Source organism: Armigeres subalbatus, chromosome 3 (genome assembly GCF_024139115.2).
Source record: "Armigeres subalbatus isolate Guangzhou_Male chromosome 3, GZ_Asu_2, whole genome shotgun sequence".
Taxonomy (NCBI): Eukaryota; Metazoa; Arthropoda; class Insecta; order Diptera; family Culicidae; genus Armigeres; species Armigeres subalbatus.
The window spans coordinates 303,225,168-303,332,821 of NC_085141.1; the positions used below are offsets into that span (position 1 = coordinate 303,225,168).

The 107,654-nt window shown below is 38.7% G+C and overlaps 1 protein-coding gene across 4 annotated transcripts; it reads right to left on the minus strand.

Moving 5' to 3' along the window:
• Positions 1-1,074: 1,074 nt before the first annotated feature.
• On the minus strand, positions 1,075-106,646 carry LOC134225032 (pantothenate kinase 3). 4 transcript variants are annotated; one of them, XM_062704785.1, is made up of 7 exons: positions 106,116-106,646; positions 92,762-93,294; positions 14,906-15,554; positions 2,460-2,931; positions 2,084-2,386; positions 1,808-1,943; positions 1,075-1,741 (listed from the first exon to the last, which is right to left on the minus strand). In XM_062704785.1, exons 3-7 carry the CDS (start codon positions 15,309-15,311, stop codon positions 1,541-1,543), a joined length of 1,518 nt encoding a protein of 505 aa, XP_062560769.1. In that variant the 5' UTR covers positions 15,312-15,554; positions 92,762-93,294; positions 106,116-106,646; the 3' UTR covers positions 1,075-1,540. The 4 variants fall into 4 exon arrangements, with proteins under 4 accessions (XP_062560769.1, XP_062560771.1, XP_062560772.1 ...); XM_062704787.1 differs by lacking the exons at positions 92,762-93,294; positions 106,116-106,646 and adding exons at positions 45,240-45,409; positions 79,539-79,717; XM_062704788.1 differs by lacking the exon at positions 14,906-15,554 and having other exon boundaries at positions 106,116-106,645.
• Between the last annotated feature and the right edge of the window lie 1,008 nt (positions 106,647-107,654).

Consider the following 107,654-nt stretch of genomic DNA (forward strand, 5'->3'; position numbering starts at 1 on the left):
CAAACCACTACAAAAGAGGAAGTTGGCCATTCACCGAACGAATTCCGGAGTGAAATCTGGACCACTCGAGAAGGAGTGTTGGCTGAACGAGAGATCCAAGTAAAATAAATGCTCTGCAACACTGGTATGGTTACAAAATAAATACTCGATTGCCAAGATTTTCACCTAGCCTAGAGAAAAGCTGAGAAAAATGCTTCTTGATTCTATAACATTTTACATAAAACCAGTATGAACAATTCCCCCGAAAACCATTCCCCAGAATTCATCATATTCTATAATTTGGTTCCTATACGTAGAAACCATTTCTAATTAGGAAAGAAGATTGTGTTTCTATGATTCAATAGTAGCTTATTTGGCACCGACCGGCATATAAACGGTCGCTTCGCTCTGATTGGTAACTATAAGCAAACCTCCCTGAAAAAAAATAGAATCTAAAAAAAGGACACCAAACGCATGAAATCTAAGGATGTTATCGATCATTTAGTAAATCGCGTTCGATCATTTAGTAGTTTGTCAATAACTTATTCCAGAAACTGAATTTCAAAATGTGTTGTATGGTGGACTTCAAGTGCGAAGGTTTTTCTACAACTCTGCCTAATGGTTCGCTGTTAGAATTCAACTATTAACGGAGTTGTAGCGCTAGTTGCAGTAACTTAAACTAAATGATTGGAATTTGGTTATCATTTAGTCTAAGTTACTTTAACTATAGCTATAACTTCGTTACTAGTGGAATTCAAACAACGAACCATAAGGCAATGTTGCAGAAAATCCTTCACACTAGAAGTCCAACATACAACACATTATGAATCTCAGTTTTTGGAATGAGTTATTGACAAACTACTAAATGATCGAACGCGAATTACTAAATGATCGATAACATCCTTGAATCTAATTAAAACCAGTGGACAGAAATTAGCCTATATGAGCAATTTAAAATCTGCGTTCTTTGTTATCCCAATGCACTAATGTATCACTTTTTCCTTTTATCAGTATTAGTCCATCCATACGGCTGCTCCTATTATGGTTTATTATTTCCAGGATTTTCGAAGATTGGTTCCATTTTAGAAAAGTCAGTTATTTTCAATTCTTTATCTCGTTTTGCACAGACAGTTACCGTTCTTTTCCAGGTGTATGTTGGATCAAAAATGATCCTAAAAGCACTAACAAGTTCGAACTGTTGAAAACAGTTCCAGACTAATCCACAATTAAAAACGAACGTTGCCTAAATTACCGTTTTAACAATTCTACATTTCGATTCTCACTATTCTGCCAGCTAACCCTAAAAACGTTCTCTTACAATTATCCTATCCTTATCCCTATCGACGCGCATCGCGGAAATATTATGTTTGTAAACCTAGTATATAGATTTATGTTTGATTTATTTTTCTGTGGTATGCCTGCTATTGAATCCTATTGGTGGAAATATGGTGTGTCTTTTGTGTTTTGGTTTCCGCTTTTATTATTTTTGTGACGACGAATTCGTTAGTTCATACATGCGTTATTAACCTTACCTCTCTGCATATTTTTTTTCTATTCATTCCTAGGTTAGCAGGTCGCCTTCGTTGTCAACGTGCGCATTGAGTTCGCCGTTAAACTGCAACAAGCAGCCGATAGCACCGAAATAGCCTTCGTGTTCCAAAAATAAGGCCTTGAGCATCCCCTTTGACCAATAGTCCATGGCGTATGCGAGCAACTTCATCGAAATGGGATTCACTCGCAGGAAATTTCCAACGAAAACCACCTGCAAGATTTAAATAATACAACTGGTAACTACGTAGTTGCTTCAAGTAAGGTACAGTATGCGTACCCTATCGATTTTCTCATTACTGGCGCACATCCTGGCGATCGAACCGATATTGTTGGTAATCGTAACGAGAGTAGCATTGGCGAGGTCTTCTCTCGAAACACTTTCTCTTCGTTCGGCAAGGTTCATCTGCCCGAAGCTATAAAAAAGGCGTCTATAATCAATACGTACACATACACTTTTTACTACAATTCGTCATTTTTACGTTGTCAAGATAATAATAATAATACATTTACAAATGACGCACTTCCAAGAGTATTATCTAAAAAAAAATCTCACCTGGCAGCCACTAGATCGCCGGGCAGACCAAACCGCTCATAGTCCCCACCGTAGATGTCCTTGACCAGTTTGTCCACCTTCGTGTGATCACCCTTCGTGGCCAGCTGTATCGCTTCCTCGAACGTTGTGCATCCCGTCAGCAGGCAGCACAGCCCCAGGAATGTTCCACCACCCAAACTAGTACCGGAAATGCGTTTGTAGTTGTCCGGTCCTCGGACCGCTAGCACCGACACACCCGAACCGACATTGACCAAAATGAACGGATAGGGTTGACTGAAGTCGAACTTCTTCTTTGAACTTATACTGAAAAAGGAGGAAGCAGAGAAAAAAAACTTTAATTCTGTGGTTCAAGCAACAACATTAAATTGAACCCAACCTAATATCACTAGCATTCTCCCAGTAGTAACACTCGCATAGATTGTGCGTCTCGGTGAACAGTATGCCCTTGATCAGAGCGTCCAGTTCGTCGAATTTGGCCAGCTTCATGTTGACCTCTTCCTTGAAAGTTTCTTCGAACTTGAATGCCCCGCCTCCTGTCGCACAAACCGTCGTCACCAGCTGGGCCATGCCTTTCTTCTTGGCCAGGGCCAGAAACTTTTCCATCTCGGCCGTGGGAAACCGAATGAAATGCAGCGAACCGCGTCGGCTCCGTATCTCCACGTCGTCCATCTGCAGGTGAATATCCCGGTGGCCGGAACGGCCGTAGGACGAGTGCTTCGTCAGGTACCGCCGAATGTTGCGCAGGATTTTCGCCTCCTGGTCCAGCTCGCCCGGTGTGATGTCCTTCGGTTCGAAGTAGACCAACTTCGTTAGGGTGCCGCCAATGTCCATGCCGAACCATGGCATCGCTGAAAGGAGATAGTGAGAATTTGTGTTGTAAGCATTCGGTTTCGATAAGTTTTAAGTTTCAAAATAAAAAAATGCTCGATTTATTCAAACTTTTGAAAAAGACTTGTTGATTGATATCCGAATATAAAAATATAATAGAAAATACGTAAATTGTACATACAGCAACCGTTCGCTAACTGGGCTAAAACACCAGCCCAGTTAACGAACGCCGCTTTTAACTGGGCTAACGAGGGAATTCGCGATGCATTGTTGTGATCGTGTTTTACATGAAGCATAAAGAATATACCATTCAGAATCCCCTCGTCACCGAGTCTTTGTTGTTGTTTTTTGACGGATAACTGCTTTTTAACTGGGCTTTGGCCCAGTTAACGAACGCCCAGTTAAAATACAGTCCAGTTAAAAGGCGCCCAGTTAGCGAACTGTTGCTGTATTGCCAAAATTAATAGAATAGCGATTAAATTTAAAAAAAAATGTAAAGACTAAAGATACATTCCAGAATAAGAAAACTTCCAGCGTTAGCGAATCGTACGGTGTATTACGCTACGTGTATGCCGAAGGTGCCGGAACAATCGCCGAGTTAGCCATTTTATATTATGAAACTGCCAGCAACAGCGTGGCTCGGCCTCTTTTTCATCAATGCATGTAGTAGTGTAGTAAACAAAGTTAGTGTTTACTGAAATAAACAGTTTTTTAAAGTCTGTGAAGGTATTTCCTGCCCTAAGTGGTGTCAGAATTGGGCACAGTTAGTGAGGTTGGCACTCCCACTCCCACGCAAGCCAACACCATCATCAGACTACAGAAGCATTCGCCAACGTATTGATGATTGGATTCGAAAAACCAACATTTGAATCTTTGTTCACAAAAGCAGATAAGTCGTTTTGAAAATTTGGTAATGAATTGCTCTAAATCAGCCAGCTTGAGAGCTTCAGAAAAAGGTTTTTTCCAGCAATTTTTTTTTAAATGAGCTGGGCTACAACGTTGTAGAACTACATGCCAGCATTCCGTAAAATAAAAAAATATATTTTATTTATTTTTTTATATAATGGGCCACCCTATTTTTTTGATAGCACCATAATGATGGCCTTATTATTTCGAACAACATTATAGAACAACATTGTTTTCTAAAAAAATAGTTTTGGTGTAAAATGCATCTCTCCACAAATATCTGTATTCTGGACCATAGTGCAATGTGGTCAATACTTTTAGTATATCCTTAATGTGTTCTTCCAGTGAGCTAGAGAAAATAATGATGTCGTCCATATAGACGAAACATCTTACTCCAACATGCTTACGTAGCACAGAATCCATAAGTCGTTGAAATGTCGCGGGCGCATTCCTGAACTCGAACGGCATTCGCACAAATTCAAATTCAAATTCAAGATTCATGAAGGTCATGCGAATGACTGGTGATCGGAAAGAGAAAACATATTTCTTATCAATAATTAAATATGCGTATTATTGATGTTGAATTGATGTTTGTGCCTATTATACACACAGAAAAAATCGTTGGTAAAATTAAGAAAAATATAGTTAATGATTTTCAGTAGAAAGTATTACAGGGTGTTCAATAAGTTCGAATACACTTTAAATGTGTTGAAAAAATAAAAATACAAGATACTCTTTTCTGATTAAATTTTTTAAGCAATGTCTATTGTGAATTTTTACGACATATTAGCTGGGAGCACCCCTCCTATGTGCTGTGTGATGAGTTTGAGACGTTTCTCAAATGAATAGCACGCGGTATGCACCTGATCCATCGGCATCTCGTCCCAGATCTTGGAAATAAGCTTCTTAAACTGGTCCATAGTGTTCACTTTATGTTCGCTCTGCTTGACCAGCATGTATGACCATTCATTAAAGTCCCGGGGATTAAGGTCCGGGGAGCTGGGAGGCCACAAAGACAAGACAAAGACTATAATCGCCGTGTGAGCGATTCGGCGCTCTGCAACCGCGGGATGTTTATGTGGGGTAGGGGGATGCTGGCCAACGTTGGCACCCATAACCGATCATTTTGGACATTATGCGGCTGTTGTAAGACAAAGAGTTTCTCATCAGAAAACACGAACTCCAGACCTGCGTGCCGCGAAAGTATCAGTTTGGCTCTGTCCCGCCTCTTCTTCGTTGTAGCCTCCATTACTCCGTAAACCTTTTATTTCTTGTACGGGTTATATCCCAGATCCCGATGTCCCGATGTCCACGTCGAACCCGCTCTCTCATCACCTTAATGGCTGCTGGTGTCCTTGCCGAACACGGTCCTTGGCCGATCTCGTCTCCCGGTACCGACGGATGGTGGTATAGATGAGATTCCGCTTTATCCCGTGAGAATTCAAACGCCGGAATATGTCACCGGATCGCTCACCTCTTGCAAACAACTTTACTACGACCTCGAGGTACTCCTTCATTGTGCGCGGAAAACAATTGACAATAAGTCAACACCATGCGTATCGGTTAGCCTATATAAGGCTGAAGCTGACACCAATACCAATACATAGAATGCACATGGTTCGCATCCATTTTTTTGATACCACTGATACCACTGCGACCAATGATTTGATCTATTGTGGTGTATCCTCTTTTTATATATGCCAAAAAAAAAACAAATAATGGATATTTACTATTAGTTGAGTTACTACCATCATTATTGTAGGCACTTATTCCAATCAGGTAATATATTTCTAATGAAATGTACCACTTGACTGGGGGGAGAAGACCAGATTTCACATGGTTTCATGAGACCCTTTTCGAGATATCGGACACATTTGCAACACATTTTCAAAACAGGTATTCAGAGCTTTCACTCTCTAGATTACAGAAACGACATTTGTCTTCATGAAGTTTACCAATGAGCTTCACGTGATATTTACAAGGGCAGTGTCCTGTCATCAAAACAGTATACGTGCTTAAATCTTTTTTGGAAAGCTGCAGTAGCTTAGACCCAATTTTCGCCAACTGATCAGCTTTCTCAATTCCTTTGATTCCGCAATGACCAGGAACCCAATAAAGGTAAACCATATTGCATAGTTGCTGATAGGTTCGCACCCATACAACGATGAAATATTGTATTCGAACTTATTGAACCATTGAATCATCAGGGTGATTGTTAAATCTACGATTGCAGAAATGTCACTTCGGTGAGAACTTTGGCAACAGTTGACTTTTCAAAATAACATTTTCCCCTCAAAACTAAATCAGGGTCACTTGTCATAAGACGAGTTTATTCAATCCCATTGAATTCCACCACTTAATTGTATCTTGACAGATACGTATTTCGACCTCAACAGTAAGGCCGTCTTCAGTGTCTCGTACTTGACTCGACTATATAAATCAGGGTGTCGACTCAAATTTGAAAATAAAATTCCCTGACTTTCCCAGACCATTTTTTGAAAAATTCCAGATATGAAAAATGTTTTTTCAATTCCTAGAAACGTATGAAAATCTCTGCATATGTGAGTCCTTGAAACATTAAGGATTTACGATATTCTAGTATAGGTAATTCTGGTCGTTCACAAAGATTCAAGTAACTGCGCAGAACTCCTGAAAGATTTTCATAATTCACATCTTTCCGAAATTGGCTCCAATTAATGTTATAAGTTTTCTGGTGCCTTCATCCACCATTGGGAATTCTTACGGGCTCCCTGGAGTCGCAATAGACCTCCAAGACTACTGACGAATAGCTTCAAATCGCTAAAGTTTTCATTATCTGTATGGAAATTTGTATGAAATCTTGTATCTTTTGACACGACTTTTGAACTTTTTCCAAACAGTCGTGAAAGCTTCTAGAAATCCTTCTAATGCCGTTAAGAAATCTTATGAATTAGGTATTTTCGTGAACATCGAGAAACCTCTATTGACTCTCAAGTATACTTACGGAGTAAGATGGTACTAATCAGTGCCGAAACGTAGGGACGAACATAAAATTATCGTTTTGACCGAGTTCTTGGACTGCACAGCCGAATAGCTTTTGAAAAAAAAACTATTGTGACAGCTTTTTTTAAATCCTTTGGGATTTTTTATGTTTCAGTGAGAAATCTGAAGTAATTTCTGGACAAAATTCTCAAAGATCAACCAGACTATTTCCTGATAAAATTGGTTTATAAACATCAAAAGCAGCGAATGTAGAACTGAAACATTAATATTGACCACAACATTAGTGCTGTCCAATGAGCAGCTCGAAATAACTCGAAGTTGTTCCCGTCCTGCGTTCCGTCCCGTTCTTATTTGTCAACAAATGGACATGTTAGGGATGGGAATAACTTCGAGCTGCTCATTGGACAGCATTATTATTCTCCTCTTGCGTCCGATCATGATTATGGAGTATCAAGTAATGTTTAATCACGGTTTAATTGAGACCATCGCCACCTACGTATATGAGGTAGACCATATGATGCTTTTATATAGTGGATTCTCTCTACATGATCATTATTTTGACCTCCTAAGGACTTGAGGATCGACAAATGACTTTATAAGCCCATCATTAAATGGACGGTTTGGATGGTTTTTAAAACATTACCTACAGAATCTTGTTTGGAGATGATGCCGAGCTTGATAGTGGAAGTAGTTGTCGACTGTAACTGCCTCTGACTATTGTTTATCGGCTATGCAATCTGATGACCAGCTAAAACGCTATATTAATTCTGATCCGACGTTTAAATTGGTTCAGATTTTCATTGTCATAAATGTCCTTAGTATATTGCGTTTCGTGTTTTTTCCCTGACTTCAATAAAAATTCTCTGACTTTCCCTGACATTCCAGGTCCAAAATGAAATTCCCTGACTTTCCAGGTTTTTCCATGTAGTCGACACCCTGTAAATGTTTATTCTACCTTCATATAATGTGACCAGCAAGCGTCCTGCGAAACGCGGGACGCCTATCTGGATTACGTCACTGGCTTGAAAGTGGATTCTCCAAAAAAGTACATTGCGCATTTCAGCCCAAAAAAATTGGAAAAATATTTGTAATACATTTGTAAAACGAATTTAAAAAATGCAGCAGTCTGCAGTTGAAAAATGCAGGACGTCTGGTCACATTACCTTCATATTAACATTTTCCTCTCAAAACTAAATGTGTAGTTTACATTCAAATTCACTGTGATTCTTTGAATAAATCAAACACCGAAATGATTGTTTACTTATTTATTCAGAATTTATTATTTTTGTGTAAAAGCTTATGGGCGTGCTGTTGCGCAATCTTTGCTTGCGCGATACCGCCGCGAAAAGCTGAACGTTTTAGGCTCGATGCCCACGTAGCGTCATTTCAACGCAGAGTGCACGTGGCGTCAAAAAGACGTAACGCAGCGTCACCACGCCGATGCACACAAGCGTTATTTCAACGCTGCGTGCATGTGGCGTTGAAAAAACGCTACGTGGGCATCTGCCCTTAGAAGAGCGCGACAATACATTAACTGCTGCTGCGCTCATCATTGAAGCACGGCCTTCACAAAGGTATTGCCTCCCATTTGAACCCCGTAAACATTCTGTGACCATCCGGATTGATGAATTGTCCATATCTTGGACGATTGTTCTCACTCTCATTGTCATGTCACTCCCGTCGACACCTTTCTGTTGCAACGTTTACTACCGGCGTTTCGACTTGAAATTGCACGTTCTTATCACCATTACGAAAGTGGTCACCGCTACCATCGCCGATTTCATATAGCCACCGTATTCGCAGCAGCATCATCATAATTGTGGGCATCATGAATATGAGCTGGTCCCTTCAATGGTGTTTCCTGGATATAGGAATTAGGGTAATTTGCCAAATGTTGAACGGCTAATTTCTTCGCCTATTGTTGAACACACGTGCATTTCTTATGGGCGTTCAACAATAGGCAAGAATTTTAGCCGTTCAACATTTGGCGGTTTCCCCTATTTCATAAAATTCTTAAGTTGTTTAAATTCAAATCAAATTGCTCACCGGTTCAAAGGAAATTTTTTTCTGCATTCTTTTCTCGCAACTGTCACTGACAGATAGTCGTTGGTTGCCAGTTATATTATTTCTACCTGCCAATGTTGCCAAATCAGGTGAAATATTGATGTTTGTTTGAATTTTTTCCAAATTTTGTTTTGAGAATTTCAACTGTGCGGAAATAGGAATTTTGAACTGGAAATAAAAAAACTTTCAAATCAATCAATTTTACGTTTGACTGAAAAGTTTAGCACTTTTTACATATTATTACAACAATTACAACAATAAAAAACTTTTTTTCTCTGTGTGGTATATGTCATTCCAAAATTTGGTTTTGCTGTAAGTTTTTGAGGTGACATGATATACACCAAAAGTCAATCGAATGAATACGGCTGCTGCTGTCAATTGAATATACAGAGGTGACTCAATTGAGATCTCTGTACTCAATTGATATCAGCGTAGGCCAAGATCATATTCGGGTCAAAAAATTCGATTGACATTGAGATTTCACGGCACTGATCCCCTGCCCTAGGTCAGAAATTATCTCGACTTCCCTGGGCATAAAAGTATCATCGTCGTATCGTCGTAAGTATCAAACCTCGCAGTTAATAACTGTGGAAGTGCTTAATGAGCACTAAGCTGCGCGTAATTTTGGTGCCTGTGTGCGCACACACACACAGACATCACCTCAATTCGTCAGTTCGAATATAACACTATTCGTTTGGAATATAACACTATGAGTCTCCAGGCGTTCTATAAAAAGTTTGTTTTTGGAGCGATCATATAGCCTTTACGTATACTTAGTAATAAAGGTGTTGATGAAATGGAACCATACCTTCGTATTTATCACATTGGTCAGAATGCTCAATACACACGCAAAAAAAAGCGTTCACAAATTCGTGAACCAGCAAAAATACACCGTGATTTAATTCATGGATTCGGGAACACCAGCCACGATTTCCGGAACGTTCCAGAAAACGTGATTGTATTCCCGAATCCGTGACTGTTGTTCACGAAAAAATACGCCGTGAACTCGTTAGTTCACGAATTCATGAACGCTTTTTTTTTGCGTGCAGTAAGTGCAATTAACCTTCACAAGTTTCAAATGTAAAACATTGTTATACAGACAAGTTGGCGGCCTGCGGAAAAGTGGATTCTCTCCTTCTCTCAGCTACTTTTTTTTATCTTTATTAAGATGTTTTTCTCGTACAACAAAGTTGTACTATCGTGATTCACTGGTTGGGATTTTAATACTTGGGCCACTTTTTAGTTGGGCCTCCGCTGGTTGGGTCATGGCCCAACTAAAAAGCAACCGTACGTCAAAATTCAATGTTAACTCGTAAAACGGGATTGTGCGTCACTGGACATCATTTGTTATGTTCAAGTCGAAATACACGTGTTCAAATGGCTGTCAGTTGGCCCAACCAAAAAGTCGAATTCGTTAGTTGGCTCAAGGTCGTGGCCCAACCCGAGCAGGAGAAATTGGCTCAATAATACTTAATTCTGTTATTGATTTGATACCATACTCTGTTATGAACTAGCCCTGCATAAGAGGTAAAATACCAAAGGAATAATACCAAAAACTAATATGCACAATACTTAAGCCATAACAAACTCAGTTATTAAATTGAATTTCAATACCAAATGCATAACCAATTATTATTCGTTTGGTATTGAAATACCTAAGCATGATATGCCTCAAGTATTCTGCATATAAGTTTTTGGTATTATTTTTTGGTATTTTACCTCAAGGCTGAATCATACCAATTTCTGTTATCGAGGTCGTCACTCCTGCTCGGGTTAACCAGCGAATCGCGCTTGTACCGAAAGGCTAAAATCTTATCCCAAAAACGAACTTTTTATAAAAGCCTCGGAGACCCAAAAACTTATTTTTTTTTTCGCCGAGATCTCAGCATTTTTTGTTTATTTTCCCAAGGTGGGTACCGCCGAGTTTCAGCAAACATGATTTATGCCGAGATCTCAGTGAAAGTGACGCTTCCGTTGCTGAGATACGGTAAAAATTTTGCCGAAAAACAGTAATAAACAAAATTTTCTGCCGCAGTTTTCAAATTTACTGAGCTACAGCGGTGCCCGATTATGCCGAGCTCAAGAAAGGAAAACTTAGTGTGCATAGTGTTATATACCAATCGACTCAGCTCGACGAACTGAGCACATGTCTGTCTGTGCGTGTGTATGTATGTGTGTGTATGTGTGTGTATGTGTGTGCACAAAAGCTAAGTGAAACATTAGACAACTTTTCATATAGTAATCCTTAACCGATTTTCTCGCAACAAGTTGCATTCGAAGGGCGGGTGGTAAGTCTTGTAGATCACTATTGAATTTTGTAACGATCGGCCGTTGCGTTCAAAAGTTATCAAGAAAATGGTTTATTGAACCATATAAGGTTGGTGTCTTGGCTAAATGCGAGAAAGGCAGTATCACTTTTCGGTGAATTAAGTTGTTTTTTTTTAAATAAGATTAAGTTCGACACCGAACTACCAGCTACAGTGTACTCTATTTTATTTTGTTTTCGAGTCCTTGACGTGTCTCTGAAATCATGCTAGAAATTTAAAAAGTGAACAACACTATTTCTCCCATACCTTGTGAGGTAACACAGCCTTTTCAACCGATCCAGTACGTTTCACTTAAATTCCTGTCAAAAGAAGATTGATAAAAAAGCTATTACAAATCAACGTCAACGTAAGTTGTAAAAATGTAATAAATTGCCTTCGTGAATTTAGAGCTTCTTCAAGAAGTACAAGCCTTCAGCCATGAAGCCAAATAAATATCTATTGAGCCTAGCATTTGCAAGAAAGTATGTGTGAACTGGACGTGATCTGTCCCGGACCGTGATTAAGTTACGACTGCCGAAATTCTCCTGGGAAGGTACTGGAGAGACGTTTTTCCAATGATGATAATCTCGGTAATGAACTCCGACAAAACGACTCTCTGCTCTCCTTATCATCGCAGACTGATAACGGACGATGCAATGAAGACACAACTATGCTTTGCTACCTGTATTATACGAAGCTGGACGCTGTTGGTGTAGCTTTGGTTGACAAAGTTGGTTCGAGAGTTGATTAACTTCGACGGATGTAGATTCTGTAGTTGCTAGCGCAAACAGTATGCTTCCAAATAAATTACTGGACAAGTATTGTTCGGACAGACGAGAGCTCGAGTTTGAGCCAGAAAACCCAAGGAGATGACAAATAATTCATTTTTTCCTTGCCCTCTGTCGTAAGACGAGTTTAGCACAATTCCATTTAATTCCACCACCTCGTATTACTTTTACATATATGTACGTATTTCGACCTCAACTGTAAGGTCGTTTTCAGTGACTCGACTCGACGTTTTTTTCGAAACTGAGCGACTTCAGCAAACATTTACTCAAGCAATTGATAAACTTAAATGTGGAATGTGGAGATGTTTTTCTTGGAAAGGGGACTTTAATTGGTAGAAATGATTGTAGAACGACTATGGAGTCTAAACGGGAGTTCTCTACTTGCGAATATGAACGAGAATGAACAACCAACGATCAAACGGAATGTGGACGTTCATTTTGAACATGAAATGACCCAAAACATAGCTTCAAAGTCACAAAACAATATTATCTACTTCAAATTACCATGATGATTGAAAGAGCATCTCAACTCAATACTCGAATCATCATAACCCTATCGTGCATCCGGTGGCTATTTTGGATGATAGTTTCGTGAAAAAAATATGAGCTACTATTATCACAAAGCTTAAAACTCGATTTCTATGGAAATTTTGTGGAAACTTTGAATCTTGTAATTAGGCTCGAATGTAACATACCGTATCGCAATCTACTACTGATATTTCCACAACGATCTTATTTGTAGAAGAGAACACAATCTGTTAATAAAAAATAGTATGGATAAAATAGATTAAGGTTATGGAAGTTATTAAGTTTTACTTGAACATTTTAGTGGCGGTACACTAAAGTCGAAAGTTTCAACTATTTTTCTCACGTAATAAATATTTCATTCATTGTATTGTCTTTGTTGGAACATCTTTTAATCATAGGCTAGTTACTACATATGCATATGCGAAATTGTTAGATTCTTATACAAAAAATGTAAGAAAAGCTAACAAAATTGTTAGATTCTAGTACAATATTTGTATAAGAATTTAGCAATTTCGCATATGCCCAGTTCTTATACAGGTTTTGGTAGATTCTTATACAGAACTAGTCGACCCGGCAGACGTTGTCCTGCATAGTAGGCGAAAATGCGTGTTGTGAACTGCCCATGTGAAATTTCCATACGATTCTTTATTTTAGTTTTCCACGATTTACTCAACCTTACTCATGGTTTTCGCATGAATAAATATCATATAAACCCGTCGGAAACTATGATAAACGTTTTTGCTGAAAGAATAAAGAAAATCCATCCAGCCGTTTTTGAGTTATGCGGATACGAACACAGACCATTTCATTTTTATATATAAGATTGTTGGAAAATCTAACATCCGCCGGTTGGGTGTATCTCTATGCTATGGAAGTAACAAGCACATAGGTACAAAGTGTTGCTTGTACATTTTAAACCGCTTGATTTTTATCCGAAACGCAAAAAATAAGCTAATAACATTTTGAAGGCATATTCATTGTTCCTTTAGTCACCCGCACATGAAGTAACTATAGCTGGGATCAAAACATTCCTGCTAACAGAAATATAGCGTTTCAGTTAAGTTGACCTACGTTAACCAATCATAAATATCCAAGTTTCAATAATTATAAATAATCTTAGATTAGAAATTTTAAGGAAAAAATTTAAAGTTTCTTCAAATACACATACATATGTTGTAAAAATCTATTGTTGTTTTGAATGTTAACTTTTAAAAACTAATAAAGTCATCGAAAAGTGTATGGACTTTGAAACTAATGTAAAAACAAACAAAAGCAATTCCGAATACGCAATCAAATCACCTCCCCGAATCTGTAATATTTATTCATATTTCCCAAACATTCTAAAACGCGACTTAAATAACTTTTGACGGCGGCAGGAACGATCGACACAATCTGACAAGCACAGGTTAGTTAGATCAAGGACTTGCCTCACCACTGAGGCACATACCTACATCCTATTACCTATACAGGTTTGGTCTCATTCGTCGTCGGCAATATCATAGGACGTCAAGCAATATTTGACCAGCGACTGCCAATCAGCGAACTGAAAACTCACATGTTCCATCGTGTGAGGCTTCCTTCCTTCACCGCACGATCATCGACCAAAGCCGGAGATTTCGCGATGAGATTGATCTTGCGATCTGTTTACACTTCTTCCGTCAAGATGCCGCTGAAGCTGATAGCCATCGACCAAACAAACAAAGTCGTTGGTTGGTGTTGGTACACGCCTTTGTTTGGAGGAAGTGAAAATTGCGAATGTTTTCGAGGGCTAGGATCTACGGTGCACTGCACAATAAAGGCAGGAAACATGCAGCGCAACGCGCGATGTTTGTCTTATCACACCGCAAACCGGTTCTAGACGATCGTCGATTCTAGATTTCTGGCCAATCTATCTAAGTACGACAGTGAATACGTAGCACAGGGGTTTAGTTGATAGTTTTAGAGGTCATGATGCATTGAACTCTGTCGAAGTAAGTGCATTAGTGTACTTTGCAGTGAGTGGCTGTCCGCTGCACGCGCAGGGTTAAACGCGGTCAATCTCAAGAACACGTGCCAATTTAAACCTTTTTAACCACTCCACAATATTGTGGAAACTGTACCGCTCTTTGGCGAAATAGGTAATAAACAATTCGGAATGATCGATAGCAAAGGGTAAGTTGATAAGCACAAGCAGGAAGATCACGTAGTCTTGAAAATCACCCAAGCGGGAACAGGATTTAGCGCTGCTCAGAGGTGCAGAACACATTTTTTACAATAACAAGAGCATGTTCAATAAAATTTCCGTTTGATAATTACTACTTTTTGAAGCAACTACTATGACTTCAAGCACGTATAAACATATACACAACCAATCTAAAATAGTAACATTTTTACAGGAGATAAGTTAGTACATTATGTTGATAATGAAAAACAAATCTTACATAGCTGCTCATCCGTTTGGTTGTCTCGTATGTTCTCACTAGTGGAATGTTCCTTGATTCTGCCTGTCAGCCTATCAGTCTCATCAGCTGCCTCATCTTCGGAGGAATCTTCCTCTACGCCCACGTCGCTCACCTCTTCGTCGTCGTTGTCATCTACCTGCTCCTCACAGCCCGCCGCCGTCCTACCGCGGTTCGTGGCTGTTTTCTCCACTTTCGCCGGAAGCATTCGCTTTTTTCGGCGGCGGCGCCGTTGTAACCGCGATGAGCCACTAACGCTGCCACTAACACCGGACGACGAACCGATGGTGGCCGACGATATCGAAGACGTCGAAGAGGACGCCGAACTGGATGCTATCATGCGGAACAAATTATAGGGCTTGGATTTCGGACTGGACAGCGGAGACATTTTGCGCTTTGACTTCCGTCGATAGTATTGTGATGTGGCGTAGGTCCACCGAGTGCTGACCCCCGTCGAGAAGCTCGTTGTGATGCGCGTTGTGCTGGAAGGTGACACCGTATCATAGTACAAGTCCAACAGATCGTCCTCGTCCGAATAAAGCGGGCATGACGAGAATGACGGCGTCGGGAGTCTGGAGCGGTCCAACGGACGCGGCCGGAAGCGCTTCTCGATTACAGCGTACAGCGCCACCTTGAACAAGAGAAAGAAGAAAGAACGATACGAACAAACGAAGAAACGAAGGGGTTTTTGGTTATTTTAACAGTGCAATCTACAATATCGCATGATGGGAACATGATGATATGAGAATGGAGATAGAAATTGAGAACAGAAAACACGAGTAGAATGAATGTACATAATTAGTATACTTGATGGAGCTGTTAGTTACGGTGCATGTGATCGATCATATTCCCTTTTTCAAGACAAACAACATCAGCAATAGCGGTATAGATACGGTATAATAACATAATGCATGATGGCATGATAGCTGACAACTATTTAATAAAGTGTTTGTAAATCTGCAAAAACTTGACCTTCGACAACTCAAAAATAGTAAAGAGCATTCCGTCGATTCCATAGAGAGCTATTGGCACATTTATTTTGTGTACATTTGGTTATACATTCTATTGGTTTGCGACTACTCCTGATTCTGTGGGCGTTGCAGTCGCAAATATATCATTCATGGCCGTTGCCATGGTCCACAAAGCTAGAAGAATATTGTTTGCGATTGGGGTCTAATTGATTGCGAATATTTGAATATTTTACTTATACTTTTACTATCCCGATCTAAGCAGTGTAACAAAATTAGAGCTTAGTTGTATCGTTGGTTGTCGAAAATCGGCGCGCTGCCGCATAGAAATTTTCCACGCTGCCGAATATTTTTAACCACGCCGATGTCTGTTGAAGAATTATCAAACAAGTAGGTTTATGGGTTTCGTACATTTTGTTAAAAGTTCATGTTACTGGTAAGTTTATCTTATCGTAAATACATATTTTCAATTAAGTTTATATTTTATATTGCATTTATCTACTTGCAAGTATGCAAACATTATTGGACGACAGCCTACCCACAACTGTAACTAGCATTAAGTTGATTATGCTCAAGTATGATCGGGCGAATCTGTGTCAAAAGGTCGAAAGGACAAAATGTCGAGAGGACAAAAGGTCGAAAGGACAAAACAACGAAAGGACAAAAGGTCGAAAGGACAAAAGGTCGAAAGACAAAAGGTCGAAAGGACAAAAGGTCGAAAGGACAAAACAACGAAAGGACAAAAGGTCGAAGGGACAAAAGGTAGAAAGTCAAAAAAATGAAAGGAAAAAAAGGTCGAAACTTACATAATTGAAAGGACAAAAGGTCGAAATAACAAAAGGTCGAAGGAAAACAGGGTCGAAAAAATAACAAGTGTAAATGAAAAACTGGTCAAAAAATCAATTTTTAAATCTGAACAAATAAAAATTAATTTTTTTTTTAAGTTTACCTTCTGAAGGCGGTCTTGGGCGTTAGAGGGTTACTAGTTGACTTCAAAATGAAACACAAACGTTCACAAATCACGTAAGAGAGCGTCCATAAATTACGTAACGCTTAGAGGGTTGAGCGAAGTGTGACGAACCATACAAAATTTTTAGATGTTTCTTACAAAAAGTGAGACATAGGGGGGAGGGAGGGTTTGTTAATTCCCAATTTTTGCGTTACGTAATTAGTGGATCCTCCCTAACGCAAATATTGGCAATCTAATACCCAATCCCAATGTGCGAAACTCGAATGACAAGCCTTTGATTAAAAGAAGGAAAAATTCAACAATAAAATATAATCAGGTGAAACACAAATAAACATAAATATGCGAATCTCGAAAGAACGGCCTATGACTAAAAGAAGGAAAAATTCAACAATGAAATATTATCAGGTGCATAAATGTACAAAAGAATGGTTGATTAACACTCGACGTTTTGCCTAATGTTTTCGACCTTCGACCTTCGACCTTCTTTTGTCCAACAACCGCAATTTCTATCTTTCGTTCTTTCGACCTTTTGTGCTTTGACTTTTTTACTTTCGACCTTTTGTTCTTCGACGTTCTACTTTCGACCTTTTGTCCTTCGACCTTTTGACTCAGATTTTTTGTTTCGACCTTTTGTCCCTTCGACCTTTTGTCCTTTTCACCTTTTGGCCTTCGACCTTTTGACCTTCGACCTTTTAACCTTCGACCTTTTGGCTCAGATTTTATTGTTTCGACCTTTTGACCTTTAGACCTTTTGACCATCAACCTTTCCGCTCAGATTTTTTGTTTCGACCTTTTGTCCTTTCCACCTTTTGTTCTTCCAACCTTTTGTCCTTTCGACTTTTTGACTCAGATTTTTTGTTTCGACCTTTTGTCCCTTCGACCTTTTGACCCATCGACCTTTTGACCCATCGACCTTTTGACCCATCGACCTTTTGACCTTCGACCTTTTAACCTTCGACCTTTTGTCCTACAACCAAAGAACAAAAAGACAAGAAATGAGATGGGAGTTGTGAGTGACATGCAAGGTGGAAGTAGTGAGCATAGATAAATGGGACGTGAGAAGGGAAAGGAAGGAAGATATAAGAAGTACAAATCGGCAAGTGAAAAATGTGATGTGAGAAGTGAGGAACAGAGAAGTAAGAAGTGAGAGGTAAAAGTGAAGTGAAAAGAGTGAAAAGGAAAAACAGAAGAAAGGAGGACACATATATAGTAGTAAAGAAAGAAGAAGGAAGAAAAAAGCAAAATAGAAGAAGGAAGAAAGAAGAAAGGGAGAATAAGGAGAGAAGACACAATGAAGCAAAACAAAAGAAAGAAGGAGGAAGAAGTAACAGAAAAATAGAAGAAAGATGGAATAAATAAGAAAGAAAGAAGAGAGAAATAAGGAAGAAAGAAGAAATAAAGAATAAAGATGGAAGAAATAAGGAATAAAGAAGAGATAAATAAGGAAGAAAGAAAGAAGGAAAAAACGAAGGATTAAAGAAGAAAGAAAGGAAGAAGGAAGAAAGAAGGATGAAAGAAGGAAGAAAGGAAAAAAGAGGGAAAAAAGAAAAAAAAGTAGGAAGAAAAACAGGAAACAAGAAGGAAGAAGAAAGAAAGAAGGGAGAAAGAGAGAAGAAAGAAGGAAGAAAGGAGAAAAAATCAGAAAGAAAGTAGGAAAAAATAAGGAAAAAAGAAAGAAAAAAGGAAGAAGAAAGAAGGTGGAAAGAGAAATAAAGACGGAAGCAAGAAAGGAGAAAAAAGGAAGTAAGGAAGAAGAAAGAACGAAGGAAGAAAGAAGAAAAAAAGAAGGAAGGAAGCGAAAAGAAAGAAGGAAAAAGGAAAGAAGAAATACGGAAGAAAAGAAGTAGAAAGGAAGAAAGAAGGATAAGAAAAGAAGCAAAAAAGAAAGAGTAAGGAAGGAAGAAAAAGAAGAAAGTAAATAGAAAGAAGGGAGAAGAAAATGGAGAGGAAAGAAAAAAGAAATAAGGAAGAAAGAAGGAAAAAAAGAAGAAAGAAAGAAGAAAGTAAGTAGGAAGAAAGAAGGGAAAAAAGGAAGAAAAAAGGTAGAAAGCAGGAAGAAAGATGAAGGAAGGAAGGAAGACGACCTTTTGTTCCTTCGACCTTCTGATTCTTCGACCTTTTGTCCTTTCGACCTTTTGACCTTCGACCTTCTGTCCTTCGACCTTTTGACCTACAACCGTTCATTATAGTTTCCGAAGTGTTTATGATGGGCCAAACACAATGGATACGTTTGCATGCGTTTTGACAGTTCTCCCATGGGAAAACTGTCAAAACGCACGCAAACGTGTCCATTGTGTTTGGCCCATGAGAATTTTTCTTATGCGGAAATCACGAATTGAAGTTGAGTAAATCGTGAAAAACTAGAATTAAGATTCGTATGGAAATTTTGCAGGGGAATATACCGGAGAGGTTTCAGGAAGAGTTTTTGGAGTATGCCTTAAGGAATTTCCGGGGGAATTTCAAAACAAATTTTCGAAGCACTTTAGGATTTCCGCGGAAACTCCTGGAGGAACTCGAGGAAGAGAAGACAGGAATAAAAGCTCCTATGGAATATCTGAACTCCAGAGAAAATTTTGAAAAGATTTTGGAGGAATTACTTCAGGAACTTCCGGTAGAATTCCTGCAGGAATCAACGAGGGAATTATCTGAGGGGGCTCCGGACGAACTCCCTGAACAACTTATGAAGGAATTCCTGGAGAAACTTGCAAGAAAATTCTTAAACAAGCTTCCTGTAGAAATTTTGTAGGAATTCCGGCAAAAAATCTAAAAGGAAATTTCGGATGAAATCCTGGAAGAAATTTTGGACGAAATCTTGGAGGAACTTCCGGACGAAATTATGGAGGAACTTCTGGACGACATCCTAGAGGAACTTTCGGACGACATCCAGGAGGAGCTTCCGGACGACATTCTGGAGAAACTTCGGGACGAAATCCTGAATGAACTTCTGGACGAAATCCTGGAGGAACTTCCGGACGAAATCCTGGAGGAATCTCTGGACGAAATCCTGAAGGAACTTCCGGACGAAATCCTGGAGGAATCTCCAGACGAAATCCTGAAGGAACTTCCGGACGATATCCTGGGGAAACTTTAACACGAAATCCTGGAGGAACTTCCGGAGGAATTCCTGTAGAAACTTTCGGACGAAATCCTGGAGGAACTTTCGGGAAAAATCCTGGAAGAACTTCTGGACGAAATCCTTGGGTAAGTTCTGGACGAAATACTGGAGGAACTTCCGGACGAAATCCTGGGGGAATTTCCGGATGACATCTTGGAGGAACTTTCGGACGAAACCCTGAAGGAACTTCCGGACGAAATCTTGGAGAAACTTCAGGACGAAATCCTGGAGAAACTTCCGGACAAAATTTTGAAGGAACTTCCTGACGAAATCCAGGATGAACTTACAGACGAAATCCTGGAGGAACTTCATGGAGAAATCCTGGAGCAACTTCAGGACGAAATCCTGGAGGAACTTCGGGCAAAATCCTGGAGGAACTTCCGGACGAAACCCTGTAGCAACTTCCGGACAAAATCCTAGAGGAACTTCCGGACGAAATCCTGGAAGAGCTTCTACACGAAATCCTGGAAGAACTTCTGGACAAAATCCTGGAGAAACTTCCGTACCAAATCCTGGAGTAACTTCTACACGAAATCCTGGAGAAAGTTTCGGACGTAATCCTGTAAGACATACCGGACGAAATCCTGGAGGAACTTTCGGACGAAATTCTAGAAGAACTTTCGGACGAAATCCAAGAGGAACTTCTGGACGAAATCTTGGAGGAAGTTCAGGACGAAATTCTGGAGGAACTTCAGGAAGAAATCCTTGAGGAATTTCCGCACGAAATCCTGGAGGAACTTCAGGACGAAATCCTGGAGGAACTTTCGGGTGAAATCCTGGAGGACCTTTCGGACGAACTCCTGGAGGAGCTTCCGGACGAAATCCTGAAGGAACTTCCGGGCGACATCCTGGAGAAACTTTAACACGAAATCCTGGAGGGAACTTCAGTTAGGTTCAGTTAGTTAGTTCAGAAGTTAGGGAAGAATTCCTGGAGGTACTTCCGAATGATCATGTGAACTGATCCAAAATGAACCATTTCTTTCCAGATTTATCATATTCATTTTTCGTCATTGCAAAAAGTGTGTGCAACTCGTTGCAAAACTCGATTTTTTCAGCACCCATACAACTCGTGGTAAAGAAATCAACTTTTTGCTTCTAGTTGCACAAACTACTATTTAGGAGATGTGGAGGTCAAACAAGCTTGAAACTCGTTCAATGTGAATTTTTAATACACAAAGTGACAGCTTTCTTCACGAACAACTCACAGAGGAGATTAGGGGCTTATTCGGAACACATCAGGTGTTCTGCTTTATTCACTCTGCTTTCAAGTTGCTGGGATGGAGGAGAGAAAGTATCAAAGCCTCCCATGCAGTGTATCAGAGTTCCATTCTTGTAGCAGACTTAATTATCTTAATGTCTGAAAATATTTTTCTAACAGCGTGTGGTAACAACACTCCTTGTTAGGTTACTAACAGATTTGCTTTGCTGAGTTGTCTTCCATTGGTGGGCGATGAAGATCTACATTGAATCAACGATTGCCAAATTTCAACGATCTAGAAAGCATCAGTGATTAGGCCGCAGTAGAGCATCAATTTGGCATGAATTTAGTCGAATTTACTCATGATCTGAGATTTTTCAATGCGTGATCCGGATCCAGTTCGAGAGAAGCGTCCGAAGGTTCCCCCTGAAGCACTTTGTGATGTTGCGAAAGTGGTCTCATCCGCATATTATTAGTGAGAAACCATAAAGCAAGAGCTATCTCAAGACACGTTTTGGTCAGCAAACGGAAATGTCCCTTCCGTGATGTTCCGGGGATTGCCAATGAGGTCATAGGCCCTTTATGAAGGCACCAGAAGTTTATTCGTTGGAGCCGTGAAGAATGAGTCGTTCGCATGACACTCGGTGACGTTACGGGAAATGCCAATGAGGTCTTTCGCACTTAAAAGACTCGTCAGAAGATTATTCTTAAGAAATCATGAATAATGAGTTTTCTCATGACAAATGTTGGTCTGATGATAGAAAAGTCCTCTCGCATAAGTTCCGCCTGGGTACTCCACTCTGGAAGTAGCCAATGATGTTTTATGCGCTTTAAAACACAATAAGTTTATTCCTGAGAAACCGTCAAGAATAAGTTGTCGAATGACACGTTTAGGTCTAAAAATGAAAATATCCCCTTTTACATGTTCCCCCGGAGCACTCCATGATGTTCCGAAAGTGGCTAATGAGGTCAATAGTCCTTTACAGACTCATCCAAAATTTATCCGTGACACGTTTTGATCTACAAATGGAAATGTTCCATCCTGAAAGTTCACACGGGAAACTTCGCGATGTTCAAGGAGTGGCCAATGAGACGCACTAGCTGTTTATTCGTGAGAAACCGTGAAGAAAGACATGTCGCATGACACGCTTTGGTTTAAAAATGGAAGCGTTCCCTTAGTTAGTGCTATAAAGCTGTCAGCAAGAGGTCAGTTAAAAAAATTGAATACCTACTTGCTAAAAGTTCACCTTTTATTTATTTACACGAGTTTCGAGACGTGAAAGGAATTGTTGTTTGTTTATGAAGCATGAAACAACTAAGTACTGGTTTAGCATGTGCCATAATCAGTTGTTTAGGCTAATTACAAATCTGAATTTTGTTTTTGTAGCAACACCATATATCGCTAGGATTTATTTACCAATATTCCCCTAGATACCAATTACAATCCGTACACAATTAGTACCAGGTGCCGAGTTCTGTTTATCAAATCAATACAATCAGTGTTCGCTTATCAAATCTGCATTCGTCCAGCTGAATAACCTGTCGTTTTGCGACAGCAATTTTGAGACGCCCCTCCTGGATAATGGGAATTTTTGATAAGCTAGCGCAGCAGGCGTTAATGGTGGGATTTTGCGCCATTCATTCATGGTGATTCAAACATGACGTCCACCACTTTTTGAGATTGCTAGACCCCCCTCCTCCCTCGGTCACGCTTTTTTGTATACCTAGCATATGTACTGTCACAAAATCATAAACTCACTACCCCCTAAAACTTGTGACATCATTTTTGAACGACCCCTAAGAGAAACAATATCTCTTCTTAGGGGGCGAAGACATTTTTACAATGCAATCTTATGTAATCTAATCGAATAAATCTGTAGCCTGGGCAAAAGGGTGGTTTTGCAAACAGATAACAAAAGACTAATCATTATTGGAAATTTGAAAAAACAAAATCGATGGGATATGTGAATTTCTATATTTATCGAATTAATCTCCGGCACACAATAGGGCTTGGTGGTCATATTGCTACCAGTTCTGCTTCATTCGCAGGAGATCGAGTGTTCAATCCCAGGCCTGTTCCGTTCATTCTACTTTGTATCTTTCCATATATGTCTTATGTTCTAGCAATCACTAGAACGGGAAATGGGGCTTTCATACCATTTCCGTCTTCTATCATATACCTACAAACTTGACAAACTAGCAGATACATATCTGTTAGAATTCGAAATGAACGACAAGGTTCGTTTCGGCATCCAATTAGAATATACACCAACCTTTCATTACTATCACATTATTAACCAATTCCGCATGAACTCGTGGCGAGTGTCAGAGGTGTTCTAGGCTTGCAGTGGGCGAGTGACTGCATCATCAATTCCTTCCCATCCCGATAGACCGTAGGACGTGGCCAGCGCCGTTATCGATCATTTAAGAATACTAGAGCTCTCGAACTGTGAACAATGAGGTTGGAGCGCAAACCCCATGCTTCCATCCATTGGTTCCTTGTGCAATTGCGATTGTTCTGGTCAATCACGGAGTAGCAACTACGAAATGCACGGTCATCATGCTCATGCTCATTACTGAAATATCACGGCTTTGAAGTTTTAGGTCGACGATTTTGGTTCGTATTCTTAGTACTTTTATCATGACGTTGAATTTCCAATACTTCCTACTGTGGAACAAACACAAAAAAAAAACAATACAAAAAAGATAAAAATGCAGCCCATTGAGCCCAAAATGACACAAAATCGATGTTAGTATATGACTTGATGTCACTGACGCCCCAAACGGAAGTATTTTGCATATCTCACGCCGCCAAACGATAGGAACATCGAATCGAAAGATAGTGTCAAATTTGATTCCACTTCAATATGCATCCCTTGTGAAGGCTAAAACAAGTTCTTACTCTATAAATAGAGAAATCTATTCTATCGTGCCAAATTAGCATAATTCGCACCCCATTATAAGGTTCAACTGTTGCGGTATGGTGTCGCATGTTCGTCATTCCCATTCATGCAAAGGCTACCCATTTGATGTCACACAACGAGACGACCGAACTGTTTGTCTTCATGCCAACTTTTGGAACGCTTTGCGCCGTGCGCGCGCCCTTCTTGGTCTGGTACTTGTCAATAGACTCATAAAACCGTCCCATTCACGAAATTCGAGCTTTGCGGGGAGCGCTGGAGTTTCCGTGACACTTGAAAGGGTGTCAGTGGTAACTTCTACAATCGTCATCGCCATTATGTCACGCCATGCTGTCTGTCTGAAGCCCCGATATACCTGTTTTCGGCGACATAGCGTGGCGTGGCACCCATCCGTCTGCTGCTCTGTATAGCTACTCTTCCTATGCAGATTTGTTACCGTCCGTGGCGAAACCACTTGTGTGCAGGCAACGACCGATTCTCACGAATCGGATGATGTTTTCTGACGTCACACTAAAGAACGTAGGTTTTGCGTCGCCATAAAAACCTGTTTCGGAACCTGGCAAATCTTTCTTCTTTCTACTGACTGACGCACTTTCAGCCAATGAATACCGATTGGAAATTAGTTTCAATCTTCTACAAGCTTACTCGAATATGTGGACAGGTTTTATTTTCTGATTCCCGGATACATATCTGGAATCGATGCAAATTTATGAATTCATGAGATAAATGAATTGTGCATATAAGAGACCAGCATAAGTTTAAAATAGATACTTTCACTAAGCATGTTCTAAATTATTTAAGATTCCTTCGGTACACCTGTTTACTAACCCAGATATTGTATGTCGCAACGCCGGCGCTGGCTTTATAGCGTATTTGAATTTACGAGTACAATAAATAGTCGGCGTGGCGACATACAATGACTGGGTTAGTAAATAAATTAGTTTGTCGGTTTGAGTTTAAACAGATTAAACACTTGAACCTTTATCTAGTAAGTTACCGTTCAGACTCAAATCCCAAACAGTCTCATATTCCGAATACTCGTCACATGGAGATTTATCTGCAACATATCATTATTATGCCATAAACGGACTTTTTTTCGGCAGGCGTAGATCAAGGACATTATACACAATGAGGTAGCGTTGAAATGTTGCATTTTAATGCATTTAAGGTGGTGGTCGGAATTTGAGACACTTTTTTACTATGCGTGTTTGGCTTTTGAGACAAAGCTTGGCAGAATAAAATCATTCAGAATCAGGAAATCCATTTTTCATGTGTGCGCATGCGAAACTAACGACAAAGCTTTGTTTTTGTCGGAGATAATAATGACAAAGATCCGAAAAATTTTGTCAGCAACAAAAAAAGAAGACAATTTTGTTGCTAAATTTTCATTCCGATATTTTGCATCATCTATACAGCAAAGGTCGTTTTTATGCTATTGTAGTTTCTGCTTTTATGTATGTGTGTATTAGGGTGGCTCAAAAAACACTTTTTCAAATTTTTTGATGGGCCGCCCTCTTATTCGGTTCCATTTGATGTCCTGATGCTCTGGACAAAATTTCAGCCAAATCGGTCAACGTTTGGGCGGTGCTAAACTTGTTGGAAGTTTATATGGAAAAATGTATGCAGAAACATCCAAAAACAGTGATTTGCAGTTGGACGGCACAATATACGATCAAAAACCATGATACTCATTCAGTTCTTGTAGAATTAAATACAGAATGTTATGCAGAAAACCGCGGGAAGATTAGAGTTTGCCCGGCTTAGTTATTAGCATTTTACTGGAGTGTTGTACGGGTGAATTTATTTCTTTTCAAAGGTAAAAGAAACGAAATTTGCTCAAACCCCACTCCAGAGAAATGCTAATAACTTAGCCGGGCAAACTCTAATCTTCTCGCGGTTTTCTGCATAACCTTCTGTATTTAATTCTCCAAGATCTGAATGAGTATCATAGTTCTTCATCATAAGATGTGTAGTCCAGCTGCAATTAACTGTTTTTGGATGTTTCTGCATACATTTTTGCATATAAACTTCCATCGAGTTTAGCACCGCCCAAACGTTGACCGATTTGGCTGAAATTTTGTCCAGAGCATCAGGGCATCAAATAGAACCGAATAAGAGGGCGGCCCATCAAAAAAATTGAAAAAAGTTTTTCCCATACTAATTTGAGCCACCCTAGTGTGTATGTATGTATGTATGTATGTGTGTACAAAAAAATGTGAGACACACTTTTTTGTACTTAACCTTTTAGCATTAGCATTAGCATTAGCATTAGCATTAGCATTAGCATTGTTACGGTGTAATTCGTAGATTGGACACTAGTGATACTCATGTTTTACTTTTGAGATCCTTATCTAGATTGCTATCAGAAATCAAGAAGGGGAGTGGTCCTTGATTCCAGTCTTAAACAAAAATAACAAAAGTATGAGGATTACTACTCCTGGCCACGCCCATCTTCACCGTAACTAGGGAGAGGAAGGAAGTGTTGATGTAGTACTTACTTAACGAGAGGCCACCGACTTAGCGACACCCTCATAAGTACCACGGAGGTGGATAATGAGGAAGGTATTCGTTGGGTCAGGATTTGCTTGTAGCTGGCAATGTAACCGTGGTAGATCTTACCCCGTAACACACCACGTAAAGGTGTCTACCCAGCATTACGGGTACACTTTTTTGTACTTAACCTTATCCGAAAACAAAAAAAAAACATTGTTTGTTTCCCCATTTTTCCCAAAAGTCCCCCTTGAAAAAAAATTCAAAATCGAAAAAATTATTTTTTTTTCAAAAACTGCTGCAATGCATTCAAATGAACGCAAATGAATGTGAATTGATTAAAATATCTAAATCTATCTCCATAAAGTGCAGTTTTGATCTCTCTTATGTGCTTTTCTTGTTAGATTTTATAATATGTACACGAGAAAGGCACCATCATCGCTAGGTGGATTATTCAGGGTTTTGTCATAATGTGTTCGGCTTTTGATAAAGGTTTGTTGCGAGGTGCGTTTGTCAGTAACAAACTCTGTTGATGACAAAGGGTATGTCGTTAGGCCTTTCTTGGATATCGATTCCCTGTTCAGAATTGATAGTTACAACCAATACAATATGATTATCAACCACGTTTGTGAAAGTTCTATTCTTTCGCTATGCGATGGGAACAATGAACCTCCAAAGTGAAAAATGTACTTAAGTGTGCCTAGGGCTGAAAGTCTCGATAATAAATAAAAAAAAATACTTAAGTGTTCGAAATATGAATCAAAACGGTACAGATTGAAATGTTAAGCTGATCATTGGCATCAATCTAGGAAGGCTGATTTGAACAATTTAGAAAGTACTGTCATTAAAGTAATCAATTCGTTTTCTGATTATTATATCATGATTATTCTGATTATGAATTTTTTGACAGTTCAGAGGTACTTTCCGCTGACTCCGACGAGGAGTCCGATAAGGGTTGAGTAAGTGATTGGTTGGCTGCCCCTGAGTCCAACAATAAGTACTACATATTAATCTGGTCATTTGGCATAAAGGTCGTTTGGCATAACGTCGTTTGGCATAACAGCCGTTTGGCATAAGGGCCACTTGGCATAATAGTTATGTAATCACCGATCTCGGAACCTTGTGCATAATATGTTCAATTATTTATAATTATTATCGCTTGAACATTATAATAGAGAGGCTGTGTTTTGTTTTGTTTTCAATTAAATATTGTATCAAATCACTGCTCGAAGGAATATTGGTAGATTTCATGAAATTTTTATTTTTTGCCTCTTCTTCTCAACATCTTTTTATCTATGTGTCAGTATCAAGATCGTCGTTGACTAAGCCAAACTACAAAAGACGGAAACTCGATTAGCAAAATTGTAAGTGCTCAAGAGCAAAACCAATTTTACTAGTTATTTCTGCATGGGATAAAATCTTTAAAAGCACACTTTGTCGGGCATAACTTTAAAAAAGTATACACTTATTTCTTCAAAGGATGAATTTTCCCGGCATATGACAAAGGAAGATGCGATTCGTTTTTTTTTTCAAATAATGCATTTGCCTGGCATAACACAAGGGAGAATATATATGGTTCTTATTTTCAATGCTTCAACATTTATTCAGTTCAAGGAAAGGAAAGATATAATTCTTTCAAAGGATGCATTGGCCCGGCAGAAGGCAAGAGAGGATATGATTCATTTATTCAATTAAAGCAATTGCTCGGTTTAAGGCAAGGGAAGATTTTATCCCTTCTTTCCAAGGATGCATTTGACCGTCAGAAGGCAAAATACGATATGGTTCCCTTATTCAATTCAGACATTTGCTCAGTTTAAGGCAAGGGAAGATATGATCCATTCTTTCTAAGAATGCATTTGCCCGTCAGAAGGCAAAGGACGATATGGTTCCTGCTTTCAATTCAGGCATTTACTCGGTTAAAGGCAAGGTAGAATATGATCCCTTCTTTCAAAGGATGCATCTTCTCGACAGACGGGAAGAGAAGATATGGTTCCTTCTTTCAAAGGATGTATTTGCCCGGCAGATGACAAAAGACGATATGGTTCCTTCTTCAAATTCAAGAATTTTCTCGGTTCAAGCCGGGGGAAGATAAGATCCCTTCTTTCGAAGGATGGCAGAAGGTTCAGCAGAAGGTAGAAGATAATATAGACCAGAGGTCGCACAGACTGAACACTTAACATCTAACATGAGACAACGGATAGAACACATAGCACCAGTGGAGAATTTTCTTATCACGAATATTTTCCTCTTTGCCGGGACGGGAATCGAACCCACGGTTAGAGGGAAGGGAAAATGAGACTCCTTTATTTATAAGATGCATTTTCCAGGCAGGAGGCTCGGTTTAAGGCAAAGGAATATATGATCCTTCCTTTCGAAGGATGCATTTGCCCTGCAGAAGGCAGGAGAGGCTATGACTCCTTCTTTCAATTCAAACATTTGCTCGGTTCAATGCAAGGGGAGATATGATCCCTTCTTTGGAAGGGTGCATTTGCTACTTTTAAGGCTAGCGAAAATATAATCCATTTTTCAAAATGAATCCTTTAGCATTTTCTCTCTCTTTGATTCTTTATTGGGTCAAAACCGATTAAGTACATACATATACAGAATAATTGCATCAGCACTTTAGATTCCCGAAAATCAAATTAATGTAACATGCTGAATATTCAGAAATCCTTTTAAACATTCCTACAGAAATTTCGACTAGAAGTGATTGGCCCAGGATCGAGTGCAGTGGAGAAGGATACTCCATTCGGAATAGGTTTATCGTAGAGCTGTAGCCCATCAAGTATCAAGAAGTACAGAAATTCCTTCAGGGATTTCATCTAAAAGGGACTGGGGCATTTGACATAAGGTTATTTTTATTAAAAGCCATTTGGCATAACGGACATTTGACATAATTACAAACTGCAACAAAAAAGTGGGTCATTTGGCATAACGGATATTCAACATAATTTGGAACTGTGAAAAGGAAAGGATTGCTTTATTTTGAAGAAGAAAACACATTAATCTTTGCTTTCACTGGGCAAACCATGAATCCAATGGAAAGATAAAAATTATCATTGCTTCATACTCGGCTAATGCATGCTTTCTACGAAAGGATTATGTCTTTTCAATATTAATATCAAGCTGTATTATATTCATCATTCCGGGTTTTTCCAGCACCACTTGGTTTAGTAACTAATTTTATGAACACAAAAAAAAAATATGCCATATGTCCGTTATGCCAAATGACCCTCACTTTTGCTGTTCATAAATATTACTGTTCATAGGTATTACTCAAGACATTTCTTCAAGAAATTCAAGAAACTCCAGAAATTCCTTCAGAGTAGGAATTCCTTCGGAACTTCCTCCACGAATTTTTTTTTTCAGGAAATTCTTTGGAAATTTCTCAAGGTTTTCCTCCGGATATTTCTTGATTCCTCTTAGAATTCCTCCGAAAATTTCTTTGAAAAATTACTCCTGAAATTTCTCCAAGAACACCTACGGAAATTGTTTTAGGAATTCCTTCGGAATTTACTTATTTTTTTTTGTATTTTTTTAGGAACTTCTCGGTAAGTTTCTCTGAGAGCTCCTTCGATAATTCCATTGGAAATTCTTTAAGCACATCATACGGAAATTCATTTAGCAAGTATTTCAGGAGTTTCTTAAAGAAATATACAGGTTTTCTTTTTTTTCTTGTTGAGTATTTCAATCACTGCGACTATTTGTTAGATCTATTGTGATAAAGGTATTCCTTTTAAAAATTTCTCCAGTGATTTCTTTGGAAACTCTAGGAATATTTCCTTGGAATACTTTCATAATTAGCCGCAGGAATTCTTTCAGAACTTCTTAGAACCTTTTTCCAGAAATTATTTCAGAGTTTTTTCCATTTCCTCCTCATTCAGCAGATCTACTAGAAATTTCTTCAGAAATTTCTTTAGGAAGTTGTTTTGGATTTTTTTTTTATATTTCTTTGAGAATTTCAATAGAAATTCCTCTGGAAATTTTCTTTAGCAATTTTTTTTTAAATTTCCTTAAGAAATTCCTTTTCATTTACCTCTAAGACTACCTTATAGAATTTCCTGGTGAGTTCTTTTGGAAGTTTCTTTAGAAAGTCTTCTTTCTTCATTAAGTAATTCCATAAAGAAGTACATCGGGAACCGGAGAAATTCTTCCTATAATATCTCCTGTACGAATTTACACAGCTAGCATTGTTTTGCAATTTTACGTAGGGGAATAGGGGGTAAAATTAATACGTTAAGGAGTTGCGTTGAATTCAATCATGAAACGAGGATTATTTTTTCTAGTTTCATCACTTAGTCCAACAATTTAGATTATATTCATATTGCAAACATTTGTTTACGCTAATAAACATTGTTTTATATGGTTTTTCTTTGAAATAATGTGTCAAATAACTCTCTCTATAACTTCTGTTATAAGGGGGGTCCCGTAGCGTAGTTGGCTACACGTTCGCCTTTCAAGCGAATGGTCATAGGTTCGATTCCCAGCCCCTCCACCTTGTCGGATGCGCAGCCTTATGCGGTGGCGTATTGGGGTGCACGCCTCACCGTCACGGCTGCCTGATGACAACTGACAACTTGTTCTTCTCGGAGGCATTCCTCCAACGTTAAATGGCAACCGGACAATGCAACGATCATTGGATACACGACATGGACAAAACGAACACAATGGACTCACGACGAAATGGACCAGCAACGACAACAACAATGAATAATGGAAAAATCTAAAAATAGATTCTGTGTGGATTCTGGCTGCAAAATACCACAGTAGATCTCGGCACAGTAGCGGTTAAGGTGAAGCGTTATGACACTCAAATTGCAATGTGATTGTGTCATAAAAATCATCAACCATGGATTTGTAGTGGTGGAAACTTCCAATACCAATTCAGTAAGCATACACGTGGGATTCATTTTTTGTTAACATCCGACAACAGTAAACATTGCACGCATTCTGAAGAATTCAGCCCAATTTTTATAAGCAGTATTAATCAATACAGTCTAAGCATGGGTTTAACTGATGGAATTGGTCAGAAAAGCATCAGTTTTCATTGGTTTAGGTGAATATTGCGTTAGGAAAAGATTGATTAATTAAATCGATATTTTACATGTTTCTGCTATTATTTCACAATAGTTCATATCGACATCACTGTCTGCTGCTGATCAATGATTGCTTGCATACGACGCTACCGACGACGTGCAGAGTGTTGAAACCGGCGTCGTCGTTGGCATAGTGCGTTACTGGGGGGATTTTTTTCACTTTGTTCACTTGCTTATATATCTTCCCTAAATTAGCGCTATGTGATAATATCATCATACCGCCGCATAGATTGAACTTAGAACTTAAAAAAGTCCAGATTTACTTTTTAGTGAGTGGTCAGGTATGTAGGCAATGTATGAATTAAATTTATCTGTGCATATCGGGGTGGGTGGGGAGGTTGATTGTTTGACTGTGTTGGTAAGCCGCAAGGCAGCCATTCTGAATGACATGTCATGAAGCCTTAAGTAACACAGAGTGCCTACCAAATAAATAAAGGAATAAATAAATAATTCTCCCTATAACGATGCAAACAAAGATTATACTATTTACCCCTCCAACATTTTTGTGAAGATTGTCCTATTTGCCACTGTAATTTGAACCAACTTTATGATGAATTTGTTTTGAATTAAAGTTTACGGAAAACTGATTGAAAATTACATCAGACCCAATTTGTACGGTCTCGTTTGATATTTTGGATAGTGACTTGTGCATGGTTAACATACCACACCTGTTCATTTTACCACCTCTTCCCCTCATTTGGAGCATGCAAAATAAATTTAAAATTCAATCAAGCATACATCATTTAAGGCGAAAATATGAGCTGTGATTTAAATCACAGTGTATTTTTGCTAGTTAACGAATACCTGAACGTTTTTTGTGTGTCTTGTATCAAAATTCACGCTATCTTTGCTTCGTCGGAGTTTTAAAAGCTCGCTTAGTAAGTCAATTTTCTATCTTTTGGTAACTTTGTCAGAAAATTCATTATTTTGTTAGTTTTTTTAGTCTAATGAATTTTTGAATACATTAATCAACTCGGTCAGAGGTAGAGGACTAATCATATGGACCTAATTAGGTATGCAGTTCACTAATTCAGCCATTAGTTCAGTTCACTCATTCTTTAAATTATTCGTTTAGTCGGACAATTGTCGAATTCCATCAGTTAAGTCATTCAGGTAGATTACTGAAGCAAACGAACAATACGAACTAATTCGAACCGTTAACTAATTCCGCAAGATTGGGAATCATTGCATTGTCTAATTTAGGCGGATTTAATTTGAATCAACTAATCACTGCTTTTTTGTTCGACTGATTTTTAAACTATTTGCGAGTTTAACAAATAGCTAATCAATAGCTGACATTGTCCGTGGTAAATTTGATAAAATTGTTTTCGAGAGAATGCAAACCGCATTGAATTACACACTGGTGCAAAGATGAAGGACTGAACATAAATCCTACAAAAACAACAATAGTTCCTTTAATTAGGAAACGTAAACTTAATTCTTCTACGCTCTTCTGAGGTGAGACAAATTTATCATTGTCTTTCGATACAAAGTACTCAGCTAGCAAAATGTGGATCAAGCATACGGTTTATTGGAGCCGAGCCTCATCGGTGTGCTTCCAAAATGGAGATTAGAAACTAGGAAAAAATACAGATACAAAATAAATGGAAAAGTACTTTAGACTCCGGGCAATCAAAACGAATTATACATTACGACTACTTAGCCTAAGTAAAAATGATTTAAGATTTTACACTGGTTTGATAACAGAGCATTGTCCTTGTAAATATTATCTAAAAATCATTGGTATGTCGTTTTTGCAAGTTTGAGAGTGAAAGCTCTGAACACTTATTATGCAACTGTGTTGAACTTTTTCACAAACGGCTCAAATTTTTTTTAAGAAAATTATTTTGAGCTTTTTAGTGGAATGTCTTCACTTGTCATAAGACGAGTTTGTACAATCCCATTGAAAAATTCCATAAAAATACAAAATTTCGATACTATATTAAAAATTAGTAACAAATATGTACCTAAATTCGTCAACACTTTTACCAAAGTTCATCGAGATCATTACCGAGTGCTGTAGGATTTTTGGCAATTAAAACATATTGACATTAAAGTACACTAGACGTAGATTTGAATCGATTTCAGGCGGCCGTCACATGTTCCCGGTGCTTTTTTTAAGCGTTGGTCATTGACTTTTTCGCCCATGCCGGTTGACGCCGCCGCAGGGGCACCAACTGCCACCTCGCCGCCGCCGATAGGCGCACAAGTCTAATTATGAATGCGCCGGAGAAGCAATGACTGAAAGTAGTACGCACTTCGTTACTTCAAATTATTTTTTTGAAAATATTTTTATACGCTTTCGGGCAAGGATGATTTTTTTGAACAGATGTAATTCCCATCGAAACACTTTTAGGCTACATTCATGGTAAGTTGCATCATATAAGTAAATATCAATTGATTGAAGCAGCTATATGCATGTTATGCCGGGAAAGGGATCAGAAAGCTTATTTTCATTTAAAAAACTTAGAGATTTTTTTTCATGACAATATTGGACAATCATCATTGCTATGAGCAAACAAACAGCAGTGTCTCCATGCTTACTTATTTGCTATGCTTACGTATTTGTTGCTTTCTAGCATTTCGAATTCGATTGTAATTTATTTGTAATTATCTTATTTGCTTTGTCACCTGACGTCAATCGAGTGTTTGTGCAACAAACGCCTTCGTCAATTATCAACCAGCACCAATCTGAATCCCGGACAAATGTTGGCTTATAGATTCCCGGAACATATTTCAATGGAGTTAGTAAAAACAAACTAACTTTATCAACTTCAAGAACAAACGTACAAATATGGGTCTTCACAGTGAATCGTAAAACCAATTTTGCTGCGTACAAATAATTTTGATTACCTATCATCTGTTTGAGATTTCATTGGGTTCTGAAACAAATGTGCTCAATCATTTGTTTTTGGAAAAATTGTCACGGTTCGACAAAATGCATCGAGAAAGAGAGGCGTTTTGAACCGTACCACTTGTCCAGTTTATGAATGCGAACAAAGGCAGCATAATAGTTTCTAAATGTAATCAAATTTAATGACTGCTTGTCAACAAATGGCTACCACGTGCTTCTATACTAAGAACATTCAATGAATTTGTTTTCCTATCCTAGCATGGGTTCTTTTGTTTAAATGCATCTCTACTGAAGAAAACTAGGACTTCTTCTAACAAAATGATTGTTCAACGAGTTCCTATCTTGAGGCATGCATCTATATTCTGCACTTGAGCTTGATAAGCAACACCATCTTTTAAGTAAATTTTCCAATAATTGCCATTATATTTACTAAGCGCCGCTCGAGTACGAGGCAAAGTACGATTCTTTGGCAATATTTCAAATTGATAAGCTATTTTGCCTGTCATTAGCGCTGGTAACCATTGGCTATCACCTGACCGAGTTCGAAGTAGGAAAAGAACTCATAATGATAATATTCTTTGATATAGAGGCGATATATTATGACACAGTGACTCACCATTGGAGGACAAATCTTTGAATGACAAATGACCTTATCTGCTTTTGTAAACATAGATCGAAACGTAAATATGTCGAACTTGATAACACACCTAAGCAAACTACTGAACCGATAAATTGTGGCTCGGATATTTGTTTACAAAAACTATATATAAATAAGTCACCTATTAAAATTTGTTATTGATTAGATGGTTTACTTCGCACCCTCGCTAATCGCCATATTTCCACAGCGCCTAATTGTTATCTAATATTGCTACGCACCTTCATGGCTTTTCCTGTTTACCAGTTGTTTATTGGTGGTTAGCACGATGTAAATATTTAAGGTACCGTAAAATAAGGTAAATGTGATGCTTAAAAATTTTGCAGCTTCACAAATGTTCCCAAGTTTAAATTAATGAGGCAATTTTGCATGAAATTTGAAAATAGCCAAAATGTTTTCCAGAAATATCTTTGGAATTATTGCTTTCTACGACTAAAAAATCTAATCAAAAGCATTCCCAAATAATATTGTTTAGCTTATGCATGCAGACTAATACTTGATAGCAACGTTAACTAGGGAAGAAAAAAAAGTGTCGTGATGTTGAGATATTTCATAATTATACACACACTTAAGGCTTCAGTTGATGCGTCGTACTGCAAATATGCTGTTAAATTCAACTTATTTTAAGCTTTCGCTTGAAAAACTATTGAACAATGATAACAATGATTTTCATTAATAAAATTGACCCCCAGTGGAACAACTTTACCAATAGTGGCGAGTCTTATAATAAATCAATGGAATGATAGCATCACTATGATATTTTTTGGTAATTGTATTAACTTAGGTATTACAGCTGTACATTTCACATAATTATCAGTTTTTTTCAAAATATTTCTTCTGTTGATCTACTAATACCTCCACTATTGAAAAACCATTACCCTATAGCATTTAGTTTTGTACTTTAAAGCTAATTGATGTTACGGCAGGTATTTTCGTCTGCGTTCTTATTCCCCATTATAGGCTTGAAAGCCAATAAACGTGATACTTATTTTGCTATAACATATCCTTATCAAAATGAAGAATTATGAAAAGTGTTCTGATACAGTGGAGTTATAGCAAATGTCGTGTTGCTTTTTAGAACCCTAACATTACAAATCTGAAATGATACTTGTCAAAACAATGTTACCCACCGTTTCATTAAGCCTCATTCTACGGTTCGCATGTGTTGACCATCGATTAGTGATTTCTACTCATACCAGTCGCAATATCAATGAAACCCTTTGATTGATGTGATACCAATTGGACTACACACTGTGAGCGCCACAAATTATGGACTTTGAAAAACAACTCTGAGGGTACGACACTTTGAACATTAGCTTCGGAGCACTTTAATGCATTTCCAATTATGAGAAAAAGGACATAGGATAACTGTTTTATTTTCCATCTAATGGCCACACAAATTTATTTTCGAAGGAAATGAGCCAAGAAAAATAGGGCAACAATTTCATCAAATAAGTACAATCCCATCTGCATTTGATTCCTTGGTTTCTGGTAGAATGAATATAGGAGCTATAATATGGAGTCAAGTTACGTCAAGTGTAATCAGTTAGAGATGGCTGATTCGTTCGATCGTCTCCACCACAACACGACAGTCTGGTCCGCGATCATCGCACAGAAAAAAATGGTCTGTCCGAGGCATGGACGGGCAAAAATCTGGACAGATATGAGTCTTATAGGCCGACGTGCAGCCATGAACCGAGCCGAAAGCAGAATACTTTTATGTAGTGCACCGTTCATAGACTGAGAAAAAAAAAAACAAAAGTAATAATTCACATAGGTCTGTGACTGGGACTTAATTTCTATTTTTAATTTTCCATTATTTTCGGTTCGGTTCCAACTTCCGACTGAGATGATAGGATAGATAGTAGGTAGGAAATGATCAAAGATTTATATGTAAAACAACGGGCAGATGTGAAACTATCACAAAAAATATCTAAAATGTTACATCAAAAGGCCTGTACTGATCACAATGTTCTATCGTTGATGTGTTTAACGCAACAAAGAAAGTTTTACTGTCTGTGAATTACCATGAACCTTTTTAGGCTCTGTCTCATTTTCCGAAATGAATTTAATTTTACCTCAAAGTGACAGTCGGAAGTCACTGGGAAAAAACAATGTTTTTTTTAATAACTTCGGAACGCAATAACCGACAGGAGGGCCAACTTTCAATATCAAAAGGCAGTAGCAACAACTAGACCGCATTCCGCGTCGAATGCAACCGGTTGCAAGTAATACCTCTAAGCAGTGACGTAGCCAAAAATTGGTCTGGGAGGGGTTTTCTGAACATTTTTATTAATTTACGAGGGTTCAAAAAAATTTCTTCTAAAAATTTTGTCTTTGGGAGGTGTTTGACTTGTTATGACTTTTATGTTTACTGTTTACTTATGTTTTACTTTTACAGAGATTCGCACAGCCGTGCCCCAGCAAACATGTTTTTTTGCCGAGATATCTGTCAAAGTTGCTCTTGGCTGGCTCACCACCGGCGTAAAAAAAATAGATTTCTAGTTTTTCATGTAGAATCCTGTAGAAACATAGAATTTCTAACCCAACTCCCACCCACTTCTAGGAATTCTTCCAGAAATATCTCCAGGATTTTTTCTAGCAATACTTATACCAATTCAGATGTTATATAAATCTCTGGAGAAATTCGTAAAGAAATGCCTTGTTTGGGTTTCCAGAAGATATTCTCTAAAGAATTAAATTACATAATGTCTGAAGAAATTCAAAAAGTTAAAGTATTTTCAAATAGAGTTTTTTTTGAGAAATTAAAAAAAAATCTTTGTCTGCTTCCAATATATATTGTTTGGAATTTTAAATGAAGTTCTGAATAGGGTGTCGACTCAATTTCAAGATTAAAAATCCCTGGTTTTCCCAGGGTTTTAGCTGAATTTCGAGAATTATAAAAAAATACGTTGAATAAAGACATAATATTTCAAAGCAGCTTTCACGGTTTTACTTTATACATGTTTCAGATTATTTTATTAATTTTTGAAATAAGGTTTAAATAAATTTTAAGAGTAAATAGGAAATCGATAATTATACGAGTGGATGCCATTATAAAATCAGATTAATCAGATAAGCGAATAATCAATAAACACGTTGTTTTTACTCAAGACGACTGTCACTAATTCTGAACCTCTGAAGATTTAATAACTTTGAATGCCTAAAACCTTTCTTTGCTCAATTGAGGCCGTTTTAAACATTACGAACTTTTAATTTTATTTTATCGTCTGGTTAACAAACCAACTGGGAAAGCCTCCAGGAATTCTTTGAAATGTTTCTCTAGGAACAAAATTCCAAGAAGAAGGAGTTACCTTCAGGAGTTTCTTCAAAAATTCCTCCTGAAACATAGGAATTTTCTTCAGGAAAATCCTTCTGGAAATCCTCCGAAGAATCCATTCTCTCGGAAATTCTGTTCTTTAGGAAATTTCCCCCAGGAATTCCTTCAAAATTATTAGAAATTCCCTGATATAATTTTAAAGGAATTTTCGAATAAATTCCATAAGAAATTTCTGAAGGATTCCGCCGAAAATTCTCCCAGAAATTCCTTTAAATATGCCTTTAAAAGTTCCTTCAAATTTTTTTTAGGAATTCCTTCCAAATTTCTTAGAAATCCTTTCGAAAGCTCCTATACTGCCGCGATTCGCATAAGAGTCCCATGTCGATTTTTGACGATTTTGATTTTCTTTCAGAAATAAGCTTAAAATGAACTCATCTTCAAGAAAAACTGATAAAATAATAAACATTGTTCTAGAAATTTGAAAATCAAAACCCACTTGTGTTGTCCCATCTTGCTATTTATTCGCATAACAGTCACATTCCAGATTTTGATAAACTCTCGCACAAAACATCAATGTAATTATGGTCCATTTAATAGTTCCATAGCAATGTATACAGATAAAGAATATTATGCCAAATTTTCAGAAAGATTGCTGGTTTTATCGATTTATTAGATTTTTTTAAATTTCTCCATGTAAAACGAGTTTGAAAAATTCAACGGTATATTTCTCAAGTTGAAGAAAACTGACATGGGACGCTTATGCGAATAGGGGCAGTATAGGGGTTCTTCGGATTTTTTTTTAATATTGCTTCAGAACTACTTCTTTTAGGAATTACTTTGAAAATTCTTTTATAAATTCTATCGAAAATTATTTCAGGAAATTCTAAATGACTTTCCGAAGGAATTTTTAAAGTATATTTGGAATGTATTTCCAAAGAAATTCCTGAAACAAATTTAGAAGGATTAACTAAAGGAATACCCGTAAAAATTCCCAAAGTAATGTTCCACTAAATTCCTAAAGGATTCATTTCATTTATTTAGTTAACATCTAAACAGATAACACTGAATCAACAATTTGACGCCACAATGCACGGTTCGAGGCCGCATCTCTCCATCCTCGGATACGCCCCACGCTCGCCAAGTCCTAAAGGAATATCCTATGAAATTCCTGAAGGAAAATCCGGAAATAAAATTCAGATGGAAATTTTAAACGAATACCTGGAGAAGAAACTTTGAAGGATTTTCCGGAGAATTTTAAGGTCTGAGGGAAGCTCTCTCGCGGTAAAGCGCTATTTTCGTACTGAAATGTCTATAACTCGGAATTGGGAACGAATTTTGCTTATCCCAACTGACAATCTCTTTGAAATTTATCAAGGAATGTTCCTACAAAATTTCATGGACCTACAATTTCCCAAATTTGAATTAAGCTCTAAATACTGACCTATTGTAGAACTGAAATTTTCGCTTCTCAGAACCTCTCTCCGATGATTTGAGGCACAAAGGAACCGAATTTTGCAGAACCCCACTGACAAAAGTTTTGAATTTTTCCAACGATCATTTAGATGTAATAAAAAGTATATGTCACCGCAATAAATTTCGAAGGAAGCTCTTTTTACTTCAACCAAGTTTTTTAAATTCCATACAAAAGTTACCATTTCGGGAGAGCAGCCAACAGCATATTTTGTTGTGGCGCACGGCATGAAAAGAGCGATGAGAGCGGTAGAAAGTCCGTCAACTTTGTATCTAGCGTGACACTACAAAAAAGCGTATTCCTATTTGTGAACACGAGGATACCAAATATATAAATTGAAATCAAATATAGGAATGAGATGAGATAAACAGTTGAAAATAAATAAGACAAATAAATAAATAAGCAAACTAAAACAAATAAGACAAATTAAGCAAATAATACAAATAGGAAAAATAAGACAAACAAGACAAATTCCTACGGGAGTCCTTCCAGGTATTCCTTCAGAAGTTTCTCCAGGAATTCCTTCTGAAGTTTCTTCAGGTATTCCTCCGGAAGTTCCTCCAGGAATTCATCCAGAACTTCCTCCAGTAATTCCTCCGGAAGTTCCTCCAGTAATTCCTCCGGAGTTCCTTCAGTAATTCTTCTGGAAGTTTCCCCGGGAATTCCTCCGAAAGTTCCCCGGGAATTCCTCCGAAATTTCCCCCGGGAATTCCTCCGGAAGTTCCCCCGGAAATTCCTCCGGAAGTTCCCCCGGGAATTCCTACGGAAGTTCCTCCGGGAATTCCTCTGAAAGTTCCCCCGGGAATTCCTCCGGAAGTTCTCCCGGAAATTCCTCCGGAAGTTCCTCCAGGAACTCCTTCAGAAGTTTCTCCAGGAAATCCTTCTGAAGGTCCTTCAGGTATTCCTCCCGAAGTTCCTCCGGAAGTTCCTCCAGTAATTCCTCCGGAAGTTCTTCCAGTAATTCCTCCGGGAATTCCTCCGAAAGTTCCCCCGGGAATTGCTCCGGAAGTTCCCCCGGCAATTCCTCCGGAAGTTCGGAAGGAATTTCTGAAGCGTTTTCCGGAGGAATTCCTGAAGGAACTTCAGGAGAAATTCCTGGAGGAACTTCCGGAGAAATTCCTGGAGGAACTTCCGGAGGAACTCCTGGAGGAACTTCCGGAGGAACTCCTGGAGGAACTTCCGGAGGAATTCCTGGAGGAACTTCCTTATTTTTTCTTGTTGTCTTATTTGTCTTATTTGTGTAATGTGTCTTATTTGTCTTATTTATCTTATTTGTCTTATTTGTCTTATTTGTTTTATTTGTCTTATTTGTCTTATTTGTCTTACTTTCACCAGCACCACTGTTATCACCCAAATACTTTTCAAAGCGGGTTGGGAAACCTTGTACAGAAATCCTCTCACGATATGTTCTAATGTTGTTCTAGAAACGGCTCATGTTTTCATTTTCCAAAACCAGCTGGACTTTGTTTATTTTGATTTCCTCATTGCGTGATTTGTCGGCGCTGCTGCTGTTCTCTAGCTGAACCATTGCATGAGTGATAAATTTCTTCCCCATTGTTGCCAATTCCTTTTAATCTCCGTTTACGGCAAATTCTCAAGCAATTGTAAACTGCATAATGATGAAATAATTTTGGCGACACTGACAGCGTCATTCTGGCGCGCTGAATTGGGCAATTTTCTCTCTCAGAGAGTGCTACCACGTGCTTTTTTAACGGAAAACCCTTCCCTCCGACCTTAAAGGAATCGTTGGAGGAATTTTCTAAATTATTTTTGAGTAAATTTTCAGGAGAAATTCCCAAAAAAAATCCAGGAGGTATACAGGTCGGACTCGATTATCCGGAGTATCGATTTCTTTTTCACTCCGGATAATCAAATCACCAGAAAAAAAAATCAAATCTGCATTTAAATAACGAAAAACAAATGGTTTATTTTACTTGCAGTGGTGTAGTCAGAAATTATTTAGGAAAACCCTGAATATTCCACCTAGCGGTATCGGTTACTTTCTGGTGTATTATAGAAAAATAGTATTTTTGCCATAACTATTGAGTCCGATCCAGCCAATTTTCGATATGAAATGATAAGGCAGGATTCCCATTTGAATGCTACTTGTTGGTTGAAAATATGTGCCAAAAAATGGCGAGACTATTTACGCGCTTTTTGTACAAAAAATAGTACATATTCTGACCATTCTTTCTGAGCCTAAAGTTTGATCTAGTCCAATTTCAACAAAAAGCAATAAAACTTTTGAGTCCATTGTCCGATCCATAAAATTTTCAATAGGAAACATTGCAATGTAAAGGCTTCCCCACATCTAAGCGATTTCATCGCCGCAACGGCGATGCGTTACAATTGTAGCGTTACGAAATTAATGGATAATACCAAAGGGGGGATATTTGGCAAGATAAATTCCTTTAGAAAACCTCCAATTGTAAGGACATCGGTGCTGATGACGCATTTTGACTTGTTTTACACATGGTCCTCAGTTGCAATTGCCACTAGAACGAAGCGTTTCATCACAACGTCGCGTCGGTGGGGGGAATATTTCTCTGCCCTTTTTTCGCATTTGTATAAGGTGTCGAGCAGTGTCGAGAAAAAGCCTTTTACTTCTCGACTATTGTCGGTATTTATCAATTGAGAGCGAAATCTCCAATCCTTGTTTTGCAACCAAGCGAGATTACGTTTTCATCTGTCGAATAAGCTACTGCTTGTATATTGTAATATACAAAATAAACCCTTTTTCAACCCCTCCCACACCCTAGATACGTCCCAGGTTGTTAATATTATAATATTGAAATTGTATATTATAATATTGAAATTAAAAATTATAATAAAAAAAATCTAAGGAAAAAATACTCTGGATAATCGAGTTTAAAATTCCGGATAATCGAATTCCAGATAATCGAGTCCCCGGATAATCGAGTCCGACCTGTACAATCATCAATCAATTATGAAAAAACTTGAGCTTTAAGTGTTTTCAACAACTAGTTTTCGAGAAATGAAAATGTTAAAATAGGTGGGCGAAAACTGGGGTGAGGGCGATTCCTGGGTGTCTTACCCTATTCCAAAAAGAATTCCTGTTGTATTTCTGGAAAAAAATTGGAAGAATTTTTAATGATATTTTCCAAGGAGAACCTGAAGGGATTTCCGAAAGGATTCCTAAATAAATTTCAGAAATAATTCCAATTATAAGTTCCTTCGTTAATTCTTACAGGAATTTCTTTAAAAATCCATACAAAAATTTATTAAATCGGTGAAAAAATTTTTTTTATATAAAAATCTTGGCATATGAGAGGTGGGGGTAAAACGGAAAGGGTTGGTTAAACGGACAGGGGTCCCGTTTGAGCTAAATCGTTACAAGCTTGACACTATATCAAGTGCATCTTATTGCTTGCTTCAAATTATGAATGCGACATGTTTTACTACATTCAAATAATGAAAACTATTCTTTTAATTATCGGCAATCGGCAAAACTAATCCACATGATCCTCGTGGATCTCAAGCTTAGTCTTTTCAAATATTGTGAACGGTCCGATCTGCCAAATTTATGGAAGAGAAGAAGGCGAAATGAAAATTTAATTTTCAGTGCAAAACGTATACAAACTCGCTGGCTCTCCCATATTAAAATCCAAGATGGCTGAATCGTGAATTTGGCAGATTAGAACATCTAGTGGTGTATTCATCTTGGATGGGATAAAACGGACACGTTCTGGTGTGGGTACATACATTTTTTTTTCACCGAAAATTTATTGTGAAAAGTTTGTATTTTTTTACATTTTACCTCCGAATATTCAATTTGCTGGGTCACGTGCCCCAGTTAAACTTCGCCAGTGTTCAAGTCCACAAGAAACAAATTCTTTCCTTCTTTAATTGTAAGGCGAGTTGTTTGACAGCTTGTTTGTGACTCACTGCCGGCCTATGGCATATGCATTATTTATTCTTGCATAAATTATGTCAAAATTATTTGAATAAATTATGTGAATAGAACATTTTTACTTTCTCACTTGCTGAATTTTCCATCTTGACAATAATTCCCTGATAATTTCAGGTTTTTCCAGGTAGTTGACACCCTGCTGAAATAAATTCAGACCAAAACACGGCGCGGCGGCGCACAATTGGTTTTGTGTTGTGAAACATCTGAATTTCTAGAAGAGTTTGAAAGGAATTCGTCAGAATTCGTGAAATTAATTCACATGATCAGCATTGAATTATCTGCAAACAAGTTCGATAAAAAGCAGTCCCACCGACAAGCTATTCATTCTGAAAAAAAACTCGTTTGAATTTCTGAAAGTATTTCGTCTAAGCATTCTTAAAGATCTGAATTCCCGAATGAAAATCGTTTTAAATCCTGATAATAATTCGTTCTACCATCTGCTCGCTGCAACTAAACAAGTGACATTTTAATCGATCAAAGATAGAATTCAGAATAAAACCTGCGCCAAGCTGACAGAAATCACGTTCTCACACTTCAGTATGCCTGTCAAGGTGAAAGAAGTGTTGACCATAACACAATCTGAGCTGCTCAAAGAAGTTTTAACCCAGAAAAGTTGGCAAAAAGATGACATCATTGCTGTCCTTTCGAATTAATTTCAACTTTACGCTCTCTTGTATACTTTACTTTTTCACACTTTCGCATAATTAAGTTGTTCACCGCCAATCATGCCACTTCTATTATGAACGCAGAAAAATACGTTCTACAGATCAAGTTCAGCCGGTTTTGTATTCGATAAAAATGTTCTATGAAAATTTTTATTTTTCGCTGTCTGCACTGGTTAGAGCAACAATAAAGAAGTCACAATTCAATTCTCATTCTATCCAATTTTTTTGTTCATACGTGACCTGATTCAAATGCTGTGCTGCAAGTCAGGCATAGCTTTCCAAAATGTCCTTAAAGGTACTGTTAGAAATTGCAGTAGTTCATATCTTCAGGAAGATGGGCACTGAAATATCGATAAGCAGTCCAAACGTTAGCCCCAACCGTACTAGTACAGAAGGCATCTAAAAATTAAGAAACCCTCATTTTAGAGTCCTCAGACTTTCAAAGTTCATTGGAAATAAGTTAATCACGATGTTTATCCCGAAGCTATATTCATTGAGGCTCATTCTTAATTTCAACACGATTAATAAGTATATTTCAACTAACTTGTCCACGCGTAAACTTTTTCCCGGAAATATAACAATATAGGCAAGATTGTTGAGTTAGTTTCACCACACCCATATGAAAGGAAATATGATCCCACAAAAAATGTTCTAATGTAATCGAATGCAAATGAAATGATGTTTGAAAAAAATTATAAATACCTTTAAGCCGTTCTTTTCGGCACCTTCTGGAACAACTAAACAATCCAAAAACTAAACTGATCAGCCTTGAGGTCAAGTCAACTGCAGTTAGTTGCTAGTCAATCACCACACTATTAACTTCTGTATAATTCCGCCAATCACCAACTACGTCGTTAACCGCCGGAGCGCCACTGCAGATTGATTTCGAAGAGAGCGTACAAATAAAAAGATTGTAACCATCTAATCACCGTTGACCGATCAGCGGCAAGTGCAAAATATAAACCCAACTGTAAGGGGCCAGCCGTGATTTCACGTGTGTTTCCACCACATTGTACACTCTCGCGGATTCAGGAATATGGGAACAAAAAATACGACGATGGATAATATACGGCACATCATTGGCAGGCTAGCTGGCTGCCGTCACTTTATGGCGGTGGATGGGAACTGTACACGTAAATGACGACGAATAATTTTTGTTTACACACTCGCCACCTACGTAAGGCAGGCACATTGAAGCCGCAATTCGGTTTAATCATTGAAGAGGGTCGACCACCAACAGTAGTTCATTCAAGCTCCAGACTGGCGCGGGGGCGAGGGTTTTAGGTCCAAAGTAGACAACGCCACCGCCAACGGCGGACCCGGCTTGTTGAGGTTGGGCAAAACAAGTGACGATGCACAGCTAATGATAATCGAAAAGAAAAACATGAATGCGGCGTGCAGCCACAGTAGCAGCAGCAGCAGTGCTCGAACAAGGAATAATTGACTCATCGATGGATCCGGTGCATTTTGATGTAGATCACCACAAACCAAATTTGACCCCAAAAAATGTCCAGCAGCCCAAATCAGCTCGTTCCAGCTGCAGCATATCGGGTGCGAATTAATTGGGTCATATGATCGAAACTTGTTCATAACATGTGTGTTGCTTAAGATATTTCCTAACGTGTGTGTTGCTCAAGATATACCTTTTTCTGTAAACTATGTGTACGGAAGGGCTATAAGATTACTCAAATTGTAAGGCATTTATCCTCAACCAATTTACTTTTGATTAGGATTTTAGGATGTTGGATTAAGTTCGAGAGGCAGAGGTTCGTCTTGGTTAACGAATTGCTAATGTGCTATTGATGGAATTTTTTAATTGTATTGAATCGAAAGCATCTAAAAAGTTTGAGAAGAAAAATAAAGAGTAAAATTCTTTAGCACAACTCGGCATATACGAATTCAATACGAACAGACAATTCAATAGATAATTAAAATGATCGCATATTTGTCTATTATTAGTATTCTGGAAATTTTGTCTCTTTATCACAGTCTACATTTATCAAAGGTTTGCCGATAGTTGAATACCATTTCGCATTCGCACTTGCACTTGATCTGGTCTTAACTTTTTTGTATGCCCGTTAAGACTACGAGGGAAGATAATTCCCACTAAATAAACGCATCGCCCCACTATGAAGCAAAGTGAGAATAGAATGCCCTCGTTGAGCTTCTGTCCGATATAAGACAATGAGAGGGAAAAACACCCCTTCTTGCCATTGCAATGGACGTTGTTCATCCACTTCTAAAACGGTGCGAAGGGATTGAATCCTTAAGAGAATGACTTATCATCTCTGTATACATACGATATGTAGCATCCCGCGAGAGACTTTTTTCGCAAGTTGTCATAATCAGTGCTGCAAAGTGTCACCGTACAAGTCACGCAAAGCGTGACAATAACAAAATCCAGGTCATGTGTCAAGTACTCAATTGTGATGCTCAATGTGGATCTCACATGCTTGGTGTAACGATCACCATGAAAGTGACATTTTAGCAACTAGCGCTTGGTCACTCACCATGTCTTCACTTCTTCTGCCTGTGATCACCAGCATGAATGATAGGAAAACTTTCCTGATGTTGTGGTTGTCATATCCATGTCATCTTGACTATCGTGATGATCACTTGACCTATGCGGTGTTTGGTTCGAAATCAACGCTCGACAGCAATGGAATAATCCACTTAGCGGAATTAATGGATTTTTGCTGTGATAAAAATGCATGAAGCCAAAATAGAATTTTTGGGAACATTTAAGTGTTCTTATTGTTTATATTGACTTTTTGTGCAATATTTTAAGAGGTGCTATTAAAAGAAAAGTACATACATAGTTTTTCCAAATTTGATCCAGACTATCTTTTGAAAAAGGCCAAATTTTTTTTATTGATTTTTTCAAATGGATACAATTAAAAAACGACGCATCCTACAAAAAAAATGTTGTATGGGTGACTATCGCAAAATCAGTCAAAGTTTCTAATAAAGATATCGGAAACAATTCAAATTGAGCCCTACACTGAAAAAAAATCAGTTTCAACAGTTTCAAAAATTAAAACTCGATTTGCGAAAAAACGCTTTTTTTATTTGTATGAAATTGTGTCTCAAGATAGGTGATTATGTTCCCTACCAACCGTCCATACATCGCAAGCTTGACACTTTTAAGGGGAAAAAGTTTTTCTAACAAAAACATTTTCTTGTCGGAATTGATTTTTTTTCTCAGTGTCAAGGAGTGCCAGTGGATTTAACATATACATACATATATTTAAATATTCCTGTACAGTCAAGCAGAGCACAATATTTAGGTCGTAACTAATCGCAACGGATAAAAATACACTGAAAATAATTTCGACAAGAAAAAGTTTTTGTTAGAAAAACTTTTTTTCCTTCAAAGTGCCCAGCTTGCGATGTATGGACGGTTGGTAGGGAACATAATCACCTATCTTGAGACACAATTTCATACAAATCAAAAAAGCGTTTTTCGCAAATCGAGTTTTAATTTTTGAAACTGTTGAAACTGATTTTTTTCAGTGTAGGGCTCAATTTGAATTGTTTCTGATATCTTTATTAGAAACTTTGACTGATTTTGCGATAGTCACCCATATAACATTTTTTTGTAGGATGCGTCGTTTTTGATTGTATCCATTTGAAAAATCAATAAAAAAATTTGGCCTTTTAAAAAAATAATCTGGATCAAATTGGTAAAAACTTAGTTAGAGCCATTCACAAATACGGCCCATACAAATTTCAGAACCCTCCCATACAAAATACGTTACGAGAGGGTGGAGGGTCAGGTCCATTTTAGCGTTATGTAATTTGTGAATGAACCCTTAATTTAACTATTGATTTATCCAATTTATCAATTAAAAACGACGTCAGTCCAATCAAACGACAACAAAATCAATCAATAACGGTGCTCACCTGCACTTTTGACAGCTGACCGACCTGATGCTCTTTATGGCTCTCAGCTTGTGGTTGTCAATCTGGGTGTCACGCTTACCGAAGGTACTCACGTGTCAGCTTCTACATGTCACGATGCGCTTGCAGTGATTGTCAGTAAAGAACATCGTTTAAAAGCGTGGTGGTTTTTGTTTTCATATCTGATCATCTGGTGATGGTCACGACATTTTGCAAGACTGGTCATAATAGAGAACTGACTCGGGCGGCTATACCCCATGATAAGTTTCTTTTAGAAAGCTCCAAATGCGGGGAACACTGGTTCTGATGATTCATTTCAACTTGTTCTACACAGCTGTGCAGTATCCTACACGAAATGAGCGAAAACAAAGCGTTTTCTGTGGGGGCTGCCTATCCGATTCTGTTTTTTCGCACTTGTATACAAGTTTGATAAATTTGTTATCATGGATTGTTATGAATCGGAACAGTTTTTGCATCTCTCTTATCGCTGTTCGTTAAGAGCGATTTCTGCAAACCCTGACGGTGCCTCATTGTCACCAAAATCATCTTCTCTCATATTGTCTTTTCTCGATTTAGATGTCGCTTGATAACTTCCATGCAGTTGGTAGTCACGATGCCCTAAGCAGTAAATAGTTGAAGGTAATTTTTCGTGATCTTCCAGAATAAGCCCTGCAGAGATCTCAGCCATGTTTGAATCTCAAAATCAATTTAAGTGTTATCAATTCGGCATATGGGCGTAGCCAATCGTAAGAACAGGTTGTGCCTTATTTATCTGGCGAAGGGTTCCGTTCCGCAGACCTTCAAAATTCATGGCATTTTTCAACATCGTTAACCCCCGGAGAAGAGGAAACATTCAAGAACAGCTGCTAAAACTGTCACATGAAAGTGCACTGTGGAAAATATGCAAATTCAATCTTTACTGAAAAATGTGATCGAAGTGCGCCAACTGGCTTTAATCAAACCTCCCTTCGCTACACATAAACCAATGACAAGCCAGTCAATTCGCTCCGTTCAACAATGCTTCGCGGAATTCGTCACTTCACGGCATTTTATGTTCTACTTTTTTGTTCTCTCTACTCCTCAGAGGAGATTACGAAAATCACCCTGAGCATAGTTCGAAGATCATACAAGCTACTTCGACGATCATGTACTTTCTCACCCAGTATGGGCCCTGAAGCAAGTCAAACATTGAATTGTCTTACATCGAATTGCTCATCATTATTGAAACGCACTTGAACTTTAAGCCTGAAGTAAAAGTTTTTATCTCAAATGTTCGACTTGGGAGGCTGGAATATACATTGCCCGAGCAAAGCTTGAGATCAAATCGATAACTTGTTTTGGTGTTGAGGAATCGCTGATTGTGGTTGATAGGTTAATATCCTTTTGGTCGTTTTAATGGTTAGAATAACAAATCTTACTATGACAATAAAATTGAAAACTATCCCAAGTAACAATTATGGTTTTGTAACGCTCTTGAAGACACCGATTTACTCTTCAAGTATGCTATAAGTAAAACCACAATAAAACTGTCGATGTTACTAGGGATTTCTGCTGTCTGATAGCAAAATGAAAACTGATTTTGAAGTTGGTTTATGATAACGAAATAAGTAATCAGTTTATTATCAGTTCATATAATTAGGAAGTCAACAGCAAACTGAAATCAAAATAAGTAGGTAATCAAAAGAAAGTAGGTTTTCTATTTCCCCTTATTAGGATGCCAGACTTTGCTTGGATGTGGTCCCCAAGCAGCACAAGTCAAGTGAATATGGTTTCAGAATCTTTATTGTGACTGAATCTAGTCATATATAAGTTACCTATGTGTAACATGTGTGCTGCTCGGGTCGTTGCCTAACGTCGCACCTGGGTACTGCGGATAGAGCCGCTTTTTTGTTCTCAAGCGAGTAAAAGGATTTTTTATATCAATCTAACAAGCAAAAGTGATTTTTATTTGCTTCCCTACCAATTCCCTACTCGGAATATAATGGGAGAATAATTGTTGCAAAAAATACAAACTCAAACTTAATTATTTTAATTTTATTCCCAATAATATCAATACTTCTCAATATGAGATCTGAAACGAACATAACCACAAACTTCAATGTTTGAGTTTGGAACAATAGGCAATTTTGGCTTCAGTTTGACAAGCAAATTGATTCAATTCGCACCACCCAGTGTAGCATCATTCACTTCCAACAAAACACGATCGAAACTTTTATATGTAGGATTAAGGTTGTGTACACAGCGACGACAGAAATTTTCTGCTCAGGCACCTTGCTCTTGCAGTATAGATCTCTTCACGTCTCACTTCTCACGTCTTGCAAAATGTGCAGAAACTACATTTACAAAAGGACAGAATTGCTCTAGTAGAGGAGATTAAATTTGGACCTTAAAAATGTGTTTACTGAAAAATTGAAAATTTCAAAGGTTTTCGCATGAAAATTTAAGAGTTTATGAATAGGTAGCCGAAATTCATAATATTCATAATATATGTAGCACAGACCAACAATTGGCACGAAGCCTTTAGCTGGCACATAGCCCTTTAGTGCGCGAAAAGCACACAGGCCCACAATTTGCGCTCAGCCTTTTCCACCCTTGAATGACGCACAGGCTTACAATTGGTAGGGTAACCAACTTGATTTGGACCCCTACACATTTTGGACCCTCTTGGCGACATTTTTCTGATTTCTGAACTAAAAACAATGCCGCTGCTAATTCCCCCATTGTCTTCAGGAAATTAATATTGTTCAGCATCTGTTTCTCTGGTTTCCCGTGCGAAAAAGCGATATTTAGATGAAATTTCGAGGAAATAAGTTTGTTCAAGAAGGCGAGCGTTACAATGCGTTACGCTCAAAAGTATACATCAATGAAAATCTCAGAACGTACACAATAAGTTTTTGTCAAAATTGTGAATTTAAACCACAGGAATCTTCTCATTGATGCATGCCAATCGAAAGATAAGACTTGGCTTCGGCTCAATTGACCAGGGTAAATTAGAAATTTGACTTTGAAGAGAATAAATTGGGGGTGTCCAAAATGTGTACATTTGGAGGTCCAAAATATGTTGCACTGTCCAAAATGAAGAATATTTTCATTTCAGAGAATGGCAAATTTCACTGATTTATCAATAACTGAAGCTCATTTCGAATTTCTATTTCATAAATAAAACTTTCATCTTTGAAATGGTGTCATTTCCGCCCATATCAAACCTGTATTTTAATAGATATAAGCATATATTGGGATGCACTTCCTCTAGGGGTCCAAAATAGGACAGTTACCCTACGAAGCCTTTTTAGATGGCCAACCGGTCTCTAATCTGCGGATGGTGCAAACCCTCAAATGGCACTGAGCCCTCAGAGGGCACACAGGCCCACAGCAAAATGGTCGAACAAAGGAACGGCCAAAACTACCAGAACATGATTTCGTATACAGTCTATACTTTTATGGATCTCATTAAAAAGTAAGTAAACTATATTTTCAAATGCGCATGATAAATTTGGAAATGGTTTTCATTGTTATTAGAGGCTTCAAAGTGGCCCAAGTAAAAAATGTGGAAAAATTTGAATTCCAAAAATGCGTTAATAACACATATCTACACCGTATGATAAGTTCTATTTTATTCGCTACATTAATAGACATTCTAAAATCTTTCCATAGCACATTTAACATTCACAAAAATGTTAAGAAAATAATTTTGAGCTTTTTAGTGGAATGTCTTCACTTGTCATAAGACGAGTTAATACAATCCCATTTAATTCCACCACTTGAAGTGGTGGAATTAAATGGGATTGTACAAACTCGTCTTATGACAAGTGATTCATAAAAATGCTTTTGTTGTTTTAAGCCACTCGATTGGAAATTTCAGAAAATTCGACGATTTTGACATGTCGCCGCTACTTTACGTTTTAGAGTACCATCAGATCATTCAGGGAGCGCCGTTGTTTCATAAGGGTGAAAGTAGCAAACGTTAACAATAACTTTACCTGCTGATTGCACGAATATTGCGGCCTACTCATGGTATTTTCCACTTCTATTCCGTAGAAGGCGCGGAGCTCTATCAGTTCCCAGTGGTAGTTGTCTTGGAGTAGTCCTTATTTTCGAGCAATTTGCGAAACAAGTCAATGTTTACGTTTGCGACTCTCACCCTTATGAAACAACAATGTCGATTTGCACATTTCCAAAACAAAGCAATTTGAAAAAAATGTCTAATTCGAGGTAATTTCTCATGGGAAAAGTCGAAAAGAGCACTGATAGGTGGAATTGTCCCACCTTTCACGTTTAATTGCATGCAATGCTAAAATCAATGTCGTATTAAACATATTGCGAGAAAATCGGATGAGTACAAGTGCCAAAAATGTGTTTTTCCAATATACCTTATGAAATTGTAGTATTTTGAACATATTTTTAAAGCGCGTTGACCTATTAGGCTCATTTTTCAAGAGAAACATTGCAAGAAGATCCTCCGCTCTTCTTTTGTGAGCGAATCGATTGAGGCAATTTTTATGCTCATTTGTACATACACACACGCATATACGATAAAAACTACTATGCAGACTTACATTATCTGAATTTACCAATTGATATTCAACAGTCGGCTTTCCAGGCCTTCAGTTTTAGAATGATGTCTCTCAAAATACTCCGATTTGAATCAAAATGTGTCCCACATTTCTTCGTTAGATCAATTTAAAAAAAATCGTCAGTTTTAGCAATTCTGTTGTATTTTAAAAATATCCCAAAATAATTCGAAACAATTCGTTTTGTGTATCTAAAGAATATTTTCTTCAAATGTCAAAAAAAAAAAATCTAAAATAAAAGAGAACAAAAACAATTCCGTTTAATTTATTTTTTTGATAGGCAGAGCCCCAACATTCCCTTAAAATAGGCTAAATGCTCCTTCAACACATTTTATTCCCTCCAGATAAGAAAAATGTTGAAATTAGTTTGGCCAAATTTCGTCACAATCAGACCATTGTACAAAGTCCACGGATAGCGTTTTGAGTACGAAGTTCAAATTTTTAACTCAATATTAGGTAGTTTTCTCACTCCCTCTCATGCATGATATTTGATATTATAAACAAAGAGAGCTGCATCGGCCCAACGTTCATAGTGGGTGAAAATTCAACACGGGAATAAAGCAAAGTACTCATCGGATTTTTTTCGCATTTTACTTTTTTTTTTTGCTTCTTCCACGCATGGGCGGATTTGGGAAAAAGGAACCATAAAGTGAGTTGATTTGCGGTTCCATGTATGGACGCACTTGACCAACTAACTGGATGGCACGAAACCCATAAACTGGTGGAAATAAATATAAAGACAAGCTCGATTTCCATACAAAATGGCCATGTTGGTTGGTCAATATCTCGAATCTTAGGGATTCGATTTGGCTGATTTTTTGCCAGCAGGCCTAAAATGACTTGATTTTTTATTCAACGAAAGTTACATTCATGCATATATTTTGATAAGAAAATTATTTTGAGCTTTTTAGTGGAATGTTTTCACCTGTCATAAGACGAGTTTATACAATCCCATTGAATTCCACCACTTAATTGTATCTTGACAGATACGTATTTCGACCTCAAAAGTAAGGCCGTCTTCAGTGTCTCGTACTTGACGTTGTCCTGCATAGTAGGCGAAAATGCGCGTTGCGAACTGCCTATGCGGAATTCTCATACAAATCTTTATTTCAGTTTTTCACGATTTGCTCAACTTTACATATGATTTTTACATGAGGAAATATCATATAAACCCGTCGGAAATGATAACGAACATATTTGCTGAAGGAATGAAGAAAATCCATTCAGCCGTTTTCGGGTTATGCGGATACGAACACAGACCATTTCATTTTTATTATATAGATTGGCTAAAAATGCCGTTTGGCCGAAAAGGTGGTTTGGCAGAAGGGCAATTTGGCCGAAAGTGTCGTTTAGCTGAAAGGGTCATTTGGACAAACGGGTCGACATTTTTGCCCATTATTCTCGTTCAGCAGATGAAATTTTCTACTAAATGCAGTGGCGTCGCGTAATCTCACTTTTTACCTGTGCCGTGATACAAAAAATAAAAATTTTAATATTTTACAAAATAAATATAAAGCAAAATAAAATTATCAGAGTCGTTTACGCTAATCAAAATCTAGTTATTCTCTGCGTTTCCGCACACCAATTCCTTAAATTTAAGTCCAGTACACAGGCAAATTAAAGTTAAGGAAACGTATGTCGCTTTCAGCCAAATAACATTTTCGGCCGTACCATTTTCGATCTAATGACCATTTCAGGCCAAATGGTATTCGGCTCGATAACTTTCGCCTTAACGTGTTATTCGGCCAAGCGGCTTTCGAACAAATAGATTTCCGCCGAATGACCTTCGGCCACACGACGGGGAGTTACTGTTTGACCGAAAGTCATTCGGCCGAAAACTATTTGGCCGAAAGACACAATGCCGGTAATTTTTTTGCCTAATATATTTCATTTGACCGAGCAAACCAGTACACAGTGTTTTATTTCGTCATTTTCACGATCGAAATACAAAAACTCGAAAAGTGTTGATTTTTGATAGTAGGAAGATGAAATGGACGACTTTCGACTGGGGCATATCGTAAAGAAAATTGCGACTTTTTGCAATTAAGGAAGTAATTATAAGTGGAAATACCTCTAAAAATATGTATAATTTAAAGATAACTTTTGTTGTATGTGAGATGGATGTTACAATGTTCAGCAAAAACATGTTATTTTGAACCGTCTAAGACGAATTAAGTACTCCATTAAATTCCACCAATTATCTATGTTATTTTGCTTGCTTAACAACTTTGTAGAAGAGACGGAAAATGGGAAAAATCATTGGAAAGAGTTAGAATGAAAAATATGATTTTAAAGGGGTTTTTACATAAAACGTCTCATATATAAGAGATAGAGACTCCGCATGCTCAGCAAAGTTGCTCGTATTAGAATTTGCTACAACTTTGCGGAAGACACTACGTGTCTGTCTTATTCTGGTGGAAGCATAATTTTCTCAACTCACTTTTAGGGGAATGAATCATTAAACTGTTTTTATCGAAAGATGCGCTCCTAAATATCTTGAAACTTCTGTGAACAAACCCTATATCAAAAATCAACACTTTTCGAGTTTTTGTATTTCAATCGTGAAAATGACGAAATAAAACACTGTGCAGTAGGCCGAAACGCATCTGGCCGAAATTGTTTATTATTGTGATTTTTTCGATATTTTTTGCCATACATAAGGTGGCCAGTAAGCATTGGATTTCTGATTCCCGGTTTTCTCTCGGTATTTTGAAAATTATCCCGATACAAAATGTATATATTTAAAGCAAAACCGAACAAAAACTCGAATTTATAACACCAAACAAGTTTACTTTTAGCAGCTTTTTTTTTTTTTTGTACATACTGCAAAAATAAAATGCAGAGAGGTGGTTTCATTTCTGTCCGAAGGGGTTACAAGCAGTGTTGGTAAAAACTCAAAATCTCAAAACTCATGGACGATTAAAATCACTCATCGCTGAGTTGAATCATCCATTTGATTCATCGTAGGTTTTCTTTTGTTCTCCTTCGTCAAAAACAATAAAATGACGTTCATCGCATAGAACAATGGATACTCTTGCGTGTGTAAACAATAAATTGCTTCCAAAATAATTTTAAACGCTTTTCGGAGCGAAATGATTTTTTGGAAAATGAGTGAAATGATTCGTATTAGCATGAAAAACTCAGGTGTGATGCATTCTTTTAAATTCGCGAACGAGTTTGCTCGCGCGGGAGGGCTCGATGATTGAGTTTTGTGAATGATTTTACCAACACTGGTTACAAGTCGCTATTTATCGTTCACAATAAGACATGCAATATTGTCACATGTTCTATGCGAAGAGCGTAAAATCCTGGCTTTTTCCTTTATTTTTTAGAGATTTTTGGTCCAGGACTGGATCCTTGCTTTCAGTACCGGATAACACAGAAATCATGCAATGACATAAATGGATGAGTCGAAACAAACATGATATGGTTTGAATCGTGCATGAGTTTCAGATTTTCTCAACATTTAAATTTTGGCTAAATTTTTTAATTACAATGCAGATAATGTAATGTGTTTCAAATGAAGATTGTAGACATTTTCAAATAGTAACACTGTTTATCGTTTGATTATTTTAATCCAGTTATTTCATAAAACTTCTCAGGTATATTCTTTTATTAATAAAATATCGATTTATCGGTGCTCATTAATTTGTTTTTAGAAGCAGTAGCTTTAAAGACTAAATTCACTATACAACTGTGAAATTATTTCAATCAGAAACTTATCACGCATTGCATTTTTTTTTTGCCAGGAATTTTTAACATGACTTTATGAAGGTGTTGTTCGTTTATTACGTAACACAAAATGTACGGTTTTCAAACATCTTTGTAACGCATTTATTCAAATCAGTTGTAGATTTGGTATGAAGCATAATTTTCTTAAATCATAACAACAATGATCTTTTTGTCGAAGTAAAGAATGAGCTTCTTTGCTTTTCGCATTTTTAAAACACTGTTTATGTCACAAATTATCAAAGTGTAGAATTTTGAATCAAATTTCCATCATCAGAATTTCTTGGTGCACTTTTTTTTAATTTGCGTTAAATACCAATTTGTTGATTAAAACGAACGTTTTTAACTTTGGTACTTTTGCAATATTCATATAAAAAATTGAAAGACTATACAAAATATGTTTGTTCAAATTGGACAACCCAGAAGGAATCGGATTGACATAATAAAAAACTTTACGAAAGAGTTATCGGATAAAATCCGAGGTTTTTAAAATGCTCACAAAGCTTAACTTATATTGACTTTGTTGTTGTCTAGGATCTATGTATGAACTCATAATTTGTTAAAGTTTTCAGTATACGAAAAAAAAATGTAGGCTCCAAAACAGAACGCATAAAGTCTACTTATTCTATCAGATTACGGCACTATTTTTTTCAAATAGGTATAGGTAGATTCTCGCAGATTTACCAATATTTTCCGGTTGTTTTCAATTCCCATTTTTTTCCCGGTTCTGCCGGTTTTCCCGGTTTGCTGGTCACCCTGCATACAGACCCCATTAGTTTTTGGCAACATTGGATTTTGGCAACAAAGCCATTCGATTTTGGCAACATAAATGTTACGAACGTGTTGCCAAAATCAGCAAATGGAGCTTTCGAACAAACGACCAAACGACTTTTTCTGCCAAATTACCAGATCGGCCGTATGTCGCTTTTGGCCAAATGATATTTTCGGCCAAACCGTTTTCGAATAAACGCTCAATTCGGCTAAATAGAATTCGAGTTAAAGCGCAATTCGGCCAAATGGATATCCACCGAATGACTTTCTTCCAAATGGCCCTTCCCCTTTTTGAACAATTTCTTGTGCAATTTCCGAAGAATTACTTATGGATATTACAAAGAATTTGCTTCGAAATTCCGTAAAAAAATCACGGTAAAGTGAATATTTTGAGAAAAATTAGTTAATTAGATTTTTTTTCGGTGAAATTGAAAAGATTATTCCGTTAATGTATTGAAAATATCCCAAAAAATCTAGAGACAAATCTTTGATAAAAAAAAATCGTCACGCCGATTCACGCCGTCACCACCGGCTTAAATTATGGCAAACGATTTTCGGACCGGCGTCATTACCAAGACTAATGCATCACGAGCTTACTAACACTAACTACTGCTTCAAGAGTTCTGGGTGAATAGTTTACCCTATCCTCGCTTTCTGGAGCCTCCTAATGTTATTCTCAAAGAGCCCAAACAGCACAAGTCATGCGAATCTGGTTACCTATGCTACCGTAATCTGAGAAAGTGACGTAAGCGCCAAATTACAACATGTTTTCCATTTTTCTGTTGAAGAGCTCGATAAGTACTACTCGTTAACACCAATTTTGGAAAATGGCGTATCCCTAGTGACATTTTGGTTTTATGCTGGTTTTATGACACGTTTGAAGAGTAAATTATGGTCTTCAAGAGCGTTATAAAAACTTAAAATGTTACTTGTGATACGTCACTTTTCCAGATTTCGGCAGTATGGGTCCTGTATGAATCTGGTTGCATCAACTTAATTGTGACTAAATCTGGTCATATATAAGTTCCTGTGATTGAAGCGGAATATGTGTGTTATTCGGGAAGTAATATTACTTATGGCAGCAACATAAAATTTCCATTAAGAAATAGAAATTTTCCGTAAAAAAAATAGGAAATGGATAATAAAGAAATCAGTGTATGATAAATAAATAATTATAAAATTTCCACAAATAATGCAAAATTTCCATAAACAATTGAGAATTTTCCACGAAACAAAAATAAATTAGTTCTTTTGAAAGCAGAAATTGCAATTATAAAAGAAGAATTTTCCACAAAGAAATCAAAATGTTCCACGGAAAAAAAACAAAATTTCCATAAAATAATCGACATTAGCAATAAACAATAACAAAGTTTTTCAAAAAATGTAAATGTTTTTCCAAAAAAAAAAAAAAGTTTTCCACGAAATAATCAATAAGAAGCAATAAAAAATAAGAAAATTTCTATAAAAAATACAAAAAAAAACAATAAAATTGATAAAAGTTCTCCATGAACTTTAAACGCTTTAAAAAAAGGGGTCATCTAAGGAAAAATGCTCAATTTCAATGCTTTTTTATATTTATTTAAGGAAATTTTCATATTTTTTTATTGCTTTTTATTGATTTTTTCGTGGAAAGTATTTAATTTTTTATGGAAAAAATATTTATTTTATGGAAAATGTTGTAATTGTTTATTGCTAATATTGATTTATTTATGGAAATGTGTTTCTGTTTTCGTGGAACATTTTGATTTCATGGGTAATTCTTCTTGTATAATTCCAATTTTTGCTTTTAAAAGTGCTAATTTATTTTTGTTTTGTGAAAAAATCCTCATTATTTGTGGAAATTTAAATTTATTTATTGGTCATACCCTGATTTCTTTATTGACAATTTCTAATTTTTTAGGGGGAGTTTTTATTTTAGTCATTACTTATCGAGCAGAAGCTATTTTTTCCGATTAGGAGAGACTTTTTGCTTCGTACCCTATTGATTTAGAATAGAGGTTATTCATTTCTCCGGTTAGGTAAGCCCTCAACTTTTAATCAATTCTACCACAGAAATAAATCGGCAGTATCGTTTCAAAGGTCGCTCGAAGGTGTGTAAAACTCATCATATATGGCGCTCAAATCAGAATGCACAATCAGAATGGTATTACGATAAAAGTTGAGTGCAAACACAAATAATCATAAAAGCCAGAATGCTATAATTCAGAAACAACGATTTTGCTAATAGGATCAGTCCTCTTCCAGACTATGTCAGGTGGTTTTGGAAAATCATACAATAAACCGTTTATTCTGCTAGACAACGATGACTCTATGGATCGTTTGATAACCCCTGTTAGTCTCATATAGACTTGGATTAAAAATCGCCAGTCAGCATGAAGCTGCTGTCAATGATAAGCCAATCAGTTGACTTCCAACTATCTCTATTAAAAAAAAAAGTTGGAGATCTCTTCTGACAAACTGCCATAAAAAAGGGTTTGTCAACATCTTGATTCTGCAACGCAAACATTTATTTGTCCACATTTATTATATATCTACGATCATTTTCAATCGGTCTCTTCGGTTGCTTTCCGTCGTCCCTGAGATCAGCTACCGTCCTGTGAGCTATATCTCAGGGTCATCCCAAGTATTTTTTTCAATCGAGTAATCTATCGTCGTTTAATTGACTCTGTCAACAAAATAATATCCAACTTGCAGAACACTTCGGTTTCCAGTTTGTTCGCCCAACCGTCTAAACAACTAACTCCAGAGCCTCTTAAATGCGTTGACTTTGAGAATGCTTTCGGTAACGTCTGGGATGAAAGCCTGTACCAACTTTAGCAAATCTCGCCTACATTATCTAAGAAGGTTCCGGAGTAGTGTCTTTGAACCCCTGCTGTTCAATCTGTTTAGTTCCGACATGTCACTATTCCCAGATGACACGTTCATGAACAATTGGATGTATTAATTTTGGCATCTGGACAAAGAGATAGTAATGAGATACGTTTCAACCGTGCTGATAAAACCCAAAAAAAAACCTTCATTTAAGAAACTATTCACTCAATTGACCAAATTAGGAGCTAGGTTCAAAATCGACACAGTCACCCTATTGTTACTAATTACATCTTCACCAGCAAAACTTATATTACAAACCATTTAAAGACTATCTGCTACTTACCACGTAATTTACGTAACCAAAATGTAAACAATAAGGCAGTCGGATTTTCTTATAAAGCCAAATCACGTGCATTATGAATGTTTGCCTGGTGGCTTTAATCTTGCATCAAGGTTATCTGCACACGGAGAAGTGAACATACCAGTGGGAAAATACTGGATTTCAATTAATTAATGCGATAATAGTAAGCGGGTTCATTCGAATTTCAATTAGAGATTAGATTGCCACGGTTGAATATTACTCCCTTTTCTTCGAGTAGACAACAGTGCGTAGCTTTGGGACTCCCTTTTCTTCATCGCACAACGGGACCAATGTCTCGGGAAACGACCATCCGTCCAAAGTCCAACTTGACAGGCAGATTAGAAACCACCGTGTGATAAGAAGCGCATGGAGCGCTTACTCATATCAACACAATGCTGTCTTGCTTTAATGAATTCCGTAAAGAAAATCCCTCCACAATCCGCAGCTAGCGGTTGCTACGCCGATTCGACCAACCGTACCATAACCGGTCGTCGACGTGCCAATCCAACTACGAAATCGACAGCGGAGGCGCTCGAAAGACCTAATTTCTTTCATTGCGACCTTCGCTCTTCACCATTATTAGCCGCAAGCCAGCCAGTGGGTACTTGCAACATACATATGTAGGAGGCATTCAACAACGCTTTCCCACCTGAATGAGTTTTTCATTTCTGCAATCACAACAAATATCACGCGATACCGCACAAAGGAAAACTGGGTCAGCCGAAGTCAGAAGCACAAAAACAACCTTAGGAACGAACTTCACCGAGGTCGGCGAAAGGTTTGCGTGTTTTTAAGTTACTTGCAAGCTGGTGAAGTGGACCAGCAGCACGTGGAATTTCGAGCCAAGTTACCTAATTCTTGACAGACATGCAACAGGGATTCTGGCGCCAAATGCAACTTCTGAGTGCGCAAACTATTGTTTAATCACGCCTTGCAATCTTTAATGATTTTCCCTTGCTCAGTTTTCCATTCCACTGATTTAGCAGCGTTTAAAAAAATATATATTAGGTGGAGAAAAAAGATAAATCCAATGCAACTTTGAAGGATGCAAATTTAAACTAATTTTTTGTCAGTTTCACGGACATAACAACTGTGTGATAACCTTACGATTCTTCAAAGTAGATGATTCTACATCAATCAATTTTCGGCATTTTAATTAAAAAGCCAGTTCTAAAAAAATAACAAGGTAATCAATTGAGATTTGAAAACATATGTTTAGAAAAAAAGATTAAATATTGTGGTTTGAATATAAATAACATTGCACAACATCCAGGTGTTTATTTAAATAGAGTATACTCTTATCGTACACAACACATGTTCGATTATGAGGTTGTGATTCTCATTTATTGTATGTTTCCCTAGTTTGCTATTGGCCAGTCAACTCGATTGAACGATGAGTTTCTCGATTTTAAAATGTCCTCAACATCATGAACGTCGTGGATGTAAGCATACCTTGTAGTCAATATAAATAAAGAAACATTCAATGGAGAGACCATCCAAATTCCATTATAAATGTAGTCCATGAAGAAAAAGAAGATCTGCATTATCATCCGCTTAAAAGGAGCTTCTTATCACAAAGAAAAATAATCACATAATGAAGCCATAAAACAATCGAAAGTAAACATACAACGCAACGGTTCAATCTAGCTAAAATGGAAAGTTCAAAAGTCAAACAGCACATCTGTTTCCGCTGCGCCCGCTAATCGCTATCTAAAAGAAAGCCAACATCAACTTTAACCAAAATAACTACAAAAGCCGCAGTCAGCGCCAGCACAGACATCGGAATCACAAGACTCGAGTCGCTCCGTATCCGCATTTTCAAGTCAACAACAGATGCGACCTGCTGGGCCTTAAAATGAGAACACTTACGCTCTCGAAGTTTACAAGCGAAGCGCCATTCAGGAATCTGATTCACTCGGAGCAAGTCGACCGACCGTCGCGTCGTAGGCTCCACTTTGCACCGACATCGGATGATCGTCGCCGCGTATACAGGAGGCGATCGTCGGCTTGCAACCTTGAACCACTTCGCACCCATAGGTCACTACACTATGGCTCTGCCGGCCAGAGATACTATGCCGCCGTTTTGGTGACAACTTTGGGCACTGACAAGGACGCATCCCGACCAGTTAGTCATAACAAAATAATATCATAAGTATATCAATATGTGTAACAAATAACAATATCGGCAAGAATTTTGTAAATTCTTAGTCCCGGGTGAAGAAAAGAAGATTCCATGATCGTCATAACAAGATTATAACAGATTGTGATATAAATTGCTATTCAATACTCATAACACAACCAATGATAATTTTGTTCTTTTCAATAACATAATTTGTAATAATTTTAGTTATTGTCATCACTTTTCATGTAACACATCGAGCTACATTTTTGTTCAATTGAAAACATATTTAACAACGTTTTTTTAACTAGAAGAAATTTAGTTACCTTTCTTGTTATTTTACCTACTAATGGTATATGTTTTATAACAACTTCTGAAACAAATCTTTTACCATCTACTAGTCGGGATCGTATCCGTGTGCGCGATCGACAAGAATGATCGATCACCATCAGTCAGTGGTGGCAGGAGAAAAAAGCAACATCATCTGAACTTAGCGGAAAACAAGTGTTAATTTCTGCAAGTTTTTTGTAAAACTACTTCTGCGGAACATATTTCATGGCTTGAAGACAGATTCGATTCCGCAAGAGTCGCGTGCTCTTCGGTCTTTGTCCTCGTAACCTTTACAGCAGTCAACTGCCGGGTACGGCATTGTTCAGGCACAACTGACACAGCAACAACAACAATCAAAGCCCAGTTACATATCGTCGTGGACTCCACCGCGTTGCGTCGTCGAACGGACGCAACAAAAGCCATAACGCAGGAAATAGCACTTTAAAATTTTAATTACAGGTTACAGCGACTGACCGCACTATGTTTGCTACAGAGTAGAGTCGGAATCGTGGTGAAGGGTGGTGTTGTTACACTGAGAGGATGGCAGCTTCGTTTTGATCTTTTTGAACAAAACAACTAATGTTCAATTGGGATTTAATGCACTCCAGGGCGCTTTAAATTACAGTTAGATCCCTCAGAAAGTTTATTCTCATAAAAAACTGATTTAAATTTTTTCCATAGATTATGTCAGAACAAATACAGGTACAACTGACGATCCGGATATCATACGCATACGCTTGCATCGAGAAATATCCCAGCAGGTCCGATTAGTCGATATGACTATATTCGATACCTTTCAAGCTACGTCAGATCCTTGAGCTTCTTCAAAACTGTATGAAGTTCAAGCAAGTTTTGCATAATATATCTCCGTACAGAGAAACCTTCCAGTATATCCAATAATTCGATATAATTTTATTTAAAACTTTTCTAGCTCATTCAGATCTCCGAGATACTTCAAGTTGTTTTCGAGTTCATATCACTAGGCTTACGTGATCAACCAAGTCCAGAACTATATATTCTAGAGCACCAGGAAAGATTCCAGATAGTGCACATCCGATTTCAAAGGTGGAAAAAATGATAACTTTCTTTACGGACAACTTACAGAAGAGAACAATTCAGTGAGTGCTATTTCATGGAAGTGGGACACTTCTGTATTTAGATGTTGAGCTCGTTTTGTCCCAATCAATGTCCCATATATCACGAGTTTTCATATTTTTTGTCATTCTATCCTTAAGGCATTGCACTATGGTCCAGGATACAGATTTACACAGAAAAATGCATTTAACGCCAAAACTTAATTCTTAGAAAAAACTTATATGTTCTACAAAATTGTTAGAAATAGTAAGGCCATCAGCATAGCATCATAATGATAATGCTACCAAAAATAGAGTGGTCCATCATATTAAAAAAATAGAAAAATAGAAAATATTTATTTCTCGGAATGCTTACATGTTATATTCTACAACGATGTGGCGCAGCTTATTCCAACAAATTTAGCTAAAAAAGCTTTTTCTGTAGCTTTCTGTAGTTGGCTGATTTAGAGCAATTTTACCTAATTGGATTAGGGTGTACCTGGAAAAAAAAACAGTATTCTTGATCTACTTTTTTTGTTTTAGAATTCTCGAAGAAGTCGTCTTCGGGTGACTTTTAAAGCTCAAAAAATAAAACTTTTGATGAATAAATATGCTCAATATCTTTTACCGATCAAAAGTTATAATCGTTTTTCAGTCAATTTTTTTTTTTCGAATGTTGATATCTCCGATTAGGGCAGACCAAATAATATATTTACACAAAAGATATTTTAGTTACTAGATAAAGATTGACAATGGAAGAAGATACAGAAGATATTTTTATAGCAAAACACGCGTTTTAAAAAGCCCCAAAAGTCTTCAAAAGGTGACATTTGTGAAAAATAATTTGAACCGTGTAAACATTTTTTTGGTCTGTCCTAACCGGAGATACTTTTGATCGGAAAAAGATATTGAGCATATTTACCCATCAAATGTTGCATTTTTTGAGCTCTAAAAGTCACCCGAAGACGACTTTTTTGAGAAATCTAAAACAAAAAAGTAGATAAAAAATACTGTTTTTTCTAGATACACCCTAATCCAATTAGGTAAAATTGCTCTAAATAAGCCAACTTAAGAGCTACAGAAAAAGCTTTCTAAGCAATATTTATTAGAATGAGCTGCGCTACAACTTTATAGCATAACATGTCAGTATTCCAAGAAATAAAAACAATATTTTCTATTTTTTTTTTTTTGAGTGATGGACCACCCCATTGTTTGATAGCACCTTAATGATGGCCTTACTTTTTCTAACAATTTTGTAGAACGAATTTTTTTTCTAAAAAATATAGTTTTGGCGTAAAATGCATCTTTCCGCTTAAAACTGCATCCTGCCTGGACCATAGTGCATTGATATAAAATTGTGTATTACTTCTATAAACAATGAACAAAATATATTTTGCTTCTAAAATCAGGAAATTCAAGGGATTTTGGGTTCAAACAAGCAGCAAAGTGCATTTTTTTTGTGAAATTTTCATGTATTCTGTAAAAACAATCACAGACCGCGGTAAGATGCGCGGCTACAAGCAAGATCATACTGAGGGTGTCTGGGTTCGATTCCCGGTGCCCGTTGTAGGAAATTTTCGGTTGGAAATTTTCTCGACTTCCCTGGGCATAAAAGTATCATCGTGTTAGCCTAGAAATGCAGAAATGGTAATTTGGCTTAGAAACTTCGCAGTTAATAACTGTGGAAGTGCCTAATGAACACTAAGCTGTGAGGCGGCAATGTCCCAGTGGGGGTAGTAATGCTAATGAAGAAAAAGAAGAAGAAGATAATTGTTGATATTATTGTACCATTCAACACTTAATACATATTGATAAATTATTGCCGAACAAAAACTAATAAAGTGAATCGTTTCGCAAATGTTTTATTCGGATATGTATTGAGTGAAAAACGATTTTTCAAAACTTTTGAATAGCCCCGATGCAAAACATTTTCAAACCAAACCGGATAGAACAGATAGACAAGTATAAGCATATTATATGAGTCTTGATGTAACCATACATAGCCTCATGAGCCTCTTGAAAGGAGGCTTCCGAGCCTCTTGAAAGGAGGCTTCCGAGCCTCTTGAAAGGAGGCTTCCGAGCCTCTTGAAAGGAGGCTTCCGAGCCTCTTGAAAGGAGGCTTCCGAGCCTCTTGAAAGGAGGCTTCCGAGCCTCTTGAAAGGAGGCTGAGGCCTCTTGAAAGGAGGCTTCTGAGCCTCTTGAAAGGAGGCTTCCAGGCCTCTTGAAAGGAGGCTTCCAGGCCTCTTGAAAGGAGGCCTGAGCCTCTTGAAAGGAGGCTTCCAGGCCTCTTGAAAGGAGGCTCTGAGCCTCTTGAAAGGAGGCTTCCTGAGCCTCTTGAAAGGAGGCTTCTGAGCCTCTTGAAAGGAGGCTTGGAGCCTCTTGAAAGGAGACTTCCAGGCCTCTTGAAAGGAGGCTTCCGAGCCTCTTGAAAGGAGGCTCTGAGCCTCTTGAAAGGAGGCTGAGCCTCTTGAAAGGAGGCTTGAGGCCTCTTGAAAGGAGGCCTGAGCCTCTTGAAAGGAGGCTTCCGAGCCTCTTGAAAGGAGGCTCTGAGCCTTTGAAAGGAGGCTCTGAGCCTCTTGAAAGGAGGCTTCCTGAGCCTCTTGAAAGGAGGCTTGAGGCCTCTTGAAAGGAGGCTTCTGAGCCTCTTGAAAGGAGGCTTCTGAGCCTCTTGAAAGGAGGCCTGAGCCTCTTGAAAGGAGGCTTGAGCCTCTTGAAAGGAGGCTTCTGAGGCCTCTTGAAAGGAGGCTCCCGAGCCTCTTAAAGGGAGGCTCCGAGTCTCTTAACAGGATGCACCGAGCGTCTTCAAAGGAGGATTTCGCTCTTCTTGAAAGGAGGCTTCCGAGCCTCTTGAAAGGAGGCTTCCGGGCCTCTTGAAAGGAGGCTTCCAGGCCTCTTGAAAGGAGGCTGAGCTCTTGAAAGGAGGCTTCTGGAGCCTCTTGAAAGGAGGCTTCTGAGCCTCTTGAAAGGAGGCTTCCTGAGCCTCTTGAAAGGAGGCTGAGCCTCTTGAAAGGAGGCTTCCGAGCCTCTTGAAAGGAGGCTTCTGAGCCTCTTGAAAGGAGGCTTCCGAGCCTCTTGAAAGGAGGCTTGAGCCTCTTGAAAGGAGGCTTCCAGGCCTCTTGAAAGGAGGCTCTGAGCCTCTTGAAAGGAGGCTCTGAGCCTCTTGAAAGGAGGCTTCTGAGCCTCTTGAAAGGAGGCTTCCGAGCCTCTTGAAAGGAGGCTTGAGCCTCTTGAAAGGAGGCTTGAGCCTCTTGAAAGGAGGCTTCCGAGCCTCTTGAAATGAGGCCTGAGGCCTCTTGAAAGGAGGCCTGAGCCTCTTGAAAGGAGGCTTCCTGAGCCTCTTGAAGGAGGCTTCTGAGCCTCTTGAAAGGAGGCTTCCAAGCCTCTTGAAAGAAGGCTTCCTGAGCCTATTGAAAGGAGGCCTGAGCCTCTTGAAAGGAGGCTTCCGAGCCTCTTGAAAGGAGGCTTCCGAGCCTCTTGAAAGGAGGCTTCCGAGCCTCTTGAAAGGAGGCTTCCGAGCCTCTTGAAAGGAGGCTTCCGAGCCTCTTGAAAGGAGGCTTCCGAGCCTCTTGAAAGGAGGCTTCCGAGCCCTTTTGAAAAGAGTTTCTTTAAAAGAGGCTTCTGAGCTACTCGACAGGAAGCATCCGAGCCTCTCGAAAGCTCGAAAGGAAGCATCCATGAATGATCCATTTCACTCATCGTAGGTTTTCTTTTGTTCTTTCTTGTTGAAAACAGTGAATTGTCGTTTTTTGCATTGAATATACTTGGATAGTGGAATTTGGATACTCTTGCGTTTGTAAACAATAAATTGACCACAAACTTATTTTAAACGCTTTTTGGAGCGAATGATTTTTTGGCATTATTGAGTGGAACGATGCGACATGCTTTAAAAACTCAGACGAGATGCATTCCCTCTAATTCGCAAACGAGACGAGTCAAGTACGAGACACTGAAGACGACCTTACTGTTGAGGTCGAAATACGTATCTGTCAAGGTACAATTAAGTGGTGGAATTAAATGGGATTGTACAAACTCGTCTTATGACAAGTGAAGACATTCCACTAAAAAGCTCAAAATAATTTTATTAATTTAAATCGAAGTTTGATAACTTTGAAACTTTCGTTTTAATTTTATGTACATTTACTTAACTGGAAAACAACCCTTATCTCCCTGTAATAGGTTTTGATTTACTAATCGCATGCATACCATGTACAATGCAAGGTTTTGGAATCAAAAATAACACAATGATCAATATTGGAATTGTAATACATCCGCCATTACGATTTTTTTTTCGGGTTGCCCCCAGAGATACATGTACTCCAGGTTGAGAACCGCTGATCTAGCACATCATTTTAGGTCAATAAATCAAATTTTAAACTTAAAATTAGGGTGCCCTTCCAAAAATCAGTTTTTTTTCTAACTTTTTTGTTTTCCACTTGACACATTTATAAATCTTGTCATTTTAAAGATATGTGCAATTTTGACCAAAAAACTATTCAGTCTTCAAATGCTAATATCTCTGAAGGGTTCTACATTTTTTCAAGGTAGCATCTGAAAAGGCACATGAGGTAGCATTCCGAGAACGTTAATTTTTAAAATTTAAACTAATTTTTCAAATTGTCATGAAAATTGTTAATTTTTTCAAAAATGTCGCATACAGTGAACATACAGTCTTCGGCATATTTTGTGGTGTTCACAAGAGCCAGAAAACTCAGTTTTTTTTTAAATTCGTAAAACGATCGAACTAGTTTGAAAAAAAAATTGTTTGTGGTTTATTACCCTATTTTAACACTTTCAGGACATTTTTTTCACGCATATGCACAGATTGGTGTTCTTTAATTAGATTATGTCAAAACTTGCACAGAAGCATAAGACAATGCATCGACATTTTTTATTGCCATCCAAACTGTTCTGAAGTACGGACTCTGGGACATATCAGCAAAAAATATACTAGAAAAACAATGTGCCGCGATCAAGAACATGGTCAAGTAAGGCCAAGTATATCCATTTGAACAGAATACACACAAGTATTGCCATTTGAATGTTCGGAGAACTTTGCCGAAAAAGGATGGGCAAATACGATCCATCCGCCCAAACGTTAAGGAACCGCTCAATGATTGTCAACTAACCTATCATGATCCTGATAGTCCCAAGTTTAAACAGTAAAGCCATTTTCCCATTCTAATATTTTAGTTTTACTTCTTCCAAGAAAATTTCATTAAGGAATCTCGTAGCTCTTATGAACACCTAAAATTTTGCCGAAGACAGTATACTCATAACATTCATATCATATTCGGTGACATTTTAGTACATTTTATATTGACCGTGAGAATTTTAAAAGGTAATTCAAGTAATTGAAAAAAATGCTCAAAGAACTAATAATCTGAATAACAGAGCATATTAGAGAACCTCGAAGGATTTAGGTGTCTTGAAAAGTAAGAAATGAAATCATATCCGGTCATCGGACGGAGAAAATGTAATGGGTTTGTTACAATTTGTAATGAGATTCTATCAGCCCTTTCTTCGCAGGCTGTCGCATGAATGTTTCTCATGGTTTTGGATATTCCAGATCTTTAGGTTGTGGTCGAAAAAAATTTCCATATTTTCCCTCAAAAGCCCATTTCACATAGAGAACAGTTTTGCTGAAACAAGAGTGCACCCAACTCTCTTTTCTGGTTGTCCTTAGACAAGCTCAAATGGAGTAAGACAGAGTAAGATGTCTTTGACCATACAAATACCTGTCGGAAATGTTTTGCTTGATTGCACACACAGAAGTCAACGCTATGCTGGTTGCAGCACGTTATAAAAAAAATCCTTTTCGTGTAAAAAAGTATAGTATTTAATACCAATTTGAACTAAATTGCATGCGTTTGACGTGTAGTCAAAAATAGCGCCATTAATTCACGCATAGAAAGATTTCGACAGGGGACAAAGCCTTATTGATCATTATTGAATTTGATAACGATCGACCATTGCGTTTAAAAGTTATTAAGAAAATGGAATCGAACTATCTTCTTCTTCTTCTTCTTCATTGGCATTACATCCCCCACTGGGACATTGCCGCCTCGCAGCTTAGTGTTCACTAAGCACTTCCACAGTTATTAACTGCGAGGTTTCTAAGCCAAGTTACCATTTTTGCATTCGTATATCATGAGGCTAACACGATGATACTTTTATGCCCAGGGAAGTCGAGACAATTTCCAATCCGAAAATTGCCTAGACCGGCACCGGGAATCGAACCCAGCCACCCTCAGCATGGTCTTGCTTTGTAGCCGCGCGTCTTACCGCACGGCTAAGGAGGGCCCCGAACTATATAAGCGAACTATATAAGCGCCATATCTGTCATGGCAAAATGCCCATTGCCTAATCTATGGCAATAAGAAGGCGGACTCGCTAGCAAAGGTGGGCGCACAGGAAGGTGAAGTTTATGATAGACAAATCTCGAACAACGAGTTTTTTCCATTAGTCCGTCAGAGTACTCTTCAAAATTGGCAAATGATTTGGTCACACAATGAACTTGGACGGTGGCTATTTTCCATAGTTCCTAAAGTTTCTGCGCGAGCGTGGTTCAGAGGTGAGGACTTAAGTCGAGGCTTCATTCGCACGATGTCGAGGCTTATGTCTAATCACTATTCACTAAACGCACATCTCTATAGAATAAACCTGGTCGATAGCAATCTATGTAGGTGTGGAGCCGGTTACGATGACATCGATCACGTAGTTTGGTATTGCTCGGAAAACGACGCCTCCAGAGAGCAACTATTGGATACCCTTGTGGCCCGAGGTAAACAACCCTACAGAGAAGTAAGAAGTGTTTTGGGGGATCGCGATGTGGTATATATGCAGGCTATCTATGCCTTTCTTTGCTCGTCTGACATCAAAGTCTAATATTTCTTTTTTTTTTCTTTCCAAGTTTTTTTTCTTGTCTTTGTCTTATTGTTCCGTGTATCATGAAGCTCTGGCCATCCGGAAGATGCTCCCTGACCAACCACAACTCGAGCACGATGCTACGCTACAACTTTTTGACGTCAAATACCCGGATGAGCAGCTGCAATACCCCAAACCAAAATCCCAACCCTGTCCATCCTGAAATTACGCAATCTAACCTTGAGTCACCACGAGTATCTTGGTCAATGTCCCTTTCCCCTTACTAACTGTTAATAATAATGATATAGTTTGTAAATACCATAAAGAGTCTCGGCTCCGTTAAGTGTTATACACGCCTGAGCCTGTCAAATAAATGCAATAGATAAAAAAAAAGCCTTTATCAGAACCCGAACACAATATGACAAGAATCATTTGCCTTGCATGCTTTGATATTTCCGAAAATACAAAGCTATTTTTGTTATTATAGTTAGATTCTCAAATATTTTTATAGAAGCAGAAGCTATGATAGGATAAAACCGAAATTTGCTGTAGAGCTATGCAAAATAACGGAATGAAAAGTTAGCAACAAAATTGTCCTCTTTTTTGTTCCTGACAAAAAAATTCGGATCTTTGTCATTATTATCTCAGACAAAAACAAAGCTTTGTTCTCTTTTGTCGCTTGTTTCGCATGCGCATCCAAGAAAAATTGATTCCCTGATCACTTTCAATGTGCCTATCTCATAACATGATTAAAACCACCAGATGCTTTTACATTAGTTCAAACCACGATTGAACATCAACACGATTCGCTTATTAGAAAACAAAATACTAAAACTAAATTTGTAAAGTAGTACCGCATTAAGGAGATTATACAACTAAGCCACAAATCTGCCATCTTGGAAACCATGTGCTTTCTCCAGTATTTTTTTTTTTCAAAAGTACGAGTTGGTTCAACAGGCCTGATTGTTTAATCACCCTAAATCTTCCGCTTGTATTGCATTGAGGTAAACTGTCTCTCGGTAATAATGATATGCAGGAACACGACATATTGCGATGATCTCTCATCAGCTTATATAATTAACGAGTTAAACGTACTTGACCTTGCACGTGAAGAATAACGCACTTGTACATATAGATAATCATAAAATCGTATATAATTAATAGAATTTTAAACATTGGGTCAATAAAAACGGAAGCAGTCTCGCGAAGTCATAAATCAGAATATAAACTCGTTTTTTGAACAAATATCATTCAGGTGTAAAGTCGAATGAGATGTTGAAGGTCAAAGATGATAGAATTTGTTGGAAATGAAGCGGATGCAAAAAAGAGTTATATGAGACCGGCATAACATGGAAGGGGCTAAAAAATTTCTGAAATATTCCAAACCTTCAACACGACTTTTTTCGAAGATTTCAATAAAAAGAAATTGCCTTTGAGAAAAATTCTAGAACTTAAATTATTTGGCATAACCGACATTAATGAAAACCACAAAAAAAGTTTGATTGTATTTTAACACTTGATTGTTTTCAATAGTTATCAGCACTCCTCCTTTCAACGAATTTGCCAGAGCACTTCTGGAGCTTATTATACGAAGCACTGAAGCAACTAACGGTCTCATAAAACCAATCATCCTCAAAACACACCATGCGCCACATTCCGTTGGGAGAACCGCAATGGACGGCGTCGTTCCAAGCTCTGCGAAATACCCAAATGGTACTAAAGTGTGTTCTGGTGTCATCTGCAAAACGACTGTTTACAAATATTGTAACTTTGCACGGAAGAGGTCAGTTTAAGCGTTTAAACGGATCATACAAATGAATCAAATCATCCGTACAACAATGATTGCAAGTGAATATTCAACATTACAAGGAAAGACATATTCCAATCGATTGCATGATGAATGATGATTGATTTAATGAAGTCTCCAGGAGACCAGTAAGCCTTACGATCAATCAAAAGTGTAGGATTGCCGATCCGAAGATGACAAGTTCTCGATTTTCAGTCCGGTCTAAAAAAGGAGAACGTCCAATCAAATTTTGTTAAACTAAGCTCACCCAATGATTCTACCAAATTTATATCGACGAACTGTGCCAAAGCACTAGAGGTAACGGAACCCTAGACACAGCTCTGACCAGCTTACCGTTGCTTCCAATTTGAACTTTTGTAACGAACGCCGTACCGGTTCAGAGACTGTACTGCGCAAAGCTAGAAAAAGGCACGCTTCTAAGTTAGGAATTCGATCCACCTAATTACCACACATACAGGCACCTTAACGGGCCATTCAAGGTAACGAAAGTTACACATAGTTCATACTACTTGCTGCGGTTACAGCTACACAATTGGCGAAGTAGAACTGCCAGTGGTTTTGATTTAGTTATTTTAAAAAGAACAACGCTCATTTATAGAATCCAGGTTAAAATAAGATATGCAGAGCGCTGTGCTGCTAATTCCGCTAGTCAATTTTGCAGCGGATAATGAACAAAAATGTTCATGATCGAAATATTATGCGACTGATTTAAATCGGATACAAAACTCGTCTCTTAGAAGAGCTGTTTATAAACTATATTATGCTCATCCTTCTCTGCTATTTTTGTCATTGTAAATAATAAATGCCTGGAATTGGTAAGAGTGTCATCGTGTTAGCCGCACCATATATTATTGCAAAAATGGTAACTTAGAATACCCACAGATAAAAACTGTGGAAGTGCTTAATGGGGGAAGGTTGGGCCAGAACAAAGAAGAAAAGAAGAATGAAGTACACAGCATCAGATAAACACCGTTCCAATGGCATCCCTTAGGTTATGAACTGAAATCTTCGAATGATTCATATACATTTCTCGATAATAGACCTGATGGTCAATAGATCATAAGTGAAACCTCCTCTATAAGTGAATATGATCCAGAGAAGAAGGCCCCATGACCAATAACACTTAGACAAATGTATCAACAAAAACATAAAATTAGAAATCAAGTGTCATCGTTTCCAGATACAATTTTTGCAACATTCCTAACAGTTCAGATGGGCGCCAGAACTACATTCAAATAATGGAAATATGTAATTGAATTTGTCAACAGCTACGACATGAGAGTGCTAATTATGAGCTTTCTAAGCCAGTTATATCCCAGAGTGCTTTTACAATGCTCCCTTCGTTCGTGTTGGATTGGATTAGAGATATATCTTCATTTGCGCGAGCTTATGAGAATAGCACCAGCAATTGATTATCTACCAGAAAATTGACAATAAATGTACCTATCTGTTATATAATTCTACAAATTGACAATCCCGAAAAATTGAACGTTTTGCTCATAATGTCACAATGGAACTGTACTTTGAAACGATATTGCCTTTAATCACACATTAATTAAAATGAAAACGAAATGCCCAAATAACGTAGAATCCATATTGGTTTCATGCCATGCGTTTTGCTATGTTGACCCGTGTAAGAATAAATAATTTCAAAGTACTGAACCTTCATTCAACCTCTATTTGCACCTTTTTACGTAATTATATGCTTTTAAATAGTTAAGATTCCTACCTATGAAGCATGCGAAAGATTTCAACGATTCTATATTTCAAATATATAACTTTAGATGAGAAGCTTCAAGATGAAAGAGTTCAATTTCCAATAATATCGGAAAATGGAAAATTATTCAATAATCGGCATCAGTTACCAGACATTTTATGGGCTCTCTAATTTGTAATAAAACACTTTTTTATGCCTTCGGCAAGGTTCAAGTGGTTTAAAAGAATGTTTTTGTATATTAAATGCTAACTTTTGAAAGCAGCAGCAAAATAAGCATCTACAAAAATAAAGCTGGCTTTGTTATAAGAAGTGTTAAAAGATCATTAATGTGTCCTTATGAGTAAACAAAGTGAAATCAAATTCACACAAATTTGCGGAATTTGCCCCATCATCTAATCTAACTAGTATACGTCGTAGTAAAAATCAAATCAAGTTCCAGTTGAAATGCAGAGATATTGAAACAATAGAAACAAAATCAGCATACAATGAGCGATGATAAGGAATAGGTTCGACCAGATTATTTGATTCAAGTACAAATGAGCCTCGTTTTCGTTATGCTTGTACATCTATCTAATAAGAGTTAGAAAGCATCTTATTTAGCAAATCCAACAATATTTTGATGTATGTACTTTTGAAGGAATCCATTTTTGATATACTTCAAATTTTGATCAATCATCTAGCAGTTCATAACGAGTGGCCTCTCGCAATCCGATACCCAATCAGGGTTGCCAATGGAAATAACATTTTCGAATTTCAAAAACCGTTTGTTTCATTACCCCAAAATATTACTCAATGCTAAATTTTAGATCAATTTTAGATTAAAAAAAATTAAAAATGTTAAAGAAAAACCCAACTTAATTCACCGAGTGGTGATACTGCCTTTCTCGCATTTAGCCAAGACACCAACCTTATATGGCGCTCATATAGTTCGATTCCATTTTATTAATAACTTTTAAACGTAATGGTCGATCGTTATCAAATTCAATAGTGATCAACTAAGCTTTGTCCCCTATCGAATGCAACTTGTTGCGAGAAAATCGGTTGAGAATTACTATATGAAAAAGTGGCTAATATTTTTCGGTTTTCGTGTGCACACACACACACATACACACGGACAGACAAACATTTGTTCAGTTCGACGAGCTTAGTCGATTGGTATATAACATCATGGGTCTCCGAGACTTCTATAGAAAGTTCGATTTTGGAGTGAAATGATAACCTTTCGGTACAACTTTGTTGTACGAGAAAGGCAAAAATTGTGATTTTTTGTAGATTTTTGGATTTTGGAATAAAATCCATCTTATTTTGAATGCCAACATTACGCGAATGGTTCATTAAAACAAAATATGACCCCATGCCAATCGATTAAAATTTTGTCATTTTTTTTGAAAATTTGTCCCAAAAATAATAAAAAAATGTCTTCAATTTTCAAAAAACAGAGCTTGAGCTTGAGCTTGAGCTTGATTGACTGCTCGTAGTTGCTACTCCATTATGACCAAATCAGCTGTTCTTGCACAGGGAACCAACAGATGTTTGCTTGGGACTAGCACACATCTTCAATGTACAAGTACTGGTGATCTCATTTGTTAGGTCATACTGGCGCCTGCCACGTCAGAATGCAAGTCAATGTAGGGAAGGGGGAGGAAATGGTGATGCAATCACTCACCCACTGCAAGCCGAATATACCTCTGCACTTGCCACGAGTTCATGCGGAATTTATTGGAATTTTTGGGTTAGGTTGGAGAGGCAGGGGTCCGTCTTGGTTAACGAGCTGCCAATGTGATAGATAGGAGAAGGTAACTGATGGAATTTCTAATTGGATGTAGGAAACGAGCTCTATAGTTCATTTCCAATTCTAGCAGATTACTGTTAGAATACTCAAGTTGAAGGTATAGGAATAGTAATGGAAACGGTATGGAAGTCCATTTCCAGTTCTAGCGATTGCTAGAACATGAGAAATAAAGAGAAAGATACAAAGTAGGAGAATGGAACGGACCTGGGATTGAACCCACGACCTCCTGCGTATGAGGCAGAAACAGTAGCCATATGACTACCAAGCCCGCTTCTGTCTTCAATTTTCAAAAAACAGAAGACAAAAATATTAAAATAGATTAATTATACAATGTTTTATGTATTTTTGAGTCATTTGATGTCAAACATTTATTGATTTCCGATTTTTTTAAGAACATTTTATAAAATTTCATGAATAAAAGTGTCAAACAGGGTGTCTACTACCTGGAAAAACCTGGAAAACCTGGAATTATCAGGGAATTTTTGACATAATCAGGGAAATTTAAATACCCGGTGATCATGAGTGAAATTCTTTCAAAAGATGAAAAAAATCATTAAAAATGTTTGAATAAATATACCAATCAAATCTATTGAAAATGTAGTGAACGTTGATGGATCGTTGTTCCGCAAAAAAACGTTTTGCCATCTTCAAAAGAATTCCTGGAGAATTTCCGAAGCTATTCTTGGTGAAATCTAGGAATTTATTCGGGACATCAATAAGGGATTACTTTGTAATTTTTTTGTGTATTCCCTCAGAAATTCTTTATGAATGAATATATTAAAAAATACTAAATTAGTTAGGATTTTTCAAAGCAATTCCTGGAGGAACTTCCGAAGGAGTTTCGGGATCAGTTTTCCAAGGAATTTTTCAAAGAAATTACTAGAAGAGTGTCTATAAGAATGATTAGCTATTTTCTCAATTATTTCTGGAGGAATTTCCAAGATGAAGACCGAAAAGAATTCCCGGAGGAATTTCAAAACGAATTTCCGGAAGATTTTTCGTATGGTTTCTTTAAGAAATTCCCGAAAGGGAACCTGAAGGGATTTTCAAAAAAACGACTTAATTCACCGAGTGGTGATACTGCCTTTCTCGATTCCATTTTCTTAATAACTTTTTAACGCAATAATCGATCGTTATCAAATTCAATAGTGATCAACAAGGTTTTGTCCTCTGTCGAATGCAACTTGTTGCGAGAAAATCGGTTAAGAATTACTATATGAAAAAGTGGCTAATGTTTTTCGGTTTTCGTGTGCACACACACAGACATTTGTTCAGTTCGACGAGCTGAGTCGATTGGTATATAGCATCATGGGTCTCAGAGACTTCTATAAAAAGTTCGATTATGGAGTGAAATGATAGCCTTTCGGTACAACTTTGTTGTACGAGAAAGGCAAAAGTGTAAAGTGATTTGTGAAGGGTTTTTGCTAAAGGAATTCTTGAAAGAATAGCCGAAAGAATCCCGAATGGATTTTTCAAAGGAGTTTCTAAAGGTATTCTCGAAGAATTTCCAAAGAATTCTTAAAAGCAAAATTTCCGGAAAAACTCCTCCAGGTGTTTTCTTAAGTTTTCCTCAAGATTTTTCTGAATGAGTTCCTCAAAAATCCCAAGGAATTTCAAAAGAATATCCGAAGTATTTTCCGAAGGTTTTTACAGTAAAGCAGTAATAGAACACTAGTGGCCGTTTGACACTTATAGTACCGATACCTTAGCTGCTAGGTCCAAGCAAACTAGATGCTTACTACAAACTAAATGTTGGTCACGCGAACAGGTATAAGGACGTTAGGCATGAGTACGTTAGGCATAAAGGATGTTAAGCATAAAATGCCCCAAAAATATCCCACGACATTAAGAAGGTATTATGCCTAACGTCATGGACCCAGTAATCTCATATTTTTGCATCAACACATTTCCTGGAGGAGTTTTTGTAAGAAGTTCTGAAGGATTTCTTAAAATAAGAAAAAAGCTGAAATAAAATTCAAAGAAATTTCCGAAAATTCTTAATCAAACTTCCAAAGAAACTCCTAAAAAAAATTTAGAAGAAAATCTGAAGAAATCTGCAAAGTATTTTTTAAAGGTATTTCCGAGGGATTTTCACAAGACATTTTTGAACAAACACCTAAAGGAATTTAAAAAAAATTGTGAAGTAATCGCCAAATGCATCTCTAAGGGAATCTCTGGAACAATTCCTTGAGATGTTTTCTAAAGTTTTAGCAAAGAAATTCTCAAATTAAATCCTGGATGAAGTTCTTAAGCAATTCTTAAAATCCGGAGAATTTTCCGATGGAACCTATGGAGAAATTTTCAAAGGAATACCTGGAAGAATTTCCTATGTGATTCCTGAAGGAATTTTGATTGAATGGCTGAAGCAATTTCTGGGTGAACTTGCGAAGAAATTCCTGGAGGAATTTCTTAAGTAATTTACAACATTGTTTATGTGAGGCTACCAAAAAATTCTTCAAAAAATATTTTTCGCGATATTTACTTTTTTGAATTGATTATTTTGCTGCTAAAATCAATATATGGCACGTTTGTTTTTACCTGGAAATTAATGTAAAACACCTGGAAAAAACCTGGAAAATCAGGGAATTTCGTTTTTACAGATGAGTAGACACCCTGTCACTTTAATTTTTTTGGTGCTCTACTAACGCACTGTTTTCGAAAGTGTTTCCCAAGAAAAAGTAAAACATATGGAAGGTCAAAAAATCCTTCAACTTGAACGACACACAAACAATTTAACAAAATATGTAAATTCTTTAGAGAAACATCGAAACAGAGGGTTTCTCTTGACAAATTTCGCCACTAGACATTGTCTCTAAAAAGCCGAGCCCCCAAGTGTGCACACCGAAATATAAAATTTCAAAACTCCAAACGCTAAGTCACCTTTAGGCGAATATGTTCCGCAGTACACAACAGTGCGTTCAGCCTACGACACACCGCCGCACCAGTCCGGAGCGATTACACAATAACAAATGGCACAACCAGTTGAAGCCAATCTTTTCGCGATTCGTTGCCACACGCACGCGAATAAGTTAAATACGTAGCACTAGTTCTATTGACCGTCGCCGCTGCTGAGGGTTTGTCGAAAGATCCTACTGTGGTCGTTGTCAGTCATAACGACCATCGGAAATCACTAAAAAACCATTTCACACAACACACCTATATTTAGTTTTGTCACTAACGCTCCTCCGGATTTCCTCTTCTTGTCTCGACAACTTTCGACGTCGAACTGCCGTGGCCGTCAACTTTGGACCAGTCAGGCGGTCCAGCGGACGGAACCAATAAGCAACGTAAGTCAATGTTAAGGTGAACCGACACACATAAATCGGTGATGATGTTATGACTCTTTTTACTAAAGAAAACTAATCACGATCTTCGGCGCTGCACTGTAACAAATGATCGCCACTCACTACATCCTATACATAGGCAAGCTCGCACTCTACTGGAAAACGTTTCCTATCTGTACGAAAAACTGAGAAAGAGATTAAGCTTATAATCACGCGATGTGTCCATCCACCGTGAGCGGATTGATCATTTGTGTTCGGAAATTTCACTAACTGCATTCGGTACAACTAAGGGGTCGCGCGGGTTCAAGCACGACTGGCGTTAGGCAAACCTTACGAGTAAATAAGTGGATCGCCAGTTTAAACTTCGCACACCACTCATCTGTGATCTTCACCGAAACACGAAAAACGTCCGTCGCGATTAACTTCCAACTTTGCACTGGGCAAAAATGGCAAACCTCGAACTCGAAGTATCATCAAACCGATCGGGCAACCCAAGTCCCGAAGCGATATCTATATAGGAATTTTACAATCAGACTTAGACCATCATCGAGCGAGCCGACAGACTCAAAAAAAGCAAATCACCACTTCGGCAGCGAAAAGAAACGACGCGTTGTCGATGACGACTGCGCGTCGACGCGGCGCCCGCCATTCATATTCATATATACATACCTACATAAGCGATGCGCGACGCGCGATTATCGCCGCGACCACAAGTCAACCATTTGAACCCTAACGAAGTGTCGATCCGCGCGAACGGCTGAGTGCGCGCGTGCGAAATCATGCCAGAGGCGTGTTGAGACTGCTGCTGTAGTATTCAGTAACCGCTGACGGTATCAGGAATCAGAATGTCGACTCATTTGGGCAGTTCATACTTTTGAAGTGTTCATTATAAGTCAAATATGTATGTATAGCGATTTAATGTGAATTGGCAAGTAAATCATAGAACAAAAATTTTTCCTGTCGGATATTTTTTATTACTGCGACCTTTTTTTTTTATCTACCATATAGGGACACGGCAAGTATTTCCGTCCATCGTCATAGGGGCTAAAACCAACGAATGCAACGTACATTTGCTAGAACTCCACTATAGCAGAACGTTTCTCCTGAGCTTACGATTTGGTATGTATGAGTTTTACAAAAAAGCGTTTTTTTATTGGTTTTCGAGACTATGACGAACAGACGAAAATACCTGCCGTGTCCCTACATAATATATTCCCCTGTGTTTCTAGCTATGTCATCATGGCGTATCACTATTTGAAGTGAGCGCTAATGTTTGACTAACAGCTCCTCCTTGACATGGCTCAGCATTTCGAATGAAATACAATATCAAATTGGGATTTGTTCTACCAACCACAAAAGGCTGCAAAATGGTGGGTTGACATCAAGGAAGGAGCGCCCAACAGAGCTCTGGTCCCCACAAGTTCCTATCTCACGTTTTCACGGATCGTCCAATGACAAAAGACCGCCAGCTAAGGGTTGTGTACTTAGCTGGTAGTGCAGCCTGGGCACTGTTGTCCTTTTTACGTCAGCTAGAGTGAGAAGGTACGCCTCGAACGTCTGTTCACCAGGCGGTGCGGCTCAAACAGCGTCTGCCTGGTACCCAGCGGGTGATTAACGAAATGTTGTATTGCGTCAGCTATACCTAAGGTGGCAGCCCCACCAGCGTGATGTAGGTAACGCGACCCCGGTGAGGTAGATTACTGAAGCCTCTCAAAGACCACGAAAAATGGAGATAGAAGAAAAAGAGAACGTTATTTTTGGCAACCGACCCAGCAACGATATAAGGACTATGATTGGAAATTCGGTACCTGGAATGTCAGGACCCTAAGTGAACCTGGACTCGGGAACTGCACGTCTTCTGGCTCGCGAACTGCAGAAGGTTGGAGTCAACATCTATCACAGAAATTGGAGATGTTTAAGGTAAGTGGTGCCACTCCGTTGCAGGACGGAGTGACCACCACACTGATTGAGGACTATTTGGGCTTCGAAATATCAACAGAGTGGTACTGCCTGCAAAGTACCTGTACAATACCCTGTTGGCAGTATCAAGCCCGGGTAGGTGAGCGTTAGGCACGCTTGACGTGCCGGGTGTTCCATGCCCAAACGATGCACAGGAGGTGCACAAAGTGGAAACAAATGGGAGATGGGGATATTACAACCCTCACGGAGTGAGAGACTGAATGTCAAGAGAGTGGTGCAAGCGAAAGGGACCGAATGTATGAGCGAACACACAAGTTAGATGGTACGTGTGGTCAGAGTGACTGCTTAGGCAGTAGTGTGATCCGGCTGCCAGAGACAGATTGAGTGAAGTCTTGCTAGGCCTGGCAGGAGTGTCGGGGGCAGATACCTCTGCGGCACCTCAGAATTAGGGGACACGAAAGTCTCACTATGACTGGTAGGAGTGTCGGGGGGTTGATGCTCCTGCGGCACCTCAGAAATAGGAGACATGAAAGGGTCTGCCTCGTAGCTGATGTAGGAGCGGCTTAGGAGCCACCAACTTAGGGTCGCCTGCGGCTTGGTAGACAAGTGGTGCCACCCTGTTGGCGGCATGGGGTACCTCCTGCAGGGTACCTGTAAGACTCTTGCAATCATTCGAGCGGCATAGGCAGGTGTCCAGTGTGTCTTGTGCACATGTGGGAGGCGCAATGTCCAATAGTCATCCCACGAAGTATTGCTTAATTGAGGGCCGAGGAAATGACTGGAGAGGTAGGAGTTGGTTTTAGTGGGTCAAGAGTGGTGATTCCATCCCCTTCCTACCTGGATTCGCCTCCCCAGGTGTCTGGTTGCAGATTTCCATCACCTTTGTTAAAAAATAGAGGGATGGCCATCAGTAGCACACCTGGAGACACCCAAATGGTGAAACTTGCAACCAGATAGATCATCATGTTCTGATGGATGGGCGCCATTTCTGGGATGTTATCGATGTGTGGACATTCAGAGGACCGAACATTGACTCTGATCACTACCTCGTTGTAAGTAAAATTCGATCACGGTTGTCAACTGTATTGAACGAAAGATCACAGCGAACGATGCGTTACAATATTCAGCGATTGTCGGCGGAAGCAGTATCGGCTAAGTACGATCTATGCAGCGGTGAGCACAACAGCACGAGAAGTGGTCGGCACTGCACAGAGGCGACCCAGGGCGGGTTGATTCGATGTGGAGTGTCAGAGAGTGACAGACGAGAACAACATTATCAGAAGCCGGATGTTGGTGTCGGAAGCCCGATCGAATAGAGATCGGTACAAGGAAACAAGAGCAGCCGAAAAACGAACCCACCGCAGGAAGAAGAAAGAACATGAAGAACAAGTGATTAGTGAGGCGCAGGAAAAAAAAGGAGCAAAATGATATTAATTGTTTATTCGTCTTCGATTGGATCGTACAGACTACTCTTATTCTAAGTTCCTTATTCTAGATTTGAAACAATACTTGGACACATTAAAATCAAACAAATTACAAACATTATTAAAAGCTCTAAGGCAGGAGCTAAAGGGATTATTGTATCCGTACGTTGTTCGGTGGGTTGGGACAGCGAGTAAATCAGCGTAACGCAGGCTATGGCTAGGTATGCTCAACTGTACATCCACGAGCAAGTCCGGACAGTCTATGTTACTGCTGATGATGTCATACACTACAAGTCTTCTGAAGGTGAGTCGTCTTGTTGAGAGTAGTTCCAGGTTAATTAGCTGACATCGGGCTCTATAGTCAGGTAAGTGCATTGGATCGTTCCACGGTAGGTGCCGAAGTGCAAAACGGATGAACTGCTTTTGAACTCGTTCAATGCGAATCACTTGGGTCGTATGGTATGGCGTCCAAATAGGGGCAGCATATTCTGAAATACTCCTCACAAGTGCACAGTACAGAGCTTTCAAGGTGTAAACATCGGTGAAATGAGCTGCATTCCTACGAATAAATCCAAAAACTGCGAATGCCTTCGCCGTTATTGCAGAAATATGTTCGTTGAACCGCAATTTCGAGTCCATTGTAACGCCCAAGTCACGAATCGACGAAACACGCTCTAGTGCAGCATCGGCAAAAGTATAGCTGTACATTATTGGGGATATGATTCGGCAGAAGGTGATGACTTTACATTTCGCCACATTCACGCTCATTCCGTTTTCATCGCACCAACGGCGGAGTACGTCAATATCAGTTTGAAGAGCAACACAATCCAGCAAAGAGTGTATTACTCTGAAAATTTTGAGGTCGTCGGCGTACAGAAGCTTTGCAGAGGTAAGGCAGTTGGTCAAGTCATTGATATACAGGATAAACAGTAAAGGTCCCAGCACGCTGCCCTGGGGCACACCCGAGGTAATGCTGAAAGTCCTAGACCATGAGGCATCAACACGAACGAAAGCCTTTCTGCCAGTCAGGTATGACATTATCCAATCTGCTATCCATTCAGGGAAACCCAAGTGGCGTAACTTTGCAACGGCATGTTGGTGAGGCACGGTGTCGAAAGCTTTCGAAAAATCTACGTATACGGAGTCCACTTGATTGCGCTTCTCGACTTCACGGAAGAGCGCATTAGAATAGCATAGCAGATTCGTTGTACTAGAGCGTTGAGGAAGAAAACCGTGCTGATGAATTGAAATGAGTGGTTTAACAGCAGATAACAAAACTTTATGAACTAATGATTCAAGAAGTTTTCCAACACAACAAAGAATGGAAACTCCACGGTAGTTTTTTTTTTTTTTTTTTTTCAAAGAGACTTTCAGCCCGAGGCTGGCTCGTCTCCGGCCACGGTAGTTATTAACTTGGGCAAACTTCCAGATTTGTGAATTGGAATCATCGTTGCTGTTTTCCATAGTCCAGGAAACGTTTTTTCACTCAACGATCTGTTGAAAAGTAGTGTTAGTGGAGCCGCTAGTGATTCAGCACAGGCTTTCAGCAGGAAAGGTGTTAGGCCATCCACTCCGGCACCTTTTGAAGCATCTAAATCGCGAAGAGCTTTCAACACTTCTAGGTCGGAGAACAGGAAGGGCGCGAGGTCAATATCGTGCGGTAGAACATTCGAAAAACTACCTGGGTGAGTTTGCGGAGGGTTCACACTGAACACACTCTGAAAAAAGTCGGCGAAGAGGTTCGCAGCTTCATCAGATGTGGTAGCTGTAGTGTCGCCATAAACAACATTGTTCGGAACTTGATTAGCCGTCTTTTGCGATTTGATAAATCTCCAAAACCTGGACGGATTATTTTTAAGATTTGATTGGAGGTCGTCCATATATCTTCGGTAACTGGCATCGAGGAGGTCGTTGTAAGAGGTTTCTACCTGATGGAGGGAAACTCTGTTCCCGTCAGTTTTGTTAGCGATGTACTGTTTGCGTAGCTTCCTCAATCTGTTTCGCAGGTTTCTGAGTTGAGCATTCCACCAAGGCTTGTTATTAACACCTCGATTAATGCGACGACGGCGAGGAGCTATAAGGTGCAATATTTCGTACAGCTTGTCGTAAAACAGCAGTACGTTAGCATCTACTGAGTGCCCATGGAAATGATGACTCCAATCAACCGCAGAAAGCTCTGTATTAAGTGAAGTAAAATCGCACCGCCGAAAGTCGTAATCCATGGGATCCGGTTCCTGGTCAGAATAACGTGGTATGAAGCAGCAGGTGTCAATCTGTAACATCACCAGCGGATAGTGCTCGTCGATTGGTATGAGCAACAGAACGGGCTGAGAGATGGCCATGTTGTCAGAAGTATTTGTGAGAACCAAGTCAAGCAGTCTATTGTTACGGTTAACGAAGGATGGGGTTGACTTGTACCAAACCTCATGTCGAGATGGCTTCGCTAAGGGAAATTTCTTGCTCACTAGATGCGTTAGTTGCCAGATAGCCGTTGATGGCGTCATCGAAGCTCCATTGAAGATGAGGGAGATTATAATCCCCAAGCAGCAGGAAAACGTCATTGACTGATGATTTATCAATTAAGCTTTGCACTGCCGTACAGTGGGTAGCATAAAGCTCGCGGAGGTATTATGAGTCTGTCAATGGCGTGCGGAGAAAGACAGCGCCATCTCCCGTCATGTACAACGACCAACAAGGGAATTTGCTGACAGATAAAACCGAAGTGGCTGCCAGGTGGAAGCAACACTTCGAGACTTTGTTGAATAGTGGAAATGACGGTGCATCGGTGAGCAGAATAAATATTAGCGACGATGGACAAGCTGTGGAGTCGTCTACACTAGATGAGGTTAAAAAGCTGGTAAAAAGCTGAAAAACAATAAGGCTGCGGGGAAGGATCAGCTCCCGGCTGAACTTCTCAAACATGGCAGTGAGCAGCTTTATGAAGTTCGGCACCATATTATGTCGAGAATGTGAGAGACTGCTAGCTGGTAGGACGGCCTCATTTGCCCTCTCTTTAAGAAAGGGCACAGACTAGAGTGCGCCCATTACCGAGGAATAACCCTCCTTAATTCGATGTACAAAATTATGTCCCGTATTCTGTTCAACAGATTGAGACCGCTTGAAGAGTCCTTCGTCGGCGAATACCAAGCAGGTTTTCGTGAGGGCCGATCAACGACGGATCAAATGTTTACCCTGAGACAAATCCTTGATAAATTCCGGGAGTACAACTTGCAGACACATCATCTATTTATTGATTTCAAGGCGGCGTACGATTCAGTGAAACGGAATGAATTATGGCAAATTATGCTTGAACATGGTTTTCCGGCGAAACTGATACGGCTGATTCGTATAACGTTGGACGGATCGAAATCAAGTGTAAGGGTTGCGGATGAAATATCGACGTCATTTGTTACCTTAGATGGATTAAAGCAGGGTGATGCACTCTCGAACCTACTGTTCAATATAGCGCTCAAGGGAGCGATTAGGAGAGCTGGTGTGCAAAGAAGCGGTACCATTATCACAAAATCGCATATGCTCCTGGGATTTGTGGACGATATCGATATTATCGGAATTGATCGCCGTGCCGTTGAAGAGGCTTGCGCCTTTTAAGAGGGAGACAGCGAGGATTGGACTCACGATCAATACCAGCAAAACGAAGTACATGGTCGCTGGCAATCAACGTGGGTTCATTAGTGGTGGTGGTAGCGAAATAGTGCTGGATGGTGAAAAATTTGAAGTGGTAGAAGAATTTGTGTATCTTGGAACATTAGAGACGTGCGATAATGACGTTACCCGCGAGGTGAAAAGGCGTATTGCAGCTGCAAATAGGGCTTATTACGGACTTCGTAACCAGCTTAAGTCCCGTAGTCTGCAAACGAAAACAAAACTCGCGCTGTATACTACTCTGATTCTTCCGGTGGCTTTATACGGCCATGAGACATGGACGTTAAAGGAGGCTGATCGGAGAGCTCTCGGAGTGTTTGAGCGTAAGGTGCTGCGGACAATACTCGGCGGTAAACAGGAGAACGGTATCTGGCGGCGTCGCATGAATCACGAATTGTACCAGGTGTATAAAGGGCTGGATATTATTAAGCTTATACAACACGGCAGACTACGGTGGGCTGGTCACGTTGTTCGTATGCCGGAAGAACGACAAGCGAAGATAATATTTAGTAGAGAACCCGGAAGAGGCCGCAGGCTTCGTGGAAGGCCACGTACACGATGGCTTTTTGCAGTTGAAGAGGACCTGAGGGCGGAATGTCATTACTTGTCATCAGACGAGTTTGTACAATTCCATTTGATTCCTTTATGTGATTTGACAGATACTTATTTCGACCTAACAGTAAGGCCGTCTTCAGTGTCTCGTACTTGTTTCGACTTTTATTATTGTCATTGCATATCACGGAGGATTTTCGGTATTGATTGCGTACATAATTCCCCCATATGAATGAAAGCAAAAATTAGCAAAGCTGTGGGATGAACTTTTGGAATTGACCATTTTCACTGGTATTCCTGATTTCCGATGTATCACAACCAAAAATAAATAAACATACGCGATTTCCACACAGACTCTCTAAGAATTATCGAAATTTAATTTTTACAAACCTCTCGGCTACTTCAACATAGAACATTATTTTTAATCAACCACTGCCGAACAAATTACGCCAAATTTTGACCTCTCAACCGAATGATGGCTGTTTACAATCAACACTGCGAAACTATTGACTTAACAATGTCTCGGCATAACATTAGACAATATTTTCAAAGAACAAACATTACAAATTCAGCAATATAAATTTTAAAATCAAAATTATACATCACTTTACTAAAAAAAACTATTATTTAATCATACTACAGCATTACAAAAACAAACATGTATATGTATATGTACTAGTCTACGTTGGTTGACGAAATAAAATAAATAAACTAATGGGGGATCAAGTGTCCCCATATTGAGGCAATAACTTCAAATCCAAATATCGTAAAACTTTGATGAAATGTTTCATCAGTACATTTTCATCAGTACAGATCATTAATCATATTATGGACTATATTATAATCATATCATCATATTTATGGCTTTGTGCTGTGAAAAAAACGAAAGCATTTCGTCATTGTTATGAAAAGTTCTTCAAATTTTGCGTGGCCAATAAAATTTTTTTTGGGAAAGTCAAAACACACAAACCGGCCTGCAGAATGAATAAGGTTTGTCAATCCAGAAAACAACTCACCACATAAAGGTCATTTGTCTATAGAGGATCTATACTTAAAAATACGAAGAAAACTTCTTTAGTTCTCGCTAAAACAGGGGGTGATCAAGTCTCCCCACCTTCACCTATTGATTTCACAATCACTTCTCCGCTATGGATATTTTCGAAATAAAATGTGGAGCTGTGGGATAAACTTCTGGAATTTATAATTTTAGCGGATGTCCCAAATTTCCCGGAGAACCGGAGCCGTTAACAATGTTAATGTTAATGTCTCAAAAATCAAATGTGAATAACTTTTGGTAGGTCACAGAGGACTTTCACTATTTACTCCCCATTAATTCACCGTTACTACGTGAATGCTAACAAAAATGCTCAGGTCCTGGATCAAATTTTAGGATTAACCTATTTTACGGATGTTTCGGGTTTCTTGAGGACCGTATTATGGTCATTTCGGGCCACAATAGACTTTCACTCACTTGTCATAAGACGAGTTAATACAGTCCCAAGTCGAGTCAAGTACGAGACACTGAAGACGGCCTTACTTTTGAGGTCGAAATACGTATCTGTCAAGATACAATTAAGTGGTGGAATTCAATGGGACTGTATTAACTCGTCTTATGACAAGTGAAGACATTCCACTAAAAAGCTCAAAATAATTTTCTTATCAGACTTTCACTATTGATTGCATTATCAATTCGATGATATAAACAGTTTCTAAATTTGCTTTGAGATGAACTTTTGAATTGACCACTTTTACGAATGTTTCGGATTTCCCGAAGGGCCGTTTGTGGTCATCTCAGAAGACTGAAACAATTTATTGCGTACACAATTTGCCCGTATGTATGGTTACGAATAAAAAAGCAATGCTCTGGAATGATTTTGTGGTATCGGTCCCTTTCGGGAGCATTTGCGGGTTGCAGAAGACTTGCACAATTGTAAAAAGCTCTGAAATGTATTTTTGAAATTGACCACTTTTACGTATGGTCCGGATCTTTCGGATGACCGTTTCGGGAGCTTTTTGGACCACTGAAGACTTTCAATACTGATTACATCCATTATTCGTCAGGATGGATGATTACGAAATAATGCGAATCTCGGGGATTACCTTTTGGAATTGATCATTTTTACGGATGTTCCAAAAAATCGCAAGCTCTGGGATTAACTTTTAGAATTGGCCATTTTACGGATGTTCCCGATCTTCCGGAGAACCATTTCTGGGGCATTTGGAGGTCACAGAAAACATTTACTATTGATTGCCCCCACAATTTGCCAAAATGAATGGTTACGAAAAAATCGCCGAGCTCTGGGATTAACTTTTAGAATTGACCACTTTTACGGATGTTTCGAATCTTCCGGAGGACCGTTTCTGGGACATTTGTAGGTCACAGAAGACTCCACTTATTGATTGTACCCACAATTTGCCAGAATGAATGGTTTTATAAACATCGCGAAGCTCTAGGATGAACTTTTGAAATTGGCCATTTTACGGATGTTCCGGATTTTCCGGAGGACCGTTTCTGGGACATTTGTAGGTTACAGAAGGCTTCAACTATTGATTGCACCCACAATTTGCCAGAATAAATGGTTACAAAAAAAAATCGCGAAGCTCTGGGATGAACTTTTAGAATTGGCCAATTTTACGGATGTTCCGGATCTTCCAGAGGGCTTTCCGATGACCGCTCGAGGGATAAATTTGCCCAGAAATGGAATATACAATATAGCAAATACAGTTAAAATCGTCAGAGCACATATTTGCAAGCAATTTTATGTTTCATAACACGCAACTCGAAAATTTGGTGCCAAATTGAGAAGCTCAAACAGTACCTCTTTAGCACATGTTACCCGGGGACTAGAGTGGTCAATTTAAATGAATCACCTTTCGTTTGGTGCCTAAAGATCGAAAATCGGTTGGAATTTGAGTTTTTGTGATCGAGATGAAATCTTGGGTCCAAATGGACCCCAATGCACAATGTGTAACTTTTTTCTAATGCATTAGGAAGGTTAAGTAGCTGTCCAACTAACCACCCTTTTCCTTTCTCAGCATTCGCAAGGACGTTGCGAGGACAGATTTCGACTATTGCAGAGTGCATTGCTTCTATCTAAGAGATTGTGATTAGTCTCAAATTAATACTTTGGTAACGGATGAAAGTGATGCTACTCTTATACAATAGTCCAGGCTTGAACCACCTACGAATTTGTGCGAATTGCTCAATGATAATGCTAATTCTTATCTCCATCTAATATCTTCATCTCGCGGTTCAAAATTTCTCGTTTTTTTATTAGCTCTTTCCTGCTCGCTCAGTCAGAATAGCAATCAAGTCTCGATGGGAAACCACGATTGGTGGCACATCCGGTTTTTCCCGGTTTTCTCCCTGTTTTCTCCCGATATTTAGCAAAATTTTCCGAGGCCGATAAATATATACCTTTTTGGAAAAAAAACCAAGAATTATAAATACAGGGTCCGGCAATTAAAGTGCTCCATTACAATTGATTTCATTTTTTCATTTAATTTTACAAGAAAACATATCACTTTTTGAAATCTCACTGGTCATGCTCATCTTTTCCATCCTTGAGCTTAACCACTCGTCGCAGACGATGGAGGAACGCATCGTACGAGGCACTGGCTAGAGCGCTGCACCTAGCGCTGCATTACCAAGAGTTTTGCCGCAGGAGTGGATGGAAGGTGTCGTGTATCCCATCTACAAAAAGGGCGATAAGCTGGATTGTAGCAACTACCGCGCAATCACATTGCTGAACGCCGCCTACAAGGTACTCTCCCAAATTTTATGCCGTCGACTAGCACCAATTGCAAGAGAGTTCGTGGGGCAGTACCAGGCGGGTTTTGTGGGCGAAAGCTCCACCACGGACCAGGTGTTTGCCATTCGCCAAGTACTGAAGAAATGCCGTGAATACACATCATCTATTCATCGACTACAAAGCCGCATATGATACAATTGATCGGGACCAGCTATGGCAGCTAATGCACGAACACGGATTTCCGGATAAACTGATACGGTTGATCAAAGCGACGATGAATCGGGTAATGTGCGTAGTTCGAGTTTCAGGGGCATTCAGGGGCATTCTCGAAACGCGTAGAGGGTTACGGCAAGGTGATGGTCTCTCGTGTCTGCTATTCAACATCGCTTTGGAGGGAGTAATACGAAGGGCAGGAATTGACACGAGTGGTACGACCAGTTATTTGGTTTCGCCGACGACATTGATATCATGGCACGTAACTTTGAGAGGATGGAGGAAGCCTACATCAGACTGAAAAGCGAAGCTAAACGGATTGGACTAGTCATCAACACGTCGAAGACGAAGTACGTGATAAGAAGAGGCTCAAGAGAGGTCAATGTAAGCCACCCACCACGAGTTTCTATCGATGGTGACGAAATCGAGGTTGTTGAAGAATTCGTGTACTCGGGCTCACTGGTGACCGCCGATAACGATACCAGCAGAGAAATTCTCCGATCGAATAGAGTTCGCCGCCGTACCAAACTGACTATCTACAAAACGCTTATAAGATCGGTAGTCCTCTAAGGACACGAGACCTGGACAATGCTCGTGAAGGATCAACGCGCACTGGGAGTTTTTTGTGCAGCACAGGCCACTCCGGCCTTAGTCTGATAATAAATAAATAAGTCTGACAAATATATGTAACAGTATATTGTACGAAATACGGAAATGTAAATATTAACTTAAAATCAGAGTAAAAATAATAAGTCCTCCTTTTTACCCATCCGTAGTAGAACCAAATGTTCTGCTTTCAGAAAAATTCATCTGGTAAGCAAGAATACTTGAACCTGAACAACATGCGAAATACTACCCATTCAGAGACAAAGACTGATTAGTAACCCCAATAAAGAATTCCCTCTCGTCACAGACGCAAATTTTTTTTTGCGAAAATAAAATACAGGATTGCTAGAATTTTGAGCATTGTCAAAGAAATGGGCACGAATTGGAAATGTTCTTATGTGAATGAATATAAAGAAAGATTCTGAGATTCTCACGTCAACTCAAATATTTTATGAGTACATCTATTACTAACAGTTGTCCCAAGATAAACTACTAATTGGGAAACACTGCATAAATCTGCGTACTCAAGAAGAGGTTCATTTTATCTGCTCTATGGAGGACTGACACTAAACGTTATCTTTCTGACAAAAAAAAAGCGATACAGTTCAACCTTGTCCATAGAGCTCCCCACGAAGATGATAATGGCGCAGGAATATACCCCGTTGAGGCTTACAATATTAACACTTGTTATTAATCTTATCGTAATGGAAATCCATCAATACGATCAATCATCGACGGCACCAAAATCCACACGTGGCAGTTGAGTACACCACGTGTGTACTACCATCATATTAACCAAAATATTGCCAAATAACGATTGTACATTTTAGTATAAGAACTCATGCAACGCATATTGAAGCAATAAGACTAATTCGTTCATTTTGAAATAAATGTTCGCAAATATTGTTAGATCAAATGTCTGTTGATGTCCATTTTATCCCCACCCGAAAGAAAAAATCACTCACCTTTCCTAACGACTTTGGTTGTTGCTCCGGTAGCCTTTTCCATAACGGTCCGTAGTGCAACTGTAACTCAACGAATGTGATTTCACAATCTGCTCATAGAAGGAAAAAAAAACACCGCATCCAAATGCACAGTCTGCTCGTTGTATGTACGTGCTTACGATTTTCCTCTCAATGTCACTTCACTGCGGGAGTCAGCAAAACAGGCAATAATATCGTTCCCAGCGCGCACCGCACTTCTGCACACCGTCCAATATTCACACCTGGCCGTTTGGCCGATTTGGTTGATGCTAATAGGAGTAATTAAAATACCACAGTCTTGGGAGACTACCACATTCGGACGTTCTCTCTGCAGCGATTTCAAGAGAGCTTTGGAATAGAAGTTCTCGTCACGGGATCTTGCGTAAGGTTAGACACTTCAGGCACTTCATTCGGTCCATGCAGCTTGATTGCAATGTAAATGATAATACGATGATAAGAAGTAGTTGTTCATGTGCATATCACCGATGGCCTTATTTCATCGCGTGGACACTCCTCTGAAATTAGATATGAAAATAAAATAAATTTAACAATGATAAGCTCCTCATGGTTGAGTTGAAATTTTTGTTTATACAAACAGTAACGGTTACAAGTATGTATAAATATGAGAACAAGAACTGCCACTTGGAGTATTGAGGACGTGGCTCCTGTAATAGTTTGAGAATCGTGTTCTACGGCAAGATACATGTGTTTCCCAAAATGGTTATTTTTGTGATTTGACACACGTTTCTACATGCATAGCAGAACACACGCTTCGGTTTCATACAAGATTTTTAAAGGTGTCCCGGTCGACGACTAAAGTTGCAATTATTTTGAATCACCGTGATTTTTGTTCAACGGATTACTCTGATTTTAATGTGATAGTGAAAGCTTTTAAGTTTCTTTCAGACGGATGTTTCATTTTTAGATTAATTCATTTGTGCATTTTCGAATTAAAACCACATGGGTTTTCTACTTATCCCATTTCACTAGGGTAAGTGGAAAAACAACTCCTAATTTTATTAAATATCTGGTGAAAGTGGCTGAAAGTGGCTGGGAAAATCTACCGGCTGCGATAACCTAAAGAGAAAACCTAACCTTAAGTGAAGTGAAAAGAAAAGCAGGAAAAAAAGTGAAATTTTGATAAGAAAGTACAGTGTGGAAGATAAAGAAAGAATGCCGCAAGACAGCCAAGGGATGAGGACAAGATCCAAAATCGGAAAAGGAGCAGAATGAAGGCGGCAGGAAGCATCAGGAAGACCAAATCCATCATCACCCCGACAGATGTGGTTTATCTAGAACCTGACGATTACGACAAATCGACTCCAAACCACCCAGTTGCAATTGGAAAAATGCTGTACGAGGAAGGCATCAAGAAGTGTAAGGAAATCCAGAAAATTGGAAAGTTCCGTTTTAAGCTGGTTTTGGATAGCGTGGAGGATTTTGCACATCTGACCGGCCTTAATCTGACACCGAAGAACCTGAGGCTTTATGTTCCAAAAATGCATAGGGAGACCATACTTTTTGTCCCGAATGTGCCGCTGGATTTCACAGAGGAAGAAATCAATACGGGTATTACTTCCAGTGCTCGGGTGATGAAAGTGGAGAGAATAAAGAGAAGAAACAAAGCGGGTGATCCGGAAAAAAACAAAAAAATTGAAGGTGACGGTAGAAGGGAAAGATGTGCCCAGATCGGTACAGATTTTTACGGTGAATTTCCGAGCCGAGCTATATGTTTTCCCGGTAAAACAGTGTGTATCGTGCTGGAGATTCGGGCACACAAAGATAAGTTGCACAGGAAAAGCACAGTGTGCAAAGTGTGGAAAGGGGCATAAAGAAGCAGATGGGTGCAATGGACCAACGCACTGAATCAACTGCCAGCAAGATCACGAAGCCAACAACAAGAGTTTTCCGGAACGGGAAAGGAGAATGAATATCATCCGGAAAATGCAGCGGGAACGAGTGCCCTACGCCGAAGCAGAAAAGGACTATCCGAGAACGCAAAATCGGTACGAAGGACTGCTGGATGAGTCGGAATATCCGGATTTAGCGCATGTGGGGGTGGGAAACTCCCCATGCAGAGGAGCAGTGCCCAAACCATCAAGAGCCAAGGAACCTACACGACGTTTAAACAACGGATGGGGAATAAGAAGAAACGGAGGGACACAACGGAACTCGTGCCGAACGGATCCGCTCAGTCGGAGGGATAGCTGCTCGGTTGCCGAAGGTTTGCCGTCGTGTAACGATGGAAATGCTTTCAGGGTAACAGAGTTCGAGCGGTTCATCGCGCAATTGAGAAGAGATATCATGCACTTTTGCTGTGGGAACGAGTGGAGGACTGCAATCAGTACTGGAAAAGGCCGTGATCGTCATAAGACAGAGAGCAAAGCGCCTTTTTCTATATCAGGCGATCAAATGAAAGAATCGTGGGTTCTTTGATCAATTTCGCATGAAAGGCAGTCATGAAAGGATGTTGTGCTTTATTTTTAAATTGAAATTTCTAAGTTATTTTAATAGATATATGCAAAGAATAGTGACTAGTCGATAAATTAATCATACGCCTTTTATTCACCGAGTTGAAAGTGGTAATAAATACAAAAATAAAGCAGATATTGCACACTTTCATGCCCTGTCACGGAACACTAATTTTTTTGAGATTTTTGTAGCATGCCATTCATCCTTCGCGTTTCTATAGATATTGAAAGGGGCAGATATGTAAACATCGCGTGATATCTCTCATTGAAAATGAGGAATTACAGTACTGACTGCAATACAGGCTTTGCGGAGAAAACTTGAGGAGAGATTGCAGCTAGACAGATCAGAGGTTGAAACTGATCAACTACTCATCGAGGTTGGCATGGAGCTCGAGAAAATACTTGAAGGAAGAACTACGACAACGAACATCCAGAATAATTCGTCCAATACTGTTAATGGGCTTCAAAACCCTAAAGATGATCCAACATAATATACAAAGTATAAGACAACCAGAAAAACGAGAAGAGCTCTATGCGTATATGACCTTAAACGATACCAGTGTGGCAATTTTGCAGGAGATTTGGCGCAAAGCCAATGAAACTTTTACCTTCAAAAGACACACGCTTTTTTCCAAAAGGCGAACAGAAGGTTTTGGAGGAGTAGGAATACTGCTGGCAAACTCATTAGAAGGGAAAGAAATTGATCTTCCTGTTTTCGATCAATTAGAAATTGTAGGAATCAGAATAGTGAGAGGCTTCGATCCTGTCAACATCTTTTCCGTGTATTTGCCTCCGCCACGGACGTCAAACAGCGCACTTCGGGAGGAATTGTCAAAATTTTTCTCGATGTTGGACGACCTGGATGGCGAGACGATCGTAGGGGCTGATTTCAACGTACACCATGTGACTTGGAATCCGGACTATCAAACATGTAGCCGAGGGGGGTTGCTAAATGTTTTCATCGAGGACTCACGGTTCATTTTGTTGAATGATGGGTCAAAGACGATGGTATCCACACCTGGTGGTAGAGACTCGGCGATTGACATTTCGCTGGCGACATAGGGTTTGGCCAAGAAAACTTTTTGGGCGGTCCAAGAAGAAGAATTCGGAAGGGTCCACATGCGCATTGTTTTGGAAATCAGCAGCAACATCCCGATAGTAGAAAGGACTATAACCAGGATCAACAAAGATCGGCTAATCAAGGAGCTAAACCAAATGAGACCGCAGTACATTTACTCACCGGAAGAAATGGTGTCCGTTTTCGCTGAGGCAGTAGAAAAAGCCTCCTTTAGTCTAAAAAACAAAAAGGCCAACTTTTTGAAAGTCTGGTGGTCCGGCAGAGGCGTCGCGTGATCAATTCTTCAACCTGTACACTATTTTAGTATTTTGAGAAAAACACATAAAAGGTACCTGAAATGATAAACGAGTTATTTTCCAGCGCGTTTCTCAATAAGTTTTGCTTATTTTGTTGCATCTAACTGGTTCTTAGCTACTTCTTATTTTCTGAATTCACTGAAACTAAACTAAGCTTAAAAGTGATAGTTCGTAAAATTAAAAATTACTATCACAAGAATCGTTTTCAATGTGACAAATAAGACATACATGTATTCGGAAATTATTGAGCTGGCACTTTCAATTCTAATTTGAGTTATTTCGTAAAATAAGACGAAGTTTTAAATAGAGAAAAGGAAATTGGACTATATCAATCATGCAAAGTTACTAATAATGACTTGTAATTAGCATGTCACGTCAGAAAAATAAAGTCTATACAATAAACAATGAAGTTCATAGCCTTAACTCTTCCTTATTAATAATTATTCTATTTACAATTTATTTCTTTGATCAATATTCTGGACTGGACAGATGACGAACAATTTTCCGTCCATCAACATGGACATTCCCTCATAAAAATTTTCTTAAATTTGTGTGGACCATTGACATTTGATGTACCCCCCTCCCTAACTGAATATATACGATTTCTCGAAAAAAAAACCTTCAGAAATAAATTTCTTTGAAAATGTTGACCCGTTTCATTTTCGGTAATTCTGATTTTCATCAGAAGATAAAATGTCTGCTTATTATGTTAATATTGTCGGATACTTCAATGTCAAATATAATTTATTAAATTGTATTTGTAAACAGGCTTTACTGCAAACGTTTATTAGAGATGAAAATTTCTGTTTAAATTGAGCTAATGTCGCGCTAGTATTATCGGACAGTACATTGCCGCCAGGATTAGTGGATATGTAAACTGCCCATCTCATTCAATATCAAATATCAAAAGCGCTTTTGCTTCGCGGTGCTTATTCAACGCGGAACTTTCGTTATGGAACGCTTTGAGGGAGCCAGGGAGCAGAAATGCGCGCGCTTTACTCTTCTCTTTCGATTTTTTCCGATTGCGCTCTCTTCACCGAATCGCGCATGCGCTGTTTGAAGCGGTTCACGATAGGCACCAAACCGTGCACTGCCTGTGAGGAACGCTTTGACTACCTATACATCGCCGATTGCGGTAAGAGCAGATGATCCACACATACAAAATAATGCGTGTATGATGCATGACAAAGCGTTTTCGGCTGAAAGTTCCGTGTTGAATCAACATGTGGTGCCGGTGGGTCGGTTCGGTATCGTAAAGAAAAACATAACGCGCCCCCATCGCAGCATTTGGTTGCCTCACATTACATGCCGCCTATAAAAAGCACCGTTTATGTATCTAATAGTCAAATTTGCATGCAACATCTATCAAATGCACATAATTCAAATATATGTTTGGATTAGAAAGACAAGAAATCTATCGAGATTTTAAATGTTGGGGATAGAATTGCCACATGTGCAGTGCACAGGTTGCACATGCGGACGCGACGCCTCTGGGTCCGAGGAGATTGCCAATCTGTATGCAAGCAAACAAGAGGCCCTCAGGGACTACAATAGACAGCAAACGGAATCCAATTACCTACTGCTGAAAAAGGAACGAGCGCGATTTTTAGAAGGCGGTAAGGAAGGCCAAACGGGAACACATCAAGGAAATGACGGACAAAATCGACGAGGCAACACCCCCCCTTCCGCTATGGAATATTATCAAAGGAATTGACACAGCCTTAGCTGGGAAGCATCGGAAAGGAATCGAACTCACCTGTGATGAGGAAAAAACGTTCATGGATCACTATTTTGGAGATAAAATCCGTGAAATCGTCCTACCAACGGCATCTACGGAAAGAACTTTAGAAGGATATGAAATGGCAATCAAGGACGAAGAAGTTTTGTCCGTTATACAAGATAGGAAGAAGCACTCGGCGCCTGGCATAAATGGAATATCGTACGCGGTGTTGAAGCAATTAAGTTCGGGAATGAAAGAAAAAATTTGCGAAATGCTTAGTAGTGTGTTTGTCACAGAAGAGATTCCGAATGTTGCCGAGAGATTTTGGAGCTTGTGGTTGAGAACTGAACTTCTTTCAGCAGATTAAAAGACGTTGATTTGTCTGATCAGCTAAAGCTAAAAATAATGTATTACCAAACAATTCATAACAATTTTAGTTGTAATTCTTACATTTTTTCAGTGCATCCATAAGTACTCTTACTCCAACTCCTACTCGGCAAACTTGGTTGGCATCGGCTATCGCCGGATCCAGTGTTTAACGAATTCTTACTATTTTAATAGAACAACTTCCACGATCCCAATGGCACAGCTAATCTTTTGGTTATCACTACATACCAGGTTCACTGTGCTCATTATTGCACTACTCATATTCATACTTTCTATACAATGTAACGGACAAGTCGTAACCTCTTAGAGCGTTCCTATTATTGAATTAAACCTAGCGAAATTATATCGCAACACCGAAAGAATGGAGGTACACCGAAATTAGAAATAACTCTGGAAGAGCGTCGGATTAAATGATTTGCACATCGGTTTCGACTTGTGATGTCGAAAACGCTCTGGAAGAGCGTCGGAATGGATGATTTGCTCATCGGTTTTGACTTGCATTGTCGAAGACGCTCTGGAAGAGCGTCGGATTAAATGATTTCAGGCCTGGTAGCGACGAATACCATTCAAAATAGTGACTTAGTGACCAACGATGACTAAAAAAGTGACCAAATAGTGACTTTTAGTTTCAGGAAAAGTGACCAAATAGTGACTTTTGTATAAAGTTTATAACCAGATAGTGAGCTACAAGTTGCATTAGCATTGTTACGGTGTAATTCGCCTTGTCAACACCCTCAGAAGTATCACGGAGTTGGATATTGGGGATGGTATTCGTTGGTTAACCCAGAAGCAAGCAGTTTGACCATGATAAATCATATTTGGTCACACCACAAGAAAGTATATATCAGCCGTCACAGAAACAGGTAGTGAGTTACAAGTTTATAATTTCAGCAACGATTTTGAAGCAATTACAGCATTTTGGTAATAATGTTTGATCTAATAATATGAGCTCAAAGTTTTCCGTGAAACTGCAAAAACAATGGTATAAAATGATCTAATTGATTCCTAGACAGAGAATTATTTGAACTCACAAAGCTTATACATCTTTAGTAGTTGAAAAAAAAACTTAAAGAAATTGAAATAATGAAAAAAATTCAAAATACGATTTTCCCAACAACAGGTAGATTTTTTTTCAATAACAGTAGGAGTGGGTGTGGGTGAAGAAGTTGACAATGCACTACGCGTCTCCATACACGGCCCATACCAAAATGCTGATTCGCCGATGCGTGGTACGTTGTTCCCTAAGAGCTGCCAACTAAAAGGCGGTTTGCCTCATGAGTTTACCGGCAACGTAATAACCCATTTTTTTTAATGTTATTATCAATATAATTTAGATTTTATAAAATTTTAAGATGGCATCGGCTAACTATATTGTTCAACTGTTGTATGAGGAAAAAGTACCCATGAAGAACGGTATTGCTAAGACATCAAAACAGTCTTTGCTTAGGTAGGGTCGGCCAATCCTTTCGAATGTTTTTTATGGGTATTTGTATGAACCTCGCGTGAAAAGTAAGTCGGTCTCTGTAAGAATTCTTAATGGGAAGTTAATTTAATGCAACTTCAACTGCTTGAAACTCACAAAGTTTCGGATAGTTGCAGCTGCAATGCACATGACTCTGGACTCTGTACTCTAGGTCTGAAATTCGTATTTTAACAAATTCCATTCATGAAGAGCTAGACCATAGTTGACCTAAATCGAAAGTAACCTGGCGATTCTCACAATACACCTCCGGAAATAATTATAAAGCATTCGCTGATTTTCATACAAAATGGTCACGCTTGTGGATCAAAGTCTTGATTTCTAGCGATTCAATTGAGGACATTTTTGGCATCCCAGCCTAAAATAACCTAAATTTCTAATTATTGATTGTTTTATGTATGCATGTTTATTGAAAAGGCACGTTTTATAAAGTATTTAGTTGTAAAATATAGTTGGAAATCATTATAAAGCCACTCCACTTGTATAGGGTTTCATATAAAAGAGGTGGCTTTATAATTATTTCCAACTAAAACATGCATACAAAAAACAATCATAATTTGGGATACCAAAAATGTCCTCAATCTGATCGCTAGAACTCGAGATAGTGATCCTCATACATGACCATTTTGTATGAAAATCAGCGAATGCTTTATAATTATTCCCGGGGGTGTACACTTGGCGCTTTTAGCATAATACTTCAAATTTATACATTGGTACCAGATTTACATTTGATTCGGTTGATAATAAAAGAAGGTATAAATGATTTTTATTTTGAACTTTTTCCAATAGGCGATGCAAAAATAGTGACTTTAGTGACCATTTTCCGAAAAATAGTGACTTTAGTGACTTTTGGATGCAAATAGTGACTTTTTAGTGACTGGCCTCAAAATAGTGACCAAGTCACTAAAAAGTGACTCGCTACCAGGCCTGTTTATGCAGCTTTCATATATTCATAAAACAGCTCTGTCTGAATTAGCAACAAAGCTCATCGGTTAAGAGCTCATGTATGTACACAGGATTTTGTTTTTACACGATTTTTTTTCGCTCGTATTTTTGATCGTGTAACTTCAAACTCTTCGCAACATGTTTCAAAAAATCCAGAATAAATCGAAGTAAAATCACATGATAATTAATATGCGTTAAACATTCAGGATGAGTGGAAAATTGAGAAAATGTAAATCGTGTAAAAACAAAATCCAGTGTAATTGAGTTGCTTGTTAGCAACTTCCCATATTACGGTGAGTAGCATTCACAATGAAAACGTTTTCGCTGTTGTTATAGCACTAACAATATAGCGTAATGGCGCTATAAATGAACTAACGAAGCTTTTAGGCAACTTCTGTATCTTTGAAGATTACACAACGTTTAAGTAAACCTTATACTGCTTCTTTCAATAGCTTATCAGTATGGAACGTCAAAACCGCAATGTTTACATTTGATTTTTGTTGCCGGAGCTGTGTATGAGCTATTGATTTCTGTAATGCAGCCACAAAGATATTCACCTGCTCTTATAGCAACTGAGCGCTGTTGCCTAAATTTTGAATTCAGAGTGTAAAATATTCGAAAATTTTTGGTGAAGTCCACCTTTCTTCACTTGTCAGTTCACTTCCAGACACATTCATAGTCGGCTCTGGACAGTCAATTGAATATTAGTCATTGAATATTTATGCACATTTTACAAATTGATAAATTATCTGAAATCTGAACACGCTTCAAATGAGTAAAGTGATTTATCACACAAGACTGTATCCGATTTTCATCCGCGAGGCACTTTCAACGGTAAACATCAACATAAACAATGCTAATAATGTTTTTTTCTGCACATAGTAAGCACACTCAGTGACAGTCGAATGAATGAGTTGGTGGAGTAGTCGTCTGACTATGTCATTCTATGTTTTGAATATTCATGCGATGTTTGTCAAAATTCGGACCGAAGTTGCTTCATGAAGATGAATATTTTAGGCTCTGCTTGTGATGTCGAAGACGCTCTGGAAGAGCGTCGGAATGGATGATTTGCTCATCGGTTTCGACGGTTCTATACTATTCCCCAGAAAACCGTTCCCCAGAAAACCATACCCCAGAATTCCATTCCCCAGAATGTACCATTCCCCAGAAAACCAACCGCCAGAATGTACCATTCCCCAGAAAACCAACCGCCAGAATGTACCATTCCCCAGAAAACCAATCCCCATAATGTACCGTTCCCCAGAAAACCATTCCCCAGAATGTACCGTTCCCCAGAAAACAGAATACATAGATGAAAATGATTTAATTGTCTTGTTTTCTTACAAACATCATCGCAAGACCATACAAAAATTATTTATTAAGATTAGTTGGATGTGTAAGGACCACTGTGGTAATTGTTGGAAGCTATTAGTTTCAAATACAATGTGCCTTTTGGCATAATGACCATAAGGTGCCCGCGGCTCACGCAAAGGAATAACATTTTTATCAATGAAATGTCAAACTGCACTGTCGTGTCACGTCGTATCACGTGGTCACGTCTATTCTGGCTTCAGCACAAACAAAAAACACGCCTTGATTGAGCAAACCAATAGGGATCCACGCATTTGCCCGAAATAAGGCAATTAAGTCAATGATTCCTTCTTTTAAAGCGCGCATTTTCCCTGAATAGGGCAAATGATCTATTTTTTGTGCCACGCACGCGTTTGTCCAAAATAAGGCACACGAATAGAAAAATGAGTAAATAATTTCTTCTTGAAAAGCACGACTTTGCCCGAAATAAGGTTAACGAATAGGGGCCCCCATAGCCGTGCGGTAAGACGCGGATGATTCCTTCTTTTAAAATACGCATTTGCTCGGAAAAGGCAAATGAGGGTTTTTTCCTCGAGTCATTCTTTCATCCCGGTTTTTTAGTTGCCACCTGTAAGAAAATCTTTTTTTTTCATTGTAGGAGTCTTTTTAAAGGTATGAAAAAAATTCTGGGAAATGGTGCATTCTGGGGAATGGTTTTCGGGGGAATGTTGCATTCTGGGAAATGGTTTTCTGGGGAACGGTTTTCTGGGGAATGGTTTTCTGGGGTATGGTTTTCTGGGGAATGTTATAGAATCGTTTCGACTTGTAGTGTCGAAGACGCTCTGGAAGAGCGTCCGATTGAATGATTTGTCTATTGGATTAGACTTATTATGTCGAAGACGCTGTGGGAAAGCGTAGGAATGAATGATTTGCTCATCGGTTTGGACTTGTAGTGTCGAAGACGCTCTGGAAGAGCGTCGGAATGAATGATTTGCACATTGGTTTCGACTTGTGATGTCGAAGACGCTGGATTGACAAATGTGTTGTTTCTCAACGGTTTCGACTTAAAACAAAGTTGAAGGAGCTCTGGAAGAACGATGATTTGTTTTCTCATCGGTTTCGACATGTGATGTCGAAGCTGCTGTGGTAGAGCGCTGGATTGAATGTTTTGGCTTGTGACGTCACAGACGCTCTGGAAGAACGCCGAAGCAAATAATTCGTTTTCTCATCGGTTTTCACTTGTAATGTCGAAGGTGCCAGATTGAATGATTTGTTGTTCTTATCGGTTGCGACTAAACATGATTTGTTTTCTCATCGGTTTTTCTGCTTATGTTGTCGAAGGTGCTCTGGAAGAGTATCGCATTGTTGCAGCTTTTGATGGTCGCGTAAAGAAACGTTGATGCGGAGCAGCAGAACTATTCAAATTTGAATTTCGAAGGTGTTGTGTGAGAGTACCGGACTGATTGGCTAGAGCTTGAAGGTCCAATACAGAGTATGTTTGAAGCGCTACCGATGTTGGTTTGATTTTCTCATTGGAAGGACATCAAATTGTATTAGATATGGTCTGCCGGATCGAATTCTATTGGTTTTGGATTGCAATGCTGGAAATATTTGCAAAAAAAATAGAAGGAATACAGCTGGAGGATCATAAAACCTGAAATAGTTGCTGCAAAAAAAAAATGAGAGGGAATACAGCTGGAGAATCATAAAACCTGAAATAGTTGACATTTTCAGAAGGTTAAAAAAAGGCTAGATTAATTTGTTTAGTAAATATGCATTTGCGTATTTGTATGTGAATTGGCGGTGTGCAAGAAGACGGTATGTGGCGGCGAAGAATGAACCACGAGCTCGCCCAACTCTACGGCGAACCCAGAATCCAGAAGGTAGCTGAAGCCGGCAGGGCATGTTGCAAGAATGCAACCCTGCAAAGATGGTGTTCGCTTCAAATCCGGCAGGTACGAGACGACGTGGAACGCAGCGAGCGAAGTGGGCAGACCAGGTGCAAAACAACTTGGAGAGCGTGGGGCGCATTCGAGGATGGAGAGATGCGGCCTCGAACCGTGTATTATGGCGTCAAATTGTTGATTCAGTGTTATCTCTTTAGATGTAAACTAAATAAATGTAATGAATACAGTTGATCAAGGCGACGATGGATTGGGTGATGTGCATAGTTCGAGTTTCAGAGGCATTCTCGACTCTCGAGTCCCTTCGAAACGCGCAGATGGTTACGGAAAGGTAATGGTCTTTCGTGTCTACTATTCAACATCGCTTTGGAGGGGGTAATACGAATGTCAAGGATCGACACAAGTGGTATACGATCCAGTTATTTGGTTTCGCCGATGACATTGATATTATGGCACGTAACTTTGAGAAGATGGAGGAAGTCTACATCAGATTGAAGGGTGAAGCTAACTGGTTTGGACTTGTCATCAACACGTCGAAGACGAAGTACATTGTAGGAAAAGGTTCAAGAGAAGAAAACGTGAGCCACCCGCCAAGAGTTTCTATCGGTGGTGACGAAATCGACGTACTTGGGCTTACTGGTGACTGCCGAAAATGATACCATCAGAGAAATTCGCAGACGCATCGTGGCTGGAAATCGTACATACTTTGGACTCTGCAAGATGCTCCGATCGAATAGATTTCGCCACCACAAGATATCTACAAAACGCTCATTAGACAGATAGTCCTCTAGGGACACGAGACCTGGGCGATACTCGTGGAGGACCAACGCGCACTTGGAGTTTTTGAAAGAAAAATGGGCGTACCATCTATGGTGGGGTGCAGATGGCGGACGGTACGTGGAGGAGGCGAATGAACCACGAGTTGCATGAGCTGTTGGGAGAACCCTCAATCGTTCACACCGCAAAAATCGGACGACTGCGGTGAGCCGGGTACGAAGCCAGAATGTCGGATAGTAATCCGGTGAAAATGGTTCACAACAACGATCTGACGGGCACAAAAAAGGGAGGTGCTGCAGCGAGCAAGGTGAATCGATCTATCAGGTGGAGGACCCTTCGCAGACTGCGTGGTTGGCGACGTGCAGCCATGAACTGAGCCAAATGGAGAAGACTTTTATGTACTGCACAGGCCACTCCTGCCATACCAGCATGTCAAATCTAGACGTTGGATTACGACATTTTTTTATTTCGGTTTTGATTACAAATTTTTGAATCCAGCTATGATTTAGAAAACTCCGATCGTTGAAGCCTTGAAATAAAGAAAAGCATTTTAAAAAAATAGATAACACCGTTTGTACTAATAGAGCAGACAGTATGTCTTTTCTATTTATCCAGCCACCGCTCAGAGATGTGGTTAATTATTTAGCACGTATGACATAAGTTCTGGAATGATTAGGAAAATCGTATGATATTTCAAATTCAGATACAACCTGATATCTCAATAAATACATTTCGGATGTATTAGAAACTAAGAACATGTGTCATCGAAGTATACATTAGGTAAGACGAATTTTTAATTGTTAAATAGACAATACTCTTGCTGTCCTTTGGGTTCATTATTAGGATATTAGTTCTCCTAGCAAGTGTCTATGTAACCGTTAGTATAGATGAATGTACCGTTGATTTCGCTGATTTATGATAACACATTGTACCTATAAACTTATTCAATACTAAAGGTATTTCTCACCTAATTATCCTGCCTTCAAATTGGAACGTCGTCCAAATACTGATTTCTTATCATCTCCAAATAATAACGTAAAAATCACTTTCATGTAGGTAATTGAAGTTCCCTTGATACAGAAATAATCCATTAAACTCTCACAATACACAATGCACAAACATCCATCTTTTTTGCTCCTCACACCCGGGCATACTCCCAGCCCACTCGTGACCGATCACCTTCACTATACTTCAATTGGGGCCGGATGGCAGAGCACCGCAACGTAACAAAAGCACTTCACCAACAAGATCGACGAACCATCAATCAACCAGCACTCCAAAATGTCCAATCCTTGGCCACGTCACTGCACCGTCCGCAAATGGGCGAAACCGTTCCGCGGAAAATGACCACAGAAAATTGCATAAAATCAATGGAAGCATCGGACCACGACGCACGAATATACGAATACCCCCGCACTGAAACGGCACGGCACTGCTGAAATGACTTTTCGCGATTTTCCTTCTTCTCGCCCCGCAACGCATGCAACCCGCGTCAAGAAAAAATGAAAACTTTTGTTGACATTTTTCTTTCGCAAATGAAAGGGGTTTGGTGCGCGTTTGATGCCGAAATAATTCAAACGGATTCGATCAATTTTGCCGCACACGGTTATACCGACACACAGTGGGATGAAAATAAAACCCGACCTAATCCACCTACAGCATAGAGGGTGAATCCAAAGGAGAATGAGAGAAATCTCTCACCTATCATGTCTCTATAAACTCTCGATAGGTAGCATACTCTACACTACTAAAAATCCACACATATTTATTGGCAAAAATCCATAGATTTAACTTATGATGTATATCAGCGCACACATAACCATTAGCCTGGGACATGGATATATGAAAAAAATAAATTTTCGTTCCCTTATATTTTTCAGAAGCCTTTTGGGTCTTACAATGCTTGTGCGGAATTTCAGATCAATCAGTGAAACTATATTTTAGCGCCGGCGATTTTAATTTTCAATAGGATTTACTATCGGAAAATTTACCTCTACAAATAAAAAATCCCCAAGGTGTCCCATTATTCTCTAACGATAAATCGATCCAACTACATCATAGGAAATTTTACCACCAAACTTTCATTGGAAGACCACAAAGTGATCCGACGCTCGTGAAAAATGTTATTTACATAAAACTATTTGCAGTATGAACGCAAGGCTCATTGTACTTTTTGTTCCAGCATCACTGCCGTCTGCTGCTTGCTGTTGTTTGTACGAGGCACCACTTTGCGTGGAGGATTCGCTTAGCATGAATGAAAAGCGGGTTACTAGGGATACGTTTATTGGCCTTGCTGTTTGAGTCTTCGACCTTCTAGCTAGAAGAAATTCAACCAAATTTCAATGAAGGTTTGATTAACAAAAAGAGTCATGTAAGGCACACTTTCCACACACAATGCGTCGAAGCGACTATAGATGCGAGGTATAGGTTGGGCCTCTCATTCTCGGCGTCAATAGTTCGATGCTGGTCTGAGCGGGATTTTTTTTCGATACTGGTATTCTTTAGG

What these genes read in the sequence shown, in the direction of transcription:
- LOC134225032 (XM_062704785.1), bottom strand. Translation starts at nt 15,311, where the DNA reads ATGTCTCCGCTGTCCAGTCCGAAATCCAAGCCCTATAATTTGTTCCGC. An exon ending in GAGAATGCTAGTGATATTAG is followed by an intron (nt 2,387 to 2,459) that starts GTTGGGTTCAAT and finishes CTCCTTTTTCAG; the next exon opens with TATAAGTTCAAAGAAGAAGT. An exon ending in GTAATGAGAAAATCGATAGG is followed by an intron (nt 1,742 to 1,807) that starts GTACGCATACTG and finishes TAAATCTTGCAG; the next exon opens with GTGGTTTTCGTTGGAAATTT.